The 119,503-nt window shown below is 42.7% G+C and overlaps 1 protein-coding gene across 2 annotated transcripts; it reads right to left on the bottom strand.

Moving 5' to 3' along the window:
* Positions 1 to 607: 607 nt before the first annotated feature.
* On the bottom strand, positions 608 to 100,989 carry MYH10 (myosin heavy chain 10). 2 transcript variants are annotated; one of them, XM_055794254.1, is made up of 43 exons: positions 100,876 to 100,989; positions 97,772 to 98,149; positions 84,348 to 84,504; positions 62,700 to 62,727; positions 51,156 to 51,258; positions 46,251 to 46,280; positions 42,322 to 42,414; positions 38,324 to 38,387; positions 36,591 to 36,689; positions 35,490 to 35,633; positions 35,091 to 35,186; positions 32,616 to 32,734; positions 32,086 to 32,238; positions 31,536 to 31,709; positions 29,628 to 29,801; positions 27,747 to 27,861; positions 23,993 to 24,186; positions 23,748 to 23,869; positions 23,355 to 23,424; positions 23,098 to 23,258; positions 22,385 to 22,493; positions 22,171 to 22,302; positions 21,398 to 21,604; positions 20,486 to 20,623; positions 19,750 to 19,873; positions 17,359 to 17,530; positions 16,382 to 16,594; positions 16,124 to 16,268; positions 14,504 to 14,710; positions 13,448 to 13,552; positions 12,214 to 12,366; positions 11,192 to 11,440; positions 10,439 to 10,651; positions 9,723 to 9,935; positions 8,278 to 8,439; positions 6,705 to 6,833; positions 5,379 to 5,467; positions 5,014 to 5,137; positions 4,698 to 4,906; positions 3,712 to 3,820; positions 3,174 to 3,346; positions 2,762 to 2,763; positions 608 to 2,433 (listed from the first exon to the last, which is right to left on the bottom strand). In XM_055794254.1, exons 2-43 carry the CDS (start codon positions 98,114 to 98,116, stop codon positions 2,291 to 2,293), a joined length of 5,961 nt encoding a protein of 1,986 aa, XP_055650229.1. In that variant the 5' UTR covers positions 98,117 to 98,149; positions 100,876 to 100,989; the 3' UTR covers positions 608 to 2,290. The 2 variants fall into 2 exon arrangements, with proteins under 2 accessions (XP_055650229.1, XP_055650228.1); XM_055794253.1 differs by lacking the exons at positions 2,762 to 2,763; positions 46,251 to 46,280 and having other exon boundaries at positions 608 to 2,436.
* Positions 100,990 to 119,503: the final 18,514 nt, after the last annotated feature.

The following is a 119,503-nucleotide window of genomic DNA, read 5'->3' as shown; positions in this document are numbered from 1 at the left end:
CCTTCCCGCGGGCGGCTCAGGACCTGCAGCCCCTGGGGGCTGGTCCAGCCCCCGCTGCCCATGCTGGCTCTCCACCTGCCGCGGCTGATGGGGCTGGCGGGCCACCCGGCTCCTTCCTCCTGAAAGGCCCCAGTAAGAGGCAGCTGTTCCTGGGGCCGGGAAAAGCCTTTCATCGCCTGTGCGCGTCGGGGGGAGCAGCAGCACCTCACGTGGAAGGAGGCACTTGAGAAGGTGCCCGGGACTGAACAGGGTGCCGGGAGCTGGTGCTCGCTGAAGGGGTCAGAGCAGCTGCTGCCCCCCTACCCCCACTCCCTCCTCTTCCTCACTCCCCTCCCCTGGGCCGTGTTTTCTGGGCAGACACAGCAACCGGCCCTCGCCCACCCTGCAGCCTCCTGCCCCACCAGAACAGACCCTGCGCCTCGTTATACCACCAGCACCCTGGTCCAGGCTGGGTGAAACGAGGGTTCCGAGCTCCCCTCCCCCTCCCGCTCTGCGCTGCCGTAACAGTTCCAAAGGCTCGGGGCCCAGCCCAGGCTGGTTGTGCTGTATTTAGCTCAAAATAAAAGGAAAAGCAAGCCCACAGAAGCGGAAGAAGGGAAAAGGCAGCTTCCAATCATATTCTTGTTTATTAAGGTCTATGCCAGCCTCAGGAGTAGCTCTTCTGGTAAGTAAACAGAGCAGGCGGCTGCATCTATAATGAATAAATTTATTGTCTTACAAAAATCATTGTCTAGAAATATGGGTATACAAGAAAACAAGATATTTGCAGTCAGATGCCTGGTGGTCAACAGCCAGTTTGATTAAAAATATCCAAACACACACAACAAAACCTGTGCGACAGATGTTAAAGCTTTTAACCAAAAAAAGGAAATCCATGGTTTTTTGAGCATGTGGCAGAGGAAGTTTCCTAGTTAACACTGATTCATCGTCACTAATATCAATAATACCACTTGGACTAGAGAGGTACATGATATGAAGCACAGTCAAAATTAATACATTAAATCATTGTCATATAGGCAAATTATATATGTAACATTGTCTTAGTACTGTAGTGTCTAAGGCACTTTCTGTAATGTCAGTTTTTCAGCTATTTAAACAAAAAGAATGCTAACTACTCGCTGTAATACTGTTCAAAATAATAATTAAAAAAAAAAACAACCAAAAAAAAAAAAAAAAAAAGGATTCACATCCACTGGCATGTTAACTCGTAGGCAGGCAACATCCATCGCTGAACCCCTGCAGCCACCGGCTCCACACGAGCCCCACGCCGCACAGTACGGGCCCTGCTGCGCTGGGCTGGCCCGTGGGCCAGCGCCCCAGGAGCGCCAGGCCGGCTGCTACGGCATCGCCTGTGCCGCCTCTCGCCGCGCGGCCCCGCAGCCTGAGGACTAACTCACTCGGCCATAAATTAATAAATTAATTTTGCCTGTGTTGTACGTTTATTTTCCACTGGTGTTCACACTATACTAGCCTTAATATATACACAGATCTGTTGGGCATGGTCATGGCAGGTCTCTACAAACGCCGAAGTACTGTACAGATGAGGAGCGGTGACGCTGTTTCGGTTATTTCGGTTTGCCTGTACTGCATGAACACTAACTGATGAAGCAGGTGCTGAGAACACTTCAAAATGATATTGCAGGTTAAAAACGGACACTACTCATTCATCCCTACATTTCCCTCTACACACTTCCCAAGGCCTTTTCACAGTTCGCTCGCTGATTGTGTGCTGATCACAACAATTAGGAGAAAAAAAGAAAGATAACGGGTGCAGTTTGGTCTTCAATGATCCAACAGACTCGATCTAGCCCGGGCCCGTCTGAGCACAGGAGAAATGGAAGGATGCTGGCTGTACAACAAAGCATGCATAGTCATGACAATGGGTCTGTCCCAACCACCTACCCTCTGGGAATGGAGTTTCTGTATCGATTAAAAAAAAAAAAAAAAAAAAAAAAAAAAGTTTCATCCTTCACATGATGCTTTATAAAATGGCTTTACGATGAGTATCTGGAAAGTAGATGCACTGAACAGAGACGATCCCATTTTGTTTACTATATATAAAAAAAGCAGTTGTACCTATATCTGAAGCAGGGTACAGTATGGTGAGGCTGGAGAGCCTTAAGACATAGTTGACCTAGGATAAGTAACCTTGTAGCATGCCGACGTTTCGTAAGGCAGATTTACGGCCACAAGGCAGTTCGGTGCTCAGGGAAGTCCTCTTCCTCCTCCTCCTCCTCCTCCTGCCGGCTGTTGTGTCAAGGTCTCTGCATGCAAACGGTGCGGCGGGGCTCTACTCGGCAGGGGCCGGCTGCGCTTCGTTCACATCGCTGCCTTTGCTCTCCGCGTCGTCATCCGAGAGCTCCAGCGAGGCCCCCTCGATGTGCAGCTGCCGCCTCCCGGATCGACTTGAGGAGAAGGTGATGGGCCCCCCCCCTCCTGCAAACAAGAAGCGGGCAGGGGGGGTCACAGCTCGCCCGCAGCCCCGCTCCCGACACAGCTCCCTGCCGAGCCACGGGGGAACGGGGCAGCTCAGCTCCGCGCCGCCCTCGGCACAGATTTCACACGCGGTGTCCCGACACCCTGCGCTCACACGCAGCCTGGCACTCTGGCGCTCCTGCTCAGCTCACACCACTGCCTTCGTTTTGCAACTCCCGAGTAGCTCGGGGCATCGTCTGTGTACGAGCACCAAGCCCAGCCCAAGCGCTGAACGGCGGGCTCCCCGAGAAAGCACCGACTATGCAGCAGCCTCGCCGCTGCCGACTCCTGCCTGTGCCCGACAGCGCTCGATCGCAGAGACCCGCTGCCAAGGAACATGCCGAAATGCTCCCGCCAGGGTGAGGGTCAGGAGAGAAGGGATCAGTGCCAGCCACGGAACCCCCCGCTGCGCTGTCGCCTCTGTGGCGTTTCCCTGTGGCTGGACTGAACTGGCGGCCCCAGGGGAGCTGCCAGGGTCAGCTCCGAAGAGTTGAGGCTCAAGAGTTGTCAGGAATATCCCTGTGGTACGGGCAGCTTCCCGGTGACCATCAGCGGGCTCAGCCAGCACTTCCCAGCAGGCTCCAGTCAGACCGACTCCCTGACACCAGGGCTGGCTGCTGCCCAGGGCCGCGGCACGGAGACAGCCTGGGGGCACACAGGGCCCAGGTAAAGCCCTGCCGGCCGCCGCTGCCGCTTACCTTAGCCTGTTTTTCAGGGTGCTGACCTCCCGGCTCAGGCCCTCATTAGCCTCTGTGGCGTCGTCCAGCTCACGCTGAAGTTTACGTCGAGAAGCATTTGCACGTGTGGCTTCCTCTTCGGCCTCCTCCAGCTGGCGTTTGAGCTGCTTCATTCTGGCATTTGCCTTTTCCATCTAAAACACAAACCCAGGTACTCAGGATTAAACCAGACAGCTGCGACCCCATGACGGGGGACCAGCTACCACCCCGTCCTCCCCGGTGGTCCCAGCTGGAGAGGAACCATCACCAGCCTCGCTGCAGAGTCCAGCCTGGATCCCTGGAAACACCGCTGAGCTCCTGGGCCTGAGAGACCAACAGACCACCGCACCAGAGCTAACACAGGGAGGTTTTGACTGCTGGGAATTACTCCAGTGGTTTAGTCATCAAGATAGATTCCCTTAGATCTTTTCAGTCAAATGCTTCTTAACAAGCCCTTTCTACTCAAAGTCTGGTTTTATTTGCCTTTTCTGAGGAACAGGCCCCAAAAGGTTCCACCTACCTGCTCCTTGTACTGGTCTGCGTGTCGACGCTCATCCTCCACCTGCATGAAGACTTCTTTCAACTTCTTCTCTGTACGACGGACCAATTTGTTAGCAGCTGCTCTTTCCCTAGAATAATCAAAAGCCATAATTTGTCCCAGTACTTGAAGGCTGGGAACGCAAGACCGGCCCTTTCTGAAAGGCTCTCGCCTCACTGTGCAACTGATACTCGAGTCCTCTTAACACACCTGCCACCACCGGCAGAACTGACTTGGTTTTAAGTGCGCTGGTGGCTGGCTGGGATGCAGCTTTGAAGGCAAGAAGCCTTAGCGCTGGAGCAACAGGAGCACGGAAGGCAGGCAGGGGGGACAGGAGGGTTAAGAAGGTGCTTCTTCACAATGAGACTGAACAGAGCAGCTTCAAAGTTAACACAGTCCTCCCGCAGAGCCAAAAGCACAAAAAGAATGGAAACAATGATAAGATAGTCCACCTTCACACGCTGGGGAGGAACCAGTAAAAAAACCCACCAAAAAATAAAATACTCGGGGGGCCAAGATGGTGAGGATAGACGGGAAGAGCTCACTGCAGAAAGATTTCTGCAGAGCACAGGATTCACTTCAACCAGCTTAAGCTGTCACACCTAAGCTGTGCTTCCTCTAACCTAAGAGACCAGGTGCCTTACGGATACGTTGCATCTTCCCTCAGGAAACTTCTGCAGCACCTTACGGATCCTGGGACTACCAGTCAACACATGCACCGGGTTCATTTCAAGAGTTAATTCAGCACTTCCAGTTACAGAGCAAGGAGATTCTGAAACTTTCAAGCGCAGTTACTTTACAGCTGCCTTGTGAAAGCATGTCCCCTAAACAGGTTCCAGATAAGAAACCCTCATGCCTGCGCTGTACACCCACAGCTCAGCCCTACAAAAACTTAAAGCACTGAGGTTTCAGACACTCCACTGACAGAGCAAACACAGGCAAACCGTTTTTTTTTTCTCGCCCCTTACTTGGCTTCCTGCTCAAGCTGTTCTTCTAGCTGCACAATCTTGGCTTCTAGAGTAGAAATTGTTGCCTTGAACTTAGACTTCACAGATCCCTCCAGTTCCTGCAGCTTGGCTTTCAGCTCTTTGTTCTGCCTTTCCAGCTGCTGCCGCGCATTTTCACTCTTCTGGGCAGCACTCCGCTCCCCAGCTAGCTCAGAATTAAGCGTGTCAACCTTTCAGATGAGAAGAGCAGGAGATTATTTGGTGCTATTCAGAGCCTCCACTTAACTGCACAATGAAACACAAATTGCCCCTACGGCACTGCCAACAACAGATTCACCTGCAGCGTCGTCTTTCGGAACCGTTCGTTGAGGAGCTCCATGTTGCTCTGCTCTTCCTCGAGCTCTTCCTCCAGCTGGGCAATGCGAGCTTCCAGCCGGCGCTTCTCATCCAGCAGCGCTGATCTAGAAAAGGCAGTATTTGGGTCAAGACATGTTCAGATGTGATACAAAGCTACCGGTTAGTTTGCTTTGATACTTTAGGAGTTGCAAATTGCCACGAGAAGCTACTGTGTCTGCAATTCTCTTCATAACAAGAAGGAATTTTTATCACGCAGACAGGTCAATACAGCATTTGCAAGCAGACTACTGAGAACTACAGCTGCTGGTGCCTGAAGATGCACAATTAATAGATTTGATGACTCACTTTCCTGAAGCACTGTTTGCAATCTCATCAGCCAACTCATCCCTTTCTTGCTCAGCATGACGACGGGCTCTTTCAGATGCAGCAAACTCCTGTGAAGGTTTAGGAAAAGATTCATTACAGCATTAGAAATCTCAAAACTTCTGCAAACAATTGAGCCTTCTAATAGCTTCTGGGAGATGCTGTGAAGTGTGATATCCCTGAGCTCTTTTAATGGACAAGCAGAGACAGCTGTAGAAGCTAGCAGGACACATTGTCTTAGTATTTTCCCCCCAAAACTGTCATATTGCTACAGCGGATTTACTTCTCCCTGTCCCTGAAGCGTTCCTTGCACAAAGTTAAGGGGAAAAAAAAATATCTGTGAAAATCAGTGACATTCAAGCCTTAAACAGCAGGAGAAAACCATTCTGTCACATACTCTAATAAACACATTCAGTGTAAAGCAGGCACTAAATTTAGCAAAATTTTTTAGGTTCTTACAGATTACATAGCATGAATGCAAGCAAAGCATAGAAAATAAAAGCTTTAGCACAACAGTACGAACAACACTGAATCTCATTATAAAACTCTGTTAATTGGCAGAAACACCCAAGCATTTGATAAGAAGGACAATTAAATGCATTGCAAGTGCAAGGCTGACAAGTTTGCAGTCCAGAGAAGAATGACATGGAGAAGCTCTAGTAAGTCGTAGGTTATCTGTAAAGGCTCAGTGTAGTGAGAGCTGAGCGACTGCTTCGAGCTTTGGTCTGCAGCTAACACAGAGCACAGAAGAGGCAGGCGCTCACACAAAGCAGCTCTGCTGATGTTTGACCTTGTGGCAGCCCAGGGAGATAACGGGAGATAAGGGATACCTAGCAAGGCTTAGAGCTCTTACATAAACTGCCAGCTACGAGGGAGCACGCGCCCAGCAGAGAAGGGGATGAGGACCTAAGAGGGCAGAGTGAGAAACCTCTGGAGATTTCAATGGGCCACCGAGGTACTGGAGAGGTTGTTAGGTGTTCATATATTTCTAATGCTCGATGTAGTACTGCCACTGTGCGCTGAACCTTTCAGGGACTCTCCAACCACCTTGCAAAGTTTAGTGAGGCCTCAAATCTGTTTAAGTGGTAGTAAAGCTTCTCTACTACCCAGGCAGAGAAGTGAAGTCCAGGCTAGAATGATTCCTACAAAGCCATGAAAGTTCACTGACAACCTGGGGCAGGGAGGGAGGAGAAAGTTCTCCTGGCTCCCATTTCTTTGTTCAACTCACTAGATCGCTTCTTACTTTTTTTACTCTGATTTTCACCTTACTCTAGCAAGGAAACCAAGTTTCTTAGATTTCAATCTCACCTCTTGGAGCTGCAGTATTTCTGCTTCAAGACCTTTGAGCTTCTTTTCACTCTCTTTGGACTGCGCAAAGATCTCGTCTCTGGATGCACGGGCTTCTTCCAGCTCCCGCTGGTAGTCTTTCATTTGAGCCTGCAGTTGCAAAGCAGGGGAAAGAAAAAGCCATGCATTAGGACAATCACGAGATTTATTAGCAGTTCTGAAGCATTTTGGCCCTTAAGAGGCAAGGCCTTCCTCCCAAAACAGCTTCATTCCATTTAAATACATTTTCGGTTCTTCATTTCATAGCAAATTTTCACTTTCTCATCTTTCCATCATGCAATTCCTTGTCAGAAATATCACATTATAAGACTTCACCTCATTTATCTGGTATACTTCTTGCGGGCAAAATCTCTGTTAATAAAGAGCTGTTCAGTTTCACTTCTCATGAAACTTACGGAGAGGTAAAGCTCTTGGCTTGTAAAAAGTTTACTTAAATTGACTGACACCCCCCCCCCCCCAAACTTATTACAAGCTGTCAAGGTAAGAAACTGTTCTCAGTGCTAAAGTAACGCCCTGTTTTGCACACCTAGAAGCACATAGTATTTATGTTTCCCTTAAATGCTGCTGACACAGACTGAGATCTTAATCTGCACAAGTTTGACTTGAGATGCTATGAGTAAGAAAGTCAGAGAAAGTGCACTGAAGTGGTACCTGCATGTTTAGAACACCCACCAGGCAAGAGGCCACTGACTTTGGGTGCTTGTATGGAAGCGTACAGAGCCCAGGTATGAACTCTCCAGCTGTCCTGCCCTCTGGACCAGAGAAGCAGAGTACTGCTGGGTACCAGCGTTTCTGGCTTTAACATATGCTCCCTCCTTGCACCCAGGGCTCTGTTCCAGAACTTCCCTCATTCAGCTGAGGTAGGATTCGAAGCAGGGTGGCCAAAGAATAAAGTGGACATGGCAGAAAGGCAATCTAGTTTGCTGCATGCTTCACGTGGTCTTGCCACGGCCTCGCACTCCTGCAGCCCCAGGCCATGGCGCTGACAATTTCTGCCAAAACAGAAGTCTACCAAGCGCTGAGTGTTTTTCTGGGAATGGGAATAAATCCTTGACACAAGGACTGTTTTTTTTCTTGCCAAACTAAAAAGAACGGGCATCTTGGAGCTTTTTAACAGCAAAAATTTACTCCTTTTTCTCTGTAGCATTTTTGGCTGAAAACACCTTAAAAAGTTCAACAACTTGAGGAAGCAGCAGTCAGCAAGAGCTGAGCTCAAATCAGTTAAAAAAACCAAACAAAATCCCCACAAACCACCATAAATTTTAGAAATGGAGCCCAGAAAGCAACACTCAGTAAGTCCTTTGTGCAAAGTGCTGAAATAAAGAAAAAGATGACTCCTGATAGAAGTATATGGGGAACAATCTTGCCAACAAAAGTAGAAGAGGAGTTTTGAGATACTCTGTGACATATGTCAGCACAGTCAAGTCTGATAATCCTTTTGCCTTCGAGCTACAAATGTATTTAATGAAAAGCAACACCCTTGACAAGACTCTCACCAGGAGAGAAAGCAGCTCAGCTGCTTAGCTATGCCTACCTGGAGCTTACGTAGCTGTTTGATTGCTTCATCTCGAGCCTTGTTTGCAGCTTCTATCTGACCTTCCAGGTCTTTCAGATCCATCTCCATTTTCTTCTTGGCTGCCACAGCAAGAGCCCTCTGTTTGCGCTCATCTTCCAGTTCTGCCTCCAGCTCTCGCACCTGTGCAATCAAGGCATTTAACAGGCTCAGTTCCAGTAAGGAAGGGAGCGAACAAAGTCCTAACAAAACGGTCAGTGACTCAAGAGGCCTTTGCAGAGCAGAATTAACATTGCTCAATTGGAAGAGGACTAAAGAATGTAAGCTACAGGGGAGGACACTGCAGATGGCAAAAACAAATCCAGAAGCAGATCTCTCTGAACTGACAAAAAGGAAAACAAAGACAGTAACTCAGCATCTGAAGCATTTCATCTGTTCAGCTACTTGGTGATCCGCTTCATGCTCAGCACATCTGCCCACATTTAGGTTATCACTTTCGGAGATGTCACTAATTCTGATTGAACCACGAAGAGGAGAATAAGAAGTAGAATCACCTCATTTTCTCAAGAAAAAAAAAAAAAGAAATAATTCCCTTTGAAACAGCTGTGCTAGTAAAATTTATACTCCAACAACTTTTTTTTTTTTAAAACAAAACAGAAAAGTATCTAAGCAGCAAGCCAAAACGAACTAAGCCATACTTATGCAAAAATAAAACTGAGCAAGAGATATCACAGGTTGCCAACATGAAAGAATGTATTTTATTCTGAAGCAAGCCTCTCTCCTCATGCTAGGTCAAGAGCTCTTGTCCAGTGCAAACCGTTTGAATTTTGCATTGCAGTGAATGCCAAAAGCCCGCTAGGCCACGTTTATTTCTAAGGTATCTCTATATTGCGATTCCCAGTAATTGTACATTTTTGTTTTCTTATGACAAATCTTGGGTGTTTTTTCCCTCAAAGGTAATTGTAATTTAGAACCACCTTCCCTTCCAAGCATGAAATTTTAAAGTTTTTTTTTGAGTCTCTTCTGATCTGCTTTGTGCTACTAGAATCCTCAAGTCTGGCAAATCTGGAATCTTTGCTACTATTTTCATTTAGGAAACCATTTACTTCACCACAGTTTTTCAGTCTATCTTGGCATCCTGCACATCAAATAAGATGGGCGTGAAAGTCCAAATACCATACCCCTGTCCTTGAAACACACCCACGCAGCAATAGCCAAACCTCTGCACCCAGGCTGAGTGATTTTGGAGGACCACCAGCAGCAGACTAATATTAACAGTTGACCATGGCCAGTCCTTAACAAGACAGAGTCTATTGTTTGTAAAGATCAGTGCTTGGGAATTCTGTAGAATGGGATCTTTACGCAAAGAGTTTTATTTTTCTGGTAGCAAGTTATCACTGAAACCACAGAGCTTTGGCAAAAGACCCTCACCCTTCTTGCTATGAAGTACAGTAAAACAGACATACTTGTTTAACCAGCATCCTCTTCTTCTCTTCATTCTGTTCATCTCTGGCTTGCAGATCTCTCTCAAACTGGGCTTTCATAGCTTGCATGTTCACCTCCAAACGAAGCTTAGCATCTTCTGTGGCCTGCAGTTCATCTTCCAGTTCCTCAAGCTGAGTCCTCATCTCTTCAACCTGTTGCTCTAAAGTTCTCTTTGACTTCTCCAGTTCATGGACCTAAGCCACAAGCATTAATCAGACCCTTTCCTACAGGTACCTCAACATCAGCAGTTATTAACAGCAAAATAAAACATTATATGAACTCAAGACACTACGTTTTGTGATGCTCCTAACTGGACAACGAATCAGAAGAGGCAGAGCAGCATCTCTAAGTCTGTATTAGAGAACCCAACAAACATCTACGCAGATAGGTAAGCTGTACAGTGTAAAAAGAGAAAAACACAGAGAAAAAGTAGTCGTGAGACAAGCTGTTAAATTTAGCACAGGTGCCACGAGTCGTTTGGCCAGCACTGCTCTCCATGTCTTCACATCTTCTGAAGAAGCCTCATGTTAAAAAAGACCACCCCCTTATTCTGAGCATTCAGGCCTCCAGAATTTTTGGTTATAAATCAGCTTCAAAAAGTTCTGGGTTTGTGTCAAATATACTTCTCCAGCCAGGGAGTTTCCCCGTGTTATTCTCTATGCAGTACGTAACAAAACAGGTATGGAAATGTACTTACATTTTTGCCCACATCATCTTTAGAGCTCATTAAGTCTTCCATATCTGCACGCAACTGTTTGTTCTGTCTTTCAAATTCTTCCTTAGCTTCCAGGGCTTCCTCCAAAGCCCTGGCCAGAGACAGTGCTTTGGTTTCCTTCTCCCTTGCTTCTGCTTCAGCACGATCTCTTTCCTCTGCATATCTGGCAGAAATGTTCTTTTCTTCTGCCAGCATCTGAACATAAGAAATAATTAATCCCTCTCATAAGATGTATAATCAAGTCCTTCCTGCCTCAGGTGTCTTGGTCAATGAAGTGGTTAATGCTTTAAGTTTAATTGGCATTCACAACTGTCTAGTCTCTCAGTCTTGATCAAAGTGCTAGTAAGAAAACAGCTACTCTGGGATGAGATGAGGAAAGCAAGCTACTAATCAAGATTAAGTAAGTTCTAATATTATTATTTTTGTCTTTCAGTCCTCACATCCTTTCTAAGTCTGTCTGAGGGATTACAATAATAATCTTAAGGTTTTGTCCCAATGCAATTTCTTTTTTGTATATAAATAGCTTATTGCTTGATCTAACAAGGCTGAAAGCTGGCCTTCAGCTCACTGAAGTTTTAAGTGGCAAGTTAAGAGTAACAAAGGCCAAGCTGCTCACAAAAATTTACCATTAACCACAGTACCCTAAGTCTTTATACAAGGCTCACTTATGCAGTATTAACAAGATGCCACTTAAAAATCATAGAAAGCACCAAGGTGACAGGAAACTAGATCTACCTGATCAAACTTCTTCTGCTTTTTCTCCAAGTTGGACACAATCTGGCGCTGATGATCTAGGTCTACCATCAAGTCATCCAGCTCTTGCTGCAGGCGATTCTTCGTCTTTTCCAGTTTGTCATAAGCCATTGCCTTCTCCTCTAGGCGCTGGCTTAAGGACTCCACGTCCTTCAGTAATTTCTTCTTATTTTCCTCCAAGCCTTCAATGGTTCCCAAGTCATCATCTACCTTTTTCTTAGCATCAGCTAACTGAAACGTAACAAAAGAAAATAATGTTCCTTAGTGAATCATGATAAGGAGAGAAAGGCATCAGGTCCAAAATACAAAACTAGAAACAGATGTTATTACTAGAGCTAAAGTCACACAAAAATTGTGAGCTAGCAGGATACCAAGTAGGAGAAAGTCCTGCCCACTGCAGTTAGTTGTACTGGTCATTACTGCAATGGAGAAAGACCACACACTGGTCAGGGTTGGAAGGCACCTCTGGAGCCCACCCAGCCCACCCCCCTGCTGCAGCAGCTCTCCTAGAGATGCTGCACAGAGCCACGTCCAGGCGGGTTTGAATGTCTCCAGTGAAGGAGACCCCACAGCCTCTCTGGGCAGCCTGTGCCAGGGCTCTGCCACCCTCAAGGTGAAGTTCTTCCTTGTTCAGAAGGAACTTCTTTTGTTGCACCTGCCTCGACCTGCTGGCTACGCTTCAGCTCGTGCACCCCAGGATCCCACTGACCCCTTGGCCACCAGGGCACACTGCTGGCCCATGGGCAACTTGCTGCCCACCAGCACTCCCAGGTTCTTCCCCGTAGAGCTGCCTTCCAGCTGGTCAGCCCCAGCCTGTGCTGGTGCGTGGGGTTGTTCCTGCCCAGGTACAGGACCTTACAGGTTACCACAGGAAATTTCATTCTGAAATCTGGTTTAGCACATGAAAAAATGTCATGTAATTTGCACAAGAGGTTTGGCACACCAGTTCATCTCACCTAGAACCGGTAGGCCTTACAGAAGTCCGGCCATTTACAATAGCTTACCTGGGACTGCAAGGCGAGCATCTGTTTCTCCAAGTTCTTCCTGGCCTCCTCTTCCTCTTCCTGCTGCTCTTGCAGGTTGTTCTTCTCCTCTTCTAGCTGCCTAATCCTACTGCTCAGGTTGAGTTTCTGGCGGGTTTCCTCCTGAAGCAGCTCCTGTTACACAAACAGGCATACTGAAGGTTCTGTTTGGCTCACACTGTGTTAACCGGGCCTTAGGCTACCACTTCCCATCACTCTACGTGGAGTTTCAGGTCTGATTATTTTTCTCACAGTGTATTTGTACAAGGACATGCTTATGAAGACCATCTGTAATTGAGGTCTTCAAAAAGGCACTGATAATTCATTTGGGGCACATATAAACCTTTATAAAGTGCATTTCTGATCAGGGAATCCATGCCACTGTCTGTTCTAGAAGCTAACGGATGATACATTTCCATCTTTAAAGGGATGAGCACAGAAGTCACCTTCAAAATTTATTTTTCTTCTTTCAGACAAGCATATAGGGTACCTATTTTAAGTGACCTGGGCAGAATATATAGCAGCAAATCCTGCAATGGCAGCATGCTTCCAAGTTTTGCTGCATTGCTTAAATATGAAGGTCAGTTTAAAGACAGCTGTAATTTGGCCATGGAAACTTCTGTCATAACAGAAACTAATGAAAGGTGTAACCACCATCCCCCTTCTCCCCCAACCTGTTCCTCAGAGACCTCTCCAATTGTGATTAACATTATTCAAGTAGTCACCATTAGTATTTTTATACAGGGCAAAAAAAGAGTGTATTTAAGGGATGGATACCATGCATAAAGCTGCATATTTAACTCAAAACCAAAACCTGGCAGTCTGAACTTAAGCTGTAAGAACTTGAGCTGTCAGGCACAAGGGACAATACCCTGCCTTTTACTTTCATATACCCCAAGGGTCTTTACTTACATTAACATTCTACTTGGAAAAGTGTTTTTGACTTAATTCTTGCCTCCCACAGAGACAAAGATATAAAAGAGAAACCAAAAGGCTACAGTCTATCAAGTAGTGAATCTTAGATAATGAAAAACTGGCTCCACAGGTAGCTGAGCGATCATTGTACAACACATTTCACGAGACTTCAGCGGGAAATACAGCTTCTGCCCAAGGGACTTTCCGAACCATGACTGAAAATGTATTTTCTGTTATGCGGTTAGCATTTCAATAAGGGGCAAAGCTTTGGTGCAAAGTTCAAGCTTCACTGCACACGCACCTGCGTATCCTGAAGCTGAGATTCCAAACTAGCCGCGTCCTTGGCAAACTTAATGCCTTTCTTCTCCGCTTCCTCCAGGAGACTTGAGACATTATCCAACTCGTTCTGCAAAGCAAGCAGTCTAAAGGTAACAGCATGCAGCTGACTCACAGCAAAGCTTACATCCCACTGGGAGCTGGAACTGCTGAACACAAAACCTCAACAAATTCCAAGTACAGAAAGACAAACAGTAGATCCCAATAGAGATACACAACAAGCTAGAAATATCAAAGTTTGGCTAGAAACTTCAAGTTGGAAGCCAGTCTTGAATCTGAGCGATGTAACATGAGTTAAACATGCTATTTATCGGAGCACGTCATTCCAGTATCTGCATTCATACTTAAATGTTATCTTTAGTTATAGGACCGTATGTATCTTTTATGGATCCATTGATTCAAGGATTATCAGGATGGCAGCTGGGTTTAAAGCATCACCGCAAGAGAAAAGGCTACTGCCAGGTGCCAACTCTTGCTGTTTTAGGCTATGCTACTTTTACGTACAGTGTGAGACTGCCTGAAAGCTTGCTTCAAAAAGAACTGGGCCATTCCCTTTCTCAAGTATTTTAGCTTGATTTACCTGAAGTACTCATTGCAGTGGTTTAACAGCCATCCCCAATTGCGCTTTGCCTATTTTCACCATTCCCCAGAAAAATGGGCATTTACTTATAATCCTTATCTGCCAAGTTCCCAACTTGGCACAAAAGGAAACCCGTGGCCACCGTCAATCAGTACACTTCTGCTCACAGCTACAAATGCTGAGCTCTTATGGAATCTACTCGATTCCATATCCAAGCCAAAAACCTGTAGGCCAGCTTGGCTATGCAAAGCCTCCTACAGGATTTGGTCTTCAGGGTGGGAAGCCTGTACTTAAAAGCCACTATAATTCTCGCATAGCCCAAGAAGTTCAGGACCTAGCTGCATCTTTGAAAGTAATTTCCCCACGCCATTTCTGCATACGGTTGAGACTTTCCATTTCTTGCCTATTTTTCAGCAGTTTAGGACTTCCATAAAGCCTTACCTGCAGCTTGTTAGCTTTCTCCGCCAGCTCCACCCTCAGTCTTTCGCCTTCTGTGACCTTAGCAGTCAGCTCTTGTACCTGAGCATCAAGCTTCTTCCTCTTATGTTCAGACTCTGCCTTGACCTGCTGTAGTACCTTCACTTCACAGGCTAACTCCTTGTTGTCGGACTCTAGGCCTTGCTTGTTTTTTTCAAGATTTGCTTTGAACTAGGGAAGACAAAAGGAAAGAAATTCAGAACTTCATTAGATATGAATAAAGTTTTCTGCTAAAAAGTATTCAGTTCAGCGAATCAGATTTATAAGTTCCAAGATAAAACAAGCGCTCAGCAAGTTGTGAGGAAGGAGTGTTTAAAACGCTGCCGTGTAACATTCTGTGTATGTTAGCCAAAGACTAAGTTAATGCAAGTTACTCCACTCTCACATATAACAGGTAACAGTGAGGACCAGAAGGTACTTCTATGAATTCAGCAAGATCTGGGATGTCAGTGCTGTAAAATGACTGTTTGAGTAGCGCTGTAAGTAGGAAGGAATGTGCCCATTAACAGATCAGCATGGCTCATCTCACAGAAATAAAAGGAAAGATATTAACTAAAGCTGCCCTGATTTTAGTAGGCATAGCAGCCTGGAAGTGCATAACAAAGCACTTTTCACCACTGCACTAACATTTGTCAAAACCATTTCTGAAAAAGTAATAATTGGCATACGGGATGTTTAAGTGCCACTGTTACTATATCACCAGAAATGACATCATCTCATCACAGGATCTTTAAGATTGCACAGTATTTTTCCATCTTTTCATGCTCTTATTGAGAGTATTTAACGAATAAGGAGAAGATATGCCCAAGATATCTTATTTTTCTTAATAAACTGTGATTTCAACCAGCTTTAACTACTACGTTTCTCACTTAGTAAGGAAGCTTGTGAAGTACTCCCTGCATAAAAATATTATTACAGTATATGAATCATCCACACGTACATTTGTGAATGACCAAAACCAATTTCACAAACTAAAGAGACCTTTTTTTTTTGGCAGCGTTGGAATAATTCTACTTTTGAGCAAGACACTCAAACTACACTGGTAGGAACCCTGCTGTCCAGGTGTGGCTCCTCCTGCCTGCTCTGGTGGTGGCCACCAGAGAACACAACACCGCTGTGCAAACTGGCAAGATGCTCCACAAATATCTAGCACTGGAGGTCACAGCAGAAGCATGAACTTAGGAGCGGCTGAAAGAACTTTTACACTACCTGCACTCACCTGTGAACGCTGACATTACAGTTACCCTATGTGGAAGCATCCTGCAGTTCACTCATGCAGAGAGCTGCTTTTCACCAAATAAGCACGTGGACCGCTGGAGAATCCCTACTGAAACACTACACGATTTACCTCCAGGTGTGCCACTTCCAAGTCTAATGAACACTTTTCAGACAGATGCCAAGACTGTCTAATAGTTGAAATATATTCAAACCAGCACGATATATTTGATTCAACTGCAATTGTTACACATGTACAGAGGACAACTCAGCTCTGCCGGTATCAGGGGAAGGGACCGCAATACTTTTGGTACTTATAAAAAGACCCAAAGCAGAAAAGTGCATTTCTGTAATTCATTTTCTTCTCACCCTTTTGGCCTGTTCAAGTTGTTCAGAGAGCTCTTCCAGGGCAGTAGCATGCCTCTGCCTGATTTCCTGGATCTGTGCTTCATGGTTTTTGGTTTCCTCTTCAATCGCTTTCTTCAGTTCAGCCACCTCCTGCTCACGCTTTGTCCTAGAGAAAGCATCAAGGGTTATCAAAATCAACATTTGAGTCTTGCAATTTGTATTCTTGTAAATTAAAGCTGAATTTTAATGGTGCCCTCTTACACTGACATATGATCCTACCTCAGCTCTTGCTGTGCTGCAGTGGTATCCAAGGTATCTTCCAGTTCGGTTTTTAAAGCCTCCAACTCTTCACTTAAATCTCTTTTCTGCTTTTCTGCCTTGTTGCGTGATGCCTTCTCAGATTCAAGATCCTCCTGGAGTTCTGCAATTTGAGCCTGCAACTCTCTTATCACTTTCAGTGCATTGTTTTTCTGAACTGCTTCTTCATCACCTCTGTTAAAAAAAGGCACAACAGTTAATGATATTTCATAACTTCAGATCTATTCTCGTAACAGTCTAGCACTATTTATTTACATAAATGGCATCTTAACTCTTCCACTAGAATAAAATAAACATTCTAAAACTTCACAGATAGAAAACCACTACTCTTGCTCTCAAGATCGTGACAAGCATAGTGCCACAGGTACTACAGGTGCACTATCTGAATGACCAAGCTTTCAAGTTTACATTTAAGCATTCCAATTTTGCAGATCAACACTGTCCCAAAAATGCACTGTTTCTAGAATTTTCTCTTGCTGCAAAATTATAGATCGTTACTCAAAAAATACAGAAGGTGTCTGGCTTATATCGTAACATGTGACTGCAAGGACTACCACACAGGTCTTGATAATGTCTGTCCTACCCTGTCACTGAAAGTACTCCACTAAGAGGGCTCACTGAGAATTACATGGTTTTTCCCTCTTGAGCCTGAACTCTGGGAGACTTAAAAAGCTTCCAGAGCACAAACACTATGATACTCAGGTGAAACTTCTTTTTTTGCAGTTTTGTAGAGCAAGGACACAGATAAAACACTGAATTACTTTTTTTTTTGTCATGTCTACGCAAGGCACAGGTGCCTAGAGATGCTCTAGTACAAACACGAACTGGCTTCTGCTTTAACATTCCCAGTTCTGATACATCTGCAGTCAAATGAAATTTGCCTGGGAAAGCAGGTTTCTACCACACTTCTGTAGCCATAAGCACCATGGTGCTCTGACCTAGCAAGAGCAGCCTGCAGTTCCTCCTCTTTTTTGGCCAGCTGGATCTTCAGTTCTTCAATCTGGGCTTGCAGCTCAGCTATTTGGTCCTGTAGGTCTGTTGTTTCACCATCAAGTTTTCTTTTAGCTTTTTCTAATTCTTGACGCGTCTTCTCCTCCTTTTTTAAGCGCTCTAAGGAAGCAAAAAATTATATTTATATGCAATTTTTTCTCTTGTCATCCTCGGGAGGTTCAGAGGCAGGGCCTTGGGGTGGCAGAAAAGGCTGAAAAGTTTAATTTATACAGTGCCAGTTTTTTTTCCAGTCTGTAGATGGAAGGCTGACTGGGAAAGGTGAAATAGCGAAGTCGAACTGTGTGGTTTAGATACAAGGTCAAGCAAATGTCAGTGACTGGAGAAAGAAGTCTGAAATAAGGGACCAGAAACATAACCTCATCTTGATAGAAAATAAGGAGTGGGATCCAACAGAAGAGCAGTTTGAGCTGCTAGGCCAGATAATCATCACAAATATCAAGATTCAAAAATTATGATCAACTATGGACTGGAAAAAACGATGGCTTGCATAGTTTTGGAAGGGCTAGGCTAGACTCCAAAAGGTCTACTGGAAAATAGTATAGCTTAAAGAAAACTCGGATAAATCATTTTTGCAAGTATTTGTGCCACTAACTCACATCCCATCGATATTTAGCAAGACTCTGCAACCCTGATAACTTCCAGTAATTTACTTGTGTAGCTGAGATACTCCTGCCCTAAGATACCTCTTTGTGAAAATCATGCAGTTATCAGTGTCATAAAAGACATTTAGTTGATCTGCTTGTTTTCCAATTAAGATACTTACTGGCTGCATTGTTTACAGTTAGCTAATGACCAGATATGTAATATATTACAAGTCACAGGAACATTTTGCTTAGCATAGCATTAGCACAATTCTAAATGCATTAGCATAAACTTACTACACTCGTTCAATACTTTGTGGGTTCTCAGTGCGGAGATTTTTCTCACATCCTTCCCAAGCCTGCCGCTGGATCAGGACATCATCTCCCACATGGAAAGTGAGCCATGTTCAAGAATCACCTCTTAAAGCCACCCAGGGCTATCTGGGATTTTCCAATCTAAACCAATACTTTTTTCTTAACAGTTCCTCGTTCAATAAAAAAAATAGCACTTTTCCCTCTGTTTTTTTACATTATATTCCTGGTAAGTGACAGTTAGAACAAAGTAATGACCCAATTTTGTAACTGTGAAAGTTCATAGTAAACTGAATTAAATTTTTTTTTTCCCAAGTATCAATGCCCAGAAGTGCCAAGACACTAGCAGAGAGGCCTTAATGGCTTCTTGAATCATCTCCAAGACTAAGTATCATTTTACTGTGCTTTACTAGCCAAGAAATTGCATGCCTTGTGTTTAAGCTTTAATTTCCATTTCTAAGGTCATTAGCCTTGGAACGGTACCATAACCAAACACATCTGTCAAGTATCTTCAGAGAGACTAGTCCCAATTTAAGCACACAACTCCTGAAGCATTATTTTCCAGTGAGTAAAGATTACTTATGCCCACCTTAAGGTCTCTGAATATGATTTTTAAAGAAAAGGTATCACATCAATCACCTACTATCTCTATTAGGTCAATACCTTCCTGTACAGATTAAACTTTGGTATTCTTCCGTAAGCACATCAGTTTTAAAATATGTAGTGAGACAGGCCATAAGTGAAAAAACTATTTCCAAATTAGGGCACAGAGAGCAACTCAGCCTTGTATTTTGCAGCTGTGACTTGCTAGTTTATTAGCGTTGTGCAACAGCTCTTTACAGCCATCAGTAATTGTTAAAAAAAAGACACAAAATCAAGAAAGGTTATATAGAGAGCTAGTTTAGACTGTGACAACAGGCAAAACAGTCAGAAATAAATGGCCAAAGAAATGGAACCATTTTAGATAAACAAAACATTAAGACAATCAAAACAATTCAGATTTGCTTATTCAAAAAATATTGGAAGCCTAATGAATGCCTAATAACATTCTTCCAGAAATATTTGTTCTAATGTGTTATTATAGAAAAGCATAGCAACTTCCCAAGAGACAGATGTTCTACCTTGTTACCAGGGGATGCCTGCAACAACATGAATTTCTGGGTGTGTCTATAAATGAAACGGGTTTTCAAAAATGAAAACCTAACAAGTTAAACATGAGAAAGACTAAGCAGCCAGATGCAACAAGTCTTGCAAGTGACACAAATTTCTTTCAAGATTAAGATAAAAATAACAGCTATTAAGGTATCTACATATAAGGTTACACTTCGCAGTCTGGACCAGATACTGCATACATCATAATAAGTGATTCATTCCTTTTTAGCATGATGTCCAAGCTGTTAATAGGCAAATGTAGTAAGAACAAACCTTCCAAATCGGTGATCATCATTTCTTGCTTGTTCTTGAGTTTGGCCAAGTTTTTAGCCTTTTCTTCTTCTTCAGCCAGCTGAGAAGTACATTCGGCAATTCGATCCTCCATCAGCTTCTTTTCCTAGTTAGGAGAAAGGGGAGAAAGAGTAACTTCTAAAACACAATTTGAAAAGTCTCTAAGCAGCACAAGTAACTGAATATATAAAATCCATATACAGGTCTCATGCAGCACATATATATATTTATATGTATATATACACACACACATATATATACACACATATATATATATAAAATACAGATTTTATGTCAAGTGACTGACCTGTCAATATTAAGAATCAATTGGAATAGTATAGAAGCACAAACATTTGTTTTCCACGAAAGTGAGACTTGGAATTTAACAGACGGGAGGCCTGCTTTTAGGACAGCATTTGCTGTACGCTTTTGGAAATCTGTTTGCAAAGAACAATGGTAGCTATGACAAACACTGTTTCCAGCTCTTGGATTTGTAAAATTCATGAAACTGGAAAGAATACATAACAAATACCTCCCTCTTTTGAAGGTCAGTTCAGAAGCGTCTCTAAGTGTCTCAGCTTCAACCTGTTCAAACCCCACACATCTTCAGGCACAAACTTTATAGATAATGTAACAGCAGTCTCAAATGTTTTGAGAGCTATCACTTGGCACTACTATTACTTATGTACAGAATCTCCACCATGCATACTGGTCTCACCTTCAAAAATTTGGAATTTTGGTCCTCCAACAGTAGGATCTCTTCCTCCATCTTCTTGATCTTAGCTTCAGCTGTCACTTTTTCAAGCTGCAACTTCTGTCGAGCTCCCTCCTCCTCATCAAGCTGTTCCTCTAGATCCTGTGAAGAAAAGCAATTTCATCCATGCATTTTCCAGGTTACCCATATGTTGATTTATTTTTTTTTAACTTGGTGACAAAGATGCATTATTTCGAAAAGCCACCTGCTCTAACACTAAAAATGCCTTTGCTTTGTTAGATTCATTTATACTATTGATCTGGTAATGAAATTAAGGGCCATGTGATACACATGGAATTTTATGCTCCATATTTCACCTTTGGCTGAAATATGCTGTCTCGGAAACATACACTCACTTCAGAGCCTTTCACCTTCCTAATTCTGAACATAAAATAAAATGTTTATTTTATGTCTACTTAATGACAACCAAATCAGATCAGGCTTTATGTGTACTGCATCTGAACGGGGCACGTGGTGTAGAAGTGCAAGTGCCTAAGAAGAGACACCACAGGAGACAGATCTCCTGATTTCAGTACGAATCTAGACATCAGTATTGCAGCTGACATGGGTCAGATACTGGCACAAATAGCTAGATACGACTAGAAAAGCAATAATGTATCGTGCTTGTATTCATTCATGGTTTTAAATAAGATACTCAGCCACACATTAAAGGACACTTATTAAAAGGCATCAAGAGCTGTGAGATGTGGGGTTTGTTTCCTCTTCAAGTACCTGGAATATTTTGAAAGACAGATAAGTTCAGGTATCCCCTTTTTCAAGATACCCATTATTCAAAAGGAAGTACATAAACCATCTGATTTTCACCAAAAAAAACCCCAAATAACCTGGGGGAGATGAAGTTATCTTAAAGCATACCTGAATATGGCCCTGCATTTTCTTTTTCTCATTCTGCAATATTTGGTTTCTTTCCTCTTCCTCTTCAACTCTGGACTCCAAATCATGGAGAATTTCTTCCAACTCTTGTTTTTTGGCGGCCAAGCGAGCCCTCATCTCCTCAGCTTCTGCAAAGAGCTCTGTCTCTGCCTGTAGCTGCTCTGCAAGAATGTTCTTCTCTTCTAGAAGCTGTAAATATACCAGAAAGGTAGGAAAGTAGTAAAAATGACATTTCCAAGTCCCTCATGAGCGGTTATACATGACAACTACAAACACCAAGTTCTGCTCCAATTCTTGACTCCTTGGTCAACATTCAAAACCAAAGACTTTTAGCAGAGGGCTTTACCAGCAGCCCAGATACCAGGTTTTGCAATAGGGCTACAGCAATATTCACTCACTTGTCCCTCCAGTTTAAAGTAACAAATCCCACTGCACCTACTCCACCTGCCCTGTTCTACCAGCAGAAAAAGATCCCTACCTGAAATTATGTCTGAAAAGGAAAAACGACACTGCTACTGAAACTCTTCTGTCAACAAGGAAACGCCAAAAAAAAGTTTAGTTTTGTTAACATGGTGTTTCCTGGAGGAATGGCTCATGCTGTCTCTTCCTATTCCATATTTAACTGAGTGTGAAAAGAGTTAGCTTGCCTGATTCTCAGTGCTTTTGCTCACAAGTGTCTCCCCAGCATCGCTCTCTCACATGGGATATAGTGAAATTCACATTCTGGATATCAAAAGCTGATCTTCAGCACAAACCTGTTGATGTTTCCTTTCCATTTCCTCAAGTTCTGCCTCCACTTTTGTCTGTTTTTCTTTCACCTTCATCAGCTCCTCATCCTTGGCTTGAAGTTCTTCTTCTTGCCGAGTGACTTGAAGAAGAGGCTTCACCTGCAAAGATTTGAAATGAACGAGTAAGAACCTGCACTCACCTACTTACAAAAGCCAAAGGAAGTCACAGAATACAACGAACCTTTGTGAAGACTCTCCACCACTGCCAGTGCCTAAGCTTTAAATACGCAGCGCAATTCCTCTGCAGGATTTTCAGTGCACTCAGCTGCTGTTGTTTCTTTGCAAAGGCCCTGAAGACAGAAAGAGCAAAACCTTTCCTGTTAAATACGGCTGATCATCTGTCTGTGTTAATTTTTAGTTTACCCAATCCTAGAACACTTGCAGACCGTGAACAGGCTTATTTTTTAGTTTCACTGAATACACTGATTTATGAGCACTCATTCCTTATACAAAGAGGCAGAGCAAGGCCTGGATTCACCATCTTCAAAACAACAATTATAAATGCTATTTGTTCTTACTCTTAACAGACTTCTACTTAAAAAGATAAAATCAGGATGGATTAGCTGCTGAACTGTCCTTTAATTTCAAAAAAGAGGCTTTCCAGAGTACTTCTAAGAATCTCCAGTGGAGGAGAGATTTTTTTGCAACCACTTGCTATACCGTAAACAGCTGCATTTTCACAAAGGCAAGATTAAGGAAAGGAGATAGTGTTAAGGAATGAAGGTGCAAATTCTTATTAGGCAAAAATTCACTAATACCCTGAACACAACTACAGTTTATCAGGCAACACACTTTTAAGAAAATCTCTCCTGAAATGGAAGTTTTAATGCATAGCTCCCAACCAAAGAGGCTTAAAATGACCACGAGAAGATCAAATCAAAAAAGCACACATACTTCCTAGCTAGGTATCCTCTACAGACCGCCTGAAAGAAGATGATAATGTCTGTGATCTTCAGATCTCGTTCTTCTTCTAAGTGTGCCAAGACACCAGCTCGGAAAAAGATCTTGCTCTGTCCAATTCTGTATAAGTTGGGGTCCAGCTCTAAGGCTCTGATCTAAATGGACAGGCAAGCACATTGTTACTTCAAGAAAAGGATAATTTTTGTTTCAAATTTTCAATATTTTAAAAATGTTTAGGTATAAACACTTACCATACGCTCACAGGCTTGCTTACCATCCATAAAACCTTTTGGAATTGCATTGGGAGTAAGGATCTCATACCTTTAAGTCAAATGAAAAAACACTTTACATTCAACAATAAGCCACATTATTATAAGCTCATAAAGCTATAGTCACCTAGTGCACAGCTAAGGAATTTCTCCAGAAAGTTTCTCCAGCAGTCTGTTTTAGATTGTTTCCCCTTCCCTCTTGTCTTTAGAATACACTTGTAGTATTTAACTGCTTCAAGTTCAAGCCACTCAAAGACCTCACACATGGTATGGGATTTTCTTCCTGTTGGCTTGGGGAGGGGGCGAGGGGTGTCTTCAATTATTTAACAAGGAACTTTATGCCATAAAAACTCAAAAGACTGCTCTTGTTGTTACCTCTGTCTAAATTCCTGGAACACTATCCTGTTTGGAAATCCTTGTCGACAAATCCTTATTCCTTCCAAAACACCATTGCAACGAAGCTGATCTAGAACCAGATGTGGATCCAATTTTCCAGCCTGGATCAAAAAAAAAAAAAAAAAGTGATTTTTAGTCCTTTAATTTGTAGTAATCAAAAATTGCAGTTTAAGTTTTTCAGGCTAATGAAGAGAAAGAATTAGAGGAGCATCTGTAGTACATACCCTCTTTTCGTGATTTGGAATGATGCAGCGAACAAAATTGGGATTAGTGTTTCGGAGCGTTGCCATCAGCTTGGTAAGAGATTCTTTATACAGTTGGCCAACAGTACGAAACATGCCCTTCTTGGTCTTGTATGCAGAACCAAAAGCTGTCTCTGTTATTCCGGTGACCTGATCCAGACCCACAATACGATCCACTGGGAAGGACAAGAAAAAATAATTAAGTGGGCTTTTAATATTTGTCAGGTATAAAGACAGGCAAAAAGAGGAGCAATAGTGCAGCAGCAGAAGCTTTGCGGAACAAATGACAGAAGATGCCATCGGTTGGCAAGGCAGTCAGCATGTACTAGGGACGCTGTGCAGAAGCAGTGGAACAAAAGCCACAAACTTATACAGCAGGGTAGTGTAGCTTTAGTAGGTACAGACTAAAATATCCAGCTCTTTACTTGCAGTTCTACATGACTAGCAAAGCCCTTTTCTTCATTGTAAGTCAACTTCAAGAGATAGGAAGCTGCCTGGAAACTCGGAATTGTTTGAATTTTTTTACAATGCAAAATATTTCTAAGTCGAACATTTGCAACTGGACACCTGTGCATATAACGCAGCGTCACTTATGATAATTATATAGATTAAATCTGAGTTCTGTTGAATGTTCAAAAGTGTTTTGAAAGCATAAAAATTTACAGAAGAGTCGGAAATAATGTTATTTCAGTGATGAGGGAAAAAAAAACCAACATCTGCCAGACTTCTGCTAGTCTGCTACTTTGAAGAATTCCTCCAAGTTTTATACAAAACTGAAAGGACCTCTCTAGCCAAAAGACATGCTTCAAAACAGGAAAACTGCACATCAAAGTGCTTCAAAGCTGACATGAAGCATCAGAACAGAGATTATTTTTTTCTTTGATTTTTTGAACATTTTGGGTAAGGATCTCTATGATTTCTTCTTCAGAAGCACAAATTAGAAATCTGACTGCTGTTATTAAAACCTTTTAGGCCAAAACCATGAATGTGATTCCATGTGCATGTCAACAATTATTTAAACAACTCAAAAAATACACAGGTGGCTTAACACCTTAATAATTAGTCGGCACTTCTTAGTACTGAGCAAATACACAACATACGTTGGTTCTCCATGAAATCCAAGCTAGCCAGCCAGAAATAAGCAACTATATGTAGCTACCATTTATATTTTGTGATGTTATCTTCAAATTCATTCAAACCAAAGCACAGGGAATTATGCTTTGCTACCAGAATTAGTTTTGTATATGACAAATAAGTAACATTTTATTTCATTCTTGTACTCAACTGGTTTTCAAAGGACTATGAAAAAAAAAAAAGGAAAATTAAAAGCAGAAAAATACAGGGCAACAAGTTTGAATAATCACTTCTAGGTCTTCCATGTAGTATAAAGCAGAGCCCAGATCCTCCACAGTTTTGAACAAAAGAATTTAAGAGGCTTATTAAAATTAGAAGGGTAAGTAGGTGGTAAGCTGTTCATAAGAACATATCCCAAATATTAAAGCAGAATTCAGTTCTACACCAGAAATGGGATAGAAATTAGCAATCAGTCTTACAAAAGATGAACATAACAGCTTGTAAATAATAGAAACATGCACCGACCTGACACCACTAATGACTGGACACCATTCAACTTTGTTTGGCCACGTACTTGTAAAACTTTTTTACATATATCTGATAATTGTGCATCTTTTGTTTTGCTCCTCTCTGTCCTCCAGCTTTAAGCTGGTTATTGATGTTTCAAAGAGGATTATTAAAGTTATATGTAAGCTTTCCCTATAGGTTAAGAGCAGTCATTGAACAGCAGGACTGGACAATCATACGTTGGCTAAAGCCTCTGAATGCAAGCCCTCTAGTAATTACTTCAGGAAACACCACTAGCTTCCTCAGGTATGTGATGTATCATGAGTAGTGGGAGATACCCAAGCAAAGATCAAAACTTCAAAGGCACAACCTTCACAAACACACAGACTTGGGGAGAGCAATCCAAGAAGGATGAAGAAGAGGCTGGATAAAATGTCTAAAGCATCTACAAAAAGATATTCCAAATAAGTGGATTAGTTGATTTTTCAATAAGTAAAAAAATATGTGCAGCCTCTGCAAAGGGATATATTACAATTAAGAGGTTTTTAAAGAACAGAACAATTTCCACAAGTCTGGAAGAAGTTTGTTTCACTTACTACCCCCACACTACAACTGCAGCACTTATCCTGATACTTCAATACATTCCTCAGCTCTCCTCCCCAAAAATATATCCACGTTCTAAAGTGTTCCAGAGTTTTGTCAATGTCGGACTGCAGAAAGAAGCTTGATAGTGTTACAAAGCTTATGCATTCTCTCAAATGCTTGGAGATACCAGGATTATCACTTAAGAAGCAATTCTATATCCCAACATGGAACTAGGAAGCAACAAACCTTTTTACCTGCAATGCTTAAATGCAATGCATAAAATAGAGATGTTATATGTATGCAGCAGCAACTGAATAGGTATGCACTCAAGAGACCATTTGCCTTGTGGAGGTATACCTAAGTTTAGCATGAAATGAAAAAGTTCATGCAAGCCTACGAGCAAAAATGGTTTTCCTGTAGATACAACAGCCCTGCCTTTAGTAGGCCTACTGTTTTTACATCCATTCACCTGGTGGATCATGAAGACCAGTAATATTGTCATAGAAACAGGCTCTCTGAATATTCTGAATCTCTAAGGCAGAGAAACAGCAAAAACAGAAAGACAGAAGAGCAGATACACAAGACACTTCAGTTAGTATACAGAACAGGTTTATCAATTGCAAACAGACTTAACTGTGCTACAAAAGCAATTAGGCCACAACATATTCCATGCACATTTCGATTATCTGTGGAAGCAGGTTTTGAATATTTGGACCAAAACACTTTTGCTTCTGTGCGTGTACTCAAAAGGGAAGAAGCAGATCCCCAACCAAAAAGTTCCTTATATATTCAATAAAACTGCTCTCTGTAGCTGAACCAAGTAAGAGGGAAACTCGGTATTAACCTACAGCACCATCTATATAACAAGCTTAATTTCATCCTTGAATAAGAAACTACAAGATTTATTTACTGTGGCATGTAGGTATGTGATGTTAAAAACTAGAACAGAAAAGTCCCTGCTAAGTATTTATTTGGCTATTTCTGCTTTTTAGAGTATTTTGGTAGAAATGTTGAAAAATACTTTAAGCTGTTTAGCTAGTTTACTTGCACATCAACAGTGTACGCTTAAAGTAAGAATATATTGCATTTGATTTTAATATGCAATATCTAAGCACTAGTATGGCTGTTAATTAATTTTATTTTAGGAGATGCAGATTTCCAGGCTATCACCCACCACTGCACATGAAACAACTATGCTGGTGCTCACAAAAGACAACATTTTATTAACAGCAAGAACCACTACAGCTGTTTACATTCAGGACTTCACTGCAGCAAGTTCAACTAAGAGTTTTGGACAATATTCTACATGAAATTTGACACAGGGTAACAAGTAAGTGAGTATCAGTTCAAATAATGAACATGAGAAGCTGCTACTCAGAAATGGTACATGTGCAAGGGACCACAGGTGCAACCCAGCTTCCTTGTACTTTCAGTGCTAAACAATAAAGAAAATGTTGATATTTACAACGTAGAGGTGGAGGGTGAGGAGGGAACAAGCACAAGAAAACCCGAACTCATCCAGCAAGGTAAAATCGCTAACAACTTGTGTGCTCAGAGCATGATCTCTTACCATCCTTCCAAAGCTCTGCAACAAATTTATCGGAAGACTGGTGCAAGAGCGTAGCCACATTGTCATTCAGGGGGTCCATATTCTTCATCAACCACTCATCTGCCTTGTAGTCTACCTGTAAAGCAGCCACGTTGCACATGATCAGATGGACTACCAGCTTTAGGTTTAAATTCAAAAGCACCAAAAAAAAGCTTTCAGAATACTATAGTGATGTTTTCCTCCTATTTCCTTCTTGATGCTTGGTATGAGTTAGTTTGACCTGTTTTAAGGAGGCACAAGTGCCACAAAAAGTTATTATTCTTTCAAAAAAGTAAATGGGAGTTTTTCTTAAAAATTTTGCAATCTGTTTGCTTACTAATAGCTGGTATACATTTTCAGCCTAATGTTATTGCCGAAATAAGGCTTCACATTCACTGTGAAGGTGTAAAAACAACTCTAGCGTAGATTCTAATTACTTTATCTAAATTACTAGAGAGTAAATTAAGGATGTGCTGAAGCATGAATTTTTTTAATTTCACCATAGCAGTTATACTTAAACACCTTGTTCTACAAAGAAAACAAGCAAAGCTTTTATTGTGAAAGAACCAGTTCTGTGGTTTGCAGTTAAAATATGGCTCAGCAGTTGAAAACTCAATGTTACTAACACAGGATTCATCCCAACCCCAAAAGAGAGCCCTAAAATTCCCCAAGTCCAACAAAACCTCTATATAGACTAGCATGTTTTTGCTTCAACCAAACTGAAAGTTTTCTATTTTTAAATAAGGGCTTTGGAAGGAAAGCCACAGTTAAAGGCTTCCAGCACCCAAAACCAAATCAGATCATTATCTTAGTAATTGCATAAAAAATGCACTTTTACAAATAATTATAGTTTTAAAGGAATACACATTCTGATCAAAAACTGAAAAATGCCTTCTGTAAGAGGAAAATATGCAATGCCACTATTCCAGAAATGCCCACTCAGTTTGGCAGAAGTAAACCGTCCTTCAGAACACCTACTTCCTAGCAGTCAGGCACAAAGCTGTTTTACTTCATTTTGATTACCTAAAAGTAACCTACTGTTAACTGCAGTAACAGTGATGATTTCAGTATTTCTGAATTAACTGTTGTAAATATTGATACAATACAATGTATTAATATCTTTAGTTCACTTTTTGCTACAATTACCCAGTACTCACATCAACAAATAAATAACAACAAACCATTAGTACTTTAAATGAAAATTAAAGGATAGTTCTTAATCATTCACACAGCCTGTTTCTTCTAAATATCAGGACAAAACCTGGTACTAGGATTAAGTTTTAACTCCTTATGAAACTAATTACATAGCATGGCCCTATAGAATAGACCTGGTGATCACAAAGGATCCACAAAAACACAAGAATTGTAGTTATTTCATGGGCCTGTTCACAATGCACCTGAGCTCTGTCCCCTTTAGCGGGAGACTGAACAATTAAACTAACAGTAGAAATGAAAAGGCATCAGCTTACCTACAAAATGTGATAAACAGAAAGTCTTACGTGAACCAAGGAGATAAAAGTGAAGATGGCACACTGACACAGCCCTGCTTCAAGCACTACTACCAACTTGGAAACACTGGTATTCAGAAAAGATTCCTTAAAATAGAGTCCTGAAAAAACCCTCACCTGTAAGACCTGACAACAAAATTAAAGGAAACTGAAATACTTGCTTAATTTGATGTTAATTTATATTTTTCAGTTCTGCCTGTTGGGTAACAAGTTCCATCAGAGCTCTCCTGAACATGTTCAACAAAATTAAACAAGGTCACCCTCCTGCACAAGTATCTCTAAATTTGATAGCTATACTGCTTAGTACTTTCCCAAAAGCAACATTTCTAATCAAGTATTTAACATTTAACCTTACCTTCCCTGCATAGTGAATAATGCAGAAGTCTGCTTTGTCCTTTAGCTGTCTTGGCTTTTGGAACTTGGAGTGGGTTCCTTGTTCTTGGACCAATTTTTCCACAAATGTCTTGTCAGTAGCTTTAGGGAACCAGCATTCTTCATCCAGTAATGCTAACACACCAGGAGGATTTGCCTGAAATTCAGTTGGATTTAATTTCTGTTAATATTTAATATATCTATTTTTAAGAAATTATTATTTAAAGCACAGCATTGAATGCCATAGTAAGTTATCTAAACTGATTCCAATTTGATTTAAATTAAAAGCTGTGGGGGAGTCCAGGTCAATGAAGGACATTATGACTGGTTCCAACCAACTCATTCCAATGTGTACAGAGCCAGACATGACAGACCTGATCTAGTGCTGCCTACAGCCTTGCTTTGAGCAGGGACTGGAATAGATGACCCCCACAAATATTTCTGTGACATGTACGTACACAACAGTTCATCCACATTTGCACAGTAGTTAATGTCATGCTTTAGTGTGGGCTAAACTCAAGAAAATGATCCCTCTCAGCCACTCAGTCCTACTGTGGCAGCCACTGAGCCTCCCCTTGCTCAGCCCTGTGTTGATATGCAGCAGCAGCATCCAAAGATTCAGCAGGCTTAACCTGAGCAGCCAGCATAGTTTCATATACTCCCTCTCTTTCCATATAATTTAAGCATTTCGTTTCAAGGTCTGTTTATTCTTTAAGTGAAGTAGGGAACAACCAATGTCTGTATTTTACAGCTGTAGAATTGTTTGACAGGATCATTTCCCTCAGAGAAGACACTGATGTACACAGGAAAGCGTTCGAAAAAACAAGGTTTATAATGATTTATACTTCAAAAGTTTCTAGTGAATGTAAAGTTTACACATTTGAAGAGAGGTATTTCTATGTGTCTGCTACATGGCATCATATTTACAGCACAATTATGAAGATAATGGCAGTTGCTTTAAAGAAAAAAAAAAATCAAGTAAGTTGATGCATTTCAGGATATTCACCTAAATATCAGCATGCTGAAAGCATCCACACTTAGCCCCTGAGGTTTTTTGGCAGAGATTTTTACCTTCCAAGAAGGCAGAACTTTCTAAGTTATACACACAAAGTGCAAACCTTTAATAACTGAAGCAAGATTGCCCTTTCCCTGCTCTAAAGAAAAACAAGAACACAGCTCATGAGCTTTCCTGCTCTTCAGGACACACAGCATCATTGGCAGCTTACGTGCATTCTAGAATACACACATGAAAATTTAGAGAGTAGTAACCACAACGCTCAAGGTTTAATTTAAAAGGTCATAAAATGATTTTGACAGCATAGTTCTGAGGTGTGAAGAAAGGTAACCTTCAGGAATGATGATCTTTCATCTCCTGCACCAGGGCCTCCTGCTTTGAAGCCCTCTTAGCTTCCAGATACTAAGCAACCAGAGGAATATGTTAAAAGCAGAGCGACTAAAACAACCCTTAAGATACTGTTTTCCTATTTGCAAGGTAGATTTATGGGGAAAATTCTACTCCAAAGGAAGTTTCGGGAATTTTGCTATTGATCTCAAACAAAAAAAAAAAAAGTTCACTGTAAGTCTTGTAAAGCTTTCTAACTGAGCCACAATGGCATGGTTTAATATGAAAGTGACAGGATTAAAGACACATCATTAGTACTAGGGGGAAAAAAGTATAAAAATAGTAGCTTCATATCTTTAGCTCAGTGTTCTACCCTAAAGTCTGGGCAAACTCCTGTAAGGATAAATCCTTTTACTAATACACACTATTTTAGACTTTGGACTTCAGCATTCAAATTAATTCACTTTTTGTGACAATATGCAGACAGTAAAAGAAAAACTCAGAAGTCTAACCTCTTCTCCTTAGAGCATTATTAATGCACAGACTTACAGGTCTTTCGATTAAGTCAATGCAGGGCTGCAGATCCAGTCCAAAGTCAATGAAATTCCACTCTATACCCTCTCGTTGGTACTCCTCTTGCTCCAGGATAAACATCGTGTGGTTAAATAACTGCTGAAGCTTCTCATTCGTGTAGTTAATGCAGAGTTGCTCAAAGGAGTTCAACTACAAGAATAACATTAGCAAGCAAGAATAAATCAGCAACAGAATTTGTCACATATCTGAAAGTCAAAAATTTGACCTTACAAGGCAATTCTCCAAAACTCTGTAACGTTCAAATACAATGTAAACAAGATTGAAAAATGCATTACACAAATCTCTTATGTTCCTTGTTATATGTAATTAAACTTACACATAGTAGAAAATACCATCACGTATAAAAACTTATTTAGATTGAAGCATAACTTTTTGGCACTGTAATTTAGGGTTTTCTAAGTGTTGCATGCTGCAAAAGAAAACCCTCCTGCAGCCTTGCATGAAGTGTCTCTACAGTTAGTCCTGAGCACACATTAAAAATCTGATTAGCAGTGTTTTGAAGTACCTCAAAGATTTCAAATCCAGCAATATCCAGAATTCCAATAAAAGACGCTCCCTGTCGTTTGGTCCTGTCCAAAGCTTTATTAATGCGGTGAACAAGCCAGCGGAAGAGACGTTCATAGGTGGCCTTTGCCAAAGCTTCCACTGCAAAGTCTGCCTGAAAATCCAAACAGAAAAAATTATTTACCCTGGAGAAAGTCATCAAAAGAACACAGAGACGGATGTTATCACAAATAAGTAACAGAAATTAATGGACTTAATAGCACTGAGGAATGAAAATAAGCAGTAGACACAATACATAGTTTGATTAATGTTATGAAAATTTGTTTTTTAACCTGTTCCATAAAAAAAAAGCTCCCTGTGTGTCTGATACGTACAACAATGACATTGAAGGATGGACCCAGCAGAAGGTCAAGGAAAGGGCAAGGTTTCCTTAAACAAAGCCAGTGGCAGTACACAATCCCAATTTTCTTTATTAACAGCCAATCAGGATGATACACAGTTTCACTTCACCTTTAAAGCACCAAAACTTACTTGTTCTTTGGTCTGGGCTTTCTGAACGTAGTCTCTACCAACTTTGATGCGTGGTGTCAGTATGGCCCGGGTGAACTCCATTACATTCATTCCCAGTAGATGGCAGAGTTTCTGTGCGACTGGAGATCAAAATAAATGGAAGCACTTAAATCCTCCACAGCAGCTAGCAACACGGGTGAAACAAGCTACTGACAAAGGCTGTCATGTGCCAGCTTAAAAATTGAACTGCCATTCAAAACAGCAGTTAGGAGATGCACTTCTGTCCTGTGGACAGACTGACCCTATCACACAGCTCGTGCCTGCAGGGCCTCCGGCCCAAGGGCTGATGGAAGCCTCTGCAGAAGCACAACGCTGAATTTCCTTAGGGGAGTGCAGAAAACACTAGATCTCATGAAACTGCAGGGAGATCACGTAAGAGTCCATAGCCCATGTACAAGTGCTCATTTTGTTACTTTAAAAGGGAGCGTTCATTCTCTCATCTCCAGAAAAAAAACCAAACAAAACACAGTATGGGCACATCAAACACCAAACTCCATCATACTGAAGGTTGCTTAAAATCTGCTTCAATTTAGGCAGGTATGCCAGTGTAACGCTTCCATTACAGACTGTATCAAAATATGTTGTGGATTTTTAATGTTTTATATAGAATAACAATGCAAACACCAGCACACTTCTTTAAACAGCATGAACTCTCCCGGTGTCACGCTCATTATTTGAAATAACACGTTACCCACACCATCATTACGTATTCTTGCTGCATCAATCCCCTTTTCTAAATCAGTTTTCCAGTAGGTTAGGTGTTTATGATTCCATACTTCTAAAAATGAAAGTGACGCTAAAGGTATTTTTAGGTCTGGGTAAGTGCTGCCCTTTAGCAGGAAGCCCTCCACACTATCCAGTACGTACTTTAACCCCTTATCTTTGTAATCTGACAGCTTCCTTTTTTACTGTCAAAATGAAAAAAGCTGTTTTTTCAAATCAGTATTGGAAAAATAGATTTTACACCAATGTATAAGAACTTCCTCTGCATTTATGATTCTTTTTCGGCTGGTATTCAATACACCACTGCTAGCTCCTAATGGTGAGATTCTCCGTCTGGACATATATTCATTAGAAGCATTCATGAATCAACACACAACTTTATCAGTAAAATCAGGGTAGCATCACAAACGGAGCACTCCCTTCACTTCAGCTACATAAAGGCGCATTTCTGTGCTTTGAGTATAAAAACACATATCAGCACATCAGACAACACTTAACAATTGTAAGCTTTAAGTAGCAAGTGCTGTCAGGATCTTTAAAAAAGAAAAACCAGAAACAAACAAACAACAACTTGAAAATATTAAGTAGCCATGAGCATCAGCTTGGTAATGTGGTGTAACGGATACTATACTATGGTTTTTAAAGAAGAGGGTCTAAAAAACAATGGTAATAGAACAAAAATCAAGATATCCAGGAAGTAAGAATCATTTGTATCTTTCTACATCACATCTTCTAAACAGACAATGACTCAGTTGAGTTGTCTAAGCTGGTACTAGAAACCCCAAAAAATAATCCTTCAGCCAACCTTTTTTCCTCCCCTCACTGCAAGCCTCAGTGGCAACGGCCAGCCAAATGCCAAGTCAATGGCTATTGATCTTTAACCCACACCTGCTTGCTGGAGCACTTCAGGCAGCCGGCCACCACCCTCAGAAATGGCAAGTCTTGGACATTGCAAGCACCCGACACACACAGCAATGTAGGACAGTTAACGAGACGCAGACAAGAATCTGAGTTGTGCATGTGCGGCAGGTCCTGTGAATGGTGGTTTTTACTGCTCTTTCCACCGATGCCAATTCTCAAAGCCAACTTTCCATAAGAGCATTTAAAAGGCTGGCACTGAAGTACTCCGTTAAAAACCTGCAATTGCTTCAGCAGCTATTTCATTTTGTGAAGAAATATACTCCTCAAAACGCTGATTGCACTGCAGGTACTAACTGATAAATTAAATCTCAGTCACACCACCATCCCACTTCAGAAATCAGATTTTTCCAAATACAGCATTCTTATGTTCAGCCATTTCGCTATGGAAGTTGTGCTTGCCTCCAGGGCTCTTACCATTGGCAAGAAAACTGCTGTCAAGAACCAAAGAAAACAAACCGATTTAAGCGTGCACTTTTTCCTAGTGTTTAAGTCTTTGTAGATAGCAATAAACAAGGCTACAACTGAAATATTTATTCAAAGTTTACAAGCAATGCAAACACCATAAATTCTGTTGAAGGATCCTTAAATTTGTCTGCATTATGAGAATGGATTAGGAGTTTTAATAATTGCCTGTTGGCTACACCGCAACAGTCATGGCCTCTTTTTGGCACAGAATGCTGTCAAGGAAGCTCAGAAGACTGCTCAGAACTTTTAAAGATATGCACTGAACAAACGGCAGGAAGAAAACTACAGCGCAGGTTAAAGGAAGCCATACAAATGTGACCAGCTTACCAGTATTCTCTGGCATAGAAGCCTGATCGGTGTTTCTCTCCTTCTTAAAGGAAATATTTCCAAATTGTAGCACTGAAGACACCACTTTCAGCATTGCTGTGTTAACAAATGACATATGCAACAGTTTAATTGAAGACTGATCAGCTTAATAAATTATTTTTCTGTTACTTGTGTCACGTCACTTTCGAATTCAGAGTACAAGTTTAGAAAGGAAATAAAGTTTGTACCGTACTTTTGGGGCAAATGGCTTTAAAAACTCTAGCTCATGTGAAGCAAACACTTGCTGCAGGCTGTCAAAGACACTGAAGCAACATTAAATCTGGTGACATTAAGTTAGCAAATGCATGTGCACAAGAGAAAAAAGTATACTTGAAAAATCCAAAAGATTCAGTAACTTACACAAGATCTCATCGTGTGAAAATCCCATGATATGCATGGCTTCCATAGTCTCCTGAAAGTTATCCTTGTCTTGTTGCCCAGGAATGGGGATGTAACCATTAGATAAAAATCTGTAATTGTTAAATCCTTCAAGCAGCAAGTCAGCTGTATTGGGGGGAAGGGAAAGAGACAGAAAAATAAGCTAAAGAAATGCTGTTCACACCTGTACTCTGTTCTCACTAAATGCACAAACTATGCTTTACGAAATCCATCCCTCAAATATGGCTACAAGCCATTATACGCCAGCTTCTGAAACTGTAAAAATATGAGCGTGTCTTAGAGGCTGAAGTCAGATTCCCAGAATCTCTATCTCTAGCAACCTACATTAGCTCTTCAATATATTATGTAAATGGAACGTTAACCGACTTAGATCTAGCGAAAACTCAAATCCCTATCTGCGATATCCTAAAAGAAGTATCCCCATTGAAAAGTAACAGAAACAGGCAGAAATGGAGTTAGGTATTGATGATTACCACATGAAAGAAGCTAAACACCAGTTCATCTACAGGAGGAGAAAAAGTAGATCAATTCTCTGAAGTCTGTACCTTCATATAATTTCACTTATCACAACCTAACAGAAATTCCCAGTTACTAAGGGCTGGGGGGAGGCAGGAAGAGTAGAAGATAACCAACACAGGACTGCAACAGCTGAAGAAAGCCACAGGATTTCATTATGTTTTCGTAAAATGGCTGTTTTTCTGCTCAGCTTGAAGGCACAGTCCAGGATAGATACGGCTGTCACTGCTGACCAGGTTCGTTATTTATCAGCTGGGAGCCCTGTAGTTTCACTCCAGTGATTCCCAGCCAGAGACTGCCCAAACTGCACTTTGTCACGTAGGAGCCGTTTGCTTAAAATGCATCAGTTGCTTGACAGCACGCTTGATAAAACACAGAAGTTATTTCAAACTAAAGCCACGTGGCTTTCCATTCTTCTTTCAAAACTCACTGTTTCAAGACCAAAGAATAAAGACCAACGAGTAGTTCAAACACAACTGTGTTAACACTGAAATAACAAACAGCACACAGAAGCAAGAAGTTTACAAAATGAGATTCTCAACTTACACTTCAGGTGTTCTCCTGCTCCTGCTAGTAGTTGATAGAAGATATGAAATGTCCGCTCATCTTTAGCCTGACGAACAGCGCGAGACTTTTCCAACAAGTCTGATTATAAGTAGTCAAGGATCTTCTACAATGTTTGGTTAAAAATGTCCAATGCAAACAAAACTTTCAAAGCAGGCTTTAAGACCAAACAGAAATGTAATAGCAACGACAGGACTATGTGCAATATGACCTCTCAGTAACTTTAAATAAGAGAGTTAAAATTCAGACTGGTAGAAACCCATTTTTAATTTCAGCAACCTTATTTCTTGGATGTTGACTGCATTTCCCTGCTACATGCAGCTGACAATTGTCTGCAATGGATCAGCTAAAGTTCAACTGAGCGGGGGAGCTGGCCATTCTTTCTCAATCACTGCTTATATTAAGGTCATAGCCGAACTCTTAACACCAAAAACCCTGCAGGTCCTCAACTCAAAGTACTTTATCATCTAAAGTGCATTTGCCATTTCTTTCAAGTAATGCATTTTTACATACAATCTGCACTGCCTTTAAACAGCTCCCAAATTCAATTTGTGCAGCAGATAGCGTCTAATAAGCTGCCACAAGCTGTAATGTTATGAAGTTTTACAATATGGAATATCAAGAAATAAAACCAAATGTGGGGCAGGGACTTAATGGCAGAGGTTACAAGGGTGACTTCTTGTGATGAAGAAAAAAAATTCCCCAAGAGTTAATTCCTGCTGTTTTCACAAAGCTCTAGGCAAAACAACTCCTATAAACTTCTGCAAAAGCAAAAACTGCCTTCATTCCTGTGCTGTACTGAATGAAAAAATCATTTACCGTCAAAGCATATTTTGAATAACTATAGATCTTTCCCAGCCTTATTGGGAAATTATCTTTTGTGACAGTTCCAAACATTCAATGCACTTAAAATTAAGCAGTTTCTCTCATAGCAACAGAATGAAAGTTTAACTGCAGCATTATGATTAACACTCACATGATACTGGTTACTAAGGCTTCTTCCGATTTCATAATGTTATGATCACCCTCTTGCTACTCCCCCAGAAAAAAGGATAAACAAACTAAAGAGTTACATACACATTTTTAGTAAAAAGAAAACAACTTTAGAGAAGGGCTTTCAGTGCAAATATTTTTACTTGTTCTTAAGCCGTAAGTGAAAATGAACCTTAAAGATAAAACTGAATTAGGCTTCAGTATTAATTGCTAATAGATCTCATATTATTGAGCCCACGCTGGTATCTGGGAGGCCTAAGAAAACAGAAGGTGCCCCAGCACTTCCAGCTCTATCACTTTATAAGGAGCATCACCTCCTTCCAGGCAGAGGCTGCTCCCGCAGTGCTGATGAGAGCAAAATCAAGCTTTTGGCAAAATACAGTAGTTCAGCTGCTGATTAGGAAGGCAGTTTTTTTTCTATAAATGCTCATAAAGCAAGCACATTTTAAATGGTTTCTCTATTTAACATACACTGGTTTTAAGTCTGAAAATCCAGCAGGCTTCAGAGAGCTAAATTTTTTGAGTATCCCATTTTAAGCATGAGGAAGCACACTGATTTTGTGATATTTGATCAGCTATTTTGAAACAAAGGAAGAGATGGATGATGTCAAAGGAATGCAGGAATGTGGTAACCTTTCACTGCATTCCAATGAATTAGAGGGTTAAAAGCAAAACAACCGGGAAACCTGCATTTTACAGTGATGTGGCACGAAGGAGGATACATGTCTCAATGTTGGCCCCAACAATATAACCAGTAACATCAAAGTTAATCCTAATGAACTTGCCCTGCAAAGAAAAGAGATTTTTTTGTAATTACTAAACTTTTTTAAGACAACAATGCTGTCTGTATAAAAACATAATCCTACTTGCATTCATGTAACAAGCATTTCACATAAGTTCAAATGAAATCTTTTCCCTTCAATGCGCTCAGCCATCATTTCAATAGAACATGTTACACTGCACACAAATACTTTCTAAAGATTAAAAAACTAGTATTCGAGTTATGCTTGTAATCCAGACTTACCAAAACCTTTTCGGAAAGTGTAGCTCAATTTCTCACATTGACCAAACATGCTGTCTGAGGTTGAAAGCACCAGTGGGATGTGAAGGGTGCATATTTCTATAGGAAACTTATGGGTGCCTAAAGGTGCTTTATCTGCAGCAATCCTGAATCTCAGTGTGCTGCCCACCCCAGACCACCACACTTCTACTTCCATTTCCAAAACCAGGACGGCTGCTATCTACAGGGCTTCTCTCTTCTAACAGCTGGTAAAGAAAGGACTGAGAAACACCATATATCCGTTTCTTCCCCATTACCTCCTTTTCTCTACAAAGGACCAAATAAAGATCACACTTCTCATATGTAGAGCAGCTCTTGGAAAGAAAGTGGTTGCAAGTGGGTATATTATACCAGCTTTAAGTCGCATCAGTTCCCCAATCTGATCTGTCACTTGGCCACAAACGTTCCCATCAGGACAACAGGCTCTGGCATGGAGTTGGACCATTCTTAACAGCACCATTACTGTATTTCAGGTTTGTGCTCGTGAAACTGTTAGGTATTCCCTTGGTTGCAAACACATGAAGAAACCTGTGGGAATACCCCTTGACTACACGAGGCTCTCCATTTTCACTGCATCCAATTGCTACAGCCCTCTATCCTCATACCAATAGGTTTCGGAGATCAGGGAGCATCACAGCAGTTTGCTAACAACTGTCTGAACACTTCTGATGATGTTTGCACAAAGCTGCCTACTAATATCTTTTGCAGAGGTCTTCTGAAAGCGCTCTTACAATCAGTATCCAAATCCCCACTTAGCTCAAGTCTGACTAATTAGTGCTATTAGTATGTTCAACCAAATTTCTGTTTGGCAGACCCATTCTATCTATTTTCATATTAAATATTTCAGTCTACAAGCTTGTAGAACATACGCACTCTAACAATGGCCCAACCTACAAAACGTGTATTGGGGGTTATACTGCCATGCTGCAGACTCACACCCATAAAAGTTGCTGCAATTATTTGAGCTATTGCAGCTGCTTCTCAGAACACCCTACCCTCCCTGACTTCCCTGACAAAGCCCATGCATGTAAAAAAGATTTGTGTACACAAAGCCACCAAGTTTCTCCCCTCAGCCACACCAGTGAATCCAGAGAAAGGTACAACCTACCTACCAGCCTTACCTTGACTCTTACGTTTCAGAGCAAAGCAAAGCCAAGCTCTGTGACTGTGGTTGTACATCTTCAACTCAAAGTGATTTCTCCAAGTTTCAAGAAAACTGGTGGGATACTCTTAAGTTAGCTTCAATGGTTACTCCCTACTGTTTAATCTGCAGTTTGGTTGGAAAGCCAATGGCACTAAAATGACTGTGCCAAGGCACAAGCTTGTTTTCAAGCATGCCTCGTCAGGGACCAGCACTTGAACTCAATATGAAGAAACAGAACACTAAGCTCAGCTTGTAACTGAAGCATTTGTACTTTTTGCTCAGTAACAACTCCAGAAAGCTGTAACTGTCGCAAAGAACAAACTGACCTGTTACTGAAATTCAGCCCATAGACTAGATATACAACACATGTGTCAGCACTAGCATGTCAAGAACGGCAGCTGACAACTTTTTACCTAGACCAGGTACCACCGAGCCTTCTTAGAATGACATGGCTCGAATCCGCCATGTTACATGTGAAAAAAAAAAATTATGAAGCATTACATAAGGTCTAGTCAGCGGCTTTGTCTGACACAATTCAGAACCACTTTACTCTGTTTCACCCTTTAAAGTTACCTAAATTCTGCTGTAAAGTTACCAGTTCCGTGAACAAAAATCATTGAGAGAAGATGCAGTCGTCATACGATTTGACACATCAGGAGAGGGGACACAGGCCCCCTTCACAGTTCAGTCACCACTGAAGTCTATACTAGAGAAATTACTTATCTAATCCATCATCTTAAAAGCAAAATATTTATACATCCTTTTAGATAGCACTGACAAATCTTGCTATGAAATCTTTAATTTATCAGCTAGAGAACGTAGTGGTGGTCATTAATAACTGCATTCAGTTTACACTATCATTATAGCACTAAGTATGTGGTTTTGTAAAAACCACATCAGAAGGAAGCATTTAGCTCTGCAATATGAACCCAGCAAGCCCACTCTCCTGTACACTGCAAACTAGAGACTACTTCCTGAAACACAAGAGAACACTGCTTCTGGTAGAAGAAAAAAGGAAAAAATCCATTTGACACCAGCCTTATTTCAGTCCTATCTGGTTTTATCAGCAAGTAGGGAACAGGCTGGCATCCTCATGCTGCATGGTGAAGACTGTCGAGCCTGTATGGACTGAACAACAGCACTTCTCGCTTTGTGGGAGGATATATGTATATTTTTAAGTCAGGTTTTAAAATGGTTGTTACTAAAGATTATTTCTTCTGCATGGGATGACACCATCTGGAGTACATTATACTTGCTCCTTTATAAAAATAGAGCTGGAGCCATCTGAGTGATTATGTTCATGATGGCAATGCAGACTTCAATATAATACAAACCAGATGCTAACATCTTTTAGGGAAAAAAGGATCCTCATTAAATTAGTACAGTCTTTGATGGATTCAAGACGTGTAACAAAGTAGAATTATTGCACAGTGAAACCTGTTGATACTATAAATCCTACACCCAACATATATAAGCATCAAGCAATATTGTAAATAATGTGGCTATAAAATTATCAAAGTTGCATTTCTACCATACTCTGCTCTCCCTTCTCGATTGCAAAAGCTAAAGGATTTAGTCATACAGTTTTCCAGAGTCCTTATCACTGGAGCTGAGTTCATACATTATAAATCCAAGCAACTGTTAAAACATCAAGGCAGCCAAGAAATCCTTCATTTGTTCTGTAAATTTTAGTTTTGCTCTCACAAGAAAAAAAAAAAAAAAAAAGATTTAATACCTCCTATACAGTTTTAAAGTTGTACTAAAAACATCTTTCCCCTGAAACAGGAGATGGCTTTTTTTTTCCTTCAAAGGAAAGGAAGTTTTAAGAAGTGGTAAAGAGCTATTCACCCCAAGCTCCACCACTATTTTTAAAATAAATGGAACACATCAAAAGTGGTTATCTGCCACTGAAACGGTATGTGAACAGAAGGCACTGACCCAACAAAAACATCAACCAGCTACAAGAGAGCCCAACACCTTGAGAGTAATTCATACTGTCTTTTTTAATTTCCTTCAGTGAATCAGACAGAAGGATATGGAAATTTACAGAGGTTTTTATACGCAAGTTTTGTGCTTTTTTAAATGTTGAGGATGTTCTCTTTAAACAATCAATTGATCAAGTCATAGCTATTGACAAGAAGGCTACATATAGATATAACCATGTTGATAACATACTCTTTCATACTTTATAGTAGTTCAGCAGTAATTTGTGCACACAAGCCACAGTTTAGCTCTATGGCATAGCTTTATTTGTTATACTATAAACACTGTCACACCATTCAAGGATGGTTAGCCACTAGATAAAATTAAAGCAAGTTTTGCCAAGAGCCAGTGAGGATTTATCTTCAGTGACCCACACACAACACAGAAAGCACTGTAAGAGAACCCAAATATACAGAGGAAAGAGAACAAAGAAAGCTTCTAATAATAATTAGATAAATACCTTAAAAAAAAGGAATTTATTCATAAACAGTAATCCAGATTTACAAATTCTAAAGAGAAAAGAGAAAACTCACAAAGCGTGAGGAGTTGTCATTTTTCACTGTCTTTGCATTCCCAAAGGATTCCAGAATGGGATTCGCCTGAAGAAGCTGACGCTCCAGCTCCCCCTAAAAATCACACAAACAGAAAAATAAACAGACATAAGCACAATGCACATGCGATTAAGGGCTCCTACATGCTGCTTCTTCCTGACAGTCATTTTACCCAGGTTGTGGCAGTGATACCAACTTTAGAAGAGGGTTATTTTTCACCTTGCTTCTAAATCTGCTGATAGTCTCCTCCATCCAGTGAAGAATGTGGTTTAGTTTTTGTTGGTTTGTGGGGTTTTTGTCTTTTTTTTTAAGCGCGCACACACACACAAACAGAGCAGTGACTGAATAGGACTTATGGATGAAAATCACTGAACATGAAAAAAATTCACATTTAGGGCTAATGAAATTAGGCACAGACTTCTGAATGCTTAAGGGGAAACACTAATTTAACTGTTTAAAGATTTCAGTGCAAGGTTGTTTTTAAGCTTCCTGTTTAGTGATTTGACAATATAGCTACTTTAGAGTATCCATTTTCAAACTTACTTTCAAATCAGTGAATACTCACTTTCAATTAGGCAGTCACATCATTGCAACATCTCTGACCTGAATGCACCTGAGAAGCATGCCAGAATGGCATAATGGGAACTGAGCGACATCAAATACAAAGATCATTTCTTAATTGCTCAATTCAACCAACATTGCTCAATGCATTTTTTTTAACATTTCTTTAAGTTCAAGCCAATGTATGTAGAAATCAAAGTACTTATCTTAAGGAAATTGCACAACAGCTTTTACAATTACTGCCCATGAGGAGGCCTGATAAGAAAAGTCTGTGCTGCTTCCATGAGCCCAGGAGGCATGTATGTACATAGGAAAATATGATCTTGTCTTCCTGCTCTGAAGGATGGTTTTAAAAGAAAAAAAAAAAAAAAACCCACAAAAAAATAAGAAAGTGAAGCTGTCTGGAATGTAGTCTCAAAAACTGACATTTGTGTTGATAAGCCTGCTTTTTCCAATTATTTATAGCATAGATTAATAAAGACCCCAGACTGAGCATCAAAGAATGGGAAATCTAAGTCTTTTAAGGCTTCCACGAGGTCAATTCTTACACAGGAATTTTTGAAATTCACTAGTTAACATCGAAATGAGATTATTTGTATATTGAAATACATTTCAAGTCCTGGAAACGAATGGCTTCTTGTTCTTTAATGTGACCTCAAGTTATCTGCTCAAAACTTGTTTACTCCCAAATATATCCCCTTTGGGACTACATACTCTCTGAATTCTGAAATGCGTGAGTCTTAGCCCAGAGCACACTTAAAACACTCCTCAGACCACAGCACCTATGTGCTATATGTTACGTCTGCCAATGTGACAGTCCTCAGGAGCACTTTTAAATTGATAAAAAAATCCACAATTGGAGAAAAACTAGATGCCTGCTATAACCACTATATGCATGTCTGCGATTTATATTCTAAAAGTTTCCTATGTAAACACATCAGACAGTGTGAAAGCATCTGCTCACACCATTACGCCTATTCCCCTCTCCCAACCACACTGTCAGCTCCTGCTAAGACACCAAGTATAAAATGAGAAGCTTGCTTACCATGCTGTACACAGCTTGACATAAACCACATTACGTATATTAAATGCAGCAAGCATGTCACAGCTTACATTTCAAATTCTAGCTATTCTGGAAAAGAAAGCACACCGACTTCAAAATTTAAGTCCTCCACAGAACTTTGCTGTGCCACTTGAAAGCATCTCACTGCAGGCACGCTTCATCCATGCTTTAAAGCGCTTCCGTGTACCACAACTGCAATTTGGCTTTGTGCAGAGGAACTTCTGCAATGCATTGTAAAGTAGTTTCACTCCAATTCTCCAACTGAATGCAAAAACTTCGTAGTAGCTCATTTTTACAATTATCTCTGAGGATGTGAAGAACACATTCAGCTGTGTCCTCAGATGTGGGTGAAAATGGTGAGAAGGAACCGGGTGCTCACAGCCTAGCCAGCCTCTGTGGTTTGCACTCGCACGTAGACTTGTCATAGCCATCACTAAGAAACAGCAAGCCTCTCACACTATGTTAAGTGGCTTCTGATTTAGTAGATTTCAATTTAGATCAACTGCTTTACAGCCAAAAAACAATCCTCTTTTTTAGAAGTGTTCAGTGTTTTGGAAAGAGTGTAAGTTTGGCCTCTAGGCATATCTCCTGCATAGGCATCTAAACAGAACTTGGAAAAAGCAGTATTGCAGTATTGAGGGAAAAGTGAAATCATGCAATATTTCATGCAGGGCAACATTAAGACCAGGACAGATTATTGTCTCAGTTTCAGAAAAACCAGCATCCCAGTGATTCAGTTTGTTGTGAAGCCTGGGTGAGGCAGGGAAACTACACGCTACTCACATACAACAGGGATCCACTCTGTAGTTCAAGATGACATTGAAACAGAAATGTTAATGATTATGGTTTCTGCAATATCAACACTTCTGGATTAGCATGCTTCCACTGATATATTTAAAATGTTTGCCAACAAACAGTTTACTTCAACCCTGACACGTTAACTCTAAGCAAAGGGAGGGTTAAACTAAACACTGTTCCATCTATTTTTGGAACAGAGAAATATTTTAGTAAAAACCTTTAGAATCGACTGAGGTCTGCATGAAGGGAGGATTAAGTTAAATACTAAGAATGTCTGTAACTTCTGAAAATGAGACCATGGGCCCAGACACATGATTGGGTTACAGAGGTTTAACAAGTTACCACACACTAGCAAAGGCATCACAGCTGTCCATGTAATTTCTTTTTGCTTCCAATATGCCAGACTTAACGAAGTTTCTTTTATTATGTTCCTTTCCACTGCAGTTTAAGTTGCACTACTGTCAGCTTCCAGAAAAATTTAAGGGGAAGAATATAATCGGCTAAACTAACTCATGGTAGCCTCTTCAGTTACCAAGCCTTGGTTACACCATACAGAGCTGTTGCAAAGCTTTTTCTTTATTTAAAAGCTCACACCGACGACAAAGGCATCACTTACCATCTCAGGTTAGAGAGTGGAACACTTATCTTGCACAACATGTGGCAGCAATTGTTTATCTCTTTCCACAGGCCCATCCTCAACTTCCACCTAACCCTCCTCTTTACACTCCTTGACAAGCACACTCCATAACACTGGAGTACTGCAACTCCTACTCTTACACAAGAAGGTAGTCTAGAACAGACCGGCGGCTGCTGCCCATGGGAAGAGAGGGATTAGGGGAGCAAGAGATGGGCAGCATTATCTGCATGGCAGCTCCAGCCAACCTAAGGAGTAAGAGCAGCTGAAGCTCAGAGGAGGAAACTGATTCAGGCAGCAACACTGAACAGGCATCACGTCGCTCACACCACTTATCCTAGAAAGTCAGGGGAAACACTTGATTTTCAGACGATGATTGGTTATGCCAAGCCTTTTACACTTGAGATCAAAGTCTTTATCGGGTTATCTGAGAAGCTATAAAAATATTCAGACAAAACAGTATGTTAATCAGAAGAATTTCGAAGCTTCCATTAACCCATCCCTTATTTAGTACTTTGTTTATAATATTAAAGTGTTCTGCACCCTCTCAGCAGCACAGTAACCAAGTATACACACAGCATATTGGAGGTCAGCTAGAGAGAGGGTGAACCTCTTGCTTCAGGACAGTGTAACACCACTTTAAAGTGCGGAGAAGTGCTTTGCAATGCAGAGGAATTTGTAAGCTGTTCACTGGTCCACTCTCTCAAAGCCAGTTAAGTATTTACAAAGTTCACTGGTAGCTGTATACCTCTACAAGATTTCCCACATGTTATAAATACAAATTGACAGGAAATAGAAGAATATATTACACCAGTTTGCCTACATAACTTTAAAAGCATAAAGAAAACCACTTGCCTGATGTTTCACGGGTTTAGGTGATTCGGGCTGTTCATTGCAAACAAACAAATGCATATGTTAGCAAGCAAGCACTCCAGCTGCAAGTTACATCCCAAATTATTAATGTCAGTAGGCTTAGTTTAACTATATACCCACTTCATAGAAACTGTTCAAAAATTAATTCCAGAAAAGAAGTTATTTGCATGCGCACAAATATTAAAACCTGTGTTTATGCAAAGGACTAATTCCTGATAAAATGAAAGGTGACAGGCAGACCTTGAGCATCAACTTAGAAGGGCAACAGTTTAATTTTTGTGCACTGCTATCCACAGTTCTGCCAAACAACAAAAAATAAACTCACAAAAAGTAACTTTCTCTACAGCCTTAGTCACTGCAAGGTGGTTTTGTATGGGTAAGACGATCATTATTCTTCAACCGTCAAAAAGGTTATGAAACAACCAAGAGAAAAGCAATAGTTAAGGAGTCTGGGGTTTTGTTTTTGCACTGTACTTCAAAAATTTACGAAACACAAACCTACATTTGAGACTAAAGCTTTGTTTCTTTCTTTCAAGAATGACCATCCACATGAGAAGCAGCAAAATCTTAAAAAACTAGAAGAACTTAAATTTTTTTCAGGAAGAAGTAATAAATAAAAAAACCCTCAAAATTCAAATATGCACAGTTTCTGCAGAAATTTTCAATTGCACTATTACTTCCTTGGCTCGGTCTGCAAGTTTAATAATCTTGAGCTTCACATCAGAGTGCCTAGAGGGAAAATATTGTGGTGAAACACATACACCAAGAAATTTTCATACCAAGGCAGATGCACACTTCCTCCATTTATGTCTATTATTTTAAACAACTAGCACTGCTTTAGTGCAGAATAACAGATTTTGACAGAGGTCTGTAAAGCATCTGGCAAAGATTTGACTTACTCAGCTAAGTGATGTGAATTTTGCAAAGCTGGAGCATACCCACTTGGAAAGCAACTCCAGCATCTAAAAAAACTTTAGATGTTTCAGTATGAAGCTACCACTCCTGTAATCACTGGAGGAGGACAGGTACACCTAGGAACCTAGGAGGCATTTAATTTGCTTATCTCCAGACAAGATGAACTGCTCTCTCAGGGTGTCCATTTCTGTCCTCACTAGAAACAGAACTGAGCATAATCAGACACATATTTAACTTCTTTGTGTTTAAATTAGGGCAGTTAAAGCCCATCTGGGAAATCCTCACTAAAAGGAGCTCCAGCCTGAACAAGCCTACCCAAGATCCTTACTTCAAAACCAATTTTCTTCTGAAATTAATAAAACAAATTAAACAATTTAGCATTTGAGCTATAAAGGCAAATACTGTCGCTAAAAGCAATCATTAACCTGAAAGCACCAGTAACTATTTCTGAAGCTTAAAATGGCACCACTGTGAAAGCTGGATTTTAGTGAAAATAGAGGGAGTTTGGGACGAGAAAGCTTTGGGGAGGTGGGAAATGAACAAAAGTCTAATTCTGTCCATCTGAACCAGAGACACGTAGTACAAGGATGACTGGAAGTGGAGACAGCAGTGGTGGACAGATGCAGTTATTTATAGAACTTAACTATTCCACATACTACCATAACTGAAAACATATGCGGATTTCATGTATTTGACCATCAAAAGGGTCCAGGTATGTCCATAGACTACAAACAGAGCTAAGAGCATCCCCCAACCTCATGCAGCCTGTAGAGCATGCAAGCATATGGGAGTCCCTGGGCAATAAGTGACAACCAGCACTTTTCCTTCCTTTGGAAAATCGTGTACACAATTTTTTTTAATTATTTCTATATTTTTGCACTGACTACCCTCCCCATACAAAGCCACAAGTTTGTAAACTAAAGCAGAACCCAAGAGTCAGAATTAAAACTCACTTCTTAACCATATTAAAGCAACACATGCGTTTACACCACTGTTTTGTTCTTCTGTTCTCTCATTCCTACCTCACTTAATACATAGGGAAGTGATAAGCCACAAAACTAAGCAGTTTAGAAGTCTCCTCTACCTCCCTACCCTCCTTGCTCAGCATCTGTGACATGGCAGAGCATTGGTGCTGCTCTGGCCACAGCCTGAGCTGTCAACTGGGAGCTGTAAGGGTTTGTAATACTTTTACAGCACTCTCCTGGGTGAAATGGACAAAGCTAACCCTTAGACTTCAGTGTTGGGAAGATAATTATTCATTCAGCAGCGCACAAACTGCTTCATAAAAAAACCCAATACCCACACAGCATTCAGAACAGTCTCAGTAATAAGCATGTTATTGATAATTATTTGTAACCAGGTGGAGAAAAGTAAATCAATGACTAGCAGACGATTTAACAAACCTATTTAGCATTGTCTCTGTGCACAGGATAATGCAAAGATTGTACAGATGGGTACTATGGATCACCACCAGCCCTCTATGGTTTTCTAATGAATATTTAAACAGGAAGAAGTTAGGGCTGCACCTATGACCCCAAATCTGACACCTCCTAACTTCTGAGTGTTAGGTGTGTAGGTTAGACATTCTTTGCTTGCAATATAAATAAATATAAATGAATTGTTACAGAACAAGGGAGACTCATTTGTATTTTCAAAACTGGTTTGGTTACACAAACATTCTGCATTTTTCATAAACATATGCTTAATGCAGTGCTTACTATGGTACTGCGTTGAATGAAGTACACAGTCCAAGTATCAGTCTTCTTATTCAGGACCCTACTCTATTCTTTTTACCATGCCTAACTTATGTTTTACAAAGTATAACAACTTTTCCAGTCTTCATCGTGGCAGTTACTAATAGTTCACGAAGCAGCCAGTTACAACAAACACCTTCAAAACTTTTGAGATGACCACCACCATCCCATTTGATCACACAAGAAGAGAATTGTGGCAGTTTAACCAGCAATTTAGAGTTAGCCAAGACTGCATCGAAAAGGGCAGCTCATCCTTCCCTTCACTGACATTTCCCACTCCAGCTTTCCCCTTTCTTTTCTGTGCCTTCACTTCATATGCAGCCACACAATAAGCAACAGAGCAAATTTGTTTCATTTAAAGCCAGATGGACTTTTTAAGAACACCAGTTTGAGCCTGCATCAGTCTCCAAGTCTAGCGAGTGGCCACAGGAATTGTTATGATGACAAAGCTCAAAAAGGGGTACTTCCAGAAGAGGTACTGGCTCATGGGAACACAGCACAAGAAAAGCCAAACAAACACTAAGTAATTTTTAAACAGTCAAAAATAGGGTTTCAAGTGTTAAGCAGCAGAACAGGTTTACAGAGGTTCCATAAGCTACATCCCTCAAGATTCTCAAAACTCAGCTTTACAAGGTCTTGGGCAATGTCATCTAACTTTGAGGGAAGGCATATTTTGAAAGGAAGCTGGACAAGAGGCTTCCAGAAGTCTCTTTCAAACTGAGGTATTCCAAGTTGTCAGTAGTATATTTAAAAGTACTTGGTACAAACCCTACACAGTTCACTTCTCTGAGCAATTCCCTTCTCCCCCAAAAAGCTGTAGGCAATTTTACTCCTGTAGAAATTGCAAAAAAATGCTGGTCTTGTTCAAGGTTGCACAGCAGTAAAGCCAAGAATATTCATAAATCAAAACCTATATAGAAAACGAGTTCTGATAGATGATGTTCTAAACAGCATTCCCCAGAGCCACATATTCTCCCGACACACAATACAATGCCATGAACACACATCTAATCCTGCTGACACACCAACTGTATAGAAACTTCCTTCTAAGACCTGTAACTGCCATACACACAGCCTGCAGCACACTCCGACTGCATGATAAATACTTAGAAAGACTAATTGTGATCCTTCCTGGGCAATAAACAAGCAACAGTTTGAATAATTTCAACGCACAGGGTGATGTTATCTGCTCTTGCTCAGAGCAAAGATTCGAGTTCCCCCCAACACTTCACTTGGTTTCTCCAAATCTACCTGCAGAGCAAGAGACTCCTCTCCCACTTCAAATCCTCGCCTTTTCTTCCTTCATAGATTGGTCAAAAGACATCTCCTGTTTTTCCAGGAGTTTGAGTCTTAACATTAAAACATTCTTGAATGTGTCAAGTGCCATGCACTAGAAATCACAGAAGCTGTTGCTGCTAAGTCAGATGATACAGTTTGAAAGCTTCCAACCACCAGAAACACCTGCGGTACTACTGGAGAGAAACAGGCAAGCTCCAGTACAGATTATAGCTAGCCACTTGCTCGGAGCAAAGTCGAATTAATACTTCACTACAAAGAGATCCAAGTGCTCATAGCAACAGATACTCAAACCCATTTATATTTTTTAAAGCAAAGAACTGCTAAAAATTCAGCACAAATGTTGAAGTCTGGCACTAAATCTGCAGAAAGTTCTATGTAAATCAGACAAGTTACCAAAACCCTCACGATACTCTGACATAAAAGTGTATACTCTCTTGTTTCTAATGTAATAAAATCAGAGGGGTTTTAGTTGCTGACTTCTAGATATAGCAAGTCTATAGCAGTTTTTAAGCTTGATGATTTTTCCCATCTACAAGTTAATTTTTGAAAGAACAGAAACCTTGTTCACAAATATAGCGCTGAAAACTGCATCTAGTGGGAACTAAATTCACTAAGAGCTGCCTAAATTAAATTTTTTGGAAAACTGAGATTTACTGCATCAGAAAGCTTTGATACTTTTCTAGTTACAACGCTTGCATAAAGCCTTTAATTTCACAACAGAAATTAAACAGCTAACATTAACTGGAAACTCTGATATAACTGCTCATTTCAGCCGCTACTCAAGAGAAAATAATGGTTGAGACAAAATTATGTGGATTATATTACAGTTTATCTTTAACAAAAAAAAAGTGTTTTTTTAATGCAAAAATAGTCGTTTTCAAGTAGAGCAATAAACAAATGAGAAAATATCTCAACTTACAGGAATATTATGGTCCTTTCTTCCTTTATGGGAGGAAGCAACATGAGCAAGGTATTGAATAACCTTCTTTGTGTTTTCAGTCTTCCCAGCACCAGATTCACCTCTGCAAAACATTTCAGACATTTAACTCAAAATTAATTTCCAACAACTTATCAATCTTTTGTTTACAGCAACCTCATTTCATTCCATTTATGGCTTTGACTACACAACAGACCTTCACCATCTAAAACCAAAAGCACTGATGTTGGAGAAAATTACAAGGTATGTGTTTAAAATACTTTCTTTATCCTAAAGATGTCCTTAGCATTAAGATGTTGATACAGTGCCTAACATCAGTTTGATTAAAAGCTTTTGACTATACGCCTGAATTCCTTTGTTATGTTAAGTAACAAGAAACAGCCTTGTCCTCTGCCTTGATCACGAGGCCAGAGACAATTTTTCAGAGTGCAGATACATATAATGATCTTAAAATATATATATGTACACACACACAAACATATATTCAGCACCGTTTTAATATATTTTATATACTAGGAGCTGGTTATGAGAATTACCAAGCTGATGGAAACATTCACTATCTTTAGAAGCCAGTTTCAAAGCACAGTAAAACACATTTTAAACAGATTCTTTCCACTGCTCATCGCAGACTCTTAGCTAGTTTAAAAATACGTTTATGGCCACAGGGCTACATGATTTCATTAAGAAATTAATTTATTAGTGCAGAGTGGTACAGTACATAGATCAATAAAGATAGCAAAAACAGATTTCATTTTAAAGGCAGAGGCGGATTTGAAGCAGAACATGTTCAGACGAGATTTATTGCAAGGTTTACATATAGGATATTCTTGGCAGGAAACGTGACCAAGTTCACATCGCTGCAGTCACAAATGATATTACTACAGTTTGGGGGGATTCTTTGGGTTTTTTCTGTTTCTTTTGGTTGTTGCGGGGGGGTTTGCACTCTGTGTGAGTGTGTGGTTTTTGGGGGGCATGTGTTTTTCTGGTTGGGTTGGTTTGTTTGTTTTCTTTTGTTTTTTTAATAAACCTAGGTCTGGTCTTCAGGTGAATCCACACATCAAAGCGATGACCATGTCTAACTCCGCCATGATTCAATGGCAGTAAACTACTGGAGAAGTTTCAAGTGAGACAGGGACTGCCACTAGCAACCCTGAAGTATGCAAAACCAGAAAGGATTTTATTATGGGGATTTGCATGGAAAGAGTGAAAGTAATTCTGCCATTCAATAGTTTTTCAGGTATTAAAAAGTCTGAAAGCCGACTACTTTGTAAGAATGCCAAGTACACATTTTGTGTGCTTGCATATTCCTCAGCTAAGATACTTATAATGAAAACGTTGATTTACCAGGAGGAAATTTAAGCACATTCCTTTGCAGTCTTCATAAATACCCTCGTCCACCATGCTGCGTACCCCAGTTTTGTAGCTAGTCTGCACCAACTCAGGTATTTAGTACCTTCAGACCTGTACTTCTTGATCAGATAGGCAGCTCAGAAGCATCCCTATCTTCAAATTACACTTAACAGCCACAAAAATAAGCCAATGTAGCACCTGAAATTTCAATTTTGCATGTACAGAAAGGATATTACCCCAGATTTTCAAAGAGAATGGGCTCTAAAACAATCTTGTTTCTTCTTACCTTCCAGTTCTCTTAAATCATGGAAACCCCACAGGTCAACTACACTAGAGCAGAGGTGACCTCTTGCTAAGAGATGGCAGTATGTGCATTTCTCCATTCATGAGTAAGAAGTAACGGAGAATGAAGAGGCTCACTCATAGCAGCTTAGCAAACTCATCACACAGGACTAGCCTACAAGAGCTAGGTACAAGCTTCAGGTGAAACGGCTCATGTTTGACCCAACAGAACAGTATCAGCCCCTAGGTTTTGCAGGAGAACACTTTTAACTGAAAATACTGAACAAAATGATTCTGCAGACAAGCTGTGGGATATTTATCACAGCCTCAGCTACCAAACTGTGGCCTGCAATACCAGAGGGTTAACCAAGCACCCAATTTTTTTGATGGTATCCCACTTCTCATAAACTACATCAACCTACCTAAACCCATTTTTGTTCCATTTCTTCTCACAAGATGACAAGCATCATACAAAATGTGAAAGATAAGAAATCGCTGTACTCAATTACTGACAACTTTCCAGCAGTTCCCTTGAAACTTGACTGCGCTAGCTTTGCTCATTGCGTGAAAAAAACTTGGAAGGTATTACCTGAAGAGCTGGTTACAAAGATTACTCTGAGAATTAGCTAATGGATAACTGGGTTTCCTTTTTGCCAAGATACCATCAATATGCAGCACAAAAACTGGGTGTACTTTGGGACCTCTACAGGTGGAACACCACCCTTTGACTTTTAATGAAAAATCCTATTTCTACCCAGCCCAAAGTCACCACATGCAAGACAAACATGAAGACTGATAAGCAGAAAAGATGACCTCAGATGCCAATTCTTGCTTCTCAAGTTTTTATTTCTAGTTTCCCTTTTACTGCAGTGTTTATATTAACATAATTCATTAATATAAGCAATAATAAAAGCAGTCTTGCCTGTTTCTAGGTGTGTATTAAAATATGCTTAATGCTAAAACTATTCCAGCAGGTAAGAGAAGTAAGAAAAGTACCGCAAAATATACATTTACATTTTAAAACAACACAATTTGTTTTTATTGTCATCAGCAGAGCTTGGGAACGCGTTACTAGCTGTGCCTTCAAAACTAGATAAATAATATTTTCTGTCAAATTACAGAAACAAAGTTTATTAAATTTTAAAGGAGGGAAATCTAGTCTGACACATGCAGTGAAGAGAAAATAGTACAATATATACAATCCAGATGTCAATTTTCTAAAAGGGCAGCGCACAGTTTTAGAAGAGTCTACAAATCAACAAGCTTTTCTGGCGTACACACCGATAAAGCTTCGTACAGCACAGGAAGGTCAAAAGCTTACAACACATTCCTTTTGCTAAAAAGCCTTTAAACCTAATAGTGGTTGGGTGGTTGGTTTTTTTTTTCAGAGAAAGTCTTTATGCAAGTTCTCATTCAAAAGCAACACTAATGGATGTTATCATGCCAGTTCTCCTCTCCCTGGAGCTTGCAAGTATGCCAAGTATTTCCTGCAGGATACAGTGTTAGATAGCTCTGCTGCCATATAGTGTAAAGAATTAGAAGATGCAGGATAAAGTCCTTTTCATTTATAGAAAAAATGACATCTACGTACTTTAGTTCTTTCCCAGAAGTGCAAACACATGGATTATAAAAATAAATTCAAATCTCTACCTCTATCAACCTGCCCAAAAATGGTAAACTTTTAGTAACACTGTACAATATTTATGGAACGGACATGGTAACACAAAGCTAAAGATTAACTTTTTCAAAACTTTGTTTTAATACAACTCAATATGTTACCAAAAATTAAACAACTAAAACCCTTGGCTGAGATCCCAGCCTCACTTCAATCAATGACAGTTTTGCTAATGACTTCAGCAGGGTCATAATTTCACCTCCTTGATTTCAATCTCAATTCCACTACTAGTGGAAACAAAACCTTATGAGATTGAATTGAAACGCTCTATCAACTCCAGCCATGGGCTATGCCAAACAGTGCATCCAAGTAAGCAAACCATATTCAGCAATAGCCTCAAGTTGGAAGTATAAGGTTATTCCATTAATTAACAGAAGGATGTGTCCTTTACGATCTTGTGCTACAGAGACAGGTCAAAGTAAGTCCGACAGTCACTGGTAAATTTATGGACTATCTAGAGTTAAAGCACTCTTCCCTAGAGCAGCAAAGCTTCTGCTTTGAAGCAGCTTCAAGCACATTTAAAATAGGAAAAGCTTAGCTAGCATGAGCACTTTAAAGTTTTTACATGGTTTTGAATTAATTGCATGTAAAGCTGTAGTGTAATTTTCAATAAAGGAAAAGTACTCTTCAGGCAAATTTATCTCTGCTACAATTTGGTTAGCAAAAATTAGTGACCAGCTTCTCAACCAGCTGCAAATTTTCTTCCATGAGCAACTTGAGCCCAAATCTTGCACAGAAGTAAAAGGCATTTCCTCTGAACAGATTACCATCTAGAAAATAGGCAAAACAAACGTAGCAGGAGATGACTCGCAGGTCATAAAGCAAACAGCCAACACAGAGGAATGGAAACTGGTCTTCTGACTTCCAGGTCAGCAGTGTGCTCTTCCCATACAGCCCACTTACGATGGCAGTTATTCCAGGAACAGGTCAAACACCTGTCTGGGAAAGACCTATTCCAAGGGGAAGCACCATTCTAAAGGAAAACAATAGTGAAACAGGGGCTTTTCTTATTGTCAGGCAAGTTTGAAACACCTACACCTCTTCTTGTGTTACAGCACTCAGCATAGCAGGACAATCATAGGATCATAGAATGGTTTGGGTTGGAAGGGACCTTAAAGACCAAAGGCAACATCATCACCTCTTCCTGAATTGGGAAATTACATTCTGGATTTTAGGGAAGTCAAATTAGTTTAGAGTTGCTTACTGAAAAGTCCCACTGCAAGGACTGGCACCCTTCCACCACCGCCCAGCTACCCATTAATTTCACTAGCAGATGAGGGGCTATGCAGGACATAGAAAATGTAGTGCCATGAGTCACACAGGACAGAGGGACAAAGCCACAGGTACAAAGCAAGCTTTGAAATTCAAAGATAGACTTCTCTTCATCTTTCTATCTGTGCACAAAGTCTACTGCAAACTAACAATATTTGTGAAGATTAGCTTCTCTAATATATTAGGATTGTCAGATGCAGTTAGTGTCATCTATCCCATTACAGATCATGTTGGGTATTTAGAGTACTGAAAAACTATGCCAGAAGCCTGTTTCCTCTGCCCTAGGAGTTTCAGTGTTTCTGTCATTCCTCATCAGCAACAAGTTCTGGGATGAGAAGTTCATCCACAAGCAGAAGGTCCTTTTGCAAATAAGTGGCGGCACCACCACCTTGATACCTGGGCAAGTTCTCAGTGCCTGATTTCACAAAACACAGGAATCCTGACCAGCCACTCACAGATGCTGTGGCCAGCAACGCCTTATTTCATAGGAAGTGGCACCAAAATATGGAAGTATGCACTTAAATTGTTGTAAGAGAAAGTAACTGCCTAAGAGCCCCAACAATGGTCTTTTGTCCTTCTCACAACAGCAGTTGCAAAGAACAGAAGAGACACTTATACTCAGACACAACTGAGCAGATCTTCTGCCAGTTATGAAATAACAGATATTTACAGTCAAGACCTGTAATGAAAAGGTTTGTCTTAATCACCTGGCTAATTTTCTGAAATTAAGAGGTGTAACTGATAGTTTGGACTAGCACAGAAGAGTCACTAATTGACTTTTACTATTTACAAGGCTGCATAGCTCCTTCATTTCTCTCTAGATGCTTCACATCATCTCAACACCAGTTGTCTAGGGAATGTTATAAGCTGGACTCTAGCCAGAGGTTGTATACAAAAATGCTTGGTATTTGCTGCTGTTGTCCTTTAATAAGCAGCCTCTATTCCCTCCGCACCCCACTACTCCTACTGAAGCCAATTCAGATTAGATACCCTTGTACGGCTGCAAGCATAAATGAGTGTTTATCAAGCCCTGTCTCAGTTTTAGGAATACCGTAAGCTTGTGGTAAGATTTAGAACATATTAGCTTAAAAAAAAAAAAAAAAAAACAAAAACAAAAAAAAACCACACAAACGTGCAGTGCAGCACATTTTCATGTCTGCCTTTCCGAAAGTCGCCTTGAAGCTACGGACAGCAAAGCCAGGAGAGGTTTGAATATTTCTCAGAGACTTAGTATGCCACAACAAAAGTTTCTTCATCTTGGTCATCAGCCTCCAACAGCCTGGCATGCCCATTTAACATTAACAGACAGCAACAATCAAAAAGAAATAATAAAACTTAGTAAAATGCCAGCAGCTGCAGCTTCTCAAAGAAAAAGGCCTGCAAAGCTGCTTGTTACAACTTCACATCTTAGAAAAATTAAAAAATGTACAATGAGGTATGTGCATATTGCAGAATTCACACCACTTTTCTGTAACTGATTTCTAGCAGGCTCATAATGTACTTACAAGCTAGCAGGAACATGAAGTTGCTGGAACTACGTGTATTTTCCTTCCTTTTCAGCAAACTAAGGATTTACAGACAGAAGATCCTAAATACACTTTCATTTGCACTCCAATTAAGGGGGAGTGATTAGATAGAAGCTAGTTACGTCTAGCTTCCCAGAGAAGTGCTGGTTTTGGGGGTTGCTTGTTTGGTTGTTATTGGAAAGCTTGATGAACTAAACTAACAAAGCAATAAAAGCTCCAGCAAACTTACTAACCATTTTTGTTAGTGGTTAGCATCCCAAGATTAAACCATCCAACTTCAAAGCTAAAAAGAAATTATCACCATTATTGTTCATTCAGCTCCTCCCAGCTCATCATTAACCAGGCAATAATCTGGCTTTCACCAGTGTCTGATAAATTGTCCAATGGATTCAGAACAGCAGATGTATGTGCCTGTGCACGTATTTGGGTTTTTCAGTTGGTGAAAAGCTAAAGGGCCCACAAGAAATCCCAGGGAGGTAACAAAAAAAGAAAAAAAAAAAAAAAAAAAAAAAAGAGGAAGAAAGCATGCTATTTTATGTTTGGAGACAACTCTTATTTCTATAGCAAGAGCAGGAAGTCACCTATGTCATCAAGTCTGGATTGGAGAACTGAACAGCAGCCACATCAGCTGGCAATCTGAGTAATACCCTCCTGAAGAACAAGCTTCCATGTTAAATGAAGGACAAGATGTTCTGCCCAGACAAGCATCCAGAAAACGCAGCAGCAGGGGTTTTTTCCTCTCCTGGTATTAAGTTTGACTTTGAGAAAATATTACTAGCTTTAAGATCACCAGTTTATGCAAAACTCCTCATGGAACATCAGCAGGTGGCAAAGTCAAGACAGGAAACCTCCAATTAACCCCACTACCTTCAAAATAATGAGATGCAATGAGAGGCACGCTTGGAGAACCATCCATCAAGGCTAGTCCACTCCACACAATGCATTTAGATGAATGCGTGTATCTGCAGCATTTCAATGGAATATAGGTTATTCTTCAGCACAATCCTCTTTGAGGGAAAAGAAAATTAAGATATATCTCAGTAAAATGTATTCCTCAAGAAGATCCACCTGCATGCACATTCTCTCAAGACGGATACTGCCTGCATACTGTCCTGTCATGCAAATTCATTAGTCTCTACCAAATGCTGAATCAGCCAGGTTCTGTTATCCAGAGGCAAGGTGTGAACAAATCTCCAAGTGTCTACATAATATCTGAGATAAGACATTCTTTAGTATAACTACAAAAGTGGTTTAACTATGTTAGAAAAGACACTAAATAACACCCCTGCAGTTTCATGACGTGTCCAGACACAGCTAGGTATTTACCAGAACAGCGACTGCATGGAGGTAACTGCAGGCTTCTCAGGTGAAACAGACTGCTATTTCCTAAAGATCTAGACAGGTGAAGACAATGAAACATGCTCAACCCCAGATTTAAGTTGCACAATTTCATGCCTAAGGTAAAAAATACCATGTGTATTAGATAGAAATTAGGATTCAGTTGTCAGCTGAGTCCAAAAGGATCAAAAGCTTAAGGCCATCTTGCAGATGAGGCAATAACAAAATTGAAGACGAGTATTCAAAGGTTTTCCAAGGTAAGAATGAATGGATCAATAATTCCCTGTTAAAACTAAACTAAGGCAGGCACCTGGAAATAGTGCAGAGACTCTTTGGAAAGGAAGAACTGAAACCAAACCCAAAGGCTTCACATAGCACCAATCTTACCCCTACGAATGCCCCTGAGAGCAGCACTCCTGGCTGTCAAGAAAAGGGAGCTGGGTCCAGAGACCTGGCAAGGTGTCATTCAAATACCATTACTTGAGTGCTGACCTGGCCCCCTACTCTCTAAAGGGCATGGAAAGTAAAAACCCAGGAAATCTGATCAACTAAAGGTAGGCAGAGATGGGTGAAGATGCCAACCAGATGGACCTTCATCAAGCAATGACAAAGACTTAACTCCAGGATGTAAAGACAATTACAGTCAACACAGTTGGAGACAAGAGAATGACAGGGACACCACAACTGTCCACTCATCTAAGTGCACAAGTCAATGGTGTTTTCTTTCTCACTAGCTAGCTTGAACCTCTCCTACTGGAGAAAAGAAAAAGTTCTGAGAACTTTCAGCTCTACTAAAGATCAGGGTCAATCAGGGGATCCAGGTGCTCAGACAAGTTTGAGATGAGAAGATGTCTCAAGCCTTTTATGAGTTGTCAAAGGAGTTTCTGAAACTGCCTCTGGTGTGGTTAAGACACACATCTTCCACTTCATTTATTCCTGCCTTAGTCTAAGACATGTAAAACTACTGGCAAGGAAGGGAAACACACAGTTTACCTCTTCACCACAGAATCAGCAATGCAATCGAAGTCCTGGACACCAGTCCACTCGATCAAAACATAAGACCTGCTTTTAGCCTGCTACACAAGGGAGCTTGCCATGGCCTTGTCCCATTCATGAAGAGGATTTAACATCCCAGCCAGCCAGATTTCAAGTACTGAGTTTATAATGCAAACCTGACAAAAGAATAAAGCTCTCCCATTAAGCCCATGGGAGAAACGACGTTAGGAACAGTACCACAGCAGGCAGCTGTCTCTTTAGTCTGTATGTTCAAAAGACACACACAGGAGAATACAAGTGGTTTTGATGGCACTTCTCTCTGAATTGGACACAGAACTGATACATATTCTAAGACAAAAGCGTTTTAAGAGAAAAATGTTCATTAACCTCAACAGCAGTCTGGTAACCCCTACTACCCTTTTCTATAATTGGCATCTAAATAGTGCTGATGGTTAAACAGCATTAGCTAGGTCTCCTCAGCTATGGGGGAACTTTGGTGTTCATTCAAGCCTACAGAAAAACCCTGGATCCTAGCATCAACCATATCATGTGTCTTCATAGTCTCAAAAGGTAAGACTTGGACTGGATGTTCTTTGGTCCTGTACATCCAGGCTGGAGATACAATGCCTTCCCCTTCATAGTTCTGAGGTCACAGATCTGCCCACATTACTGAGGAAATTCATATTTCCTTGTAAACCATGTTCAGCGACATTGATCTTTTTAACCTTGGTTTTCTTTATACTGCTGTGTAAGCACTTCAGTATGAAACACAAGTTAAAGCAGCAGGACAGCCAACACAGCCTGGAATCCGTTGCTCAGAAACTCAGCTTTGCCAAGACTCTGCCACATTTCTATTAAGTATAGCCTTTAACACTGGTACAGCCAAGACACTGAATTAAAGGTAGCAAAACTTGTCCAGTGTCACAGTTCCAATAGATTCAATACTTAGTTTTGTGATATGATTCCAGGACAGTGTTGAAATCCTTCAGAGATGTATCGTTCACTGCTTCTTAGCACCAGCTTCTGGAGTTTTTCATGGAGTAGTGGATTTGTCACCAAACATTTTACATGTCCAACAGAAAAGATGTCCTCAGGGCCATCTCTGAGGGTCATAATATTAGGACTGCACTCAGAGCAGTCCCCAGCAGCTCCAGACTTCAGTACTGGATATGGTTGCATTCTCCTGAGGTCTGACTGTAAGGATGTTGTGTCCATTCCCCACCTCTCCCCATCCGAAAGCAAGCTTCCTTCTTTGAAGGGATATACAGCAAGCAGCTTAACTGCCAAGCCAAGATGTGGAACCTATCACAAGATCCAGACATTTTGTGCTGAAGTGTGCCGTACCGGATATAAAACAGAGTTCAATTGTCTATTCAGTACAGAAGGATCAAAAGCTTATGGTAACTTTACAGGTGAGGTAATAACAAAATTGAAGGCAAGGGAACTTAAAGGCTTTCCAATTTGCAAATGAACAGATCAGACATTCACTAAATCCTGTAGCACTGCCATTCCAACCTTTGTGGTCTTGCCTGACCACGTAAAGGAACGCAACGTTCATGCATAGGCACAAAACATGAAGCTACTTCAAAAAAATTCACCTGGGGCAAACACATACTCTCGAAGCATCCACAAACACACAAGAACAAAGTGTTTCTTTTCGCCCTGGGATCCCATCCCTGCTTTGAGGGCTGTTTTGTACATTGCACACGAAGTAGTCATCACATGAAAACAGAGGTCCTAAGAGCAGGAACCACAGACCTCGACAAGCCTGTGTTAACTGGATGAACTATTATCTTAGCTACAGAACTGTATTTGCTTTTGTGTCCTTAGGCCCCATGAATTTTGCATTCGTAGTATCTATAGTTCTAAAAAGCCTGGCTTGAAAGACTCTACCTTCAATCTTGCAAAGTCTGATAGTTAAGGCATTTTTGTAGGAAGCAGGAGATGAAGATTTGAATCCCTTTATGTCAAGAAGGAAACTGAACCCAGGTCCCTTTCCAGCAATTGATCTAACCATCAAGCTATTTCAGGAAGCAGGCATCCTCACAAACTATGGCCTCAATGCAGCTGGCATGCGCTGGCACACAGCATGGTCAACTGATCACGTAACCAAGTCAGAGGCATGCAAGGTACCGCATCTTCCCTTTCTCCCTCAGGTAACTGAATATGTTAAGTTATACCCAAGACTGCTAACTGCATGCCATTTCAGAATGGAGCCAAGGTGTGACCATTCTAACCCCCAGGCTGCTACCAACAGGTACAGTTTGCCTGCTGCACGTCCACACCTCCTGCTTCAGCCTAGTACCCCTCTGAGCCCACCAAGCGCAGACCCAGAGAACTAAACTGCTGAAAGGCATAATTTTGCGGCAAGGCTGGTTTTCTGCCAGCTTCACTCCCTGAACTAGCTTATGTTGCATGCCAACCCCCAATGCTAGCACAAGAGGCTGCAGAAACCCACAGCCTATGTGGGAGAGGAAACTGGATCACCCCTTTTAACAGCAGCCCAAAGATAGACCGGCTCAGTAGTGTCACAAGCCTGAAAGCACATTCATCTTCTGACTGCTCCACCACTGCGTTTCCAGACTGCACAGAAATTTAAGCTGAAGCTAGAAGTTTGCTCCTGGGTGCGGCCAATTCAGGTGCACACAGTGAAAGCAAAAGAAAACCTTAGTGTTGACTTTCTTCAGAATTCTCCTGTTTGAAGCAGATCCAAAGCTATACTGTTGCTCAGCAAGGTTTCTAGACCAACTTTTAATTCATGTCCCCCTCAGGCACTACACATTGAGTAGTTACAGCACAGCATTTCAGACAGATGTACACTTTTTAAAGCTTATTGTTTCTGATTCAGATCTCTTGACTGACATCTTTAAACTAAACTTCTTAGGTAGCACAAGCCTGTAAAAAAAAAAGTGAATTACAATATTAAAATAATATAACCCCATATTAAAATCACTTCATGCTACGTCTTTAACCGTTAGTCACTGCCTGTCAAGATTAAAGACCAAGTTTTGACTACTACAGCTGTATCAAAGACCCTTTCAAAATACAGATTTAAGAAAAATGTCCAAATGAAAAGTGTTCACTTACGTGCAGAGAATTGATTGGTCCTCACGGTCTGCAAAACAAGAACAAACATGGTTATAGGTTTTTGTTTATACTGCCCTGTAATTTGCAAGACAGTTTCTTTTACATGAGTATTTTAAAAATGCAGCTTTTCAGCTTAACAATTCTAAGAACACTCGCAAGTGATTTTAAAAATATCCTTTAGACATTCCAGTTCACACACACACCCCTCAAACAGCAGCTTAGACATTCCTAAAAGTTCTGCCATTTCATATAATAAAGCCAAAATTCTGGTTAAATTTAATAATAATCCAGAGTAATATTTTTAACCATACTTTCAGATAAAGCTGGCCCAACGTTTTTTGTTCTGTACGGACCCTTCCTCAGATGAATCAAAGAACTTAAAATCTTGAGAAAAACAGTCTCAAGTACACAATACTCCCAAACACTTGAAATTACCGCTAACATCTCCAGCAAACAAGTGCTTCCATAATTCAGTTTATTCAGTAAAGACTTGTCAAAAGGACATCCAGGGAAACACTGAGCAAAGCTAAACTTTACAATATGGTGTGGCTCAGCACTTTTGTGACACCCACCGCTGTGCTCATGACCTTTGAAAAGCAAGTCTGAAGGTCAGTTATACCCTGCAAGAGGTATTTTGTAATTACAGGATCTTTACAGAATATATTTCAACATCATACAGTCTATTAAGAATTATATAATCAAAACATTCAAATATACCTGCAGAAAGTAAAACTTTTCAGTTAAATGTGTTCGCTACCCCCTTTCTGAGCCAGAGTTTTCAACAGAGTTCAACATCTTTTTCATAAATCTGCATCACAAAGATCTTGCTTTGACACTTCAGCTATTTGTCACTAGCCTCAAAAAGAACATAGTTGCCTCCTGCAGACTCAGAACTTCAAACAGGTTTTCTGTTCTGATTGGTAATTTGTAGTGGATTATATTATAATAAAATTAAGCTTTATTTTGTTCAAGTGCAAAGCTCAGGACTACACGTTATATTCCCCGCCACTCTCCGCATATGCCCTTTCTCCTTAAACACAATGCTCTGACAAATCACAGAAAAGGGAGCAACTGAAAATGGGATGATCATTATTCCTTCTAGGACACAGAGTTCAGTACTAGCAGGTTGAAGAGCTTCAGTTGCTACCAAGCAGCTTCCCCACATGCTTATTAGGTTTGAGATAGATCTATGTCCATATATACAGCCTCAATACATTTATGACCATTTCTGGTAGGCAGAGTAATGTAAACAACATTCCACATTGTTTGTAAATGAGTTCAGAAAAACTGTTGTTAAACTGAGTTGCAAATTACCGCTGAGTTTCGCAGACTCTATGAAACCAGTCATCCCACCTATGCAACCAGTTCAGAGTGCTGTTGCATAATGAGCATTGAAGCAGAATTTCAACTTTACCTATGTAGCATGTAAAAAAAACCCACAAAACCAAAAACCAATAACCTATCCAGCAGGGAGCTGTGTTTCCCCCCATTACACTGCCTGACGAACAGCCCAGATACAAAAATAGTTTGCGTTCAGCCACATCGGCCCCCTGAGCAGGCTTGCCACACAGCAGCAGAAATACAACTTTCAGCACAGACAGGCAGGGCTGCTGATGGGGGCACAGACAGATACTGGATTTAGATCGGCACGGGCTGCCGGGGAGCCTGGCAACCAGGGTATACAGCCAAAATAAAGACAGGCTGCTGCTGAAGGGGCAATCATGTCCTGGTCCCCTTCCTCCAGCTGCCAGCACTCATGTCATCGCTGTAGCATGGCCAAGGGGTGAGCAGGAAAGCTGTCTGACAAACTGTTTTTTTGGTCAGACTTGTGTTGAGCCAAATCGGTGCCCTCATACACTGTACAACTGCACAAACAACTGTGCTGGTGGAAGGGAGACCCGAGATCACTTTTCTGCACAGCAGCCCCAATCTAGCTTAGATCAAAAGGCTATGTTCATACAGACACGATACATCCTAAAAAGCAAACCAGCTCAAAAAAACCTTGTGTCAACAAAATAGTGTTATTTTAATTATTTATGAATAGAAAGTTTGAAGGGCATGAAATCAGGTCTTTCCAAGTAGGCAGATGCTACCGCTATTGTCACAGCTGTCCAAACTACAGGCTTGTGGACTGCACTGCTGGCAAGTTCTAGACTACATCGTAACATCAACTCCACACACCAGCAAAAAGGAAAAAAAAAAAAAAATCAAGATAATGTAGGACAGTATAAATCATTCATTCCTTTAGAAAAAAACCTGATGAATGAATGCCAAGTTGGTACTACGAATAGAGTGGAAAGTTAGTATTTCCTAGATTTATATTTATTGAGACATTTTCAGAAGTGACAACATGATTTTCCCCTTTCTCATTTCCCAAGAACAACTTCCCTCTGTAATTTTGTCACTGTATCTAGGCCATTTCATCAAAAATACAGTCTCCTCTAAACTACAGCTCTTCAGTTTATCACTTCTTAAAAAAAAACCTTAAGAACGCAGGTAACAACATCTACCTTGAAACTGGAAGTAGTTTATTTGAAGGCCATGTGCATTTGTCAGTGCTTTGTATCATGACATTTTATTCGTCAATTTACCATGTAAACTTGTGTTTCACATCATGCAAGACACACTGTATAAATAAGTTTTCTTACCCAATTAGTCCTACAGAAAGCCTACAAGTCCAGACAGTTGTATGTATTTGTCATTGCCAGAAGCTCCAAGAAGTGCAGCAGAGTGTTTTTTTCTATGCCCAGGAGCACGAATTAACACAGCCTTTATAAAGTTATCTGGTACTCAATTATGTTACTCCAAATCCATTTTTCTGTCTCCATCTGGGCTCTGAACCTCACAAACCATGAAAGTGGAAGTAAGACAACAGCAAGCTTTAAGTTCTGCCTTCTGACCACTTACGCCAACAGCCAGTTCCAGCATCTAGCACAACTAACAAAAAAAAATTACAGCTTGAAGGCTCCGGATGATGCTTTACGCATTGTCAAATGCCAGATGCCTTTTGTCCTGAGAAAGAGGCAATCTTGCTGCACTCGTTCTGAGAAAGTGACTAAAGACAGAGGAGTTATTTATGGTTTGTTTGGTTTGATACTTTTCTCCCCTAAATAACACAATTTATCTGTAATCTTGATTTCAAAGCAGCTGGTCCCCTTCCTAAAGACTCCTTAGAGCAGCAATTATATATCTGTTAGCCCATCTTTTGAAAGAACTCAGCCCTTACCTGGCACTTTTGCCAGACTTGTTATCTGGGGCAGGGAAGAAGCACTAAACTTCTCATCTTTGGACATCCCTCTCAACAATATTTTCAAAAAAACTGTGTGATTCTGTGTGACCCACCTTCAACCTGAAGGGCAGCAGGCAAGATTTTTTTTTTTTTTTAACGACAGAGAACATACCTAAGTCTTAAAAATAATCTGCCATCCTTTGCAAAAGTTTTAATAGCATTTACTTATTAAAGCCACAGAGTTTTGAAATGGTTGTTCATAGAAACCTAAAAATATTTGGAAAACACTTAAGTTTACATATGCCTACATATGTCTTGTGATTCTGAAGTATAGACCAAACCCATCTCTCTCTAGCAAAGTCTTCACGAGATAACATTACCCTAACATCAGACAAACAGATTTGTAGGAATATATAGACTAGACCAATTCAACAAACCCCCTTGGGGTTTACAAGCAAATTGCAGCAGTAAAGAGCAGAGCAAGTTCACAAACAGTCCTCATCCCCAACCTTTAGAGCAACTGAAATAGGAAATACAAATAAATTACTCTGGTGAATAACACCAGAAAATTAGATGTTAGTTGTCTCTTACTCCATGCAAAGGGTGAGAAAGTGCATTGGTCTGGCATGTTTGATACTCTGGACAAAGTCACAATGGGTATGTTAGATTTTGAGCACATAAGCAGACAACTTAGTGGTGAAAAAAAACATGCACCTATAAGACAACTTAGATAAAATTACTTTTACTATCAGCATAAATATATTTTGACTTACTCCCATATAACTCAATGTGGTTTCATTATAAAGCCGAGTCAAACGAACAGCTTCCAGTCTTAGGGGAACATACATCACATTTCTGCCAGACCAACAACAGAGTTTCTGTCCTCTGACCAGACAAGCCCAGAGACTGCTCGCAGGTTAAAGCAACTCAGCTCACTAACCAAAGATACTCAGTCAGTTTAACTCAATCAGATGAATATTAGCCTGAGGATGAGTGTGTTCTAAGAGAGGATGAAATAAGAGGACCAAACTCTTAATTCAAGCTATGTCGTAAGACCAACCCTTTGGTTTTAAAACCAACACAAAAGTCCCATTGGAATCTATCACTTCAGTTACCAGCTTAGATTTAAATATATCCCAAGGTCTTCAAAATACACTGAAGCCCCTAACATTCAGGTTGCATAGAAGGGTTAATACAATACTCGTAATCTGAAAAAACAAAGTTCCAAAATTATACAGAGGCTATGAATAAAAACAAAACTTTGATTTTCTCCTTATGAAGTAAGCTTTCTGTAGACCAGTATGTCCTTTTGAATGGAAGAATTTAGAAGCACAAGGCAATATGACCTGACATTAGCCTTAGGCTGAAGCTCCCCCACTGCTGTAATTCAAATTCAGCTGCCATTGATGTCTCTGCTTCCTCTGCCCAGCCTCACCACCCCATTCCCCACTTTGAACCGGCAGCCAACTGCACAGATGCACTGCACAGATGCACACGATGCTAGTTCAAGTAGCTGATGGAACTAACAAATTTTAATTTTCAACCAGATCAGCTCCCTGATCCAGTTTATAACACAGCCATATATAAACACTGGAATATGAGAGATCCATCCCCAGCGTACATTCACACCGCCTGCCTTGAGCCAGCACTGGTAGTCACCTACACCTACAGCGAACCAACTGGCAAGTCATACTAGCAGAAAATTAATCCTATCAAAACATATATCAAAATGTGGCTAATCGTTAAGATTAGCTTACGCTGTGCCAAGCCGTATTTTTAGCTTGATATGTCAACAGTCTGATACTATAGAAGTATCAGACATTGAAGTGTTTCTTTCACTCCTGCTCCTCTCCTTTCACTTCCACCCAAAGGAGGATGCTGGCACCCCAAGGCAAAACTCAGCTGCTGAGTTTAACACCTACCGCCGCAGAGCTGAAAGACATCTTACTGATGCAAGAAGCAGCAGCCACATTAGGGAAACCCAGTCATACAACACTGAACAGTACAAACACTTTGAAGAGAGGCCAAGGAGTATTACCAGAATGCAAGAAGGACAAGAAGAATTACAGCTCTGAAAGCCATTTTTTTCTATGCTTTCTTAAACCTCCTTTGCTCTCGGCTCCCCAGAGGAATATGCTCTCAGGACAGCAATTGGCAGCTCCTCAAACAAACTTGTTACTTGCTTTATTGTTTGAAAATCCAGTAAGAATAGATCCTGATGTTTACATTACTACGTATACATAATAAAAAGCATGAAGTCTGCCTGTCAGAACACAAAACATTTTACTCCACATCCCTTCTCCCACCAAACTATGGAAGGATTTTTCTCCCCTAACTAACAGACTACACCTAACAAAACCCCTGTTAACTCTGGAGAAGGTTCCAGATGTACCTTAAACATACTTGTTGGGTATTTGGTTCAGACAGGATGTTCCGAAAAGTCATAGCTCAAAGCTATAGAGTCTGTCTACAAAAGAATTACTGTATTTTAACAAAGCAGCTTTTCTTAAAATCATGACTTAATTCTGTTTTGTTCATATTACAGTCATTCATAAAATGATATGAGATAATCAAGCAGAAGAGAAAGAATCTGTCTTTAAGTTTCCTACCAAAGCTCAAAGGCAGTAGCATTGCAAACACAGAAATTTTATCAAAGAACAGTTTACAAGTAAACTGACGCCCACCCTCTACAACTGTCTTCGCTCTAATTGCCTTTTACTATATTGATATTTTCAGTATTGCAAATGCCCAGATCTGCCTTTATCCCTCACAATTTTGACTCTGAATGAATGGAGGAAGCCATTTGGAGCTATCCCACACAGTGAGCTGCCCAACTAGGAAGCCATTTTTCGAGCTTAACACAAATACACACATCTATGGAAACAATTCCACAGATGTATTACTGCTTTCAGATTCAACATAGCTCCGATTACTTTGGCAGCAACTACAATTCTTCTCAAACACAGTAACTTCCATACAGACATGAAATGTCTCGCAGTCCTGCCACCATTCCTATAAGCATCTTCCCTTTTGCATCCAGCTTTTATTTAGATATGAATATGAAATGTGTGCCAAGATAAAAAAGTTAATTCTAGAAAAGCAGTGAAAATGGATGTATGTGAGTGTTTTGGACTTCTAGAGGGTCAGCTCTGGCCTGTTTAAGAGCTTTGTTGACAGAGTCCCTTGGGAGATAGTTCTGAAGGGCCAAAGCATCCAGGAAGGCTGGACATTCTTCAAGAAGGAAGTCTTACAGGTGCAGAAGCAAGCCGTCCCCACGTGACGAAAGATGAGTTGGCAGGGGAGAAAACTAGCCTGGCTGAAGACAGCTTTGGCTGGAACTCAGGGAAAAAAAGGAGACTTTGCCACCTTTGGAAGAAAGGGCCAGCAACTCCAGAGGACTATAAGTCATAAGGTTATGCAGGGCAAAGATCAGAGAGGCAAAAGCCCAGCTAGAACTCAGGCTGTCCACCACTATAAAAGATAGCAAAATACGTTTTTACAAATAATTTAGAAACAAAAGAAGGGCCAAGGAGAATCTGCATCCTTTACTAGATGCAGTGGGGAACATTGCCACAAGGATGAGGAAAAGGATGAGGTACTTAATGCTTTCTTTGCCTCAGCCTTTAATAGCAAGACCAGCTTCCCTCTGGGTACTCAGCCCCCTGAGCTGAATGACAGGGATGAGGAGGACCCACAGTCCAGGAGAAAACTGCTAGTGACCTGCTGCTCCACTTAGATCTACACAGATCTCTGAGGCCAGAGAGGATCCTCTCCAGGGTACTGAGGGAACTGACAGAGGAGCTTGCCAAGCTACTCTCCATCATTTAACAACAGTCCTAGGAAACTCGAGAGGTCCCAGTTGACTGGAGGCTAGCCATGTAACACCCATCTACAGGAAGGAGGATCCTAGGAGCTACAGGCCCATCAGCCTGACCTCGGTGCTGGGGAAGGTTGTGGAGCAGATCACCCTGACCACCATCACACCACATGTGCAGGGCAACCGGGGGATCAGGCCCAGTCAGTATGGGTTGGTGAAAGGCAGGTCCTGCCTGAGGAACCTGATCTTCTATGACAAGGTGACCCACCCTAGTGGATGAGGTAAAGGCTGTGGGTGGTGTCCACCTGGACCTTAGCAAAACCTTTGATACCATCTCCCACAGCATCTCTTGGAGACACCAGCTGCCCATGGCTGGGACGGGTGTGCTCTGCTCTGGGTTAAAAGCCAGTCACAAGTGGTATTCCCCAGGGCTCAGTACTGAGGCCAGGTCTGTTTAATATCTTTATCGATGATCTGGACAAGGGGATCGAGTGCACCCTCAGCCAGATTACACCAAGATGAGAGTTAATGTCAATCTGCCGGAGGGCCAGAAGGCTCTGCAGAGGGGTCTGGGCAGCCTGGACCGATGAGCCAAGGCCAAGTGCATGAAGTTCAACACAGCTCTGTGTGGGGTCCTGCCCATGGGTCACAGCAGCCCCAGCAGCGCTGCAGGCTGGGGCAGGGGGCTGGGAAGCTGCCCGGAGGGAAAGGGCCTGGGAGAGCTGGCTGACGGCCGGCTGGGCATGAGCCCCCAGTGAGCCCAGGTGGCCAACAGCATCCTGGCTTGTGTCTGAGACAGCGTGGCCAGCAGGACCAGGGCAGTGACCATCCCCCTGTGCTCAGCACTGGTGCAGCTGCACCTCGAACCCCGGGTTCAGCTCTGGGCCCCTCGCTCCAAGAGGGACGCAGAGGGGCTGGAGCGTGTCCAGGGACGGGCAGGGGGCTGGGGCACAAGTCTGATGGGGGGCAGCTCAGGACACTGGGAGTGTTTAGCCTCGAGAAAAGGTGGCTGGGGGGGAACCTTATTGTTCTCTAGAGCTGCCTGATAGGGTCAGTCTCTTCTCCCAGGTTTCAAGTGACAGGACAAGAGGAAACTGCCTCAAGTTCTGTCAAGGGAGGTTTAGACTGGATATGAGGAAAACTCATATGAGGGGTGTCAGGCATTAAAACAGGCTGCCCAGGAAGGTGGTGGAATCCCTATCCCTGGAGGTGTTTAAAAATAGCATAGATGTGGTGCTTAGGGATATGATTTAGTGGTGAACTTGACCGTCCTTGGTTAACAGTTGGACTTTATACTCTCAAAAGGTCTTCTCCAACCTAAATGAATCTATGATTAACCTCCTTTCCCCACTCAGGTTGAAGAAAAAGCTATGGGCTACTACATATCCAGCTATCAACCAGCAGAAAATTATGGAGAGGAAAATGGTTCTTATTTGCAGGTACATCAAGGGTTGTCCTCCCCAAAGCCCAAGACTCTCACAGATCATGCAGTTTGACAAAGCCTTTCCTTTTATTTCTCCAGAGCCTGAAATACCTATCCAACAGTGATAAAATGCCAGCCCCGTTGCTGTAGCAGACACAACCAAAGAAGTTACAGCTTTTGTTGGGGTGGAGGAGACAACTTTGGTATTTATCAAATGGGAGAAATCATTGTCTTTCTAAAAAGAGGGAGTGATGTAGGGGGAATGGAGGGTTCCTGTTTATTTTTAGGCCATATTTAATACTCAGGTGCCATAGACCACAAACCAAGAAAAGCTTGGTTCCATGATCAATACCTTTGTTTGTTGTGGATATCAGGCTTGGAAGATCTGTTGTATATTTGCCCTTTACTGTAGGTGAACAGGCTCAAATATCAATCTATTCAAGGACATTTAAAAACTGAATTCCTGACAACTTTTGTGAAAATAGGTCACTGCCTGGAGGAAAGAGACCTTCCCATCAGCACAGATTTTGCTGCTGTCAGAGGATTCACAGGGCTGGGTCATAAATGCTACATAGCATTATAAAGCATGCAGGTGGTCTAACAATCTGCCCTTCTTCAATTCCAAACTCTAAACAATTTTTTCCCTTCCCCCCCCCCCCCCCTTTTTTTTTTTCCAACTAAGTCCTACTGGACTGATAAGCACAGAAAAGATCTGGTTACAGAGATGAAGCATGCCTTTATATTTTGTGTTTGTCTTTAAAATGTTGCCTAGTTACTCCATAAACTATCATCAAACACTTAACACTATGAAGTAACTTGCAACAAACATCTCTAACAAGCATAACAGAAAGACTGACAGGCACAAGTTTGTTTGCCGAGTACCTGCCTTACTGCAGGCCAGATGTACCCTGACACACTTATGCTCACCATGAGATTTCTGCAACAGCACACTTTATCCTACATTTCACCTCTACCTTTAGTTGTGCAATAATATTTGCTATGTACAGCTCAGTCATTCACTCTGCAGCATACGTTCCGCACTTCAAAGAGACAAGGGCAGTCTACAGGAATGCAGTCAGTATTTTGCCAACAGTAACCCATTAAATATCCAAGTGAACTTTCCAGAAAGCATGTAATTTGCTAACAATATAAAGCTGGCATTTCAAGTTACAATACCTAAATTTAATCAAGCCAGTACTGACTATTTAAGGAAGCTGAATCTACACAGGCCCAAAGCATCTGATGTGATACATCCACCAGTGCCAAAGGAGCTGGACAGTTATCATCATCAGATGATGGACACGTCATGGGCATCTTCAAGAAAACCAAGTAGGATCATTGCATTATCTTTCTAGAAGGTGGAAGGAACCTCTGGAGGTCAGAAATCATCAAGGACACCTTAGGGGAAAGCCATCTCTTCCAATGTACCTTGAATTATCTTTTTCTTCTTGCCTTATCATCAGCTTATTCATCTGTTGGTCAGTTTTTACATCAGTCTTAGTTCTTTGAAATTGTCAAGCAATGAACTTGCAGAAATTCTCATTCTTTGTTCTAAAATGTGTAATGCCAGTTTATACTAGTAGTAAGATCAAATTCAGGTACATTCCACTCCTCATGGCTATTCAGTGGTTTTAAGATTTCGAATAATAATATTTATCAGTTTTTCTTCATCAGTGCTCAGACCATTTTCCACAAAACACCGAAAGCCCCCAGTGCTAGCTCAAACACCAATTCATGAAGAACTACATCAGAACTCTCCCTCCAGCCCTATGCCATCCACTTCAAAGACAAATACAACAGTGCTGTTTTAAATCAATTCCCAACTCCCTACTTTGGTTACCTAGTATTTCCCCATATAGCCTGACACAAGACGCAGCCAGCCAGTGCCTACTACATTTCCTCTACCTAAGAAAGCTGTCAGGTTGAACTGCCATCAACCACTTTTGCCTGACGAGTATCTCACTTTTGCCTCTCCCACATACTTCATTTAATTGCTCCAAGACACCTCCAAGTCTTCAGTGAAGAGCTGAGAAAGCACCTTCGCTGTGAGGCAGGGACACTGATGTAGACACTCTACAGGTGTTCCTGCTATTTGTGAAGTTAAAAAGAACAAAAGCTTTTTTAAAAAATAAAATGTGGTTCTATCCCTTACTCTAAAAGATGTGAGATTTGAGATAAAACACAACAGCCATACTTAGTTTTCCCTGCTGACTGACTGCTAAGTACATTAAAAGTTAATAATTATCAAATGAAGCATAGCAGAGGTCAGTCAAATCCCAGTCATGGTTTACCCTGCAACTTGTTTACGGTGAACCATAGCACTGAATACAAGTATTTCTTGCATGGCTACAGCAGACTTCATGACCACACTCATTATTCACTCCCTTACCCCAAATAGCTCAAGCTGCTACACAAGCGCTCCAGCACAGACATAGTGAATGTGGCTAACCTAACACAGCATCATCAAACCCTGGAAGAACAAGCCAAGCTATGAATTGAGGCTATTTTAGAAGTCACGAGTTCGGTATTTGCAACATTAGCTTGAAATTATCGAAATTCCTAAAGAAAAAATTGTGACATTTGTTTTCACAGTTGCTAGCCAGGGCTGAATCAGCATAAAAGGAGAAAACAAATAGCTGTTAGACTACATCCTGCCCACTTAATGAAACTGTGGGTAGCTTCTCCATTACATACCAGATAGAAATTGAATTTTTTTTAGGCCTCATTAAGTTTGAGGACACTCAAACATGGCTTATGTTTTCACTGGCAGTCTTTCACTGCCTTTGTTAACTACCATTAAGAGAAGCTTTAGTATGTGTAACTTAGCAATTACAACAGAGCTGCTACATTTGTGACCAGAAGTTAATAGGTAACACACTCCTTCACTAAAAAAATTCATTCAAACAGGTATGGATTTATAACACTTGCAACCACCCCAATCTATTATGCAATATGAAATTTATTTAGCTTTTTGAAACAGGTGACTGCTGTAGTTTAGGAGATAAGCAGAGAATACAAGTCAGCCTTCAGTTTTGAAGAGGACCAGAGAAAATTGCACAGTCCCAAGGGCTGATCCACGCTGTGAGCGATGGCTGAGAGGTACAGACAAGCAGTATGTGGAGACTGAAACAACTTCGATTGTGAGAGTGCTCCTGATGCACCACACCATCAAGCCAGTGGGGCCAGCTATAACTTACATGACTGATTTACCGTCAAAGCCAACAACTGGTTCTCACACAAGTGTTTAATGCAACTTAGCTGAAGGGCAGTAACAATCCATAAAGCAGCAGCTTCTTAAACTGCTCCAGCTAGAGCTGCAAGGACTTGCTCACTTATACTTAATGTTCTTCAAATGACACAGATGAGCAGTTCTCATCCTTCCTGATTTGTGGCTTCCGAAGAGTTTTCCCAGTAGAAATGACCAGCTCCTAAATCTTCTGAACAGGCCATCCCTAGGCTTACTTTTCAGTTTTTATTTGAATGCTACTTAGAAGTAACTTAAGTTTAGTGGTAGCTGACAAGCCACAGGCTGGAAAAGGTTTATTTAAACTGTAGAGTATTCAGCATAGCAGTGGTTTACTATTCTCCATCACCCTGGTTAAGTTACTGTTTCCCATGTAGTACAAATTTTACCTAGACAAAGATTATATTGTCAACTGAAACAATGACTCAAGGAGGTCCTTTAACTATAGTATCTGCCATTTAAGCTCACTAATTTCACTTTCTTTCCGAAACAAATAAGCAAGCACAAACCACTTCACAAAACTGGCCATGAATTAACTTTCGCTCAAGTGGGCTCTTCCTAAGCTGCTTGATCATGCCCGAGCTTCACAAGTCTGGAAAGATAGTATCCTAACAGTACCACAGCTAGGCTTTCTGACTTCACCATGGTCAGTGGTTTGGCTTTTTGTTCCCTTGCACACAGGACAGTAGATCACCTAGCATATCACTCTACCCCCAGTAAGGTCAGCCACACCAGCCACACCAAGGATTTTAACACATTGCTAGCAATAGCTAGGCTAAAGGGTTGTAAGCATTTTTCTGATAGATATTTCCCAAGACCTGTAACAAGCCTTTTGATGAGTATGTTTATCTGAAAACATTTTAAGTCTCAGATTTGTTGTATAGGCTTCTTACACCTCTGTTCATCAGTGGTGGATTCATTCCTTTTTTCTAATCACTGAACAGTGCAAGTTCTAAAACACTTCCCTAAAAGAACATGCAAAAGCCACTGCTACATAAGACGTTTCAGGAGACAAAAAGCTCATGAGCTTCCACCACTTTACATGCCAAACTGAGGCTACCTTGTGAGTGTGGAAAGGTACAGCACAACCAACTTTGTACCCTGGGCAGCATTCAAGGTAAACATTTGTCTACAATTAAGATTTGGGGTGGGGAGTACAGATCTCTCAAGTGAGACAGTTCAAACTGTAAAATCCTTTCCTCAAAGGACACAAGTCAATGCTACTTTCCTATATTTTAAACACAGATTTCCCTTAGGTTTGATTCCAAATAGTTTTTCAAGTTGTTCAACAGTTCAGAGGACAAATACCACACTTTCCCTACCCTCTCATGTCTAAATCGCCACTAAGTTCTGAATAAACCATTTCAGCACAACAATTCGAAGTTGCACAATATAAATTTGTCCTTCAGCTTTTAAAAAAAAAAAAAGAAAAAAATCACATGTATATCCAGATCTCCTTTCCTTTGGAGGAAAGATGTTGACCTTCATTTCTTTAAGGTCAAGAAAGCTTTTCTTCACATGCACTTGTACACACAAAAAAAGCATTTTCTTCCCCCATTACCATTTTTCCAAACACGAGCATCATACATTACTTAAACTATTTATCGGGGGGGGGGGATCACTAGAACCCTCTTCGATTTATCCCTTGAGCATATAGGCCCAACACAAACATTTGTTCCTGGAAGGGCAAAGCACTAACATTCATCTGACAGTTTCATTTTATCTGCTGATAATTAAAGTAAACCTTCCCTATCAGAAATGGTCATGAACAATCACTCCTTACAAAGTGACTTAGATTGGCGAGGTTTTTTGCGTAGCTTAAATACTGTTTCCACCTAGAAATCTAGCAGATATTACACTAAGGGGAGAAGCAGTAACATCCCCCTACGGAGAACAGGAGGGGAACCAGAACATCTCTCCGCCAACTACAACTTTTATCCACCCATTTTCAGCCCCTAATACACCCTTTATCCCACCCTTAGCCTTCAATAAGATGTGAAAAACAAGGATAGAAGAAAGAGGATTATAATCATTGTAGGAAATTTTGACCCAGTAACTACTGTGAATTCATTCCTGTACTAAAGACAATGTTTCCCTGTGGTTTTGTGGAGGAAAACAATTTAACCACATCTTTTAAATTTATTTCATTTGAGATGCTGAATGTCACCATGAACAAATACTGCTTTAAGAAGAGAAACAGTGACATTTTACCAGTTGCCTCTTCTTGGCCAGTTTCACAGTTCAGTGTAGTAAGAAATATTACTTAAGGAAAGCACCCAAGTACAGACTCATTAAGTTCCATGCAGTCATAATAAACTAACAGCTGTACCACAGTTTCCAGTAGTCTCATCAGCCTCTTAAAAGCCAGCTGCAGCAGATTCCTGCACTCCTACCACTCCCATACACTGCCCAGAGAGGCACCCACTAAACCATCACACCCCACAACCCCCCCAGCGTTATGAAGAAAACAGATGATTACCATTTAACCCAAGTGCACTTTTATATGCAGATTACAAAGTAAATTTATGATATATCAAGACAGACCACATACAATCGTAATCAGGATCACACTCCAACAGCAGATAACACACGGACCAAAATTAGCAGGCAAGAATGATTCCCTGCAACACCTTCCCAGTAGCCCAGCAAATTCTCCTGCAATTTCCTGATCCATTATCCTCAGACTTCAGGTTCACTTATTCTCAATGGCTTTTTGGACAAGCACAGGCTTTGAGCACACACTACATCCTAAGGCCCAGACTACCACAGTTTATGTGGTAGTCTTTTTGTTGTTTTTAAACATGTCACTTTCAGATTTCAAGTAATGACCCTTTGTTCTTGCATAGGAAGAGATGGGGTGGGGAAAGGACCACTATTCCCTCTCCCTGTGCCACTTCAGATATAGACTTCTGTTACATCTGACCTGAATTATCATTTCCATGCTGAACACCGTTTTGTTAATTTCAGTTGGTTTTTTGAATGTCTTCCTGTCTTATTTCCTCTTCACCCAAAGTAGTTCAGCACCCCAGAGGACATTGACTGACAAAAACCAGTTATTGTGCAAAACATGCAACACCTAGCAGTGCTGTTAGAGTGCAGTGTGCTGTCAAGATTAGACTACTTTTAAGTTTTTGTTGCACAAGCATTAATGTCTTGATGTATGTCATCTGAAGGCCAAAGCCAAGCCGAAGTGAATTATCTATTTCACAACTACCTAGAAACAAATGGAGTTTAATTTAAACTAAAGCTTCAGAGTAGAAGCAGGTGCTGGCTGAGTAATATGCACAAAATGATTCATCTCATGAATTATTTCATTAGTTGGATGCACTTAGCCTTGAATTCCTGTCTGTAGGCTAGCACAGTCACAATTCAATTATGAGGCCAGCTTGCATAGCAAGTCTTAACATTAATATTATCATCAGCTGGTTAGAGTATCAACCAAAAAGACCATGGAACTGGCTAATCTGCTGCAACATTCCACTTCAGCAGTCAGGAGAAAACAGCCAAGGCACCAAAGAAACTACAATTTTTTTATGTAACAATTATCACTCCTGTCTCATTTTTAAATCTAAGAAAGTTACTTTTTTTTTTGTGTAACTTCAAGAAGTCAGTCAACCACTTCAAGCAATGCTTCTAAGCAACTGAGTTAAGAAAAGAGTTGTTTACTGTAAATATCATCATGCTTAATTAAGTTTGTAGCCTTGAGGTTGAACACCAATGAAAATGAGGGATCCAAACACATTTTGACAACCAGAAGGACAAAGGTTAGGAACTGTTGTCACAAGCACTAAAGCACTAAAAAACTTTTTCAACAATAACGAAAAAGTTAGAGACATGATAGTATACTATAATCTAGTTCTATAAACTAAATTCAATCAAGTTTGTTCAATAAGCAATTGCTACTGATTTCATTCTGAAACAATATAGCAAGGCACATTAAACTATGAAAATAACTTCACAGGCACTGAAGCACACAGATTTAATATCAAGAGAAAGAACAGACGACCAAGGAGAAGGAGATTAAATACTGCACAATGGGTTTAGCTGACAGAAACATTTCTCATTTTACTTCAAATTCAAAAATAATGAGATGGAAGACTTTCTGCGTGATGGATTTCAGTTTTTTCTACTTAATTTCTTGCTTCAAGAATCTCCCTCCACTCAGCCATTAAGACCACTGTATATTACATTCCTACTTGATTCAAACCAGTGTTGATACTTAGGTGACAATAACATGAGTATATTCCACACCAGCCTGACTGGACAAAATGAAAACACAAATCACAGTATAACAATAAAGAGACCTATAAATCCTTCACATTACATTTACCAATCAACTAGTTCTGCTTACATTGCCATTCTGCACTTTGTACCTGTTTAAAGAGCTTTGGGGAATCTTTTGGTATGTCAAGATAGAACGAAAATATCAAGAATATTAATGGCACATGTAACAGGTTCTATACACTCCTCACACAACAGAGAATGCTAGTTAATATCAGTTCTTTTATATTAAGATCTATATTAAGATCACTGCCAGGCTTTTTAGTCTCAAAAGTAATCTTTTCCTCTGCCATCTGAAGATTTAATAGACCTTTAAAGAAAAGAGTTGTCACATTTTAGTTTTAATTCTTTTCTTCCCTTTTTTTTTTTGAGGGGGGGAGTACTCCCCAAAGGGAGGACTTAAACCAAGATTAAATAAAAATATAGATAAATGCAGTATTTTTAAGAGAGAAATACTGCATCTGTAGACAGTACTGGCTTCTCCAACACCAAGCGTTCACTTCACGTATTACGCTGTTTCCGATAAACCTTCTCTGCAACAGGATTAAAGGCAGTCCTAAAATATCAGCGCTAATTTTGTGCTCATCAACATGTCCTCAGGGAAACAGGATAAAAAGGAGAGACTAAGCATAATTATACAAGAGTAATATTAGTAAGCAAGCTGGTCTTCGGCAACAAAGAGCCAACAAGTTTTCCTTCATATTTCTTCCAAAGCACTTTTAAGAGTCAATGAATAAAGAGGTGTAACAAAACAATGCCATACTTCCTGTAGAAATACAGTGGGAGAGTAGGAATGGAGGAAGGAGAAGAGAAAGCCAAGCATGATAAAAGCACGAGACAAAAGTGTATGTCAGTGCTGCCTTCTCACAAGTCTCCCTTGCTAGTAAAATAAAGATAGTCATAGATGGACTATCAGACTCACAGAATTAGTTTGCTTAAAGAAAATCCTAGTCCCTGTCAAAACATTTTCTTCTTACTGCCTATAACTTCTAGCAGCATAGAACACTAGCAAGTCTTGCAAATTGTATTACCAAACAGAATTAAGGTCAATGTTGTCACAGGGATTAGGATACCGATTCCCTATGATCATGTCAACTGTCCAGCAGTCGTGAAAAGCTCAGTCTAGTATTCTTTTCTGAAGCACAGCACCTCCAACCCTATGCATTTCTGCATCCGATTTCTGTCTAGGGCTAAACAATTTCAATATGCCTAGAAGCCCCTGGCTTACGTGTACTTACTGCTTCAACATAACATTAAAAAAATGAAAACACAGGAGAAATCCACTAAGTAACCTGTGAAGCAACACCCTACTACCACACTACTTTGAAAAACAATTACGGGGGAGGGAGGCGAAATCCAGTACATAAAGCTGAATTGCATGCTACTATCTTCTGAGGTCAAGGCACTAGGTAATGAGTCTTTTCCTGAAGAGAAATCCTGATTGTGATAACCAGAACGCACCCAAAGTCTTGCTTGTTTTTAATAAGCCTGCACTCACAGTCTTTACTACAAGTCTTGCAGAAAAGGCAAGATTTACAAGATCAAGCAGTCAGTGAGGTTTGCTTTTTCGTTGCAAAACTTGCCTCAAATCCCTAGCGTAGCACAGCTGCACCACCACTCAGCCATTAAAAACTCCTCTGCACCGCCCTCTTCCTTGTGAGAGCTTACCCCAGCTCAGTACATCTCTCTGGGGAATACTATTCCCTCTCCAAAACGGAACTGGGCTTCTTTAACATACACTCTGGTTTAGAGCTCTTCCCCCCCGCCCCCCCAGCCCTTTGTCCTCCATATTTAACAAGCACTGAAACAGACTTTCAGCACATTCTCCTCCGCACTAAAGGGCACAAGGAGAGCTGACCTGTGAAGAGAGGGCTGAAGGTCCTCCAAAACAGGAAATTCTTCAAGGGGACAACAATAGAGCAGCAGTTTGATGACTGGAAGTTAGCAACGCTTCTATACAACCTTTCCTTAACAGTGCACTATGAAGTGCAGTGCTCTGTTTGTATCACCAGTTTAACAAAATGGAGTATTTCTAGCAACATTTAAAACTAGGAACACCTATTGAGATGCACACACGTCAGTTGTTTCTGCCAACCAAGAAGCCTTTTGCTCCCATAATCTAAACCAGAAATAAGTATTTTGTTGTTTAAGCTCAATTATTAAACATACAAAACTTTGGATTAGTAGAAACCTAAAGTTATTCTCTAATCATCCATGCTCTGAATTAAAGGCATAAAAGCATTAAGATACTGAGCAACAGTTTACTCACTGTGCCCAATTACCAGCAAAAAAAAAAAAAATTGTGTTGTATGAAATCAGGCTGCTCAGAGCCACAGCTCAGGTCCAGGTATCCTGTTAATCAGTGTAACACATCTCACAAAGACCTAGAAAATTAGTCGTTTGTGATTAACTACAAGGAAAGTAAACATGATTATACTGGAAAAAATACCACTGAACAGGCCAGGAAAAATACAGCCAACCATTTTCATTGTCCTAAACTAGTGGTCAAGATATTTCTACAAGGGTATGGTCATATGCAAAGGAATCGCATCTCTGGTTTGAATTTCAGGCTTGAATCCTAATAATTAAGGTTTATATGTCAAATACTGGAAACACAGAAGTCATTCATATCAAGAGAAACCTATTAATGCCCTATAATAGCAACAGCCCAACTTGCAAAAATACTGGAAAAGCTCTCTCCCCTGTCCCACACTCTCTACCATGCTATCTCTGTCTCCCAAAGCAATTACATGCACAAGCATGGACATGAACTGGAGAACAGTTTTACAGTTGTACCTATGTGTTAGTAACTTAGCAGCAAAAGCATTTTGGTCAAGGATTATGCTGCAAGTAAATGCTAGCAGAGGCCTCTGATGACTTAGTCTGAAGCACTGCAATTAATACAGCTAGTTCTTGGTTGGAGACCTATTTTTACTAGCTAGAAGTTTGATACACACTGTTTCCTTAAAGACAAAGTCTAGCAAAACATAAGGCATACTTAAAAAGATTAAGGGCATTTTGGGCATTACGTTGAATACTTGGTTGGCATGGGAAACCTAGCTCTCCCTACCAAATTCTAGGTACATTCAGTAGTTGACCTTGTTTTGCCACTGATGACCAGAAAAGTTGAATATTGTATTAATCTCCTACTCTTAAGTATTATTTGACATTCTAATGTCTAGAAAAACCTTAGTTGTAACTGCAGGTTTTACTTATATGAAGACCTGTTAGAAAATATATGAATTCAGTTCCCTGAAGTTCCTCTGTCTCTCTACATCAGGTCCCATCTAGAGGTGCTGTAAGCAAAGAGGGACCAGCACTGAGCAGGGTTAGGGCCAGACTTCTCCACTCACCCTACTTCAGACAAATGCTCACTAGTCATTATCATCATGACCAATTACTGTTTCACAAGACTACGTAAAACCAGGGTTGTTGCATAAAATCACCAATACAGATAGCAGTGTCTCATACTACATGCAAGCACATCTCCCTGTGAAGTCTGTACACCACTTTCCTCACAAAGGAAGTAACTTAACACCTGTGAACAGTTTAATGAGTCCATTATACATTCAGAAGCGGCACTGTTTCCCCCTTGCTCTGATCAAACCCCATCAGGAAGAGAAGTTTGCTCATTAAAATAATTGCCAAACACAAAACTGCTAATGCCTATTCTAGAGTTTTTACTTATCCTTGGCAATGCAATTGTGAAGGCAAGCCATCAATGGAAAAGTTTTCTGGCTGATTGCAATCACTTGCTAAAATGAACAGGGAGTAGCTCCATACAGGTGAGGGGCAGTAGAAACACAGAGTTAGTAAGGGTAACTAAGAAGTTATTCCCCAATGAATGGATCCTGTTGCATAGTTTTCACCTATTCTTATTCCAATCTATGCCTTCATTCTTTCAAATGGAGAGAATTCAGACTATCAAAATCAGAAAGAAAGCAAGCACAGGGACACACAAACAGAGATTTGATAAAAAATATAAACCTCCATATATCAGTATGGAAAGAAAACAAGACTAACCAAACATATGGCATCATGTGAAAGTTTTTTTTTGTTTCATCTTCCAAAAATAGTAACATCAGTGCATGGAGTAAGATCTCCAGAGATATGAATCAGTATTAGCACAGTATGTGAATAAATATATAGAGCACCTGAAGTGTGGTAACTACTGACATTGACTTACTTTATTAGAGGACATTTATCTCAAGAGTTTTTCAAAAGTTCTTAAGACAATTTCAAAAGATATTATACTTTTAGAATGGGAAGCCCTTATCCACAAACCACTTGAGACTGCTATGAATAAACTCCTTAAAATAATCTTAAGGTTTGCCCTGTTCTTCCACATCCACTTATTAGGAGTCCTCTGGTCTGAGCTGTTAGAGGCTGCTGTTCTGGTCAAAAGGCCATAGTTGTTCTTCCATAGAAAAAAACTGACCCAAATATCCATTGAGAAGTGTGACAACTCTTGGTGGCCCCAGTTTGCTGCTCTTCCATTGCTTGCCCCTGCATCACCCTGCTCAGAGGTGATGGCATAGTTTCTGGGGTGAAAGAGCACTCAGCAATCCAGCAACCTGTACATAATTATCAAGCAGTGCTAAGGACAAAGGCACAACTGAAGAAAAAAAAAGACTTAGTGTGATTTATTTAAAGACAGGGAATGTCTTTTTAGAGGAAAAAAAACCACAAAGGTTTACATTTAAGTGGTTGGTTGACCTGGTAGCAGAAACTGTTTTCTTGTTTGTGTGAATTTTAACCTACTTCCAGTACATCTATACCAGGTCTATAGCAGAAAACACCCTAAGTTTTTCAGACTTGCCTCTTCATTACACATACTTTTCTAGATACAACATGTTGGTGTTGCCATGTCAGTAAAACAGCCACCTAAATAGGAACCACTGTTGGGTAGCATGAGCTGTGTTTCCGACATACTATGTCAGAAATGCAATTTTACAACTTCAACAGCATGTGTTTAGACACATTTATATAATGCCAGTTTCACAATTTTCTTATTTGCCCAGCAGAGTCTTAAAGCCAAAATTCAAAAAATGTGTCCACCATAAACCTAGTCTCTATTCTACTATAGACATGACTACACAGTTTGGAGAAGAAAAAATCTTCAGGGTTAAGCATTACCCTGACCTTTTTTTGAACTCAAACATACTATTGTTCCATTGTCACTTCAGATTATTTGTCAGCTGCCAAAATGCCAACATTTTTATAGAATTAGAAACACAAGCCATTAACATACTTCAGCTTTCCCTTTTCAATCACACTTTTTCATTCTCACTTCATTCAAAGCCAGTGCACTAACACCTTTTGACATGAATCTTACCTCTTCTTAAGGAAAAAGTATTCCTACCATAACTTGCAGTGCCACCAGCTGGCACAGTACACTTCCTATTAGTGTTGGTTTGCTTCTATGCCTCAGGAAGTCAAAGAAATATGCCAACAGGGATCAACCTTCAAGTTATTTCTATTCTGAAAGTTCAGGGTTCTAGCTATGAAAGCTCTCCCTCCTCCCCTTTAAGTACTAGAAAAGATTCTGACTGTGTAAGAAATCACTGCATAGCGGGATAACAAAGCTCCTGAGTTTTAGGTACATTACAAAGAATTGTCAACTAACTGTTAAGTAACATTTAACTAATTCTTACCTTGTAGCATGCATCTATATGCAGATTCAGATATTGCATAAATGTGCGGTGGCATTTCATGGCGCTTCTTCCCTCTGTACATCTCAATAATGTTTTCTGAATAAATCGGGAGGTTCTTGTAAGGATTTATAACTACGCAGAACAACCCTGAATAAGTCTTAAAAAAAAAAAATAGAGAAACATTTCTGTTAGTGAATAGTACTGAAACAGAGCCATAAAGAGCAGTAAACTTTTAACACAGGTTCTATATTTATCTCAAAACAAAACTGTGGTCCTTTTTGTTGAAAAACTCAAAGTACATGCTATATTCAAATTATTGGTTTCTAGTTCTCTTAAAAGGCTCTTTAATTACTTTTTATGCAGGTAAAGATAATAAATATGAGTAAGTATGAAGTTGGAACATCTGATCCCTTTTGCACAGACATTTAAATCTCCCTTCCATTTGCTAATGGATTTATAGACATCTTCAGTTATTCAAGTCCTTCAGTAAAATGTGTATTCAAAGTTATTTTTTCATTTTGGAAGGAACTGATAACACCGATTACTCTAGTAAATTATTTGGATAAGGAAAAATCTTATTTTCAACTACTACTATTTCTGCTGTCCATCTGCCTTTCCCGCTCATCAGCCTTTCTCAATTCCAAGGCAGTCTCCTCACAGACAGGTCATTCCCTCCCCTGTCCCAGCTGATGGATAGCCTGGCAGCTGGCACTACAAGTGTTTTCTAGCCTGCTTTTAGAGTTGATATTCAACAGAAAGTACCAGGACTACTATAATATCAAGAAACTCCAATACAATTTTACACTGTTTATTTCATTGACTTTTATTGAGGTATTTCTGTTGAGCCAAAAAATGCCTCAAGTTTGCAAAACTGAGCACACACTGCAAATGATGCATACACGTCCACATTTCCCTGTGAATGAAGTATCAAAGACTACTTCCAAATAGATCAGTCTCTGCTCCATAGAGTTTATTTATAAGGAAGTTATCATATAAAAGAAAAACATATGCAGTCAGCCACTCATACTTTTTTTACCAGGGAGGGACAGAGGAGCATGGGCCAGCTGTATGGGCCTTACTAGGGATCAAAGGTTAAGCTCAGACAGCAGCTTTGCACCATGCAAAAAACAGAGCTGATCCATGGTGTTTCCCTGGACTAAGGCATCTGGATGCCTCATGCCTTCTCAGAATCAACCAAAATCAATGTTTTTTAAAAAAGCAAAATCTCTCCATTTATCTTTATTTTATCACATGCTTTGAAAGTGTTCTCATTTCAGTCACTAATCCTATTCACAACTTCACTAGCATAGGAACATTAGCATGAGACCAGTTTTCACCAAAATAGGGAATATCTTTCAGAACATCAGGAAAACTGCATTTCTTACATTTGCAGGCGGAGAGAAGAGAAGGAATGGAGACAGTAAGCAGACAGCATTAACAGCTATTGACACCGTATAGTATTAAGCAGGTAACTCATGATTTTTATAACATTGTCAATTTAAATATTTCTGCTATATTTGTATGAACAGAGTAGCTGCAATTCCTGATCTGCCTTTTTTAAGTCTATAAAGGTTTTTATTTGGAGGAGAAGGTGCCCTGTTCTATTTTCCAGGGATTCTGGAAAGACAACCAGAAGGTGATCTCTGAATTGAGTAAGGAGCACCACTGGTAAAGAAAAAGAACTTGGTTTTGTGTCAGACATGCTGATAGAAGGACATCTTACATCCTTATAGGAAAAAAATCTCTCCGCTTTGGTCAGATCTGCTGGATGATAAGTACTGCAGTGCCTTACTCAGTCAAACATCTTTGGCAATAAGGTATTTATTTCTCAAGAGAAAGGAAACAGATATTATCAGGTTAACTGACCCAATACCAGTCGTTAACTCAACATCAGCACAGGTCTGCTGGCAAGCAGGCAGTTCCTCCTCAGCCTCCTTTCCAGCCACGTGCTCCTACCACTGTCCCTTTTGCCAGCATCAGCACCCTTGCAGTAACTTACCAAGCTGGATACTACTGCAGGTAAATTTCAAAAATAATTGGTTGGTAATAGAACAAATTCCCTGACCAGACTCATTCATGGTCATGAGTGATATTGTAAGGGAGAGGGAAGGCAGGACAGTTATTTCAGTATCATGGTACAACTGACCAAGGAGACAATTAACTGATAGTGGATCTACGTTCCTCGCCAGCCATCTTCTCTGCTGTGCTCATCTGAAGTCATCCACATTCAACTATAATTACTGCGGGTGACAAAGGCATCAAGAATTACCACAAGCCTGATTTCCACTCTAGTCTTCAAATAAGGATAACTGGAAGAAAGGCACACATTCACCAAGCCCACTGCATGATCACCAGCTCAAAAATCACTGAAGAGTACCTATGCTGTGTTTCTCCACTAGAGTGACATCTAATTAAAAAAAATAAAACCCAACCAAAACCAATGTGTTTATTGCTGACTGCAGATGAGAGGTGGTCACAAGCAAAAGAATTTACACAGCCAAAGTCCATTTTCAAATCTGTCCCAACACACCCTCTGACCAGTGTCATGGCACGAACATTTGCTTAAGCCAGCAGACCTCTTACCTCCAGGGTTATTCTGGACTCTCATCCAGCAGGCCTTCTGAGCTCTGGTCTGTTTTCACCCACCCAGCTTCAGAGACTTGAAATTTACCTCCATGTTCTATGCCTTACTGTAGACAGGAACTCTCAAAACAGTGACTGATGGAAGAGCTGGAAGGCTCTGCTGTGTATACTAGCTATATTACAGTCACCTTCTTTCAAGAGCAACACCTCTATTTCTCTGCAAATTCATCTAAAACTTCGATCAGTTCTTTTGTGAACATAAAAGGACCAAAGGAAAGTTTTCTCGCCAGAATCACTGCCCTTCCCCAGTCATGAATAAACTGACCGATAGAGTTAAAAAAAAAACAAACACCACAACAAAAAAAACACCACACACAAAAAAAGTGCTAGGACAAGAACAGCTACTTAATCTTTCAAACCTCTATTGATCATATCTAACCTGGAAGCCTTTCTAGATCATCTCCCAGTGCAGTCACTGGGTTGGATGAATGAACCTGGAAGGACTGGAATAAGCCAAGTCCAGCTAGATGCCAATCTAGAGGAAGACCAGAAAATGTTCTGGGCAAATGAAAACAGTAAGTTTAAGAGGCTCTATATTAAACAGGGCCAAATTAGAAGTTACAAAAACACATAATTCTACTCTTTCAGTGCTGTGGTTCATTTATTTGAAACTAAATCTAAAGGATAGCCTTTTATCCCTGACCAGCTTTTATCACGACACAGCTCTTCACAGGCAGCATCTTGAACTCTAACATCTTGATTTCCTGCACATTTGTTCAGTTTGCTTTCCTGCCACCTTCCTGCAGAATTAAAAACAAAAAAACGTACTTTCTTCAAAACATCACCACCGTACAGCCTTAATTAATTCAAAAGGAAGATGGAATAGAGTTCTCCCAAAAGGCTCCCAAATTTCCTAACCATTCTCTATTGCAAAAAGCAACATATGAACATACTGGTGGGTTGTTCTCATAGAATGGGTTGGAAGGGACCTTAAAGATCATATAGTTCCAACCCTTCTGCCATGGGCAGAGGCACCTTCCAGTAGACCAGGTTGCTCAAAGCACCATCCAGCCTGGCCTTGAGCACTGCCAGGGATGGAGCATCCACAACTTGTCTGCGCAACCTGTGCCAGTGCCTCGCCACCCTCATAGGAAAGAAGGACTTCTCATGGTGAGGAAGCCACTTCCTCGTGGCTTGGTAGGCATGTAAACACAGAAGAGATGGTTTTATTGAGTCAAACTTAATTGGGAGGGAGGTAAACTGTACAAAAGTTTTATACAGCTATTTTATAACTGCAAGTCTCATGGGACAAGTATATTGCTATATCTAAGACAGCAGATTGGAAGTATGGGCTTTCTGCATGCAAACTGCAGACATGAAAAGTAGACTGAGATTGTTTTACACACCTTGAAAAGCTTCTTGGTGACCAGCCATAGAAAACATTAACAGGAATACCGGCACACCTGCCTCACAGACACCCTACTTAATGAATACCACAATGTAACTGTTAAAGATGCCCGGAGCTTTCTCTCTGTAGAGAGTGCCTCCTCTCTACATTGCAGTACATGGACTCAGATTTGAATTACAGTTAGGATCAAGCACTGAAGAGTGACAGTAACTAGCCAGTCTGGATGAAGAACCAGAATTCATTAATTTTTCAGCTGATAGAGGCAGATACGTGTGTTAAGTACTTAAAGGCAAGCAAAGATGCTTATTCAGCTTGAGATCATGGGATCAGCTGCACACAAGCTAGCTGCTTGAAACACACATTTCTGCTTTCCTGAGGAACAGGATACAGACAATATCAACCAGCAGCAATAAGGATGTTGGAATGCAGTCTCTAGGCAAGGCTCCAGAGACAAATAGTAAAGGAGTGCTCTGACAGAGGTTTGTTATACAAACTCTGTTTCAGGACACTAATTGTGGAGTCTGAATGCTTCCAGATGCTTACAAGCCTTTATCCAGTAGTATATAGTTTAGTAATTTGGATTTTGGTAAGCCATCCCAGACTGCAGAGTTCAGGTTCCTGGCATTGGCCTAGTTGAAAACTACATTATATTCCTCGCAGTAAGCAACCTGAGAAAGAGGTATATGTAAGTGAACTACTAGGAAATAGAAAGTGCATTATTTCCAAGTGAAAGCACATGGGTATTTAGGCTCTAGATTTGGAGTGTAGGCAAGAAAGGTTTTCATGGCCTGTCTTTCCTTAAAACCATATCAAATCTGCACCGTGCACACATATGGTGGTATTAGCATCAAAAGCCTTGTACAATTCCTTAGATTAAAAGCTCAGCTTTACAGTTCCGGCATCAAGAAACATGCTGTTAATGACTGTTAGGTTGGTTCCTTCTGCTGCAACATCAAAAGGCCTCTTTAAAGCATCACTTCAGAGGGCAATGGCAAGACACAGGTAAATCCTTGGAATTTGTGACTTCACCTTTAATGCTGAGCCAGGGTACTATCTCCAGTTCTTTGAATACAGAGTGACAGATTTACTCTATTACTACATAAATAATTAGGCTGAAGCAAGCACCTAGATATTGCCCATTACCTGAAATATAAACCAGCAGTTTCTAGCCTAGAAAGCAACATGTTTTAAGCAGTATGCCATTTACTAATGGAGTAAAGCACATTCTCCAGATTGAAAAATTGCATCATCATAGCATTTTCTTGTCTGGTTTCACTTCCTGAGGTTATGGACCCACATTTCACACTCCAAAACCTATTAAATACATCAAGCTCAGAGGACTTCTCAGGTACTACCTTTTCCCCCTAAATGAGGGGGTTATCCAATCCTAAATTCAAGCCTTAAAGGGCAGGCAGCTCTCCAGCCTCAGAGGGGAGGAACGCAAGGCTGTGGCCTGGGGTGGAACATGTTCTCTATTTTGCAGAGCAGCTACCCACCCCCCTGCCCAGCTAAGGTCACCTCCCCTCAGGGTAGGACCAGAGAGGCCACACGGCTGCCCCCACACCACCCCTCAAGCGATGCTCCCTAGCCAAGGCAGTTGCTGGGTTGCAGTTGTGACTATCCCAGACATCTGTATACAGGCCTGAACTGCTAAATTAAAAAAAAAAAAACACCAAAAAAACCCAAAACACACACCACCAAAAAATAACCACAAGACAGTAAGTCCTATCAGCATCCAAAAGCTTGGGAGTCAGTGGTGCCAACCTGAGTAAGGAAGCCCCTGCAGAGTACAGAGAACCTCAGCTCTGACAGGGACTGGGGGACAAGAGCCACTGACCGTTAGTCAGGGAATCAAAGAGTAAAATTTCCACAGGAGGAGAATAAGAAAGAAAAGGAGTGCAACACATACACAAGCTATTAAAGAAAAAGCACAGCTCAAACTTTAGAAGACTTGTCTATGGATGTTCTCTACAGCTAGCACTAAAGAGAGGAGGTTCACCAGTATTGTACTTTCACATTTGTAGCCTTCAGGTTGTGTGTTTAAAGAGAGAGAAACCAACATGAGATCAGCAGTGCAGGTTATATGCCTGCTCAGTCAGCTCAGCTCACCATCTCTCAGAGACTGACAGGCTCAGTGCCACAGCCACTCGGACAGCACGACTGCTTCTGCCACACCAACTGCTAAGAGGTAAAACATGATCTTAGGTTGCATCAGGGCCAAAAAAGTATTAATACCCCTTCACAAGGCTGCTGTATAGCTGCATGTTGGAGCTTGACAGCCCTACAGACAGCTTACAACAGGCTACCCATGACTTCTGATGCAGGCATACAGCTTGAAGGGCTGTCTTGCAACACAGTGCATCCACTGAGCTCTTGAACAGAGGTCCATAGTTCAAATTACTGCAACTTTTCAGGCTACTAAATTACCATTTTTTATAGAAACGGAATATTTGACAAGAACGTGTCTTTTTCATACCCCTGCTTGCCCGAGGGCAAGGAGGGCATTGATTCACTTCCCTCAAACACCTCAGATTTCTAACAAAGTAAAACCCTACATAGAACTCTCAACTTAATCACATTTATGAGTCTTTCAAAAAATCAGAGTTAATTTAAGAACAAGTACTTGCGTCAAAGCAGCCCTTGCCATTTGAACACCACCATTTCTTCTGCTATGTATTAGGTACTGGATCCAGCAACTGGTTTGTGCTAAGGGAAAGATGAAATTAAGTAACAAACTCCATTTCTTACACATTCTTTTAATACCAGTCTTTGATACTCAGAAGTGTGAAACATTCCCAACTGAACCAGCAAGAAAATTAAAGCAATTAGAACACAGAAGCTTATATAATAACACAGATTGTTAGAGGTTACAGTCTGGCCTCACAGGAGGCAGCAGCTTAAGAGAAGAAACAGCTTATAGACAGCTCCTCAAGTGCAGTTTTAGAAGAGCTTCCACCCACAGCAGGCTCTGCAACTGGGGACTACAGCATATTTCTCATTCTTTCCCTATTCTGCCCAAACAAAATGGAAGTACATTAAAAAAAGTAGCACAGGGCTGCAGACCAGTTACAGAGGTAATACTTGTAATTATCAAAAAATATCTGCCAAAGTATTTTTAATTGCACAATAGCAAAAGCGGGTTTTCTTCTTTACTGGTAGAAAGAAAACCCAGTAGGCATATAGACAGAGAGCAATCATTAGCAGCAAGGTTCCAGGAGATCTCAGCTTTATGTAAATAGTTTTAAAATCTTTTGAAAAAGTCTTTGCTAAAAAAAAAAAAAAAGGGGGGGGGTGGCGGGGAGGAGTGGGCAGGGAAGACAATACATAGTACACTAGAGCTTGGAGGACTGTGAAGTTGAATCTATAACACTTTCCTCAAGAGCGCTTCACCATCTTTTTGTCCTTCCTCAAGGAACAGCAAAACAAATCATCTCTAACTTGACTTCACCTACAGCATGCACATCTTACAGCACATGTCGCCACCTGAAGCTTTCTAGCTGAGCACCCAAACATAGGTCATGGACTCACACACAACAGACAGCACCAGGGGAACAACATCCCATACCAAGGCAAAAGGCCATCTGGATACTGGCATGGGTTAACAGAAGTCAAGCATTTGAGAAATTCTATTAATTTTATTCTTTTTGACTGAATGAGGTCAGGAAGCAGTTAAGTAGGAATTGCAGTGATTTGTGGTGGTATCAGTAAGCTACATATAATCAACTGTGGGCAATGGACTTCCTCCAGGAGAGCTGGGACTAGAACAGATGTGGCAACGGCAGTATTTTTTTAAATAGATTTTTTATAAAGCCCACCGGATTTTTAACAACTTAGGGTTTTTTACTGTAGCTTAATTACAGCCTACGAGTGAGCAATTCCTTCATCCCATCTTACTGCACTAGGTACACGAATGGGAAATTTTGGTCCTGTGATACCTTCTTTCAGTTAGAAGTTTATAGATCCACTGAGCAGACAATGTGCCATTTATCCAGGAACGTTTGAGATACTGGTATGCACTTACCATTCAGACCATTAAAATACAGCCATCTGCAACTCAGATGTTACACTTTTCAGGAAAATCCGTAAGGTGTGTCAAACCTCTACAGGATCCATACTATTAGTGTTTGCTAGTGCACTCAATGAGAAACTCATTTTGGTTTAACACAATATTTCTGTTAGAGGAGCGTAAGATTATGCGTTTATATTCATTGATAAGAGTATGTAGGAACATATAAAAGTTTAAAATACACTTTAAAAGGGAAATGGAAAGAAAGGTCTTTCTTGCCATCAAGAGGTACTGACACAAAAGCAGAGCTTTAAATTGCTGGAAAAAGCATCATCAGGCCCTGACTTAGAAGCATTAACAGTCATAATCTTATTCATTCCAATTCCAGCCAGTGTCTGCAATATCAAGAACTAGTTGCTTTCCATTTAAGTAGAAATCAGGTGTTTACATTCCTAATCTATTCAACTAGCCACATTTTGATTAACTGAAATGTTTTTCATAGACTTAAAAATTCAAAACATCAAGAAACTCATATCCAGAATGCTCTCTAACACAGCACTGAAATATTATTTAGAATGATTAGAAACACTCCTGACCACTTTGTTTCTTGTAGTTCTAAAAGTGGTATAGCATATGTCAAAATTTACATTTAGAGCTTAAAAAAACCCATCTTGCTCTGAAGTAAAAGAACAGGACTTTTCTAGCCACTCTCTTCCAATTGCAGAGAAAATTACATGGTAAAAACCAAGTTAAATACTTGTAATTTGACACAGTTCTTTTCTTCAGATCACCTACATCAGTCAAAGTGGGTAGTAGACTTTGAGTAGAAGCCTGATTTTGAACACAACTGTCATGTCTATATATAATGTTTCTGAAGAGACACTGAAGATAATACACTGTTGATACTGAAGTACAGAGAGATCAAGATAGAGAAAATGCCTCTTCCTAAATCAGAAACTCCTTTGCAGCTTTCAGACCTTATTCATAGCTCTCCACCACAGCACCTAAGTATTTCTCCCCACCATATTGTCAAGCAGAGGATTTGTCCCCCTAGCACTTTATTTTCAGACTAAATCCTCCTTGTTTATCATCTACCCTGCCACTTGCCACCAAAAGCAGAGATCCATTTCAACTGTCTCCCATTTTTCCCCCCAAGGACTCCCAACTGAGGGAGACAGCTACAGCTCGGACAGACCACAAACCTCCAAGCCATGAACAAAACCACTCCTGAACCTTAACAGCTTACAGCACAGCAGTTTAAAAACCAAAGGTAGTAGTTTCCTCCATTCAAATGCCATATTGGACCACGAAAAGTTTGGAAGCTGGTTCAAGAGAAAGTCTGAACCCTGTAAAGCAGTGTCAAGGAGAATTACTGGAGCAGCATTCTTGCCTATCACAGCTTGTCACAAAGCACTAAGGCAACAGCAGTCTTGAACTTAGAAGCATTCAAGGCCAATGGACCCTTAACATTCACATTTTTCCAGTGGATGTTGCTGATTCACAATTATCCCCTCATGAAATCATATTTTGATGGCATGACTTAAGCAGAAACCAAAATCTAGGGCTGGTATTTAGAAGCCTTCACAGTGGTATTTTACATGCAGGTCTTGTAAAAGAGGTTTCCTCACTCAAGCTGCAGATCTTAGCGACCCAAAACCTCTGACAACTAGACTCCTTTCTTAAAACAATGCCCCCAGAAAGATATTTGGAACTTAGTTCATCGTGGTATAAAGATATTCAAGAACCACCACAAAACCAGTCTGAGCACAATAATGTTTATTCCAAATCTTCAAAGGACCTCCTAAGCCTTTGGGTATTCCTCCTGGGTACCCTTGCAATGAGCTACCTCCAGTTTCTGATCTACAGCTATGAAGGATGTTACTTAATACATGCTGAAGCTAGTGTTAAAGCTGGACACTCTAAAGCAGAGCAGGCACAACAGTAAAGTTTTACATGAAGCTGAAGAATTGACAGTGCACGAGCATTTATGGACACCAAAACCCATGAGAATCTGCCAGCATAGAAAGACATGAGAGACCAATTTAGAGTATTAGTGACTCAGATGGATACATCCCTGCCATAAGAAATGCTGATATCCCTAAAAAAGCACAAAATTTGGAAAGATTCAGCTATGAAACACAAGGAGGAGTGAAAATTCCTATCAAAGGTAGGAGTAATGGGGTGGGGAAGAACCACTGTAGATGGCCGTACCTTCACGGAGCCAAGACTTGCACTTAATATAAAACAAGCCTCAAACACAAGCAGAGATCATCTCAGGGACTCAGATTCTGCAGATTCGTGTTTAGTCATCAACTAGTTAAGGAGAAAAGCCCAAGTGCAAGAAGTTATACCAACAGATTTACCCATCCTCAGGGGTGAATATATATATTTACATATAATATATACTTCAAAGGAATTTCTAAAGGCAGTACAGCTTCTCTAGGAAAGATATTTAACATATTCTTCAGTTACACTCAAAATAAACCTTGTGGCAAGAAATGGAATAGATGATGTTAAAAATGGGGCAAGAAATGAAGTTATTGCATCTCCAAAGCCAAACCAGGATCACTATGGTTTATACTCCAACCATTCTTCCCAGAATTCTTATACAAGTCCTGCTACCTTCCATCTTTTGTGCCATCATGAACAGGCCAGAAATAGAGACAGGACCAAGCATGGACATCATGCTTTTACAGGCCACTGGTCTTCCACATTCTCCATTTGTGTTCATCTCCCACAGCACAGTAATAACGCAACTCCAGAGCCCAAGATCATGCCACTTGGCAGACATTAGAAATGCTAGAAGTTCCTGAAACTCCTCGCCATCCCTACTTAGATGTTACATGAAACTCTTGATGAAATGAGCATCACTGCCCAGGTCATGCTGACTGGCACCAGCTAGCTTTAGTCAGCCCCCCCCCCGTTCCTCCAGCAGTGTCATCACTGAGAGGTAGGTTATAGGCAGATGACTAGACTCACTGGCCAAATCCCTCAAGTCATTTGTTTCCTTTCTCGGGAGTGAAAGGAAACAAGTATCTACTTCAGTTGACCCCTCTTTGATCTTCTGCTTCCTAGAGAGGTAACATGGTGCCTAACATGAATTCAAGGTATCAAAACCAGATTGTCCATCTCCATCTTAACTACTTAAGCTCAACATCAATAAGATTTCAGTTTGATTATAATGGAAGTACTGTCTGGAAATCAAAGCATGCTTTTAACCAACTCTCGTAATGGCCAAACCACCACAATTCACTTCATCAGCTCAGTTAACTTTGGCTCTTTTCCTTACACCAAGGGAACATCAGCAGGACATGCAGGCAATGGCAATTGCTCTGGGCTGTGCAGGCAGCAGCAGCGACAGTAGCACACGCAGGAAGTTTAGGGATCCCTAATGGAGATCCCTACTGGAACCACACTAAAAAGCTCACTAGCTCAAGTTCTCGAAGAAGTTTCTCTCTATGGCCTATTGATCTTTGTCATTATTCAGCCTCTAACAGTACTCACAACTGCTTCTAAGCCCCCCCTTTCAATAAACAAACTGAATTTTAACTTCAAACAAGAAGCCATTATTACAGCTGTATAGAAACATTATTCTTAGTAACAGCAGCATCCTCCAGCAATGTTCCTGTAAGTCAGGCCTCCAGTTAAGGCCAACAAATCCATCAGCTTCTTGATCCCAACCAACTTCTTCCAGCCTGGGGGCAGGGAAAGTCATCAGTAATTTACTGATGCAGCAACCCTCCTATGTGACAGCAGTATCTCAATGCCAAGGAACCAAGTTTTAGAGTCTCTCTCAACAGTTAAAGAGCAAAAGAAGAAAGCACCATTTTGGGAAGTGGCAGGGGAAGGAAAAAAAAAGTAATTTCCCTATAGGATACCACTTAAACTCCACACATACAATAAGCCAGTCTTTCAAAAGGGAGGGTTTTTTTCCCCAATTTGTCAGTCATCTAAATTAACACAGTACTCTATCATCTGTGTATATAGAAGAGTGACAGGTTCTCAACAGCATCCTCCAGAAGCATTTGTGGCCATGTTTACTGTACGGAGTCCCTGGACTAGAGCTTGCTCTGACATTTAAGGCCTTCAGCTTTTAACCTTCATAAAGAATTACAGTTATAATAGTTGTAATGAATTTCATAACAACTAGCAATATGATTGATACATATACTGAAAACTTTTGACCTATCAATTTGTTTACTTTTCATTTTCAATCCAGTCCCTACTAATTATCCAATTAGTTTACTTCTAAACTTGCAGGAAGCATTCCAGAAGTATTTTGCACTGAGCTCTGCTGAAAGGGTCTTGGTGCAAGGCCTTTACAAGGTAAAATCCAAAAACCCACAGAGAAAACTAACAAAGAAGCACAAATAAAGAATACATTGAAGTTGCATACAATTTTTAGTAAGTCCAAATATTACCAAGGGCCAAGCAAAAAAGGCACCCCATTAATATCTAGGAGGAAGGGGAAATGAGCCAACTAACTAGCGGAAATAAATTAAAATGGATTTAAGGTTTAGAACAAGTGTTTATCAAAATGAGCCAAGCGTTTAAGCAGATGTTCCAGTTTCTTTTAAGATAGAAAGTCTACTTGTAGCTCTTAATGATACTCTGACTCAACAAGTCACTATGCAATCACTTTGCCAAGAGACAAGGAGCTACTCTTAACTGTACAGCACAGACGCTCATTTAACATTGTTCAAGGAAAAAAGGGGTCAAAAGCCCCATCAATGGTGTTGTGATTCCTAACTCTATAGAAAGATGGTGATAAGCCAGATGTTCCAACTAGCGCTTCAAAACCACTGAAAAAAGAAAGCTTTATCTTATTGGTTTATTTTAAGCACTTGAACACATTCTTTCCTGGCCCACTAAGTTGATATTAGATTCCAAAAAGACATTTTGCATTCCTAGCACTCTGTCTAACTTCAGCTTTTAAATAAGAGCTTAGCACAGACTCTTATTATCTTTAATACGCAGCAAGTTAAAACAAGATATATGCTTATTCACATGAGCAATTAAACAACAGTAATTCAGCGAAGTTCGGTTTTGTAATCTCTCGTCAGCTCAAACAAGCCATTTGATACTATTCACTGTATCAGTTAAGCATGTCTGAGGCAAGTACTCCAACAAGTGGCATGAGCTAAGCACCCAGAGTTGCCATTTAACATTCTATTTTTGAAAGATGCTTGCAGAATTATTTCCATAGGAGAATTTTTTATTATTTGTTTTATGACAACAGAGTTCTTGACCTGTACACAGCATGGAAAAAGACCCTGGACTAATCTAAGTGGTACAGACACAAAATATTTAGGCTATCAGAATCAGAGACAAGACCCACTTCCTCCATTTCAAATAGGTAAAGGAATGGGAATCAGGTTAAGTTCAACTGAATTAGCACCCGTAATGAATCTAATAATTAGTACTTACATAGATGAGCCCAGAGTAATACCGATCCTTTAAATTATGCAATACAGAGGCTTCATTTAAACAGGTTAATTCTGCCATGTCTTCCACTTTAGAGAACTTGGGAGGATTCATCTTCTGAATATCATCTTTATTGACTAGTGCTTTCTTTCCATTCTCTGCCAGTTCAACCAACACTTCATCCCCTTTTTCCTCCTTGATGCTGGCTGCCTCAAAACCATGGCGCTCTGAAGGAATCCACACCAACTTTTTAGCAGTCCAGTCAGCCTGGGTGGCAGGGTTGTAGATTACAGCCCTATCCACAAAGAGGTATCTCTCCGGATCTTCCTGCCCGGATCTCTGTGCCATTGTAGGAAGTCAAGGTGTCCACTATCAGTTACCCTGTAAATTGGGGAGCAAAAAAAAGCAAGAAGTACATTACATACCATATTCTTATTGATAAGAGGAATGGAGCTACGCCGCATCAAGCAAGTGATCCATTACTAATACCTGCATCTGATCAAGAAGCATCGTTAATTTCTTTCACAGTCTAAAGAAGTTGCTATACAACTAAGAGTCCCTATTCACACAGCAGCTCCCTGAACCCACCAACCACCATACAAAAGCTGAAGTGATCTGTCAAGTATAATCCCAGACCCTGCACAGGAAACTTGGTATAAACTGGTTCAAACTGCACACCAACCAGGGAGAGCTACTGCACAGAGATGTGACATCTACAAGCAGAAAAAACATAATTTGTCTTCTATGTTTAAATAAGGAAGACTTAAATAAGGATGAAAAGCAAATTAAAAAAGCTTGCCAGTAAACTCTGCTTCAATTGAACAGTAAAAAAAAGTATAGATGGAAAAAAATACATTAAAAAAAGTTCAGTGGATAGCCAACTACGGTAACCAGAAGGCAGCGAGAATATGTTTTAAAAATGTGGATTTTCAACTACAGACATGAACTTGAGACACTTGGAGTTTCTGCAAGCCATTAAGCTAGCTAAACCTTGCTCACATTCTTCCTGAAAAACATAAGACACTGTATTTCTACAACCTCCTTCTGTTCTCAGTTGTGAGCACAGAGATTACCATATTCCAAAAAAATGTCTCCAGATCTCAAGTTTACCTTGAGGCTCGAGACACAGCAAGGACCAACGTTAGATTTTCCAACAGCTTCATGGGCAATTTGAAAGGGCAAGAAAAAACTACTGACTGACAAGAGCTCCTGAACACTCACTTTACCTATCTGCCTCTATCTAAGAGACACCACTGCACCTTTAGTTAATACCACTTTCACATCCAGGATTCCTGGAGCTAGCAGTTTCATCTGTAACTGCCCAAGGAGCAACAAGGTCAAGCCTGACACGTAGTACTTGGGGTCATTAAATAACTTGGGGTTTTTTCCACACACTAGATCTTCTCTGCTGAAGAATGTTACATTAGCTAATGATAGCCTTTTCCAGCAGGTAACCCAAAGGTTAGCTTCAAAAAGCAAGCAATGTTTCGCAAACCGCATTTGTCATCTTTCATACCATGGTATGCACCCTGATGGAAGTTCTGCAACACACCCATCCTCAGAAGAACATGTAATTAAATACAATAGTTGTGTCTCCATCTACGGCATGGACATTTGTTACATTGTCCAACTTTAATGTGAAGTAAGTATGAAGTCATTGAACCTTCAGAGGTTTGAGGAGCAGACCGTTTAGTACCAGCTTAATTCAAATCAAGAGGCAATGACTCAACATTTAAAGTATTTTAGAAGATCCTCTTAGAGAAAAAAAAAAAATCAATGGAGAAAGAGGGAATCGTTGAGGGGACACTGTAAGTGATAGCTGGACTCCTCAGCCAGGAAAATGAAGCTCTTATTCAAGGAATGCTACATTTGGCTCAAGAAGCCCAAAAATTTAACATCCGAGCCTCCAACCCCAATTCAGAAAGCTGTTTGTCTCCACTGTGCTAGACTATTGCTGAAGCTCCAACAAAGGCCTGAAGCACCACTGCTGCCCTCGCGTGCGAATGCATCCCGGTGTCAGGGTCTGAAAGCTCCCTGCCAGGTGCAATAGCTGAACGCATTTATGATAAGGTCTGTCTCAGTTCTGCACACTAAGATGTAGTGAAATCTAGAGGTCAAATAAAACTTTTAACACAAAATTAATCATTGCTGTTCCCCAGTGGCATTCAAGGTGGAAGACTGAAATGAACGCATGGACTGACTTTATACCAGGTCCTGAGGAACACACCTTACACAGAGGGATTGCAGGCAGCTTCAGGGTCATTTTTCCATTTTGCTTTGAATTCCACAGAGCCCGTCACAAAAGACCCTCTGCAGAAGCAAAGCAAGCTCCAGCTTACCCTACCCAGGGCTCCTCTGTTAACAATGGCATTCAAATTAAATACACAAATGAGCACATTTATCATGCAGGAATCCAGTACTCCCAAAAGACTGGTGCTAAAAAAAAAATAAATAAAATAAAAAAAGACACCCACAACCCAAAAAAACCCTACATATGCTCTGCTCCTCTAAACAAAAGGGGGGTGGAGGTACCCCGGCGGGGACGGGGAGCGGCACCCCTCAGTGCAGCCCGGGCATTTTCAAGGACAGAGGCAGCCCAAGGAGCCGCAGAAGCCGCACCGCCCCCGGGCGCCAAAGGCTGATGCTCGCCGCCGTGCCGCGGCGGGAGCCCCCTCACAGGCCCGCAGGCCCCGCCGCCGCCCCGAAGGACAAAGGAGACTGCCGGGGCCGCCGGGCCCGGGAGCGGCCCCCTCCCCGGCGCGGCCCGGCCCCAGACCCGCGCCCCCCACCCAGCCGCCGCCCCGCCCGCCCGGAGGCTGCGGGAAAGGCAGAAAATGGCCACCTTCCCCTCAGCGATGCAGCCGGGAGCAGCGGCGATGCGGCGGAGGAGGGGGGGGGGGGGGGTGGAGCGGGAGGGGGATGCGACGGCGCGGGCGGGCGGGACGGGCGGCGCGGCCCACACAAGGGGTCTTTGTGTGCCGGGCCCGCCGCCCCCGCCCCACCCCCTCCGCGGGCGGGCCCGGCCGTGCGCCCCCGACGAACCCCCCCGGCCCGGCCCAGCCCGCCGCGGGGAGACGGGACCGCTGGGCCGGGCCCCGCCGCCTCACCTGTGTAGCGCCCGGCCGCCGCCGTGCCCCGGAGCTCGCACCGCCCGCCCGGCTCCTCAGCACTCGTGCCGCTCCGCCCCCCGCCCGCCGCGCTCCTTTAGCGCCACACCGAGCCCTCCGCCCCCCGCTCGCCGCCGCCGCTGCAGGCCCCGCCCCCGCCGCCGCCGACCGCCGCCGGCCCATTGGGCGACGGCCACGTCCGTCTGCCGCTGCGCGCTGTCCCATTGGCGCGCGACGCGGCCGCTCTCCAGCCACGGCCATAGCAACCTCCACACGCTACCCTCCAAACCCAGCCTCCCCGCTTCGCCCCGCCTCCCCAGCGCTCATCGGTGGGATGATCCCGCCCGTCGTCCCACAGCCCTCCTTTCATTGGGGGTTGGCCACGCCTGTCGGGGCGGGCTCCGCCCCGCGCTGCAGCACGCCTGGCGCGGGGCGCGGCGCGTCCTCGGTGCTGCAGCGGGTGGTGCGCGCGGTGCTGCAGCGCGGGGCGGGCGCGCGCTTCCCCCTCACCCACCCGCGCTCCCCCCCACACTCCGCGGCGTCCCGGCGTTTTGCGTCGATAAAGGGTTTTTAAGGCCCGGGCAGCCAGGCCGGCTTCCACTGAGAGGAGAGATAACGGGGGAGGCCGGTCGGCGGGGCGCTGGAGGCGGGCAGTGCCCTCCCGCCAGGCCCCGGCGCGCTGCGGGCGCGGGTCGCCTCACGCTCACCTCAGCAGCGCCGGCGGAGGCGGCCCGCGCTGGTTTCCAGGCCCAGGCCGGGATGGCAGTCCAGCAGAAAAGCACCTGGACCCGATTTCCAAACTTTTAAGCTCTAGGAACTCTGCCGCAGCCCTCAGTAATTGCTCCCGGGGCTAATTACCCAGACTATTAAAAATAAAACACCCAACCCTTACTGCATGTCTGACGCAGGCTCCCAGCCCCTGGATCTGGCCCAGCTTCCCTGCGCTGGCTCTGCAGCCCCCCCAGCGCATGTTCCCATGTGTGGTTTTTTTCCCCTTCCTTAAACATAATCCCGAGGCTTTTTGGAGCTCTCACCCATTTGCCGTAAACTTTCTGTAATGGGGTGGGCAGGTGGGAGACAGCAGCATGGGGAAGGCCATTTGCAATGTCTCTGAGAGTCTCGTGGGCTCACACAGAAACCCAGTGCCAGGTGGGTTTGGGGGATTTCAAGATGGAGAGCTTCAACGGCGTGATGGCCTTCCCTGTTTTTTTGGTTGTTTTTTTTTTTCAAAATCTTTCCTGTGTTTCGCTTGCTGGGTTGGAGCTTCTCAGGGATCGCACATGGTGTGCTCAGCCTCTGGGGAATGGGCACAACCTCTTGCCACAACCATGGCTCCCTCCAGCCCTGCGTGCCAGCAGGTAGCTAAAAGCATCAATGGTTCCCCTCACAGGAGCTGCGGGTTTCGTTTCCCCACCCAGACGAAATGCCAGTGGCTCAGGAACTAGCTATTTTGGTGGGAGGAATTTGTGTCAGATCCTTCTGAACAAGACCACGAGGGAGGTGAGGAGCAGGGAGAGGCAGCAGGAAGGAGCATCAAGCCTGGCACAGGGCGAAGCAGCAGCGGGGGATCCCGGGAAGGGCAGGGGGTGTCAGGCAGTGCCTGGGGCCAGGAGTAATGATGTCTCCCATTCCTCCTGTGCTTAGGAAGCGGGATTTTCTATGGTCTACCTGCACAAATGGAAGTGTTTCAAAGCAGTGCCTGCCATTTCAATACAGCTTAGCCTTTTTGGACAGGTTGCTTGGTTCAAAAAAGGAGACAATAAAGCAAACCGTGGAGAGCTAGGCTCCTGGCACAGAACTGGGAATCATTCGGTCATCTCTGCTCATCTCTGCACACAAATCAGTTCATGCGCAACTCCTGGCACTTGGATTTATATGAAAGTCTCCCTCTTAATTACCATTTCAGTGGGAGGTCTCGTACATCCTGTTTCACCAAAAATAAGGGTGTTGACTCGCAAACGCAGGTAGATGAAAGCCGAAAGGCTGAACTGGTTACTCCCCAGCTGTTTTTCGCTTTGCAAGGCCTGCCACTCCCGGGGCCGGGGCGGCTGAGCTGCACAGCGAGCCGCCCCGAGCAGCCGTAGGCAGCAGAGCAAGGCCAACACCGCGCAGCCTTTGGGTTGCTTAAATACAGGCATCCAGTGTGCCACATCTCCCGGGGTTTACAATTTCGCCTTCTCAGCCATCAGGTCTCCACGAGATAATCAGCTGGCATTTGCCAGGGCTTTACAGCAGAGCAGCCTGATGAGTATTTGCTGCCTTTGGAAAAAACATGCACGCAAGGAGCGCATCATGTACTGGTTACAGTCACCCCTGGGGGCAGCTGAGGCCTCGGGATGGTGCAGCATCCACACCTCAACACCCTCACGCTCCAGGTCAGCACCTCCATATCATACTGCTTCAGGCTTCAGTCACAAAACTTCTATTTTTAGGCATACAGCATCTTTTACAAGAAAAATATAAATATCACACAGAAAACATTATTCTAGAGACAGGCTGTTTGAAGAGTTTTGTTTCTTTCAGGAAATTATTTCCATGGAAAATCTTTGAGGACCCTGTAGAGGCCACATGGAGCGTGTCAGAGTTATAGCATTGAGTTATTATTTTTATCACACAATGATTTTTATCCAGGCCAGTGTTAGGAAGGAATTCCCCAAATCTACTCAACATCTTTAACCCATACAGGGAAAGATGATGTTTTCATCTTCCCCGGGAGACTGAAAAGAGCAGAAAGAAACATCTTTCATAAAATACTTTTATTTGAAATAGAAACTCAGCTGTTCCCTAATCCTAAAATTGCTTCTCTACCTTTAAGCAGAAGTCTAATGATACCGCTGCTACTAGGGCATGCATGTGCTTAAGGCAAAGCATGTCCCCATGGGTGTTTCCAGAGCTGGAACCTGAGCAGGTAAATAAGACAGTGCTTGAGATTTTTAAAACAATGTGGAGGATTTAGGAAAAAAAGGCTCCATTCCTTTCTAATGTAGAGGTCTTAGGACTGGTGACCTGTATTGGAAAGCTGGTTTCCATACTGGGTGATATACACCTACACCGCCAGTCTGCTTTGGACATTGCTGGGCAGAATGAACTTCTACAAGGGGAAGACACACAATCGACATCCAGCAGCTGTTTGTTCTGTCACATGTCCCTACCAGCATCCACAAACAAGCCAAACGATCCTCATTTCTTGATTATTTGACACGTTTGCTTCCTGCAGAGACTGGTGTCCTCCCTCTCTGCCCCGCTTTCTGACTGCAGCAGGTTTTGGGCACATCTCCAAGACTTACAGACCCAGGTCTGGCCTCCCCCAGGAGCCTCATGTCTCTGAAAAGCAGGATATCTTAGCATCTTTCTGGGGCAATTTTTTTCTCCGTAACTTCAAGTACTGAACAATACTGAGCCATTCAGTTTAGAATTCAATATTTCAGTGTTGGAGTTGCATATGCACAGACATCGTTTGTGCTTGGGGGTGACAAGGGGACACATGAATGAAATCATGCGGATTCAGTTTCCAGGTTGCCTGAACTGCTGCGACTTCGAGTAGCCACGGTACCTTCCCTGCCCTCATGCACCCTGCAAAGGGAAGAAACATTGTTACACCCGCTTGCCATGTCAGAGATGAGATCATGTTTGATGTATAATGTGCTTTGACACCTTCAGAAGGAAGGTTCAAGGAAAAAGCAGAAATGCTCATGTGAAAACTGACTGCTTTGTTGCATGGGATCAAAACACAGAGAAGTGTAGGAATAAAAGAAAAATTATTTCACAATAAAATTACTTTATAGTAAACATTTCTATGGGAGAAGCTTGTAAGGAATTGGAAATTCAAGCCTCATCCTTAATGCTTGAGTTTCAAAGCTTTCCGAGATGTAATAAATTACAGTAAGATGAGGTTACACTTATTTCTTGAAGCATGCTGTCCCCTAGGACCGCGCTGTTTATTTTATCTCATATGTCAATAGGAAACGTTTTGAAACGGGGTGTTCTCCAGGGCACCGTACAGGGATCAGCACCAAATGTGAGCTTCATTGTCTCACCCATCATATATTTTAGTCCTGGATAGTTTAAAAAGCTAGCTAAATCAGGAATGGAAAGTTTGCTTCTTACTCACAAAAGGGGATTGCACAATAGTTGGTAGGACAAGCTGCTGTGAACCTGATGTCAGATCAGCAAAAATAGCCACCTCTGCAGCAAATGATTCAAGATCTAAGCAGCAGGGCGAAAGATTTGCATTCCCCGTGAGCAAGCCTCTGACACCCATGTGGCCGTTTTCTTAACAGGTTGTGCTGGAAGCCAGGACACTTCGTAGAACATCTCAAGCCTCCTCAAACATGAAGGGCTGAAGCGGAAGACCTGGGATGAGATCCATCTTGGATCATCTTGCTGCAATCGTGCTAGGAGTGACACCTAGACACGCACGGAGGACCTGTGCTCACCCACTCCTTGTTTTCTCTCTTTCTTCCCCTTTCCTGCATCCGTCATGCTGGGAAGGAGCAGAGGCTGGGAAGGTAAAGCAGGATTTTTGCAACCATGCCTTCCACCCTCCACACAAGGGTTTGGCATGTGTTTCTTTTCCCTCAGGGGAACGGAGGGCTCATTCACAAGTCTCTGCTTAAAAACAGCCAGAAATCTGAACCTCCCTTTTCCCCTCGAAGCAGGAACTTGTCTGGGAGATCTGTCCTCCCCCGCCTCACTCACCACACCCTGAGATCGGAAATTGTCCCTGGGAAAACCACGTGCGGCAGGTTTGGGGAGGTGCCCTTTTCCTTCTGTCTAGCTGAGAGTTTGCAATTCCCTAGGTCAGATTCTCATCCCAGTTACACCAGTTCACATTGCAGAAGTACTTCTCGTTTGCAGTGCTCCTTTTAAGGAAAAAGGGTGTAGCCATTACATAGTAGAAAGGCCAGGAGAGAAAATTCTTAGGCATTGTAGGATCAGAGGGTAGTTCAAGCTGGAATGGACCACAGAAGATCATCTAGTTCAACCTAGCTAGAATTTTGTAGACTTAAAAAAAATTTGAGAAAACAGCCGAGGTTTCCCATGAAGCCACTTGCAAAGGGCACATTTCCCTGGGGTTCTTTGCCTTGTCCAGAACCAACCTTTACTCAGCACAACTGCAAGATTAGGTGCTTGGATGCCAGCAGGATGAGCACGTCATGCATGCCTCTCTGGATGTGAAAGATTCCCCTCCTCACATTTTGGATGTGAGGTTTATTTGTAGCCTGCTCTCTCATGCCACATCTCCATTTGCTCTAGGCAGGACAGTCCTGGTACAGCTCCCACCTTCCTACCCTGGCTGGAAACTATTTATCCCTTCACTTTCCTTCCCCCATCCCTCTGCCCATGCTGCCAGAGCTCACAGAATGTTTTCTGATTTGAACTAAATGCCCCATTTATAGCTGGGCAAACCCAGCAGGGTGGGTTTTTTTGAGATTTGTTGTATACAAATACACAAGTGATGCTAAGGAATGCAAGTTCCCTGCGTGGTCCAGGGTTTGGGCTGGCTGTGTGCTGGAGGGGCTGGGCAGAAGTTGAGGAGCTGCCTCTGAAAGAGATGACTGCACCACAGCTGCAGGGTGGGATTGCTGAGCTCTCGTCATGGCTGGGGAGCAAGCAGGGGGCTTTCTCACAGCCTTGCAGTGGCCCTTGGCTGGGCTGAAGGGATCAAATCCTTCCTCTTGGACCTAAATCTCCATCTGAGACCAATCGCTCCTTTCTGGCAGAGATTTAACTAAACCCATCCATTTTTTCACCCAATTAAAGGATCAGCAAAAAAGAAACAGTACCAAAAAAGTTCCCATTGGGGTGTATCCAGCACCCTCGGCAGAAGCCCTGGCCATGCCCGTTGGACAAGGAACAAAGGCACAGCAGAGCTGGCTGTTCTCTGCAGGCTGGGGGCCATGCCAGGGTGGGTGGGATGCTGAGAACTGAGGGGATGCTTGGGCCAGGGCTGCCCTAGGTGTCCCCCAGCCCACAGGCCATGCTGCTGGAACAGGATGGGATCTGTGCTGAAAACCAGGCCTGTCCTTGCACATCCCAGCTCCACACGCCTGCCTCCCACCTGCCCTCAGGTGCTCTTTGAACATCCTTGTGTACCAAGGAGGAGAAAAACCCTTCAGGGTCTACTCAGAGGAGTAAATCACCAAAAGCTGAGCTGAGGATGGCATCTGACAGACCACAGAGGAGAAACCTTCCAGCAAGAGCGGAGATCAGATGGCTGCTGGGCTGCCTTAGGAGCCTAGGGCTCATTTTTCAAGACAAATAATGCATGCAAGATGTCTCCCTGCCTTGCAAGAAGGTGTGAGCTCCTCAAGGTCCACCTGAGGAAGGCATGGACATACCCAAGTGCACCGGCAGGTCCCACCAGACTGCCAGCAGTCTCCAGGGCTAGCAACAACTTCGGCTTCTTCAGACCTGACCCTGAGAGCTTGTGTCTGCTTAGAAAACCACACAAAAGCATTCCCAAGCCCTACCTCGTGTTTGGACATGGGGCACAGGCACTGCCAGCTCTCCTAACCCTGTAAAACCCTCTCATAGTTCAGAAGTGCACATTTGTGGGGCCAGGCTGCAGCACTCTGACCATTTCCAGTCTCCTGCAAGTGGCAAGCAATGGCATGAAGAGTTTGCCCCAGCGATTTCGGTGTACCAGGGATTTTCCCAGCTTCAGTTGAAGCTTTCAGTTAGACTCTGTGCAGTCTTTAATTGGAGGTGATTTACGGCATTTTTATTGCTGCAGACAGCCAGCAGTTGGCACAGCAAGCAGCTTTAATATTACTTTTGCATTTTGTTATTGAATCACCAGCTTGGAAGGCAATTGCAGGGCTTTTTATAGCTGCTGCCTGCTCATGAGCAGCCTGGCACTACAATTCCTCTCTGGTCTTTGAATAAATAACTCTCACCACCTGGTGGGATGCTGTCCGGTTGTCCATCAGTGGACCCAAACACTGGGGCACGAGTGTGTCTGAGCCCACCTGGGTCTGGAGCTGCTTGTCCCAGTTGGTGGCTCCAGCAGCATGGCCACTTTTCAGCCACAGCTCTGGGGCTCATTAGTGGCTTTACTGTCCCGTAAGGCTGGCCTTCAGGTTTTTGCCTGGAGATTTTCGCCAGGGATGTGCAAGTGCTTCTCCCAGGGTGCAGCTTCTGCTGTGGAACAGGAGATAAAGTCCAGGCTAGACCTGCTGCCTGCCTTGGGCACATTGCCGTCACTCCCTGGCTCAGGACAGCTCAGAGGCTGGGGCAGAGGAGTGTGTCCCAGCCGCTCTCACCCTCCTGTGTCCAGCAGACTGTGACAGACCCAGTGGCTGTAGGATATGTCATCTGATGCAGCTTGCCCTTTCTGTGCTGATACTGCACTTCTTGGTCTCATAGGCGTGAAGAATGTCTGTCCTGGTCCGGTTCACCTCTAGGCAAGGGACATGATAGCATGCCTAAAAGGGAAGAGGGTGGTCTCCTCCCATTACCAATTATCGTACGCAGTTTGTTTTATTGCATTACATTCAAAGGAGCCAGTTGGCCTTTACAAGCCTCCTCCATAGTGATTTATCTTTGACTTGAAAGCAGGAGTGTCAGGGCTTGTGGACACCAGCTTCCTGACACCACTTAAGGGCCAACGGGAGAAACCCTCTCTCCTAGAAACCCAGCAGCTGAGTCCAGTGCATACAGGCTGAGAGACAAATTATTCTCGGGGGATGTTCCTGCAAGGGGAAGCAGTATCCTCCTATCACATCCATATCGCAGCATGCTGGCTCTGTCAGGGTATGCTGCGCAGGGAGCTCCCGTCACAGCCCTGCCAGCCGGGCTTGCCCTGGGATGTTAGCCCACAGCCACCATCTAATTCAATTTAATTCAATCCAATTTAATGATTGACTGAACCCTGCTGGTTTAATTAGCAGGCCAATACTCAGCTATCAGCTGGTCGTTTAGTTTGTAACTCATGTGCCAACCACCTTCCCTGGGCTGGGGAGGAGGGACCGTGGGGGACAGGGGATCGAACTCTGCTCAATTCCAGCCAACACACTCCCTCGGGCGGGTGAGGATGAGCAGGGTCAGGAGCAGTTAACCCCTGGCACAGCCCTGGCACATTAGTGAGGCGGAGCCCAGCTCCACTGTCAGATGGGCACCAGGGCTTCGCTTGATGCCAAAGGGCAAATGAGCCTGCATGGGCCTATTCAGGTCAGGGTGCTCCCCCCCTTTGTGGCACCAGTGCTGGCCTGGGCACTGGGATCCCACCAGCAGAGTCTAGTCCCCTCCAGACAATATGCTGTGCTGGTGTACCTTGTCCCCAAGTCACAGCCCCCAAGGGATGACAGGGCAGAGTAATGGCATGGGGAAGGTGTCCCCAGCTGGCAGATGGGGACCTGAAGCAGTGTGCCCGGGGGAGGTGGGGAAGCTTCAGCCTCCTGTACACGCTGGGAGCCATTCTCAAGGAGTGCGTGTTGGTCCCTGGTCTCTCCGTGTCTCCGACACGGGCTGCACCCATGCCTAGGTGGGAAATGGGAATGCTGCCTGTGTGGGGCTGGAGTGATGGCCCCATCACCGAGCATCGTAGTGGTGATGCTTGGTAGAGCCTTAGGATGAAAATTAAGGTGATTTGCAAATGATTCAATGATTTTGTTTTTAATTGGACTTGTGCCTTTTCTCATCTCTTTAAGATGGATGAGATTGGTCTGAGCATCTAAAAAGGCTGTTTGTAAAACAAACAAACAGGCTATTAATTATCCTGGATGTTAACCTTGGTTGTCTTTGACTTTGCTGGAAGGCACCTTAGGAAAGTCTGCTCTTGCTGAAAGACGAACCCTGTTGGGTTCAAGTTAACCAGGTGCAGCTCCTGGTGCAGGTATTTGCATATCAGCATAGGAGCGGTTGCAACCACCTTCACTTAACCATCCTCAGCCTGATTGAAGAGAGTCCACATAGCCTGCCTGTATCAGTTTAATGAACCTATCTAGCAAATGAATTTAAGGCAATCTGGAGACGAAGCCGCTGCAACCTTCCCCACCTCTGCTGAAGGATCTTGGTGCTGAATATTTAACGGAGACTTCCTTCCTCCACATGTATTTACACCCTGGGGTTCAAAGAGGCTGAAATGAATGTCTTTTTAAGTAACTCAAATTTTTGTTATTAGTTTATTTATTTATTATTTCTTAGTTCTAACTTTATATGTGTGTTGTTATTCAATCACCAGCAGATCTCAGCACTGGGTGGAAACTAAACCTGAATCTGGGAAAAATAAAATACCCCCTTTTTTTTTATTGTTTTCTACTTGAACAATCTCTGCAGGTGCTGCTGTGCCTCTAGGGCAGAGAGTCGAGGGATTTTTCAATGTAAAATCGTGTGAAAATAAGCATAGAGGGGGAGTGCTCGTACAGGGACTGTGTTTAAACAGTGCTGAGAAATGATGGGTTTGCATGGTACAAGGAACACCAAAGGAGATGGAACAGCACAGAAGAGACAAACAGAACTTCAGGTTGAAGGAAGTCCCCTAGTTTGAGCCCTGAAGCAGGGAAATGAGGTGTCACCAGCAACAAACATCAGGGCCACTGCACGCAGGGGACACAGCTCTGGTGCACTAGCTGGGGGACTGGAGCTATGCTGGGGGAAGCAAAGCATCTATTTCAGGGTGTGTAAAGCCCCCATCAACCCCAGCTTGAGCATGCATGGGATAACCATGTCATTAGCACATCAGTGCAAATACCAGAGCCATTTTCAACAGCGGCAACCCATGCTGCAGGGGATGGGGCTATCGATTTGCAGCAAGAGATGCAGCCAGTGGGGGGTTTTAATATACACATCCTTGTCAGGAATTTTATTTTTCCATAGGGCTCTTTCCCCTCCATCCTCCCATTTCAATTTAAATTTTCTGTCAGGGTCCCAAAAGAGGCCAGCCTTCACCCCCAGCTGAATGTATGCGAGACCTGTAATGAGTTAGGGCTGAATTCCTGCCAGCCCTTCTGGTAACGTTTAGAGAGGACGCTGGCAGCTGTCCAAACCCTGAGCGCTGTGGAGGAAAGAAAGGCAGTGCTCGACGGGAGTTAAGATATTGCAGGATGTCTGGGAGACGAACCCATTCAGGGTAATATTGCAACCCGCAGTAGCAAGGTAATCCATAAAAAACAGGCTGATGAGCTCTTTCATAGCTGAAGGACCCCTTGAAGCCTAGGAGGCAGAATGCAATTTATTTGTTTTGAATACTTAAAGATGTGCTTTCTTGAAGGCATCTGGTGGAGGGAGAGATTTCAAATCCTCCTGTGTAATACTTCTTTTGTTTGGTTGGTTGGTTTTTTTTGAGTGGAGAAACAACCCTGGAAAGCCTGGTGTAGCCACAAACTGGCTGCGGTTGGGCAGGTCCAGTTCAGCAGAAGATGGTTTCATAGCTCTGTGTTCCTAACCCCAGATTTCCAAAGGAGGCAGCTAAAAGTGCCTGAGTTCCCACTTGTCCCCCTGCCTTGAAATCAGGGCTCCCAGGCTCAGCACCGCGGGGACTGGGATGCGCTGGCAGTGATGAGGCTCTGGGAGATGGGCATGAAGAAGCCCCACGGACCCTCAGGGCACACTGCGGCTGCAAGAGCAGGCTGCAACTGCATCTCTCCGCAGCACTGCCACTCTGGGAGAAATCCTGGTTCATTTGGTGAGGGCTCAGCCCTCCGTTAGAGCCCATGGCCAGGCCACCACCACGGTCACAATATCTGAAGCAGCACAGGCTTGTGTGGCTTCTGTAGCTGCTTGCTTGCCTTGTTCTCCCCTGCCTGTGCCTTCCTGAAGGCGTTTTTCTCTGCCTGCCCGTGTGCTCACAGCATGCCCAGTGCGGGGGGGTGGGGGTGGGGGTGGTGGGGTGAGGGCAATATAGCGGCACAATTCACCATTCCACATCTCTGTGCAACAACGAGAAAAGCTTTCCCTAGCTCAAGGATAACTGCAGGCTATCCCTCACCTAACAAAGGGTTCGCGCATCTCTCCTTAAGCAGGGGAGCATGTACTCCCCCTTTTTTTGTGCCACATCAAAAGCGCCTGCTCTGCTCTGCTCCCCAGACCAGGCATCTCCTCCTGCCAGGCAGTGGTGACCCCAGGAAGCCCATTCAGCAGCACCTGGGTGCCCATGAGCTACCTCAGTGTCTCACACCTCCTCCCCCAGCCTCTCCTCCCAGGAATGCTGCGAATGCAAAAGCTGACAGCTGCCTAAACCAGCTTTTACCCTTATATAGTATCTGCTTACACTCTTCTCTCCCCAAAGCCAGAAAGCCCGGTTGGAAAAGCCTGATGACAGTGTGGGAAGATAAAGGGCCACTGCCAGAGCGGGGATAAATATTTGTCATTTTCCATCACTTTGTAAGAGCAGGCATCAAGGATCACAGGCGACCTGCAATTAAACCGGATTCCAATCTGATTAACTGCAGTGCTGCTGACTTAACCCTTTTGCGCCCACCCACTCGCCGAGCCAGCATAGTGCCACCAGCACTGGAGGGGTTAACGCTTATACATCCAGGGAGCAAACTGTCAACTGTCACCAGGGATTAACTGCAAATCTGAAGACGTTGCGGGGTGCTCCACTGGTAGCAATGACTGGATGCAAACAGCAGGTGACAGCTGGAAGCAGGGAGGTGTCCTTGAGTGAAGCCCCTGTTCAGGCACACTGCTGGCTGGCACTTGCCCACTGGCCTTGGGGAGCTGCTGTCCCAAGAGGGCTCCTGTCGCACCTTTTGTCTGGACTGAGCCCTTCACTTGAGGCATCACTGCTGGGGGTACTCGTGGTATTGCCCCCCAATAAACAGCTCAGCAGAAGTGCAGCACTAGAGCCTCGCTTTCCCACGCACTCACCCCAACCTGTTTGCTTGCCCCACGTCCCTGGAGGCTGGACACAAGCCTGGCTGCAAACCCAGACGCTCCCTCTGCCCTGTCAGCAGAGTGCCCATGCCTGGCAGCTCCTGCGCCTGGCCAGCCCTGGGTAACTTCTCCAGTCTGTCCAACATGGGCTTCTCGGCCCCATTTCCCACTGGTTTTTACTGGGCCTGTCCCCACTTTGCCAACACTGCTGTGACCAAATGTGTCCCTGCGGCAGAAAGTTGTTACTGTGCTGGGCAGCATCCCTGGCTTAAAAGTGTATGGGAAAGAGCACGAATCCGGTGAGTCCAAACCCACCTGGTTTGCTGCGGGCATGGTGGTCCTTCCACTGCCATCCCAGCTGCTCCATGGCCTAGAGCACTCATCTCCAGCTCTCTGCCAGCCCAGACAAGTTGTTCACATTTCCAGCCTTCCCTTCATAGGCACAAAATTTAATTTTTTTCTCTTTTTTAGTCCTCTGGGTCTCTGGCTCTCTAAAACACCTTCACCCCTGCTTAAGAATAACCAAAACCTGCATGTGTGGCAGGAGGAGCATGTGTGGGCAGGCTGGACCACACAAAACCGTGCATGGCAGCTGTGTGCAAATGTGTTTGCTAATTCACGATCATATACCCCCAAGCTTTTCTCTGCTTTGCTGGAGGTGCTTTCTCTTCTGCACAGTGACACAGAGGAACGATCCACCCGTTGTGGCTGGATTAGATGTAACCCACTTTTAAAGACTCGTTTCACTCTCCTCTCTCTGGTTTCACTACAGGTGTTTTGTGCCTGATCTCTGCATTCCTGACATGCCTGAAATTCCCTGACGCTTAACCTCAGCTCCAAATTTGCTGGATTTATAACAGTTGGGTTTAGGTTAATAGCAATGACCTTGTAATATTATTCACCCCAAACTACTGATATCTGAGCTCCCCCATAACTCCAGCTTAATACCATTTTTTGCATGTAACATACATATTTGTTATGCCTGCCAAAGCAGCCTCAGGAGTTTTGGCTCTCTGTTCCTGTTCAAACTCATCTGATATCCCAGACTGAGGTTGCATTGGAAAGACTGGCTTTAATCAGAAATCTTTCCCGGTCACACACACATGCTCGGCAGCTTGGTGGGATGCAGGCTTGAAATGCATCCAAGCATCCTCCAGCTCCCCACCCAGCTCTCCGACCTCTCATCCCATGGCCATGAGCTCTGGCATCAGCAGCCTGTACCTTCTGCAAACTCCTTGGCAGGAGGACAATTCTGCATCCCTTGTGCCTTTCCCCAGGCGCCTGCCAGGCTGACTCCCAGCCACCAGTTCTTTGCTTCCCAGCACTGAAGAAGTCCCTTAAATATTTTCAAGCTGCTGAGCTGTGGTGCAGAGCTGTTCTGCCCGTAAGAGATACCGGTCTAGGGGCCACGCGGTGAGCGGGTGTAAAGCAGTACAGCTCCAGAGGCTGCTCTGGGGGATGTTTCTTTACATCAGCTGAAAATCTGGCCTCCACTGCTTGAAGAAGTTGTGTTCCCTGGTAATAACTGCAGGGCCAGTGGGCAAAGGGTAGGAACCTGAAAGGCCCTTGAAGACGAATACCCATGTGCATGTTTTACAGTATAGTCCAGCTCCCATCCTGGTCTGTGCAGGACAGGGGCAGGTGGCTCCTTGCTGGCTCAGTGTCCAGGGGGGATGGAGGATACCAAGTGGTACAAGCAGCAGCAGGGAGAAGGCTGGCCCACTGGCGTGGGAGCCAAACTTCATTTCATCCCCAGGATGGGACTGCACGGCCAAGTCCTGCCCTTATCCTAAACCTGGAGTAACTGCCCTGTGCTCCGCTGGGCTGCCTGGGTGGAAAATCAATGGGATGGAGCCCAGGGCTGAGTCACAGCACAGCATTACCTGCCCTGCGCCCTGCCCTTGCTCGCTCAGCGGTTTCCTATCGCCCCGTCATCGCTTTGCCTTTGAGGGAGCTGCTGGAGATAAACGGTGCTTGGCAAGTCTCAGCAGCTGCCCCTGCACTGGCACCGCGGGCAGCCCTGCCTGCAGCTCAGCTTCCCTGCCCTGCTGGGGGACCGTCCTTGCTGAGGACATACTGGAGGGTCACAGGCAGGGAGGAGGAGGAGGAGGAGGAGATGCTGATGCACAGACCTAGGAGTCCTGTACAAGCCCCATCCTGGAGACATGCAGCCACTGCACGGGAGTGGAAGGGGGTGCAAGAAGGAGGAGGAGCAGGTGCGGTGTAGCCTCCACCTCGCACCTCACCATTGCCACCATCGCCTGTGGGTAACCATGTCAGGCCCCGTGGGGGCTCTCTGTGTATGGCCAAAGGGCCCTCACAGAGGCTCTCAGTAGGCTGGGAGGCAGCTTGGACCAGGGAGGGACAGGATTTGCCCAAGGTCTGGCCTGTGGGCTGAGCTCTGCCCAGCCTGAAAAACAGCCCAACTGATGCTGTCCCCAGGCACAAATGTTCCTGGTGCCTCCTACAGCCCACAGCCCCCCTTCTGTCCCCAGAACCCCTCCCTGGGACATAGTCCCAGTGCACTCCCAGACCTGGGACAGAGCTCCCAGGTGGGCAGCCCCCACCTTGTGATGACCCCAGGGCTCATGCAGACCCCAGGACAGGGTCATCCAGGAAAAACCATGATGCCAGCTGTCCCGAGTCCCCTCAGAGGCACCATGCAGAGAGAGACTCTCCCCTCTTCCAACGAAATGCCCTTTGTAGAAACAAACTAGCTAGAAAATGAGAAGCGGATGAAGCTTGAAGGCTCAGATAATAAAGATCCCCCTGTTTATTTTTACTCTGAACTGATGATTATTTGAATGCTTGTGGTTAGTGAGACCACCCTGGCAAGAGAGGATCCCAGATAACCCATGCTTGAGCCTCCTCTGAGTTCTCCTGATTTCATGGTGGCCACTAGCCAGGAGCTACCTCCAGCCTTCTCCTTTTTGACCCTCCGTGAACCACACACCCCATGTCCCCAGTTCTTGGATCCTGGGACAGGACCCCACAGTGGGGATCATCTGGCTGAGCTGGCTTCAGCTTGGTCCAGGCTCTCAGTTGATGGTCAGGCTGTCCTGCCAGGAACTTCTCATGCTCTGGTGAGATTGTTGGCCTCCTCCTGGCCAGGCTTCAGCAGGATATCACCAAGCAGACGTTTCTCAGCAGTCTGACAGTCCCACTGTGGCTGTCAATGATTTTCTCTCCCCTCCTCCTTCTCCACCTTGGTGGCTCAGTGCTCCCCACCTTGGTTTACAGCTGCAAGGGGTTTCCTCCTTCCCAGGAACCACAGCTTGCAGCCAAGTCTGAAATGGGAATCATTTGTCAGGCAAGCCACAGCTGACTGAATGGAGCTGATTTCATTTGCAGGTCTTGAAACCAGCTCTGGCAGCCAGGAGTCCCAGTCACCAGGTTTGCTTAGGGAGGGGATGGCAGAGGAGTGTGCTTTGCTCCAGCATCCCTCTCGTATGACCTCTGCAGCTGCCCACATGCAAAAGCTTTTCTGCTAGAAATAGTTTTGTCCCCAGATGTTTTTTCCTTTGGTCCTTTTTATAGAAAATGTTCTTCTGGGTTTCAGATTTTTGTAAAAAACCTCACCAACTAGTGAAATAATCCCTCAAATTGAAAGAGAAACCCTCCTGAGCCACCTGGCTCCCAGCTCAGGTCCCATGTGCCTCTGTGGGCATCCTACACTGGACCTTTGAGAGCCTCCTGGCTCAGCATTGTGAGGTGCTCGGCATGCCACTGGCCTTCTACGCCCTCCTGCTAACTCCAGGGACACCAGGTGGCTTGGTGGTGGGACTCTGCAAAGACCTGGAAGAGCATCTAGTGCCATCAGCATAAAGAGGGACAGGTTAGAGCTGGAAAAGGAGGCTGAGCTCCTGCATCTCAGTGGGGTGCCAGACACAAGAGAAATGGTCTTGTGAGAGAGACAACGGAGGGCTGGGGGTATTTTTTTGCTGAAACCTGGGGCATTTCCCTTCATTTTCTCCTGAATGGGAAATAAAAGATTAAAACTTGGTTTTGTGGCTGTATTTGCTCGCGCTGTGTCTGGCAGACGATACGGGGAAGCTCTGCAGACTCAAGGGCTGAGTCGTCCCTCCCGCACCTTTGCTGTCCCAGATCCGTTCCTGCTGCTCCTGCCCAGGGAGCGGGGAAAAACAGGTCCCACTCCCCAGCCGTGACAGCTGTGCAGAGCTGATTGTGTCCAGATGTGCATTTTTTTTTGCTGTAATATATTACAGGTCACAGCACTGTTCTTGCGTAGCCCCTCTAAAGATCAAAAGGGGAAGGAGTAATTTTTGTGGGCGGTTCCCATTAGCCACGGTCACACACCAGCAAACCAAGCAAATAAATTAGGGATGAACGAGTCTGCCTCCAACGCTCACCCAGCATTTTGGCTCATGCTTGGAGACCTACTCTGGTGGAGCTGCACTGCAGCAAATGCACTGCTGGAGGTCCCTGCTGTCATGCAGGGGGTTCTCAAGGCAGGACACAGTGGTTTGCTCCACCACCATGAGCCTGCTGTCTGCCAAGCCCTTCATGGCTCTCTGCAGACCAAATGCCTGGTTCGCCCATCTCTCCCTGCCAGCAGTGGCCCAGCTCCTCCACAGCCTCTTGCTGTTGTTCTGGCAGCTCTTCTCACTTTTTATTTACACCGTCCCTGTTGGAGGAACCATCAGTTTTTTACTTACACCTTTCCACAATATTGTGGGACCATTTACTCTGCCTCCTTGGCCCTGGCTGGGCTGTCCATCCCCAGAGGCAGGAGGGAGCTCAGCAGGGTAATTCCCCTGACTATGCAGCCTATTTCCATCCTTCTCCCATCACATCTCCAGGCAGAGCCTTTGAGGGTGTTAGGAACTGTGGGCATTGCTTATCTTGGGGTCCCCCCACCCCAGTCCTCAGTTTAAGTACATTGATCTTTTGACTACCCCCTTTCTTTGTCATCCCCAGAATCACATCATTTTCTCTTTCTGAAGGCCCCCTTTTGCGAAGAGAGGAGGATTTCATGGTTGCTTGGAGGGGCTGGCACCCAGCCCTCAGGAGAAATCCAATAGAGCCAGCGGATGTAAGTGACCAGGGAAGAGTAAGATTAGGATAAGCAGGTACAGTTTTTTCCCTAGATACTTCCCTACCCTCCAGTTTCTTTTGGTGTGCAAGATTTTCTGAGCCTGATGTGGTTTCTTGGTTTAGCAATTCTCAACAGTTCTCTTTTTCAAGCACATATTGAGTGTCTTCTTGAATCTGTGAAAGCTTTCTGCAGTCACATCATAGGCAAGGAGTTTTCTTGATCCACCAGCCTTCACGGGATGAAACACACCCTCATTTAGCCTGTTTTTGGCTTCCTCCTAGCTCTATCCAATGACCCTTAGTTTTTACAGTGGAGGAGGTGGTGCAGATCCTCTCCATTTTTAGGGGGATCTCTGAGTTCTCCAGACCCCTGGGCTGCCTCCAATCCCAGCTGAATGGCTCCAGTGGCATCTCTGCTACTGCAGAGGTCAGCTCAGAGGAGCTGAAGGAGCAAATAACTAAAGCCAAGTTGTCATCCACCAAAATAGGAAGACGTCTAATCAAGTGGTTGTTGAGCAGGCTCTTTGGGTAATGCCATCTACACCAGCTCTCCTGTAAGGCAGGGTCTGTATGTGTCTCTCAGTCCTTGTCCAGCATGTAGGGGACTATTGCCGTTCCTCGTCCTGCAGCCATATGAGCCAAACTCACTCTTCCGTCACCTTTGAGCCCCCAGAGTATCCACCACCTCTGGCGTATGGATGGAGAAGCCTTGACTTTCCGTGTCTGCAGGAGCTGCAGCCAGTTCTGCTGGGGCTGGGACCAAGGGATCACACACACTACCCTCCTTGCCTGTGCCTTCAAAAGTGACTTTTGGGCATGCAAACAGAGGCATCTAGAAGGAGCTCAGTGAGCGTTTCCTAAACCTGCCCGTTGCCTCGCTCCCAGCCCAGCCTAACCAGGGTGAGCGGTGCTACCTGACCGGTTTCTATCCAGCTTGGCTGGTTTGGCTGTTGCCTTGCTGGTTGCTGGCAAGACAACTGTATTTTCTGGTTTTACTTGCAGCAGCTTTAATGTGGGATGAGCCTGCTGGCTGATCTGCTTGTATGTTGTAGCTCCGATATAGCCTGGGACTGGGGGAGCTCCCGTGCACACATGGGTCTGTGGTTGTGCAGCCAGAGAGGACCAAGACATTCTCACCAGTAACAACCACTGCTTGGGCACTGGGAATGTCTTGATCCAGGTGGCCACATTGTCCCCTGTGCTCTGCTTCCCATGGCTGGACAAGGATGCTCAACCAAAGGGCATCTGCATCTGACGTGGGGAATCGGCGGCCGGGCTCCTCAGGCAGCCATGGGCTCTCTACGCTGGCATGGCCAAAATGGACTTGTCCTAACGCCAGAAAGGCATAGCATTGGCCTCACGCCTGATAAGAGAGATCACCCCGATCCTGGAAATGCTGCCATGCGGATTTAAGTTTAAGCAAGTGTCTTACTTGAAGTCACCCAGGGAATCTGTGACAAAGCCAGGAGTGGGATGCAGATCTCCTAAATCTCATTTGATATCTTCACCACCAGGCCTGCCTTCTTCTGCCAAGTCATGTCTAGGGTCAGTGACAGAGCTAAAGAGCAAGGAACAGAATCCAAGAGTCCCAACTCCTCCTCCCTTCCGTTTGTTTCCACCCGGGTTGCCTTTCCATGAATGAAGGATTAATTGAGGCTGTTACAGTTAACTTGAAAGGACCCTGCAGCATAAGTTCATGATCCTAAACATAACCAGTTCCAGGTTAGTAATTAGTGCATGTCACTGTGCATCC

Source organism: Falco peregrinus, chromosome 2 (assembly GCF_023634155.1).
Source record: "Falco peregrinus isolate bFalPer1 chromosome 2, bFalPer1.pri, whole genome shotgun sequence".
NCBI classification, from domain to species: Eukaryota; Metazoa; Chordata; class Aves; order Falconiformes; family Falconidae; genus Falco; species Falco peregrinus.
This window is presented reverse-complemented; position numbering and strand designations above follow the sequence as displayed.

Excerpts from the sequence above, each read along its gene's own strand:
- MYH10 (XM_055794254.1), bottom strand. The coding sequence starts at position 98,116 with ATGGCACAGAGATCCGGGCAGGAAGATCCGGAGAGATACCTCTTTGTG. Across the intron at positions 84,505-97,771 it reads ATTACTCTGGGCTCATCTAT|ACTTATTCAGGGTTGTTCTG; the intron begins GTAAGTACTAAT and ends TTTTTTTTTAAG. Across the intron at positions 19,874-20,485 it reads AAAATTCCAAATTTTTGAAG|GAAAAGAAGCTGATGGAGGA; the intron begins GTGAGACCAGTA and ends TCTCCTAACTAG.